This window comes from Schistocerca americana, chromosome 6 (assembly GCF_021461395.2).
Source record: "Schistocerca americana isolate TAMUIC-IGC-003095 chromosome 6, iqSchAmer2.1, whole genome shotgun sequence".
Classification (NCBI taxonomy): Eukaryota; Metazoa; Arthropoda; class Insecta; order Orthoptera; family Acrididae; genus Schistocerca; species Schistocerca americana.
In genome coordinates, this window is record NC_060124.1 from 519,182,809 (window position 1) to 519,326,987 (window position 144,179).

The following is a 144,179-nucleotide window of genomic DNA, read 5'->3' on the forward strand; positions in this document are numbered from 1 at the left end:
CTTGGTCACAGGTTCAGTCAACAAAGCATCTGGCTCGTGTTCATGTATTAGACTTGTAATTCTGGTTTCAATGTGCAATTATAGTATTTCTGGTTTTTCAATTAGTTCATTGTAAATGGTGTTTAAAATTTCTTGTCGTATTGAGGAAGAACCGTGCCAGATACGTGTACGTTGAGTCACACTACCACACACAGAACAGTTACACTTGTGCTTTATTGTTTCGTAGCTTTTGTAGTTGCAGGGGACTTAATTAATGAATTGTGTTAACGGAAATTTCCTTTCATTCTTTATTGTTATTTTATGCAGTCAGATTGCGTACTAATACTAGTCAGGGCCAACCGGTTACGAGACTTCGTAACCGGATACACAGCTACTAAAACTAAAATTATTGCATTTTCATCATTTTAATAATTAAGCCCGCATGCACGTGTAGAGGAGTCGCGACACTAGAAAATTGTACCGACATGATTGAGGGTTGGCAATTACGAAATAAAGTAAAAGCAAAGTTCCACGTTCTGCCCCAGTCTGACCGCTGCGTTATCCTCTGCCAGTGTCGTCATTGGATGCAGTATGGAGGGGTATGTGGTCAACAAACCGCTCTCCTGACCGTTGTCGAGTTTTTTTGCCGTGGAGCCGCTATCGATCGGTCGAGTAGCTCCTCTGCTGGCTTATCGAGGTTGAGTGCACCCCTTTCCAGTCCTCCCAGCAAGGATAATTCCGTGGCCGTCCCGGGAATAAAACCCGCGTCCCTCGTATCGCAGTCAGCCGCGCTGACCTCTTAGCTACGGAGGCGGACGTGGTTACAAAGGGCAGTCATAAAGCTTTGGTTATCAAGTAAAAAAATATTCGTTAATAATCTATTAGTTTGTTTGCATATACAAGTCTACCGCCCTGGTTCACACTGAAAACCCCATGCCACCATACTTGCAGTGTGCCACTAAACGAGCGAAAACGTACCAGCGCACCTAACTGACAAAATCTGATGAGCTGTGTCATTTTTCAACATCTCTAAGCGTGTGATGCTGTACTGTGGCGTGGGGATTTCAGAGTGTGTCAGGAGTGCAGTCATGAACCAGCAAATAAGAAACAAGGAAATCTGTATTACTTAATGGCTACACCAACAACCCTTTGTCCGTTGCAAGTTTGCCAGGGACAACAAAAATTCTACTTTTAGTATTTTATACATTTATTGACCGACTTTTAAAATTTAATATGCTGCCATGAACAACTCACTAAAGTAATAATTGCACGTTCAAATTTTAACACAATAAGACAAGTACTGAAGTTAGAAACCGTGTACACGTCTGGATCGCTGGTGAGGGATTCGAACTGTCATCCTCCTGAATGCAAATCAACTACCTATAGCATCACCTCGCCCGGTTCCAACATCATGGAATTTATACTCTGATGTCTTAACAAATCTTATCATCCTGTCCATTCTTCTTGTTAGTGCTTTCCGTATGTTCCCTTCTTTTCTGCGGAGACCCTCCTCATTCCCTACCTAATTCTGAATAGCATTCTATAGCAACATATCTAACACGTTTCTTCCAGCTTTCCCACAGCCCATGATTCAGTACCATACAACGCTCTGCTCTATACTTGCATTCTCAGTAAGTTCTTGGTTCAAAAGGCTCTAAGCACTATGAGACTTAACATATGAGGTCATCAGTCCCCTAGATTTAGAACTACTTAAACCTAACTATGGACATCACACACATCCGTGCCCGAGGCAGGATTCGAACCTGCGATCGTAGTAGCTGCGTGGTTCCGGACTGCAGCGCCTAGAACGGCTCGGCCACAGCGGCCGGCTAGTAAGTTCTTGCTCCGTTTAAGGCCTATGTTTCATAGTAGCAGGTTTCTCTAGGTCAAGACTTTTTGCCAGTGCTAAACTGCTTTTTATGTACTCCTTACTTTGTGCGTCATGTGTTATTTAGATTTCAAAGTAGCTGAAGTTAATCGCTAATCTCATATCTGCTGCCCCTCATAACTTTCGTATATCTTCAGCTTACGCTTAATTCACGTTATCTACTCATTAGACCGTTGATTCCATTCAATACCTCCTGTAATTTTTCATAACTTTCATTGAGGATGCCAGTGTCGTCAGCGAATCTTATCACTGATACTCTTGAACCTTGGAATTGAGTTCAACCTTTAAACTTTCTTTTATTCTCATTATTGTTTCTTTGATATATCGAGTGAACAATAATGGCGAAAGGATACATCTCATTCGTACAACCTGTTTTAATACGAGCAATTCATTCTTGGTTTCTACTCCTACAGATCCCTCTTGGTTCTTGTACATATTGTACAGGGTGGACAGAAACTGTCTCAAAAGGTAGTAAGGGAGTTGCCGATTAGGTTGTGGTGAAAAGTAATTGTTAAGAAAAAAATTCGATGGGGTTTGCTGTTTCTTATTTAATTAGCATTGAAGTTAGAGACTCAGACCGTTGTACGCGCCACATACAAATAGTGTCAGTTTTTCTCTCAGCGTAGATGATGGCGCACGAGACAGCCCGATCCATTCTTCCACCCCATCCGCAGTTTTTGTATCGCGCTCTTTTAGATTTTTCGAGACCAAACGGAGAGCGCTTCTGGCGACGCAGTCTCTGGCCGGTCGCTTGAATTTGCACGGGCAACGGCCTGATGGGCTAATTTCAGTGCTAATTAACTCGCAACGGTACAGTGTATTTTACTTTTTCTTAATAATTATTTCTCAGCACACCTTACCCTGCAACTCCCTTACAAACTTTTCAGACTGTTTCACTGCCCCATATATGAAGGGCTTATTTCAATAGTGGTACAAGTCCATTTTTGTTCATTATGAGATACAGTGTGCTAAAGTTAAATGAGCGCTGAAAAATCTGCAGTTGAGATACCAGAAATATTCAAGCATATTGCTTCTTTCTAGAGATGAACCTTTGTTTCTGTTTGTTTGGATCATTAATTTCAGAAGCAATATAGGCAGAAAAATGGAGGTAATGGACTTGTACCACTATTGAAATAAGTCATTTAGATATTATTCGTCTTTTCCTGAAGCTTATCCTTTTTTTCCAGAATTTTCAATACATTGCACCACTTCTCATTGTCGAACTACGTTTCGAGGTCAACATATCCTATGAAAGTGTCTCGATTAAAGTCTTGCTTCTATGTCAGGCTCAAGTTTAGAACTGACTCTCTTTTGCCATTACCTTTCCTAAAGCCAAAGTGAGCGTCGGTTACCAGATCCTCAATTCTCATTGCCATTCTTCTCTACACTATTCTTCTCGGTGCATGAGACATTAACATTTATGGACTATAGTTCTCGCACTTTTCCGAAAGTCTGATGGCATGTCGCTAGATTGTTAGGTTTTACACACCAACTTCAATGGCCGCTTGACTGTGACTTCCTGAGTTCAGAAATGTTACCTGTTCTTGGTGCCTTTATTGGTCGCAAGTCTTCCAGAGCTCCATTAAATTCTGACTATAATACCAGATCCCCTATGTCTTCCATATGGACTCTTATTTCTTCCTCAGTCATGTATCGGACAATTCCTCCTCCTCGCAGAGCCTCAAGAGTACCATTTCCACCTTTATGGTCTTTATTCTGCCGTTAAAATTGGAAATCGCATCACACTTTTAATGTTGACGCACTAGCTGTTCATTTCACCAGTTATTATGACTTTTCTGTATGCTTTTATATACTACGAAGTGACTTATATTTAGTACTCCTGTATTAATTTTTCATGCACAAAAAATTTCCACATTTTTTTTCTTCCAAAGTGCGATACCGCTGCGCTATTCAGTCCACCGTTGCAACCACACAAACCACCACCCTTATGGATCACGCTCCTTCACCAGTTATAAATAGCGAATATTAGTAATGTCAGACGTGTGAACGCTTGCAATCAAGCTAAGACGACCTCAAAAGTCTTTTACTTAAATAAAGTAAGATTCCTGATCATTCTACTTCACTGTATTTTTGACAGTCTGAGTGAAGAGGGTATTGGAAACGTCTTGTGAAACGGTGAGCCATCACTTTAATTCAAGTGGCTGAGGTTGGATTTATCAGAAGCACGAAGGGGAAAAATGGGAAAGTAAAACAAATTTTGTTGCCTTAAAACTGAGTATACGCTGTGCTTAACATCTGTGGTGATTTCATAGACTCCGCCGGCACTCAAACTCGGACTCTCGCTGATTTTGAGCGGAATTCTGGTTCAGTTGATTGTTTGATTAGTAATGTGATACATAGTCGACTCTGAATAAAAACAGTATTACACCAACGCTTTTTAACTGAAGTACCGTTATATATAGCATCGAGCAAAAGCTATGACTGAGTTGTTAGAGCCGGTATGGCGCTACTTCCCTGTGGTCTTTGAACGTACCGAGGATTTAATGTGGACACCCGAACCTGGGAACAATTTTTTCGTTTTCTGAAGTTAACATGCATCACCAGAGGTGGGGAAAATTATGTGACAGACAAAAGTCAAAAGTACGCCGCTACCTTCCTACGATCTTTGAACGTACCGAGTATTCAGTTTGGACACCCGAACCTTCGAACAATTTCTCGTTTCCTCAAGTTAACATGCATCGCCAGAGGTGGGGGAAATTATGTGACAGGCAAAAATCACAAGACTGGAGATGGAACCTGAGAACTTTGGATCCATAGAATGGCACCTCATCACTTACTCAACGAACTACGCTCGCTATGTAGTATCGAGCAAAAACTTTTTTTTTTTGAGAATTTCTTGCCAAGGCGGACGCAGCGCGTTATCTAGGATGAAGCGTCAGATCTAGAAGTAAATTCAGGCGTGCTCCACGCAAGTATTTGGAGCTCTTGCCGTTCATGTTGTACATTAATGATACAGCAAATAATATTGGTAGTACCTTCACAATTTTTGCAGATGAAGCTATTTTCAGTGATGACGAACTGTATAAAAAGCGTTACTCAGTCATCGAGGTAGGTCTTGATAAAATTTCAAACTGCTGCTGAAAATGGCAATTCACTTTTGATATTAGAAATGTAAAATTTTTTCACTTCATACACTCCTGGAAATGGAAAAAAGAACACATTGACACCGGTGTGTCAGACCCACCATACTTGCTCCGGTCACTGCGAGAGGGCTGTACAAGCAATGATCACACGCACGGCACAGCGGACACACCAGGAACCGCGTTGTTGGCCGTCGAATGGCGCTAGCTGCGCAGCATTTGTGCACCGCCGCCGTCAGTGTCAGCCAGTTTGCCGTGGCATACGGAGCTCCATCGCAGTCTTTGACACTGGTAGCATGCCGCGACAGCGTGGACGTGAACCGTATGTGCAGTTGACGGACTTTGAGCGAGGGCGTATAGTGGGCATGCGGGAGGCCAGGTGGACGTACCGCCGAATTGCTCAACACGTGGGGCGTGAGGTCTCCACAGTACATCGATGTTGTCGCCAGTGGTCGGCGGAAGGTGCACGTGCCCGTCGACCTGGGACCGGACCGCAGCGACGCACGGATGCACGCCAAGACCGTAGGATCCTACGCAGTGCCGTAGGGGACCGCACCGCCACTTCCCAGCAAATTAGGGACACTGTTGCTCCTGGGGTATCGGCGAGGACCATTCGCAATCGTCTCCATGAAGCTGGGCTACGGTCCCGCACACCGTTAGGCCGTCTTCCGCTCATGTCCCAACATCGTGCAGCCCGCCTCCAGTGGTGTCGCGACAGGCGTGAATGGAGGGACGAATGGAGACGTGTCGTCTTCAGCGATGAGAGTCGCTTCTGCCTTGGTGCCAATGATGGTCGTATGCGTGTTTGGCGCCGTGCAGGTGAGCGCCACAATCAGGACTGCATACGACCGAGGCACACAGGGCCAGCGATCTCCTACACCGGCCGTACACCACTGGTGGTCGTCGAGGGGACACTGAATAGTGCACGGTACATCCAAACCGTCATCGAACCCATCGTTCTACCATTCCTAGACCGGCAAGGGAACTTGCTGTTCTAACAGGACAATGCACGTCCGCATGTATCCCGTGCCACCCAACGTGCTCTAGAAGGTGTAAGTCAACTACCCTGGCCAGCAAGATCTCCGGATCTGTCCCCTATTGAGCATGTTTGGGACTGGATGAAGCGTCGTCTCACGCGGTCTGCACGTCCAGCACGAACGCTGGTCCAACTGAGGCGCCAGGTGGAAATGGCATGGCAAGCCGTTCTACAGGACTACATCCAGCATCTCTACGATCGTCTCCATGGGAGAATAGCAGCCTGCATTGCTGCGAAAGGTGGATATACACTGTACTAGTGCCGACATTGTGCATGCTCTGTTGCCTGTGTCTATGTGCCTGTGGTTCTGTCATTGTGATCATGTGATGTATCTGACCCCAGGAATGTGTCAATAAAGTTTCCCCTTCCTGGGACAATGAATTCACGGTGTTCTTATTTCAATTTCCAGGAGTGTAAAAGGGTAAAACGTAGTATCCTACGGCTGCAATATGTATTAGCCACAAATGGAACTAGTTAGCGTATAGAAATATCTGGATGAAACAGATGTGGGTAAACTAGGTGCCCCAGTTTCGATCATTGGTAAGACACTGAGAAAATGCTGCCAGTTCATAAACGAGATTGCCTAAAAGTACTCATATGATCCGCCCTAGAATATCTGTCGAGTTTGTGAGATCCACAGGAGATAGGACTAACAGGGGGTGTTGAAGGTGTAAAAGGAAAGGGCTCGAATGATCACAGGTTTGTCTGACTCACTGGAGAGTACTGTAAAGTCAGAACTGTAAAACCAGACTTGGAATCCCTTTAAGATAGACGTCAACCATCCCGAGATACTATCAAGAACCAGTATTAATTATTGGACATAGTACAATCCCCCACGTATCTCTCCCACAGGGACTGCGAGATTAGTGTTGCAGTAATCACAGAGCACACAGATACACTTACGTTCCTTGCCGGCTACATTTATGTACACGCAGATGTAGATGCTCAACTTACGTGTAGAAGAAGATGGTTATTCCACCTAGGTCAGCAAACATCAAAGTCCACAATATCCTACGGTTTGTCTGGTATGAACTTGCACATTTTCTGCAAGTAGCTTACTGACTAGTCCCTTTGGTTTGGATAGGAATTTGACAGAGGGCAAAGATATTTTGCATTTATTATTAGTGCTTCCGAGGATGGTCTCTGTTTAATTTACTTGTTACAACTCGGAAGATGCGAGTGTCTCTTCAGAAGAAATGCACAGTTTTTATTTTCAAAAATCCAGTATTCGGTCTACGCCTTTGTTATTCACGGAGGTGATGACGGCTGCTGCATTTCATGTTCGCCCGAAGCAACAGACTGTTATTATAGAGTTGCTGTATTGTGAGAACGAGAGAGTGACAAACATTCACAAGAGATACATGAAGCTGTTGAGCGTAGTACAGTTAGTCACTGGGCTAGCTGATTGTCAGGTGAAAGTGGGCACGCCAATACACGGAATCTCCCGCACAGCGGCAGATCGTGTAATGCAGAGACTGCTCACAATTTACTACGTATTCACAATCCGATTTAGGCTCACATACACACAGCAGTGAACGAGTTGTCTGTCCGAGTGGGAATAGGAGAAGTGAATGTGCAAAGAATACAGTGCGAGATGAGGTTGAACAAGTTTTGCTACAGGTGGGTTCCGAGACTGTTGGCGGATACCCATAAAGAAACACGAAGACAGTGTGCAACGAACTTTTGGAGCAGTACGAAAATTCTGGAGATAACTTTCTTGCAAGAAGTGTGATGGGACATGAAACGTGGGAGTGTCACTTCGAACAAAGAACGAAACGGCAAACGATGGAATGGCACCTACAAACAGCGTCTTCAGCATGACAAAAATTGGCCAGGTGTGAGCAAGAGTCGTGCTCTGAGTGTTTCGTACAAACTTAATTATGTACACAGTCCCGGGAATCGTGAATCTCAACACTGACACTGGCGAGATAACGGTCCCGAGAATTCCAGGACTTCCGAGAATGTTTCAGTTTTAAGTTGGAAGTCTGACAACTAATAACAAAAGAAATATTTTTCATGTGACGTTATTACAAATTAACAGTTTTCAATCTTTTTCCTCACTTGTACTTTGAAACGTTGTTTCTCGCCAACATCGTGATTCTAGTCCAAAGGTAAGTACCCTACAAGTTTTGATGAAAGAGTTTACAAGTATCAAAACAGGTTATATGGGGTGTTCAAAAAGTCTCTCCACAATGCTGTATGATTTTCAGTCGCGCATGCCGTGTGATTGTTCGCCTGCCTGGGTTACTTCCCTTCAAGTGGACTCTCCCAACATTCCACTGTTTCGATTATCTCAGCCAGCGTCAGTAGTATCGTTGGTGTGTGTCGCTAAGTGTTGAAGTGAACGTTTAAGTTTAGTCCCTTTGTTCGTTTGTTTCGTTTTTGTCACTGTTAAAATGCTAACCATTGAAGAACGTGTGTTTTTAGTCGAACAAGTGTTCAAAGATGGCGGTAAACACAATTTCAGTTCGCCAAACATTTAATTCAGCTTTCCCGGAGACAACACTCCCACATCGCGATACTGTGCGAGATTTGATCAACAAATTTCGAAGTATGGGTTCAGTGACAGATGCACCGAGAAGTGGTTGTCCTAGCGTTTTATCTGAGCATAAAATCCTCGATATTTCCGATAAAAAGTCCAAGAGTCCGAACAAGTCAATAAGAAAAACTGCCCAGGAAATCGATGTTAGTGTCGGAATGGCCCACACAGCTGCAAGCAAAAAATTAAAACTTTTCCTGTACAAAGTGACAGTCGTGCCAGAACTGAAAACTACTGATCATGGCAAGAGACTGCATTATGATCGATGGTTCAAAAATTTCGTTCAACAAAATAGAAGGGATATTCTTAATGAAACGTTTTTCACTTATGAGGCGTGGTTTCATTTATCCGGGTAGATGAGCTCTTAAGATTCTCGTATGTGGAGTGCTGCAAATCCATTGTGTATTCATGAGGAACCACTTCATTCTGAAAGAATAGAAGTTTGGACTGCAATTTCTAGACATAGGTTTGTGGGTCCCATATTTCTCAACGAAAAATATGGGACCCGTTCATAGGATTGGTTGGTTGGTTTTGGGGAAGGAGACCAGACAGCGTGGTCATCGGTCTCATCGGATTAGGGAAGGATGGGGAAGGAAGTCGGCCGTGCCCTTTCAGAGGAACCAGCCTGGCATTTGCCTGGAATGATTTAGGGAAATCACGGAAAACCTAAATCAGGATGGCCGGACGCGGGATTGAACCGTCGTCCTCCCGAATGCGAGTCCAGGGTCGAACCACTGCGCCACCTCGCTCGGTCGTTCATAGGAGAACTTGTGTTACGTGAAATACTGAACGGTTATTTTCAACAAGATGGTGCAACTGCGCATACAGCTAGCGTTTCAATGTCAGTGTTGCTGACGTTTTTGGTGATCGCATAATTTCACAGGGACTTTGGCCTCCATGATCGCCTGACCTAACACCACTTGACTTTTTCTTCTGGGGTGCGGCGAAAGCAAATGTCTATAAAAACCGTCCAAAATCCATCGATGAATTGAAAACTGCATTATCCATTTTCACTGCTTCTGTTACAGAAGAAATGTTACAGCTTGTGTTTGGAAACATGATTAGACGAACTGAATTGTGTATTCAACAACAGAGGGGACACTTTCAACATTTAATGTGAAAATTTGTAAGTAAAAATCAATATTCAATAAATTAATAACTTGTGTTTCACTTAGTTTCATTTCGGTATATTCACTGCGGCATACGGCACGCGCGGCTAACAATCATACCGCACTGCGAAGAGACTTTTAGAACACCCCGTATAAATGACTGTATCTTTTGACAGCATTCACTTAGAAGGTTATAGTTTTTACAGCGCAAAGAGACCATAGACTTTAGTGAGTGATATAAATTTCAACTTGATCTGACTGCTTGTTACTGAGAAAAGGACTCTTTACAGACGAATGAACACACAGTTTGGTAACAAATGACAAAGAAAATATTTCGGTGTGGTATAGTTACAAACCCACCATTTTCTGATTTTATTCCTTTACTTGTACTTTGAAACCTTGCTTTTTGTCAAATTTTATCATTCTAATCCAAAGGTAAATCCCCCAGAGGTTTTGATGAATAAGCTTTCGAGTATCAAAATATGTGACTTAAATGACCGTACCTTTTGATTTCATTGACTACCCGTTTCTGAGTAAAACGGTTTTTAACAGTCGGATAGACAGACATCAAAATGACCCCACAAGGGTACCATTTCTATCGTTTGAGGTACGAAACCCTAAAAGTGATGGCTATTGTGTTTTTTGATTCAGGACGACTATTGCTTGTGGACACCATACAACACTAAAGCACTATCATTTCTGATGCGTGTATGGTAACCCTCAAAATGTGGCGTTCGACATCAGCTAAAACACCGTTTTACTGTTGCGTGATGACACTCGGTCACATGTGAGTGAGAAAACCACCAAGGAGATAAAGCGTAGGTGAACAACACTGAAACACCAACCCTCAGCTCTCATCTGACACACGATGACTACTGCCTCTTCGGTTAACTGAAGGAATTCCTTCCCAGAAATAGAATAAAAGATGACAAATCCCTTGTGAAAGCTGCTAAACAGTGGCTCAAACGTTCCTCTGGAATAACCGTCGCATCGTAAATGCAAGGCTGATTTTGCTGCTCGTTCGTCGGATACGGGAGTTTTCTTCTCTGCATCAGCTGTTTGATAGCGTGTATCGAAATGGGAACGCAGCATACAGTATATTGTGGCACAGAGGCTGAACCATCGCTCTCGACGTTCTGAAGAATCATGATTCATCTCTCTGAGTGGTTCTCCATGTTTACATCCTCTGTGATTGGCCTGAACTCACTTTACGGGCATGCGGGTATTGTTCCTTCAGTACAGCCAATTCGAAGGAGACGTTGCTTTGGTGATGCACAGATTTCATGTGCATCCAGTTTTACCTGATTGCTATTCACAATTAAGTGCCTGGGAAGAGGGCGTTTCGAATCCGCGACCAGCCATCCAGATAGAGGTGTTCCGTGATTTTCCCAAATCGCTTAAGGTGAATATCGGGATGCTCACTTTACAAGAGCACGCCTTTTACAACTTGAGCGACGTATCGCATTACCTCGTCATCAACATAGCTTGGACCCTAATATCCACTCCCAATTTTTTTCTCCAAGTTAATCAAGTCGTGTGCTTCTCTCATTTATCTCTTCTTTACCTACTCTTACGGAATTTTGCCATCATGACATTAAATTTATGCACTGATTACGTCTGTGGACTCTGAATAATAATAGAATAGAGACAATTATGTTATATTTTGTATTTGTAAAGGATTAAGTAGTGGATTTGTGAAATAATATCTGTGTCGGCGAGTTTGCCACAGAAAAGAATTAATAAAGAAAAACTCAAAGATTTAATGACAATCAGCCATTGTATAAATAGCAGTGTAAGAACAATAATGTCGTTGTCGCCTTCTTGGAGACACTTAGAGAGGAGAAACCTGTGACGCTATGTTTAACGCATAGGTAGCTTTCATTTGTCAAGATTGTAAGCTGGACGCCATTAGGCGCTGTTTATAAAGAAAGGTGTGTGAACTTGTTATTATACGAGTTTTAAATATAGTTATTTAGTGAGAACTCGCATGGTACTATTAGAAAGCTTGCCTGGTATTTTACCCATTTATTTAAGACAGTTTCAGCTTTTTAAGTAGAGTTCGTCGTACGGAAAGAGCCTCCTCCGCGGCAAATTCAAATCTGATAATAACGGCGATCATACCGCAATAAGCGGTCAGGTAAAAAGTGAATTTAAAATTATTTCTTACAGCAGTTCGAGATCGAAGTACAAAGCAGCAGATTTTATGTTGTGTTTCACAGGCGGAAGCGGGCTGCTAATATCGTAAACTTTAACAGTGTCAAAAATTAAAATACTTCCATGTTTCAAAAGGAAACCTTGCTATGAAAAAATTCTGGACTGGTAAAATTTATGGAAAAATCATTTTCTGTTTAATAATGATAGTCTCATGCTCTAGTGTTAGCCGTGGCACTGATTAACAATTAATGTTGACGAAAAATCCACTGCAAAGTTTGAGGTTCTTTAAGCATTGCGTACAGTAACTTCATTATTTTTGATAACAGAAATAATTTCAGAACATTTTTACGATAGTTGTAGTAGAGATGGATATGTTGTGCATTCTATTGAGGTACAGTAACAAAACTGTTCATTTAATAACAAGCCAGTTCCAGTATAATAATAATTAATCTCATTTGTTCGCAACGCACAATTAACCAAAGTAAACCAGTGTACAGAAAAATAGTGGAGCGCGAAAAACAATTGTAAGAAGCACTTTCTTCCTTATATGGATGGTCAGAACGAAAATAGTGCGACAGCGTGTGGAGTAAAGAAAGCAAAATTATATTTGCTGCCATAATACAGAAGACTAGTCGCCCGTGCCATAGGCCACATGTTCACGATCGAGTGGTGGAGCTCTTCATCAACACAATGTTAAAACTGTGGAGACGACATCAAACTTGTCTGACAGGAATCTCAATAGAAGAACTAGCATCAACGTCTCGAAGAGCGTCAGCGGTGGTCCATCATATTTCTCAATCACTTCACCATAACCGCGCTTTTTTTTTATCGAGTACACCTAAGTTCAGATGGCTCTGCCGGAAACCAGACCTGCAACGGCGCGCGACATCTGTCGGATATTAACGACCGGACGCCGCCGCAATCCTATTGAGGGGAAGCATCCACATATCAATTGGCGTGTGCTGTGGCCATCGATACACCACATTTCCTTAGACACAGAGGCAATGTGGTAGCTCACAGTTAACGGTAAAAATGTCACCAGATACAGACTCATTGTGATTCATGTGACAGATTGACCATTGTGGCCTCAGTCCTAAGCTCTGGACAACGATGAACACCGCGTCATATGCGGTCCCTTGGTAGATGTGTGGCGTTTGGCGACACATATGATCGCCTTCTTATTTTGTGTGGGACAGCACAACAATGGACCAGAGATTATATCCTTCCCGGACGGGATGCACTAAAACTAATGATGCAACTGGCTTCGAGCCCAGTTGGTGCTATGTTTTCTCAGAGATGGCTCAAAGAATGTAATGGACTTTTGGATCTTTTTACAGGAACGATAGCAGAAGATCGTGAGCATTACGAATACCGACAGTATTTCTCTAATTTCCTATGGAGTGCGTTTCAAGATCACCTCGCACAGCTGGAACGTCCAGGGTGGGAGATGTTAAATTATCGATGCGCTGGAAGACTGAACGAAAGATCCGAATCGGTGAATACCACATGCATACGAGAAGACATACCTGGATGACTGAGCAGCGGGGGAATTGGAAATACGGTTCTCCATTGTGCTCTTTGTTTCTTATACTAGAATAGTATTAAGTTTAATAGCTGTCAAGCAATACAGAAATATTATTTGTAATATGGCAACGAGATGGTTGTTATCGAAATTTAACTTTGCTTAACTGTTATACGTGTAGCGGGATTTGCGTCAATATGTGGAAGATATTCATTAAAATTTAAAGCATGGGTGTATTTCTTTTAATATATTTTTCAGTTTCTGATGTACGAGGGTGAGTCAAAAGAAAAACTTAAATATTTTTTAAAATATTATTTATTGTGCAGAAGTGGTACAAAGCTGTATCACTTTTCATCATAATCTCCCCCACGCTCAATTCAAGTCCTCCAGCGCTTACAAAGTGCATAAATTCCTTTAGAAAAAAATTATTTTGGTAGTCCGCGCAACCACTCATGCAGCGCATAGCGTACCTCTTCATCAGAACGGAACTTCTTTCCTACCATTGCGTCTTTGAGCGCTCCAAACATATGGAATTCATTTAGGGTAAGATCTGGTGAGTATGGTGGATGAGGAAGACACTCAAAATTCCGGTATGTGATTGTCTGTGTTGTACAGGCAGTGTGGTGCCTTGCATTGTCACGTTGCAAAAGGACACACGCTGAAAGCAATCCACGTCGCTTTCATTTGATTGCAGGCTGCAGATTATTTTTTAGGATATCTGTGTATGATGCAGTGGTGACAGTGGTCCCTCTAGGCATGTAATTCTTCAAAATGACGCCTTTTTGGTACCAAAAGAGAGTCAGCATAACCTACCCTGCTGATGGTTCTGTTCGAAACGTCTTTGGTTTTGGTGATGAGGAATGGCGCCATTCCTTGCTCGCTCTCTTCGTTTCCGGTTGGTGGAAGTGATCCCAGGCTTCGTCCCAAGTAACGATTATTGCGAGGAAGCCATCACCTTCTCGTTCATAGCTCCGAAGAAGTTCTTCACAAGCATCAACACGTCGTTCTCTCTTTTCAGGAGTCAGATGCGGTGGCACCCATCTTGCAAACACTTTGTGAAACTGGAGTACATCATGCACAATGTGGTGTGCTCACCCATGACCATTCTGTAAACATGCTTCAATGTGATTCAGTGTCACTCGGCGGTTTTCCTTCACTATGGCTTCCACTGCTGCAATGTTCTGTGGAGTCACAACTCGTTGTGCCTGACCTGGACGAGGAACTTCCTACTCCATTTGTAGACTTGCTGCTGTGACAAACATGCATCACCGTACTGAACCTTCATTCGTCGATGAATTTCAATAGGTTCCGCACCTTCACTACGCAAAAACCGAATAACAAATGGTTCAAATGGCTCTGAGCACTATGGGACTCCACTTCTGAGGTCATTAGTCCCCTAGAACTTTGAACTAGTTAAACCTAACTAACCTAAGGACATCACACACATCCATGCCCGAGGCAGGATTCGAACCTGCGACCGTAGCGGTCTCGCGGTTCCAGACTGCAGCGCCTAGAACCGCACGGCCACTTCGGCCGGCACCGAATAACAGAACGCTGTTCTTCCCTGGTGCAAGTCGCAAGTGGGGCGGTCATCCGTACACTGATACTGCGCCGGCATGTGTGCATCCGCACTATGCTGCCACCTACAGGCGATTCTTCACGCTGTTTGTAGCATGCTTACCAGCTTACAGGATAACGGCGCAAAGTTCCGATTTGTTGTTTCAAATTTAAGGTTTTCATTTTACTCACCCTCGTATGTTTAACTTTCCAAAGTATACTACTTTATTACAATGTTAGTTTTACGTCAGTCTGGTTTATAGTTGATTTGTTCAGCTTATATGAATAAAATTGTTAATCTGATTTTGTAACTGCAACATAAAATAATTATCCAAGAGCGCTAAATCACCTGTTTCTGGCACACGAGGATGGAGCTAGCTCCGTATCGAATGCACTTAGCAAATTGACGATAAAAGTTCGTGAGCCTGCCAGCCAGGTTGTGGTTTTTAGGTGGTTTCCCACATTCACTTAGCTAGTTACCAGGTTGGTATCTATATGTTCCGCCTGAGATACACGCTACGAAAACAGTTAGAAAATGTTATCACGCCTGAACATGAGATCGACGCTAGACGCAGACAGAGGGCCTACATAGATTCCTTCGAGGCGATAACTGTGGCTTCAGAAAGGGCATAAGGCCATCAAATACCAATAATACTGCCAAAACCGAAGTATAAAAATGGCGACACAGTACGGACGCGGGAAAAGGCAAAATGGAAAAGAAGAAGAATCCAGAGGACTTGGTGATGCTGGGAAAAGAAGAAACCATTCTTAACGAGATTAATCTGAGAAAGGAATTGTCTGTACGAACTGTGCTCTTAGCAAGGCCGTTGCAATTACGGAGAGATAACAGACGAGCATCTTTCAATAAAGAAACTATTTGTCGTGGTTAACTGGTGAATTTCTCTTCTCTTTTTCTCCCTTGCTGCCCTTAAGTTTTGACGGAAGAGCGAAATAGAGCAGTGGTTAAAGTTGGGCCTCACATTCCACTGAAGATGTAGAATCCTCGTCTGGCTCTACTTATATATAGGTTTTCCTGTTTTTTTTTCCTAAAACAGTTTAGGCGAATGCGGGCATATTCCGTGAGAAAGGACATGGGAAGAATATATCCACAGCCTTGCCCAGAAATTCGAGATTGTTTTCCGCCTATAATCACCTCGCCGTCGACGGGGTACTTAGCACTGCTCTCCCCTCTCGGTAAACTAAGTAGCAGTGGAATGGAAAAACTGGAGGCGAGAAACGATGGAGCTCCGTCTTATCCTCACGGCACACACAAAACAAGTGTTCTTAGCTTTGCTACAGATGTGAGTCGCCTCAGATAGTCGTTGTTTTGAAATGGATGACTGGATATGTTGATTACTAAATGGCTAAACGGTCACACAGTTCCACTGCTCCCATCAGCAACAAAAGTTTTATTTTCAGTGTTTCATATGACTATTAAAAGAACTTAAAATTTAAAAAATGTGATAATATTCCCATTAAGACCTATAATCTTCCGTTACAAAATTAATGTTCTAAATGTAAGTTACATTAGAATCAAACTCAGTCGTCAGTTGCACAGATATCTTTATTTAGTTATATCGGCTTCAAGAAATTAATTTGTCATCTTCAGAAGCTTAAAAAATTGGGATATTGTAAACCATATGATCTAGGTCAAACATTTGTGTAAAGTATAGGAAGTTTATTACAGAAAGTTAATAAGTATTGGTCTAACAACAGATGTCAACATCTTCACAGTGTAAGGTAGCCTTTATGTTCGAGCCACATTTTCTTTCCTTATTTTTCAGTTTTACAATTTTGTACTGCGTCTTCAGATATCACGTAGCGTTCAGTGAGTGAAGCAGTACTGCAGAAAGCAGACAATCGGGAGTAATATTTCAGTTCTCACGCTGCTGAAGGAGCCAGGGGACCATATGGTGTTGCCAGTGGACAGTGGTGTGAGGCGCTGTGGCTGGACATGACCACATTACGTCAGCAGCGAGGTACGAAGGGAACGCACAGTTATCCTGGCATGATGCAAGTAACCTTGCTTAGTAAATATTTGCAAGTATAAGTAGCTCTTTACCAGTATAGATATTAGGAGAAGCCTACAGAGCATAAGTACTTTAGGACAACGATATTACAACGCCAGAAATCGATCATTTTAGTAACCATATGGATAATGTTTATGCTGACGCAAACGTATCAACGGCTACGACATATCAGCTGTGTGATTACGGGGTACAGGCTGCGCGCCATAGTCGCCAGTCGCCAATAGGATGCGTTCCTATCTAGTTCTGTCACGCTCTCAGGAAATTGTCAGTTTTCAGTTAAATCACTATTAATTATCAAACGTAGGAATTAAACAGCCAACCGGTTGCAAAAAGCTGCTTGGTACATTGACCTAGGTGAAATTAACCGAGATGACAGTTGTCATGACGTGCAAATGTTACGTAAAAATTACAGTGCGAGATAGCAGCGGTCAGAGTTCAGAGCAGATATGCTCAAGTCAAAAATAAAATAAGACACATTCCAGCCTTTGGCACGTATGCATAGCTAGGAACATCAGACTGATCGGCCTAGAGGCTTACACTGCTGCCACGACAACAAATCTAGTTGCGCCGCCTATCTGGCGCGGACAGTGACATGTGCCCACTCGAAACTTTATAACAGAAATAACTGAAAAAAACACAGGTAATTATAAAAACAAAATACAAAGGAAGGGGGCTTAAAGTATTTCTGAAAATACACAGTAGTCAAGCAGATGAGGTATAATTAAGAGTCATCTATTAGGCCTTACAGAAATTACTTTTACCTGAAGGACAGAACAATACAGAAAATTTATACAAACAGCTTCACCATCCAGAAAATAGATACATGAAGAAACTGATGTTACGGAACTAGACGCAGAAAAAATAATAAAAAATAGAGGAATCAAATTTCCGCTAGAAGTGGATTAAAACTGTTGAAAACATTTTTGCTACGTAACTGTAGCTGTTCATTGAGGATGAAACCATCGTTCTTAGAAATACGCTTGAAAATCTCCAGCTCTTCGAGAATGTCGAGCCTATCACCTTTCTTTTCTCTTTCAAAATGGAAATTTCTTCAGTGCTTCTCGGTTTGCGAACGGAAATTAAAAGATGATCAGGAAAAGTGGAACTGAGTACATTAGTGCCTCTTTTTTCCAAGAATGTTCCTTGTAGCAGACAATAAAAGATCTTCCAAATTGTCTTATATAATAAACGGAACACGTATTACAAGTAATTCTTATACACCCCTGAGTTGTGTATAAGAGTAACTGTGGACTTGAGATTGTGAATAAGATTTTTTTTGCAAGTTATTGTTGGTGGAAAAGGTAACATTGCACTAGTATTTCTTAATTAAAGGACGACAAATTTTATAAGAAATACGACCTAGAAATGGAATCCAGAAAACATTTTTGTACTCGTGAGTCTTAAATTTGAAGATCTTGTCAACTAACTTAGGACCAAAGCCGTTATTAACTTCAATAGTGTTTGATATATTCATCTCTTCACCGAGTTTGTTAGGTGACAAAAGTACAGAAAATGCACGATGAATGGCTGAATGGAAAAATAATTTTTTATGGGAATGGGAACGCACTGAACCAGAGGTCACAATTTATTGTGTAATATCGAAAAATACCGAAAGAAATTATGTCGTCGTGAATAGCAATACTGAGGTCCAAGTAATTAAGCTGACCATCGTTATTTTGTAATTCGCAAGTGCAGCAGATTTTCTCATGAAGACTATTAAAAATTTCAAACATACGTTGAATTCCATCCCGGGAACTACTGTATGTGACCTAAACGTCGTCTACGTACCGATAATATGACAAAATACCCAGATAAGCAGCTGAAAAATTATTGAAGAATTTCTCTTCCAGTAAATTGATGAAAATATCGGCTAAGGTGTCTCCTAGTGGGTTAACCGTTGCCAGGCCGTCAAGCAGTTGGTATAGGTTGTAGGTTGCCGCTCATAACAAAATTGTTGTATTTTACTACTATTCTTAGCAAAAGAATTATGTCATGGAGGTGTTCATCAGAAATACCTTTTTTAAAAGTGCGTATGTTTTCTTCAACGATGTCAGTAGTTGTTTGAACCTGTACGTTAGTATATAGGTTCGTAATATCTAATGAAAACAATTTAGTATCTTGAACACACTGCACATCTTTCATTTTACTGGTTAGAATTTGACTATTGCCAATGGAATAATTACTTCAAAGAGCAAAGAAATTTTTTATTTCATTTTAAAGAGACCTTGCTAACTCATGATATGCACTGTTCATACTTTTTCACAATCGGACGTATCGGATGGTGAATTTTATGTACTTTAAACTGGGAACGCAGTTTTGGGGCCTGTGTATTCATATTAATAATCTGTGTTTTTTATGAAACGCTTAATTGTGTCGATATTATCAGTTTATGGAGATCAGTAAATAGATACGTACATCATAATGGCATCCTTTTTGAACGTTATTCCGAATAATACAGAGTCCAGCTTCATCACTCGGAATCGCAGGAAGTAGAATTGCACTTTTGAGAACCCGACGGCGCAGATACTGCTTCTGGAAGGGACATAAACTTCGAAAGCTTCTCGGCAAAGAGGGTAGAAAAAATCCTACACGACGACTCAGTAAGATAGTCCAAGGACGGATTGTCTTAATGTCCGGAGAATTCGGATCGAAAACCACTGCCAGCCACGCTGTACATCTCTTACATCACCCTCTACGGACTCTCTGCCTAAACTGAGTCATTGCTGGAGGTTTAGTACAAGTGTGTGGGGGGGAGGGGGGTTATTGCAACAGAAGCATAATGCCACCAAATATGTATCACTGTATGTATTGTATGTGATTATTGTAACCAGAAGATTGATAATTTACATTGCATTATATGTAACACATTTGAGAAACGTAGCAGATAATTCTACTCGTAATATCTAAAAAGAGGGGCTACTTTTCATATTTCATAATTCTGTACAATCAAAATAGTTTCTGTTTTTCAATGTAAGCTGATCATCCATAAATCTTTTCAATTTAGATAGTTTACGTTTCTGAAATTCTTTTAAAAGATTCATTTTGTAGCCCATATCAGCTATATGCAAAGTTTCCGTGTTAAGCAAGGATGATATCAGTTGACAACTTATTAGAAGAGTTTGAAATACGTAAACACTCCTACCATGATTAATTTCCAATATAGGACTTCTTTGATTCTATAGCATCTCTTATAAAATTGTGAAAATTAGCCACTCCTTTCAGATATTAGAACTGTGGGACATGTTTTTCAAATGTATAGCATATAACACCCTCAAATACCTTAGTCCTTTTTATACGCTTTTATATATGTTCCTTGCTGCTGACAAAACAGTTTGACATGTACTTATATGCTATTCACTTACTGTAAATTACCAATTTGTCAATCTCTGTTTATGATAATCACATACAACAATTACAGTTACGGACACTTAACGGCATTATGCACCTTTGAAGAAGACATTGGTATCTGATAAATCGGTACTAAGTAAGTTTTTGAAATACGATTCTTATACTGTACATAAACGGCCAAGGTCTAATGATTTATAACATCTATAAATTTGTAGGTTTCTGAAGATGACAAATTAATCTGTCGAAACCGGTAAAGCGAAATAAAAATATCTGGACAACTGATGACTGATTTTACACTGATACATACACAACACCCGCAGGTAATAGAACAGCTACTAATAAAATAATAGGTCAAAGGACGATAATCAACGATAGAAAGGGTGTATATGTCTTGAGGTAGCATAACTTGTAGCGCACGCATTGCCAAGACTATACAGGGTCGTCCATTGATCGTGACCGGGACAAATATCTCACGAAATAAGCGTCAAACGAAAAAACTAGAAACAACGAAACTTGTCTTGCTTGAAGGGGGAAACCAGATGGCGCTATGGTTGTCCCTCTAGATGGCACTGCCCTAGGTCAAACGGATACCAACTGCGTTTTTTTAAAACAGTAACCCCAATTTTTTATTACATATTCGTGCAGTACGTAAAGAAATATGAATGTTTTAGTTGGACCACTTTTTTCGCTTTGTTATAGATAGCGCTGTAATAGTCACAAACATATGGCTCACAATTTTAGACGAACAGTTGGTAACAGATAGGTTTCTTAAATTAAAATACTGAACGTAGGTACGTTTGAACATTTTATTCCGGTTGTTCTAATGTGATACATGTACCTTTGTGAACGCATGCTGTTACAGCGTGATTACCTGTAAATACCACATTAATGCAATTTCCCCACAGAAAGAAATCCGAGGACATCAGATCCGATGAACGTGCGGGCCATAGTACGGTGTTTCGACGACCAATCCACCTGTCGTGAAATAAGCTATTTAATTCCGCTTCAACCGCACGAGAGCTATGTGCCGGACATCCGTCATATTGGAAATACAACGCCATTCTGTCATACAGTGAAACATCTTGCAGTAACATCGGTAGAACATTAAGTAGGAAAGCAGCATATATTGCAACATTTAGACTGCCATCGATAAAAAGGGGGGGCCAACTATCCTTCCTCCCATAATGCCGCACCATACATTATCCCGCCTAGGTCACTGAGGTTCCACTTGTCGCAGGCATTGTGGATTTTCGGTTGCCCAATAGTGTATATTATGTCGGTTTACGTTACCGCTGTTGGTGAATGACGCTTCGTCACTAAATAGAACGCGTGCAAAAAATCTGTCATTGTCCCCGTAATTTCTCTTGTGCCCAGTGGCAGAACTGTACACGACGTTCAAAGTCGTCTTCATGCAATTCCTAGTGCATAGTAATATGGTACGGGTGCAATCGATGTTGATGTAGCATTCTCAACATCGACGTTTTTGAGATTCCAGATTCTCGAGAAATTTGTCTGTTGCTAGTGTGCGAATTAGCCGCGAACGCAGCTAAAACGCCTCCTCGGGCATCATCATTTGTTGCAGATCGTGGTTGACGTTTCACATGTGGCTGAACACTTCCTGTTTCCTTAAATAACGTAACTATCCGGCGAACGCCTGGACACTTGGATGATGTCGTCCAGGATACCGAGCAGCATAAATAGCACACGCCCGTTGGGTATTTTGCTCACAATAACTATACAGCAACACGATATCGACCTTTTCCGCAATTGGTAAACGGTCCATTTTAACACGGGTAATGTATCACGAATCAAATACCGTCCACACTGGCGGAATGTTACGTGATACCACGTACTTATACGTTTGTGACTATTACAGCGCCATCTATCACAAAGCGAAAAAAGTGGTCCAATTAAAACATTCATATTTCTTTACGTACTGCACGAATATGTAATAAAAAGTGGGGGTTCCCATTTTTAAAAAAACGCAGTTGATATCCTTTTGACGTATGACAGCGCCATCTATCGGGCCAACCATAGCGCTATCTGGTTTCCCCCTTCAAGCTAGACGAGTTCTGTTCTTTGAAGTTTTTTAGTTCGACGCTTATTTCATGAGATATTTGGCCCGGTCACGATCAATGGACCACCCTGTATACGTCGAGTATTTGGGAATGAGAGTACTTGGCGACTCCCAACGAATTTTACACGTAATTTCAAACCTTTTCGAAGCCTTTTCTCTCTTACATCTTGTACAACAGACTGTCCGGAAAAATTATCGTTTACATCACTTTCGCTGTTCGTGAAGTAAAACTTTAGTGCCAGTCATGGAGTTTTGATTTATTACATCTTTACTTTCAACTTTGTTCGACGCACTTGTTGCAGTCGGAACCCAAAATACCACTTTATCGCAGCGTTATAATTATCTTTCTACTATTCATCAGTCAGCAAATAAAGACTGAGGTAATAAAGACTGAGCTGCATGGGAAACTGGGTTTTCTTAGAACGGAGCAGACATTACAAAGACCCTACTCATCCAGTGTTCGACAATGAGGGTATTTACCAAATTTCAACATAATTCGGATTTGGAGTCTTAAACCATAAACTTCAAATATTTAACGCATTGACTCGTTTTTGAAACAATCAGACATCTGTAGCTGTTTTATGCAGGGTACAGGGAGTTCGATATTGTAAGGAAAGTAGGAGTGGGGGGGGGGGGGGGGGGGCGTGGTATGGTTACTGATTTGACATAAACAGGGCCATTTACCTAATACTTGTTGCCCTTTTATTTGGTGAACCGTTGAATACAACGAAACGAAGCTTCCAACGTACGATAGGGCGTAGAGTGGTTCATAATTTCGTAGCATGTTTAACACAATTGACTCTTGTGTCAACCGCTACGATGAAGGAAGTATGTTTTCTTTTAAATGGAACACTACACTTTTTTTAACGGATATGGCAAGCTGTTGTAAAAGCAAAAATAGCTTTAAACGCTGCTCCGTCGTTTTATCAAGCCGTTAAGCTACATTTCTGTTTCTACAAGAACTGTTAAACGTGAGTACGTACAATAATTTCCAACAGTTTTCCCAAGCTCCTTGTAATAGGCACAAAGTAGAACCGAGAGAAATTACACTTAATCTTAGTAAAGTAACATCTTCAACTTTTGTACTCCTGTCTTCCTCAGTTGCGTGTAATATTACGGTATATTGATAATTTTTACTTTTGGAACCGTCTGACTACAACTGAACGAAACACAGTTTTCGTGCCATACTCGTTTCGCCTTGTTCTCTGCAAGATATCTTCAGTGGCCTGGAATATGTACATATTATTAATATTTAGTTTACATTTTGGGGCAATTTACCTCTAGATTATGAACAGTTCTGGTGGCTGGTTTTTGCTATGATGTAGTAATATTTTAAATTCTACTTACAGGTTGCGTGGACGATTTTCTACGTATTATGTTTCTGTTCCATCTTTGGTGCCATTACTCTTCTTATAATTCCACATTTCACAGCACTATTGTAATTTCTTTTATTCAATGTAGCAGGGATCCTGTACAGATGTGCACATGTTTGTTTTTAGCGATGGCTTTCTGAATTTGGAAGTTTTCTTGCATTTGTATAAGGTATTTGTTATGGTTGTTTACTCTCATTATTTTCATTTCTTGTTCCATGTTTGCAGGATGGTGGATATGGTGTTTTAAATGTTCTCCAAATGTGGAATGGTTTGTTTCGTACTTCCAACACCAGATATGATCTTTGTATCGTGTTTTAAAATTCCTGAATGTCATACCTATGTGTAATGCATCACAACTTTAACATTCGAATTTATATATTCCCTATCCCTGAAATTTATACCTCTTGGTATTTGGTTGGCTTAGGTGTGATTGGAGAGTTAGCCCAGTCTTATATGGTATGTGAGAGCCCTGTCTCTAGTCTGTTGGCAACTATGTGTGTTAATTTGTGTGCGTGAGTCTCAGTGTACCATCTGGTTCTTTTCTGTGTGATGCTGTCGTGTGTGTTCGTTGAGTTTGTTTGTGAGTTTGCAGCTTGTGAATTGTCTTGTATTCTGGAGGTGTAGTGTTTGTTTTGTATTTGTGTTTTAATTTTTTGATTGAGCCTGTGTACTACATGACTGTAATATCCATTGATCCTAGCTATTTGTATGATTGTACTCATTCCTTTTTCATAGTTTCTGTTGTTGAGTGGAATCCTATTTAATCTATGTAGCATATGTGTCTGTGTTGCAAGCTTCTGGTTGTGGCGATGATTAAATACGAATGTATTATTGTGTCTGTGGCTGTTGGTTTTCTGAAGATCTCAAATGTGTGTCTGCCATTGTCTTTTCTTATTGTTATGTCAAGAAAATTTATTTGATTTTCTTTTCCAAGTGTGAATATTACGTTCTTATGTGCGTTGTTGATTTCCGACTGGAGTTGACCTATTTTTCCATTTTGCTCATCTACCAGACAAATAATGTCATCCCCATTACCTGTGCCAATATACGAGTTTAAAAGTTTCATTAGTGTTATCTTTCGAAATATCTGATTTTCTAGATGGCTGATGAATATGTTTGCTAATGTTCCTGATATTGTGGATCCCATGGGCAGTCCATCCCTTTGTGGGTAATATTCATTCCCAAACGGAAAGTAGTTTTCTTCAGTTCTCAGTCTGAGCATATTCGTTATTTCTTTTGTTGCTTCTGTGGTGCGGCTTCTGTAAGATGTGAGACCTTGTTCCATGATTTCTATTGTTTCTGCGATAGGGATGGAGGTACACATATTTTCTATGTCGAATGTAATCAGTGATGCTGTGTGTGGTACCTGCACGTTCTGGATGTATTCTATTAGGTTTCCCGTTTTTATCACTGTTCTGTTGTTTTCTATTTTATAGTGTTTTGTAATTAGCTTTTGGAGATGTTTGGGTACGTGGTACAATAGCTGAAATCAATTGCAGAAAGATGTTGGTTTCTAAATGAAATTAAGATGCTATATTCGAAAATGAGACCTAAACGTGATACTCTATGAAACTCATCAGGTTGACAATAATATTCGATCTTTGGCAAGAACATCCGACAGCCGGCAACACAAAGCAAAACAATCCATCAAAACAAGTGTTCAGTTCATATTCCTGTGAAATGTGGCAATTATAAGAAGAGGAACGCCACCAAAGATGAAACAGGAAAATAATACGTAGAAAATCGTCCACGCAACCTGTAAGCAGAATTAAAAATATTACTACATCGTAACAAAAACCAGACACCAGAACTTTTTATAATCTACAGGTACATTGCCCCAAAATGTAAACTAAATAGTAAAAATATGTGCATATTCCAGGCCACTGAAGATGCCTTGCAGAGAATAAAGGCGAAACGCGTATGCCACGAAAACTGTGTTTCATTCAGTTGTAGTCAGACGGTTCAAAAAGTAAAAATTATCAGTATACCGTAAAATTACTAAAATAAGCTTAACATATTTGTGTATGTAACAATGGAGCCGTGCTTCAGAGTTTCGCTTAGTGGTTTTTACGCTGCTTATATTATTTCTGTTTTTCCTCGTTCCTACGTAGCAATAAATCGTACTGATGTTGAGCTATTAAATTGATTTTATAATCTGCGTTAAAGTAGCGCAAGGGTTCACATTATTCTCTGCACACTGTTTTTCTCCCTCTTTTCGAAGACAGAGATGTTACGACAGAAATTAGTTGTAGTTTTTCATAGACATCAAAAAGACACTTTTTTGAAATTGGTCCATCATTATTATGTATCAGCAATTGCAAGAACCAACATGAAAGTAGCGGTGTACTTAATTTTCCTATCAGAGGAGAAATGTATTTAGAAGCAAATGTATACTCGGAATAACATTATCAACCAAGGAAAATAAAGACACTAAGATAATTTGAAAAAGTAATCTGCATATTCTGTGTGGTATTAACGCGGAAGAATCTTATGTTTCCAGGTCAATTATTATGTTACGGTATTCCGAAGTCCGGTGGCATAGGCTACAGGGTACATAACTAAATAATTTAAAAAAAAATGGTTCAAATGGCTCTGAGCACTATGGGACTTAACATCTATGGTCATCAGTCCCCTAGAACTTAGAACTACTTAAACCTAACTAACCTAAGGACATCACACAACACCCAGTCATCACGAGGCAGAGAAAATCCCTGATCCCGCCGGGAATCGAACCCGGGAACCCGGGCGCGGAAACCGAGAACGCTACCGCACGACCACGAGCTGCGGACTAAATAATTTATATGGTACAAATAAAATAATAAAATCTTACGAAACATCTACGAAAGGCAAAAAGGTAGCGAAAGAAAAAGAAAGGGAGTAATACCACATGCAGTCGCCGATTATGGCCGCCTCGTCCGCAGCTCGTGGTCGTGCGGTAGCGTTCTCGCTTCCCGCGCCCGGGTTCCCGGGTTCGATTCCCGGCGGGGTCAGGGATTTTCCTTGCCTCGTGATGACTGGGTGTTGTGTGATGTCCTTAGGTTAGTTAGGTGTAAGTAGTTCTAAGTTCTAGGGGACTGATGACCATAGATGTTAAGTCCCATAGTGCTCAGAGCCATTTGAACCATGGCCGCCTCGGCTTCCAGTTTTAGCTCATTTCACGGATATTTTTTCGAGTAGTTCCAATGCCAACAGTAACAAGCGTTATACTCATCTTCTAAAAAACATTTGAATGTCTTGAATACTTACATCAACCGCATAAAAAGATACTTGGTGTAATCCTCGGTTGATGTAAGAGTTAAGTCAACGCAAAAACAACAAAATGATGCCCGGCTATCTACTACAGTGTGGCGAAATTCTCAATGGCTTGAGAGGTCCATGTAATAAAATGGGTGTCATTTGTAGCTGATACAGCGCATATATTAATTACACACATATTCAGCATCAGACTCGGTTATTTTGTACACATTTTTCACAGAGGTACGCTTCTGTAATTAACTCATCATCCGCCACCACTTAGTTGATCGATTTTGATAACACTCCTCTCATCTTAAGAACATACTTCGTAAAACAGCCATACGTTACGCAACTTAAACAGGTAGTTCCCCACTAATGCGAGTAGTCTTATTTCATACGTTTCAGGGGAATAGTATGAGAATTATAGGGAGTGAAGGGTTATCTACAACTTACTCAGAAACGAGAATGCTGATATAAGAGTCGCAGGGCATAAAAATGACGCAGTAGTTGAGAAAGACGTGAGTCAGGGCTATTGAATATCTCTCATATTGCGCATTCTTCACATTCGGCAGGCACTGAAAGGAACCAAAGCCAAATTTGGAAAGGGAATTAATGTTGAGAGAGAAGAAATAGGTTGGTGCATAAGTTCGTAGCGTTTTTGTTTTGCATGTTGGTATCCCGGTTACTGTGGAGTGTCACTTTCTGTTTGTAGTTCACTATTGCCATCTGAGTTTACATATTAACAGTTTGTCATTTGGAGCTAGGGAGTGGAGATGGAGACGCTATAAAATGTAGTGCCAAGTGGAGAAATTGGAACAGGTTCGACGTATTGTTTGTTCGAGTTGAGTAGAGGGATGACAGCAGCGGAGGCGGCAGCGGAAGCGTGTAGGGAGACAATGTCATCGGACAGAGCACGGCAAGAAAATGGTTTTCGTTTTAAGGAGGTTTGTTCTAACGTAAGTGACTCTTCACATTTGGGAAGAGCATCCAGGTTTAATGAAGGGCGTTTAAACGCATTAATCCAAAATTATCCACGTCTCTGTAATATAGAATTGGCAAATTTGATAAATTGTTATCATTATACCATCGTGCGACATTTTCATGCTATAGGGAAAGTTCAAAAATCGGATATATGGGTATAGCATGCTCTAAGCCAACATCATAAAAATTTGCGGGTGGCATCTCTGTTTGCTCGTTATGAACTGACTCGTGAACAATACCGACCATTCCTATCCCGCATCCTTACTAGTGACGAGAAATGGTGTCATTATGCTAAAGTAAGGAAGAGAAAGGAGCGGCTGACCCCTAACAAAGGACTAGCTCCTAGTGCAAAGACCTGCGCGTTTCCACAAAACATAATTAATGCATCTGGTGAAACAGCGACGGTGTGGTGTACTATGAACTGCGTCTCCGAGCTGTAGCCATCACTGTTGACATTTATTGAAAACAACTGAGACGTCTAGCAGACGCAGTCCGAGATCAACGACCATAAAGGTTGTGTGGAGTGATACTACTCCATGGAAACGCCCGTCCGCATTCTGCTAGACTGACAAAATACGCTATGCAGCAGTTGGGTTCCGAAAGTTGGGTTTCGGAATAATGTCGCACTATAGTTATTCAGCTGATCGTGCATCCACGGGTTTTCACCTTTTCCGCTCTCTATCGAGCAACCTTCAAGAAAATTCTTTCTGAATAAAAATACGCGCCGGCCGCGGTGGTCTAGCAGTTCTAGGCGCTCAGTCCGGAGCCGCGCGACTGCTGCGGTCGCAGGTTCGAATCCTGCCTTGGGCATGGCTGTGTGTGATGTCCTTAGGTTAGTTAGGTTTAAGTAGTTCTAAGTTCTAGGGGACTGATGACCACAGCTGTTAAGTCCCATAGTGCTCAGAGCCATGTGAACCATTTGAGCCAATAAAAATGCGCTCTGTGCATGGGTCGACGATTTCTGCGCCTGAAAACCATGGATTTCTATAGTCGGGGAATCGTAAAGCTACCCCAACGTTGACAGACCGTTGTAAACAGTGAAGAAGAATATGTTATTGATGGCTGAATCCTCTGTTATGCGGATCTCTTGTATTTATTAAAATTATGGAAAAACGCCACGTACTTTTGAACCAGGGTTTGCCAGTGACATTCTCATTCTGTGAGAGACAGTAAAGCATTGGGAGTGTAGTTGACTGGAACGGATATTTTTATTCGTAATCATCTCTTTTGATCACATATCACACTATAATCAGAATGACCGCCTTCGGCACCTGTCATCATCAGATGTGTTATAAAATAGAAAAAAAAACACTAATGTAACAGTAATAACTTCAACTGGCTGAAGGCGAAATATACAGAGAGTCTAAGGATACATAAAAAAGCTAACATGGCTAACCGCCAAACACGATCACGGACTGGATACAGAGTCCTCGACTCATAAATTTGTGCCAAGTCGGGCTAAGAAATGGGGAAATGTCATGAAGACGAAGATTTCTAAACAAAGTGTCAAATATTATAACGGACTCGTTTGCAGATTTAATGTCTTTAGTTGAGAATTGGATAGTGTCCTAATAGGTAGGAAAGTAAAACAACAGTATAACAGTATTGGAATGCAGTGGAATGAAATCAGGTGATGCTGAGAGAGCAAAGTTTGGAACGATACATTAAAAGCAGTAGATGTGTTTCGCTATATTAGCAGCAAGATAACTGACTATGGCCGAAGTGGAGAGCATATAAAAAAGTTTCTGAAAAAGAGAAATATTTTAACACGAAGTACATATGGTTCAAATGGCTCTTAGCACTATGGGACTTAACATCTGAGGTCATCAGTCCCCTAGAACTACTTAAACCTAACTAGCCTAAGGACGTCACACACATCCATGTCCGAGACAGGATTCGAACCTGCGACCGTAGCGCCTGAAGCGCCTAGAACCGCTCGGCCACACCGGTCGGCGAAGTATATATGTAAGTTTTTGAACATTTTTTTTTTTGTCTGGAGTGTGCGGAAGTTAAATGTGGACGATAAACAGTACAGAGGAGAAGATAAGTGTGATGCTAGAGAAGAATGCTGAACATTAGGTTAGTATATAAAATAAATAATCAACAGGTACTGGATCGAATTGCGGAGAAATTCTTTTTATGGAGCAACGTGACCAAAGAAAACGTATCGGTTGATGCGATGCATCGTGTGCAACAAGAAATAGTCAGCATGGCAGTGCGGAGAGTATGTGGTGACAAAACTCTTTGAGGGTGACCTAAATTTGCGTACAATAATCATGTTCTAGGGGATTTAGATTGCAGTAGCTACACAGAGATGCAGAGTTTTGTACACTTTACACTAGTGTGGAGAGGTTATTAAATCAGATTTAGTACTGCACATCACAACAATAACAATTACAACGACAACAAACAAACATGAGAATGTAAGGAAAGTTGTTCGAGTGCACTAGCCAACACAATATTTAGTTCTACTTACATACAGGGTGTCTCTCCTACGAGTCCTCAGGCGCATTTTCTCTGGTGTTTCAGCAGATATTTGCCATTTCGTTTTTACGTTGTGCAGCTGGCGTAAGCCCAAACAAATAGTGCTCATCACGTCTTCCATGCGGTGCACAGTGTTGAAGGAAAGCGTCGATTTGTTTCTCGCTACAAATAAAATGACTTTAAACCGAAATATTCCGTGCCCATTCGATTGTCTAGTCCGCTGTTTGTTTTATCTATATGTACAATGAGGACAGTAAAACTCGAAGAATGACGAGTACTTCAACAGCGCCGACTGCTACCGCCAAGCATGCAACGTTGCTGAGTCCCTGCTGGATCTGTTTATGCTTCGTGTTCTAATGCCCCTGTTAATACATATCGATAAAACAAATAGAAGACTAGGTTAATATGGAAACACTCTGTCGAGCTTGCACGTGAAATTCCCACTGAAAAATAATTTAGTTTGTAATGGGGAGCCGGCGAGAGTGGCCGAGCGGTTCTAGGCGCTTCAAATTGGAACCGCGCGACCACTACGGTCGCAGGTTCGAATCCTGCCTCGGGCATGGATGTCTGTGATGTCCTTAGGTTAGTTAGGTTTAAGTAGTTCTAAGTTCTAGGGGACTGATGACCTCAGATGTTTAGTCACATAGTGCTCAGAGCCATTTTTTTTTTGTAACGGGAAACAACCCGACGCTTGCTGTTGATACTGCGACCCGCATGAAAGACGCGACCAGCAGTAACTGTTTGCGCTGAGGCCAGTTACACGATGCAAAAACTAACTTACAGATATTTGCCGGAAGACCAGAGAAAATGCGCCTGTCGACTAGAGGGACACCTGATATAATGCCACCGATGCTGCAGCTTCATAAGGCAGCAAAGGATCGCTGCCTCAGAAGTGGGCTGCCCGCCGACTTACCGAAGTGTTTGCGCCGCGCTGTCTGGAGGCCGGTGCTTTCCACTTGTGCAGCTCTGCCTCTGTCGACTCATAGGTGATCGTCGTCCCTTGTACAGGAGGCGCTGGCAGATAACGAATGGCCCAGGACCATTAGCCGGGCGTCTGCTTGCGTCGAAAACATGATCTCTTAATGTGGGAAACCCCTTAACGCTTGGAGACAAACAACTGAGATCTGGAGGATCTCTGTCATTAACCTTCAGATGGACTAAGGCACTTCCGGCTGGCAGCTGCGATAAGTCGGATGGCTAGATCCTGGTTACGGACTTATGGGTGTTAACCTACACTAATAACAACAGGCTTGTAATGCCAACGACCTGTGTTGTCTTCAGGTGTCAGTCACTTTTGGTTGGGACTGTGAACCACCGCCGTTGTGTTGCCGTCATGTTAATGAGCCAAGCTGTCGAAGGTTGCATACGTGTCGTTAGTTTGTAAAGAATGACACATAATGTTAGTTTATGCCAAGGCTGCTGAACATAGCTGTGAAGTAGTGACGTGCTACTATACGAGATGAATACAAGAATAAGCTCTTGTTATCTGTGGAATACTAGTAACAAGAAAAGAAAAGAAAAATCGATATATGGCCGTTTGTCTTTATATTAATTCAAAAAGTTGCTGTTTTCCCTGAAGTGATACTGCAGTTCACCATGATATGATTAATGTTACGCTTTGTTCGCACTAATCTCAGTGATGGACTAGACAATCATTGTGGACCGCTTGTCACACTTCATGAATTTCATTTAGTAATTTTGTTCTGTCTTTGATGCTTTGTGTCACTGCTTTTGGCTTTTCTTTCATGATCGGCCTGCGTCAGAAATTCATTTGGAATATAAACCTGACCTTTTCATTTCTGATATATGTTCCATATTCATCACTTGTCAGGAAATATTCAGTAAGTCATAGTCAGTTACTAAGGGCACAGTATCTTGGAATCATTTCACCTACTGCTTCAAGTGTGCGAGTCTACACTCATATGCTCCATTGACAAATCACTGTTAGAAGACTAAATCTAGAAACATGTTTAGAATAAATCTGTAGCTCCAACTGTAGAATAGCGGCTGTAATTTGCACGTTTCCCAAAATCGTTTTTGTTTCTTAGATAGAAATAAGGCAAAAATAATGTTAACAATTAACTCTTTATTCCGTTCTTTGCTGTCCTCACTTTTAATTGGATGGATGTAATCAATTTTTGCACACTCTTTAAGCCCCTGCTTCTCAGTTTCTTTGTTATGCACAACTGCGCTCTCTAAATGAGCTAATTATCCTCGTACCTGTATCCTGTTTTCATTTTGATACCAATTACAGCAGTGTAGCGTACTGTGGTCCTGTGTAGTGTGATGATGTATAGTATAGTGTGGGCTAAAATTATAAATTACAAAATTTGTTATGAAGTGGTTCTGTGCAGTAGACCAGTAATGTGTGCCTTCTGAATTCGGGACGAGAATTTCTCCGTGCGCCAGACCACTGAAGGGTAATATGATATTTTTAAAATAATTTCTATTTATTTATTTAGCATTTTACTGGATGCTTTCTGTAGGTTATTCCTTCCTTAATCGCCATAAAGCTGAGTTATACTAATAAATATGAAATATTAACTTAAAATATTGTGTCATACTCATATATAGCAGTTCATGTGCAATATTTTGTCTGTGCGTATATCTATATAACAGTCTGAAAGAAAATAGCAGGTAAGTAACACAAAAATAAACAAAGTTCCATTATTTTTTCTTGCGTTCGACAATCGTCTGTCTACACGTATTACATTATTTTCGTGTTTATTTTCACCTTATCACCAGGCAGTGTCGACTTCACGCCTCTCCGCTTTTCGTAACAAACTTCGAACCATGTCACCACAAGTACACAAGGGCTTTAACAATGTGTGTACAGCATGACAAAGATGCCGAGTCGTTTATTTATATCTCGAACAGAGTCACACCACTCTGAAATACGCCTGGCGCCACTTTCGCTTGTAACGGTGCTTCTCCATTAATAACGACGTACTGCCTGTTTGATAGGAAATACAGAGTTGAGTCTCCCGTCTGATCGGACAGTTTGTACGCACATATTTTGTGTAGCAGGAGTCCGAGGGAAGCCGTGCCGAGGGCTTTGTAAAACGCACGAAAGTCGGCACCAACGTCGACGCAACTGTCTGATTGCTTGCAAGTTTTGTGAAAGAACAGAGAAATCGGCATTTCACACAATCGGTTAATGAGGAAACCATATTCATTCCTACATAGGAGTCATCACAATATCAGCAGAATTTTTACCTTTTTCTTCGCCTCTTCCATTCTTCCAAGGACAGACGGTCAAGTGCTGCTAGAAAATGAGCTGTTATCTCAGCATAGACAATATACAAAAAAGCTTTAGACAGTGTAATTGGCTGGAACATTTTCAAAATACTCAGGAAAATAGGTTTAAGATATTGCGAATACGTACAAGAATCAAGAGGAAAAAATAAGTGTGGAAGAGCAAGACCGAAGTTCTCGAATAACAACCGCGAAGAAAAAATGTGTGTGAAATCTTATGGGACTTAACTGCTAAGGTCATCCGTCCCTAAGCTTACACACTACTTAATCTAAATTATCCCAAGGACAAACACACACACCCATGCCCGAGGAAGGACTCGAACCTCCGCCGGACCCAGCCGCACGGTCCATGACTGCAGCGCCTAAGACCGCTCGGCTAATCCCGCGCGGCGAGAAAGAAGAATATAGTTTGACATCGGGATGACAATGTGGCGCAGTTCAGCTTAATATGGGGAAGCGAATCGTCTGTGGCAAATTAAATGTATCCATCCTTATGTAAGCCAGGTGTAGTTTATGGAAACCGCACTACACCTTCATGTGAAAGATCGGAGCAGGATTTCAAAGTTAATAAGCAACGAATACGATTTCAACATCTTGACCAACGCGATGTTTTTCGCATCATGGATTCTACTGCCCATGAGAATCTTGCTCACCGGTAAGTGTCGTATATAGTTGTCTAAAAAACTGTAGATTTGGCATTTCTCATGTATAATTCACAACATGCGTTATGTCCTAAGCCCTTCAGAAAACTATTGTGCTCTACCAATTGTCAAGCACAAGAGTCTTTTGGCTAAGTTTAACATTTAACCACCTAGTTTTGCATAAAGTGTAGACCTGTTGTTGTAGTTGTGGTCTTCAGTCCTGAGACTGGTTTGATGCAGCTCTCCATGCTACTCTATCCTGTGCAAGCTTCTTCATCTCCCAGTACCTACTGCAACCTACAGCCTTCTGAATCTGCTTAGTGTATTGATCTCTTGGTCTCCCTCTACGATTTTTACCCTCCACGCTGCCCTCCAATACTAAATTGGTGATCCCTTGATACCTCAGAATATGCCCTACCAACCGATCCCTTCTTCTAGTCAAGATGCGCCACAAACTCCTCATCCCCCCAATTCTGTTCAATACCTCCTCATTAGTTATGTGATCTACCCATCTAATCTTCAGCATTCATCTGTAGCAACACATTTCGAAAGCTCCAATTCTATTCTTGCCCAAACTACTTATCGTCCATGTTTCGCTTCCATACATGGCTACACTCCATACAAATACTTTCAGAAACGACTTCCTGACATTTAAAATTCAAATGGCTCTGAGCACTATGGGACTTAACATCTGAGGTCATCAGTCCCCTAGAACTTAGCACTACTTAAACCTAACTAACCTAAGGACGTCACACACGTCCAAGCCAGAGGCGACCGTAGCGGTCACGCGGTTCCAAACTGCAGCGCCTAGAACCGCACTGCCGCTCCGGCCGTCCCTGACATTTAAATCTGTACTCGATGTTAACAAACTTTTCTTCTTCAGAAACGCTTTCCTTGCCATTGCCAGTCTACATTTTATATCCTCTCTACTTCGTCCATCATCAGTTATTTTGCTCCCCAAATAGCAAAACTCCTTTACTACTTTAAGTGTCTCATTTCCTAATATAATTCCCTCAGCATCACCCTACTTAACTCGACTACATTTCTATTATCCTCATTTTGCTTTTGTTGATGTTAATCTTATATTCTCCTTTCAAGACACTGTCTATTCCGTTCACCTGCAGTTCCAGGTCCTTTGCTGTCTCTGACAGAATTACAATGTCATCCGCGAACCTTAAAGTTTTTATTTCTTCTCCATGGATTTTAATACCTGCTCCGAATTTCTCTTTTGTTTCCTTAATGCTTGCTCAATATACAGATTGAATAACATCGGAGAGAGGCTACAACCCTGTCTCACTCCCTCCCGAACCACTGCTTTCCTTTCATGTCCCTCGACTCATATGTCTGCCATCTGATTTCTGTACAAATTGTAAATAGCCATTCGCTCCCTGTATTTGACCCCTGCCACCTTCAGAATTTGGAAGAGAGTATTCCAGTCAACACTGTGAGAAGCTCTTTCTAAGCCTACAAATGCTAGAAACGTAGGTTTGCCTTTCCTTAATCTATCTTTTAAGGTAAGTAGTAGGGTCAGTATTGCCTCACGTGTTCCAATATTTCTACGGAATCCAAACTGATCTTCCCCGAGGTCGGCTTCTACCAGTTTTTCCATTCGCCTGTAAAGAATTCGCATTAGTATTTTGCAGCTGTGACTTATTAAACTGATAGTTCGGTAATTTTCACATCTGTCAACACCTACTTTCTTTGGGATTGGAATTATTATATTCTTCTTGACGTCTGTTGGTATTTCGCGTGTCTGATACATCTTGCTGACCAGATGGTAGAGTTTTGTCAGGACTGGCTCTCCCAAGGCCGTCAGTAGTTCCAATGGAATGTTGTCTACTCCCGGGGCCTTGTTTCGACTTAGGTCTTTCAGTGCTTTGTCAAACTCTTCACGCAGTATCATATCTCCTATTTCATCTTCATCTACATTCGCTTCCATTTCCATAATGTTGTCCTCAAGAACATCGCCCTTGTATAGACTCTCTATATACTCTTTCCACCTTTCTGCTTTCCCTTCTTTGCTTAGAACTGGGTTTTTTCATCTGAGCTTTTGATACTCATGCAAGTCGTTCTCGTTTCTCCAAAGATGTCTTTAATTTTCCTGTAGGCAGTATCTATCTTACCCCTAATGATATGCGCTTCTACATCATTACATTTGTCCTCAAGCCATTGCTGCTTAGCCATTTTGCACTTCCTGTCGATCTCATTTTTGAGACGTTGAAAGGTGGCTACACTGAGCCACAGCGCCAGAGATTGCGCCAAAGAGTATTATTCAGCCGCCTCCACTGGCAGTGCCTGTCGAGGTCTCGTAGTAGTCAGTGCTTGGGCGGAACTTGTAGTAGTAAGTGCTTGGGGAGAACTCGTGGGAGTCAGTGCTTGCTGAGATGTGATACTGAAAGGTTCTTGTTGAGATGTGATAGTAACGAGTCGGTGTGGAGAGATTGTAATGTTTAGAGTGCTTTTCATCAATATAAACGAAGGTAAAAAAAAAAAATTTCTTTTCTCTCTCATTATTTCAGTGTCCTGAATAATGCGTCATTACAGGTTCAGTCAACAAAGCATCTGGCGTGTGTTCTTGTATTAGAGTGTAATTCTGGTTGTTTGCGCAATTATAGTATTTCTAATTTCTTTTATCACGTCAGTATAAATGGTATTTGAAATTTCTTGTCTTATTGAAGAAGAACCATGCCAGATGTGTATGTTGAGTCATACATCCACACACAGAACAGTTATACTTGTGCCTTGGTTTTGTAGGTTTTACAGTTGCTGGGGACTTAATTAATTAATTGTGTTAACGAAAATTTTCTTTCATTCTTTGTTGTTATTCTATGCAGTCAGATTGCGTACTAAAACTAGTGAGGGCCAACCGTTTACGAGAGACAGCGTAATCGGACATACAGCCACCAAAAAATTAAAATTATTTGCATTTTATTAATAATTAAGCCCCCATGCACGTGGCGACCCTGCCAGGATCGTCCCTTGGAATTCTTCTGATTGTAAAAATAGTAGATAGTAGTATTGTTGTAGTAATTTGTAGTTTAGTAATTGTAGTCTATTTTGCATGTGTATATTTGGTAATTGTCATTCTTCTAATGGTATTTTTTTTCTCGGAATTTGATTTGTTGTCTTGTATACGCGTTTGACAATTTAGTGCAATTATTTCAATTATTCGATTAATCGTGTTTGAGGGAAACTTTTCATGTAAATGGTATTGTTGGAGATAGAGTGTCATTGTGTGTAATTTTCGTACAGTGACGAGTTTTGTATATTTTGTAAATGATTACGCAATCAAAGAAAAGTGCAATAATGATGAATAGTGAGAATAAAGAAATTGTTGACATGGCGAACTCGCCAACACAGGACAACAGTGTGATGAATAACGATGTGGAAAACAATGTAATAAGTCGGAAAAATAGTCCGGAATCATTTCAAAATTTTTCTCAATCACAAAATTCACAGAACACGAGATTAACGATAGAAGATTCTGAAATAGTATCGAACACTGATAGCTTTATGGCTATGCATAAGGAAGTTAGTTTTGCGGGAAATGTTAGTGGCTAAAAGAATTTCGAACCGGCTAATATGGAGCAGTTGATGGGTGCTATATTACATCTGGGATCACAGATGGGAACTTTGCGATCTGAATTTAAAACAGAGATAGGAACAATTAAAACTGAGATGGGAACTTTACGATCTGAATTAAAAACTGATATGGGAACAATGGAAACACGGCTTGGATCTGAATTAAAAACAGAGATTGGAACAATTAAAACAGAGATGGGAACTTTGGAAACATGGTTAGACTCACGAATAGGGACATGTTTCAAAAACATGAAAGATGAATTAAAGAAAGAAATCAGAGAAGAAGTACAACCGATTTTGAATGCTCACAATAATAGATTAATTGCAGTAGATATTAGACAAAGGGAACAGGATAGAGAACAGGAAGAAAGAGATCGCGTGATAGTACAGAAATTTTCAGAGTTAAATTTACAACGTGCAAAGGATAAGGAAGAAATATTTGAGAGAATCGAGGAATCCGTACCAAATGACAGATTAAATAATCTAACACAACAATATGAACAGTTAGCTACCAAATGTGTTAATACTGAAACCCGAGTCGCGATACTTACGGAAGACATAAATAAACAGAAAGAACAAATAGGTGATTTATCGGAAAGAGTTGAGGAGATTTCAGATAAACTGACAAGTCTTAGTTTAAGTGGGGACAGAGATTCAGATGATACAGCACCATTGCCATTTGCAGAAACCGAAGAGTATCAGAACATAAATAAACATGTTAAAAATCAGGGAAAATTTAATGAACGCGTTAAAAGGGAAGTTGAGGCTTTACGAAAGCAAGTCAAACAAATCGAAGGCGAAATTGTAGGAAAAGACAGTAGAAGAAATTTAGAATCACAGATAGCAGAGGGGTTTGAAGAAAGTAATTTATTTTATGTACGGGATGCAACAAGAGAGCGCCAGGCGCGTGAATTTAACAATAATCGTCATTGTGACTGGGACAGACGGGGTAGGTCTTTGTCGCCACGAGGCGAAAACTTTGGCTATAAACACTTTTTGACTGTTCGGAAATTTAAGATCTTTCGCAATTCTAAGAATGACATACATCCATGTTCATGGTTAGATCAATTTATGTACGCACTTCCACCGAATTGGCCATTAAGACACAAACTGGAAATTATGTGTGGCTATTAAAGTCCTCAGGGGATTCACTACTCTAAGTGAATATGTGCCGTAGCGAGCATAGGGCCCCGAGCTGTAGTGATGCTACTTCCCTTTTAGTTTTCTGCACCGCTGCCTACTCTTTTACTATTCTTTGCATCTGTCGAAACAACTCTTCGACTATCAATCTATCTAGAGAGTAAGTAAACAATAACCGGACGTGACTATTTTACCCAAAAGAGATTTCGGAAATTACCGTTTGGACTTACTGTACCTTCAGCAGCATTCATTCGTAGTTTAAATGAAATTTTACCTGTTTATCTTCGTGACAATATTACTTCATATGTTGACGACATTCCTATTGCTAAACGTTCTTGGAGTGAGCACAACAAAATTTTGGATTCAATGTTACGTATCTTTGCAAGAGTTGGCATTACTGTGAACTTGGAGAAATCTGAATTTGGTCGTTCTCAGGTGAAATTTCTCGGTCACATTATTTCTACAGAAGGTATTCTCCCTGATCCAGAGAAATTGGACGCTATTCGTAATTATGCTGTTCCTACCACAAAACGTGATGTTCTTAGTTTTCTTGGTGTCTGTAATTTTCTTAGACGCTTTGTTAGATTGGACGATTTGGCCACACCTCGTTTATGTGAACTATCTGGAAAGAAATCTAATTGGTGTTGGGATGAGGAAGCTCAATCAGAATTTGAACAGCTTCGTGATGCTTTAGTGCTGCTCCACTTCTTTCACATCCGGATCTATCTAAAGATTTTTGTTTGGCGACAGACTCATCATACAAAGGCCTAGGTGCACATTTATTTCAAGAGATAGAAGAAAACGGCGTTGTAGTACAGAAGACTATTGCATTTGGAAGTCGTGTTCTCTCTAAATCAGAAAAGAATTATTCGATTACGGAACTTGAAGCTTTAGCTGTTGTATGGGGTTTCACAAAATTTCGCACATTTTTGTTTGGCAGACATACTAATGTTTACACCGATCATCGAGCTCTGGAATTTCTTATGTCGACAAAATTAACTGATGGCAGATTGTCACGATGGGCGTTGTACCTACAGGAGTTTGATTTTAGTATTGTTTACATACAGGGTTCTTCAAATATTGTTGCTGATGCTTTATCACGTGCACCTGTGGGTTTGAAACAAAGTGCTGAAGAGGACTGCAAGGAAAACAATTATTGTTTGATGTATATTCAAGGTGTTGCGTTTGAGAACTTTATTTCGTCTTCGCTCCAGGACATCGCTAAGGAGCAAAATAAGGATCCAATCTGGAAGGACATTAAAGAGAAGCGAAGGAGAAAGGAAAGCGTAGCTTTTAGACAGCATTATTTAGTTCGCAATGACATTCTTTTTAAACGAAAATCGGTCGACAGCTCTGTTTGGTTAGTTTGTATTCCTGATGAGTGGGTTAATAAGCTGATTTGGTATACGCATTTTAGTTATGCACATTTTGGTCCCAGAAAATGCTTTCATAAATTACGGGAAAGTTGCTACTTCAGTAATATGGAAAAACGTATTTGATCTGTTCTGGCCAAATGCAAATTATGTCAAAAGGCTAAGCCGCCAACAATTTCTCACAGAGCACCGTTGTTTCCTATCATTCCAGCGAAATTAAAGGACATGGCTGCAGTCGATTTGTTCGGTCCAGTGGTTCGTTCTACTAATGGTTTTGCGTACATTTTCGTAGCAGTGGAGTTGACATCAAAATATGTGTGTTTTACACCTTTACGCAAAGCAATAGCTCGTTCAGTATCTAATGCTTTCATCAAACATTTTCTTAAAGAAGTTGGTCATGTTGATAAGGTTATATCACATAATGGATCACAGTTTCGTTCTAAAATTTGGCTTCGTACTCTACGGCGTCGTAAAATTAAACCAATTTTCATTTCACTTTTTCACCCTCAATCTAACGCTTCAGAGAGATGGATGAAGGAAATCAATAAATTGTGTCGTCTTTATTGTCATCAGAATCACAGAACGTGGGATCAGTATCTTCACATTTTTCAAAACATTCTGAATGAACTCCCTAATGATTCAACTTCTTTACCGCATATCCTGATTTTAAAAAACAAAGCACCGACAAATCGCATATCTGAAATCGTTCCTTTTCCGCCTTCACGGAAACTGCGGCATTCTGAGGTTGTCAACCTGGCTCTACAAAATATTGCATCTGCGGCTGCTAGAAGAGAGAAATCAGCTAAGCGTCCTGGTCGTTTAAAAATCTTGTCAGTTGGTCAAAAGGTCTTAATTAAGTCTCATTGTTTGTCGCACAAAGGAAAAGGCTTGTGTCGCAAATTTTTTCTGCTTTATAACGGTCCATATAGAATTCGCAAAATTATACATGATAACACTGTTGAAGTAGAAACTCTTAAATCACAACGCTCTAATGGAATACATCATATATCTAACGTCAAAATTTTTGTGGGATGACATACTTTAGAGAAACTAACAGCTACATGTAAACATGCAGAGAGTACAAGGATACCGCCCTGTGTTTTGGCGGCGGCATATACTCAAAGCAACAGTAAAGTCTGCGCGCCGCACAAGGCAGTCGTTGACCGCAAACAATTACTTCCTACGTCACGCGCCTACAGCTGATCGAGCGCTCAGTGCGAATGCATTGACAGCCATAAACAAATACACAGTTTAATTTCTCCGATTAAATTCAGTATAAAGCTATAGTGACTTGATGAATTATGTTATTAACATTCAGTATTTTTCAGGATACGGTTCTATAAAATATTTAAGAACTTCAGGTAAACTCTGTGCGTGTCCGACGTTAAGACGACTTGCTATTGAGAAATTTTCAGGAAGAATGTAATTTCGAAGAAGAAACTAATAAACTAAAAAAGGTAACTATTAATTGAGTTCATTTTTCAGGTAACATATTTCCACTTAGGTACGTACTTTAGACGTAATTTGCTGCTCGCAATTACGTGATTCATACTTTGTGCTAAATTTCATGTTCTATGAAATTACTTGTGAAGCGACGTGCTTGCGTACGTTAGCTGATTTTGACAATGATTATGAATGAACTGGGTTGTAACTTGTGTATATTATGCATCGCTTGGCTGCACTGCTTTTTCACTGATGTCATATTTTTCTATTATGTTCATGCTGTGCTTATTTATTTAAATTATAAGTGTAACCTGATTAATTGTGCTGATGTGGTTAGGTATGTAAGTTATACTTTGTGATTTATCTGCTTGCGCCTTCATGTTTACTTATTAAGATTACATATGAACATTTATTTGCTTATGCTGATATGATGCTAATGACCTGTTTATTACGTAAGATATAAGTTTACTGCTATGGGTATGGATTGCATATTTATACATTTCTGTTTGTCGTCACAACTACTCTTTAATTTGGTATATAGCAATGCTGATGTACAGTGTACGAACATAGAGTTTAGGTCACACTATTGGATTAATTATAGATTGTTCGCTTGGCAGAGCCTCGTTGTAAGGATTGTGCTGCATCCACTTGTTGACATTCTGTTCTCTACTGGTATATTTACTCGCTACTGCATGTTTTGCTTACGCTCAGTGGCTTATATTTTTAAGATAAGAAAATGAACTGCTATAATTAGACGAACGACATTAGTACAAGAAACTTCATGGAAGTCACATGAGCTGGAGGTTTTATGGAAGCTGTATAAATTTATGCTAATAGGAAGGAAGCTAACGACGTGACATACCAACACTAGGTTTAGACCATTGACAGTTATTACACTGCATTTTTCGTGAGTAATTGAAATAGGAAGTGACACTTGACACAAGAAATACTCCACATGTTTGCTTCTGTTTGCCATGATTCTTGAAGTGGTGTACACACTGTGAAATATTATGATCATTCACACTCCGTAATTGTACTTAATTACTGAGAGTTATTCGAACTAAAGACTGTTAGAGGTCATGTATGCATTTCTTTTGTTTATAATTCATAATGAGTAGAAGATTTGGGTCAGATGGATTACACAGAGGTTGTGTGTTGACAATGTGTCTTCGGATTGTATGGGATGATGAGGTTTGCATTAGTATTTTATCTGTACTTGTTCGAGGAGACAGACTAGAGGAAAGAGTTGTTATGGAAGTGAAATGATATTGGTAATAAGGTTTATATGTGTCGACATATTGAAGAGATATTATTGAGGTATTGAGATTATATGAAGTTGATGATTATTGGAGTTTTGGTGGACAAGAGGAAGGTAAATGCTATTAATGATAAGGTTTATATGTATCGACGTAAGAGGTATTGTTGAAGTATTGAGATTATGTGATGCTGATGATTATTGGAGTTTTGGTGTATAAGAGGTAAAGTAGGTGAGGAGCATATTTTTTTTTGTTGGTCTATATGGAACAAGGAGGATGAAGATAGCAGACTATAACACTAGAGTGGAAGGAAGATAGTCTATACACACACTTTGTTAAATCACTAAGCAGTATATACTTATTTTTGGAGAGAGGAAGTATCTTGGCTCACTGACAGTTGTTCTGCAACCGTACATTTTGATCTGGCTTGGCAAACATTGGTCTTGACATGATGACTATGACGTTGACTTAACTATTATTGATTGTTATACATTGCTGCCACTACTACTTGATACACAAGATGAACATCAAATTTTGACAGAATTACATTTACACAGTTAACACTATTCAATTACTCAGTAGTACTTAATGTGGATGAAAGATGAGTGAGTGTGTTTTGTGTGTTTTCCTTTCCTAATCCTACCCACCTATCTCCCAAATATTATTTTATTTGTTTGTAGTGGCTTGCACTGACACCCATAAATATTATAGGTTTACTGATATTTGAGTATTTGTAATAGTTAATATGACAATTATCTGACATCATTTGTGTGTTTGTTATGATTTGTATGTTTAGTGTAAAAGCATTTGTATGTGGATTCAAACTATTGTTCATGCCTGCACTGTCTTATTAGTGATAGTGAATATTATGGACTGTTACCTGCACTTTTTCAACATAATGGGTGCCACTTAGAAATGTTTAATTTCTGCTGATGAACTGTGTGATCAGTGATAGTAAATATTATGGACTGTTACTTGTACTTTTTCTACTTGATTGGTGCCACTAGGACATGTTTAATTTCTGCTTATAAACTCTGATGAGCAGTGTGATCAGTGATAGTGAATATTATGGACTGTTACTTGTACTTTTTCTACATGATTGGTGCCACTAGGACATGTTTAATTTCTGCTTATAAACTCTGATGAACAGTGTGATCAGTGATAGTGAATATCATGGACTGCTCTCTGGACCTGCTCATCATTGCTAGGTGCAACTAATTGAACTGTTTCTACTGAAATGATGTCACTTGTTGCTGTCTGCACCTGCTCAACATTGCTAGGTGCAACTGATGGACTGCTTCTACTGAAATAATGTCACTTGTTGCTGTCTGCACCTGTTCAACAATGCTGGGTGCCACTGATGGACTGCTTCTACTGAAAAGGTGTCACCTGTTGGTTCAAATGGCTCTGAGCACTATGGGACTCAACTGCTGAGGTCATTAGTCCCCTAGAACTTAGAACTAGTTAAACCTAACTAACCTAAGGACATCACAAACATCCATGCCCGAGGCAGGATTCGAACCTGCGACCGTAGCGGTCTTGCGGTTCCAGACTGCAGCGCCTTTAACCGCACGGCCACTTCGGCCGGCTCACCTGTTGGTGTCTGTACTTGCTCAACATTGCTGAGTGCCACTAATGGAACTGTTTCTGCTGAGTGATGTCACTTGTTGGTGTCTGCACCTGCTCAACATTACTGGGTGCCACTGATGGACTGTTTTTTACTGAAATAATGTGACTTGTTGCTGTGTGTACCTGCTCAACATTACTGGGTGCCACTGATGGACTGCTTTTTACTGAAATAACGTGACTTGTTGCTGTGTGTACCTGCTCAACACTACTGGGTGCCACTGATGGACTGCTTCTACTGAAATGATGTCACTTGTTGCTGTGTGTACCTGTTCAACATTGCTGGGTGCCACAGATGGAACTGCTTCTATTGAAATAATGTCACTTGTTGCTGTCTGCACCTGTTCAACATTGCTGGGTTCCACCGATGGAACTGCTTCTACTGAAATGAAGTCACTTGTTGGTGTCTGCTCTTGTTCAACACTACGGGGTGCCACTGTTAGAACTGTTTCTACTGAAATGATGTTACTTCTTGCTGTCTGCACCTGCTCAACATTGCTGGGTGCCACTGATGGACTGCTTTTTACTGAAATAATGTGACTTGTTGCTGTGTGTACCTGCTCAACACTACTGGGTGCCACTGATGGACTGCTTTTTACTGAAATAACGTGACTTGTTGCTGTGTGTACCTGCTCAACATTACTGGGTGCCACTGATGAACTGCTTCTACTGAAATAATGTCACTTGTTGCTGTGTGTACCTGCTCAACTTTACTGGGTGCCACTGATGAACTGCTTCTACTGAAATAATGTCACTTGTTGCTGTGTGTACCTGCTCAACATTACTGGGTGCCACTGATGGACTGTTTTTTTTTACTGAAATAATGTGACTTGTTGCTGTGTGTACCTGCTCAACACTACTGTGTGCCACTGACGGACTGCTTCTACTGAGATGATGTCACTTGTTGGTGTTTGCACCTGTTCAACATTGCTGGGTGCCACAGATGGAACTGCTTCTGCTGAATGATGTCACTTGTTGGTGTCTGCACCTGTTCAACATTGCTGGGTGCCACTGATGGACTGCTTCTACTAAAATGATGTCACTTGTTGGTATTTGCACCTGTTGACCATTGCTGGGTGCTACTACTGGAACTGTCAACTACTTCTTTCTTGAACTATGGAAAGCATGTTATGTAAACATTTGTATAAACTGATTTTTTGTGTATTGTGTAAACTATTATGTAAAGCCACATGTATGAAAGAATTTGTATGGCTTACTGTATTTTATATATTAGGTTATTGAAATGTCAGTGCAAAGCCAAAATTTTAACTAATTATGTGGTATTTAGGTATTAATATTATCTTTTATTTTTGTCTGTATTTTTGTGGACGAATTTGGTGGTATTTTCACCACCAATGCTGGTAAAAATACCATCAAATTCTGGCTCGTGGAGGAGGGGCATATGAAAGGTGGCTACACTGAGCCACAGCGCCAGAGATTGCGCCAAAGAGTATTATTCAGCCGCCTCCACTGGCAGTGCCTGTCGAGGTCTCGTAGTAGTCAGTGCTTGGGCGGAACTTGTAGTAGTAAGTGCTTGGGGAGAACTCGTGGGAGTCAGTGCTTGCTGAGATGTGATACTGAAAGGTTCTTGTTGAGATGTGATAGTAACGAGTCGGTGTGGAGAGATTGTAATGTTTAGAGTGCTTTTCATCAATATAAACGAAGGTAAAAAAAAAAAAATTTCTTTTCTCTCTCATTATTTCAGTGTCCTGAATAATGCGTCATTACAGGTTCAGTCAACAAAGCATCTGGCGTGTGTTCTTGTATTAGAGTGTAATTCTGGTTTTCTTGCGCAATTATAGTATTTCTAATTTTTTTTATCACGTCAGTATAAATGGTATTTGAAATTTCTTGTCTTATTGAAGAAGAACCATGCCAGATGTGTATGTTGAGTCATACTTCCACACACAGAACAGTTATACTTGTGCCTTGGTTTTGTAGGTTGTATAGTTGCTGGGGACTTAATTAATTAATTGTGTTAACGAAAATTTTCTTTCATTCTTTGTTGTTATTCTATGCAGTCAGATTGCGTACTAAAACTAGTGAGGGCCAACCGTTTACGAGAGACAGCGTAATCGGACATACAGCCACCAAAAAATTAAAATTATTTGCATTTTATTAATAATTAAGCCCCCATGCAACGTTTGTATTCCTTTTTTCTTTTTCATTTACTGCATTTTTATATTTTCTCCTTTCATCAATTAAATTCAATATTTCTTCTTTTACCCCAGGATTTCTACTAGCCTTCGTCTTTTTACCTACTTGATCCTCTGTTGTCTTCACTACTTCATCCTTCAAAGCTAGCCATTCTTCTTCTACTGTATTTCTTTCCCCAATTCCTGTCAATTGTTCCCTTATGCTGTCGCTGAAACTCTGTACAACCTCTGGTTTAGTCAGTTTATCCTGGTCGCATCTCCTTAAATCCTCACCTTTTTGCAGTTTCTTCAGTTTTAATCTACAGTTCATAACCAATAGATTGTGGTCAGAGTCCACATCTGCCTCTGAAAATGCCTTACAATTTAAAACCTGGTTCCTAAATCTCTGTCTTACCATTATATAATCTATCTGATACCTTCTAGTATCTCCAGGCTTTTTCCATGTGTACAACGTTCTTTCGTGATTAATGAACCAAGTGTTTCCTATGATTAAGTTAGGCTCTGTGCAAAATCCTACCACGCGGCTTCCTCTTTCATTTCTTCGCCTCAATCCATATTCACCTACTACGTTTCCTTCTCTCCCCTTCCCTATTATCGAATTCCAGTCACCCATGAATATTAAATGTTCGTCTCCCTTCGCTATCTGAATAATTTCTTTAATCTCATCATACATTATATCAATTTCTTCGTCATCTGCAGAGCTAGTTGGCAGTGAAACTTGTACTACTGTAGTAGACAGAGGCTTTGTGTCTATCTTGGCCACAATAATGCTTTCACTATGCTGTTTGTAGTAGCTTACCCGTACTCCTATTTTTTTCATTCAGTATTAAATCTACTCCTTCGTTACCCCTATTTTATTTTGTATTTATAACCCTGTATTCACCTGACCAAAAGTCTTGTTCCTCCTGCCACTGAACTTCACTAATTCACACTATATCTAACTTTAACCCATCCATTTCCCTTTTTAAATTTTCTAACCTACCTGCCCGATCAAGGGATCTGACATTCCGAGCTCCGATCCGTAGAACGCCAGTTTTCTTTCTCCTGATAAAAATGTCCTCTTGAGTAGTCTCCGCCCGGCGACCCGATTGGGGGACTGTTTTACCTCTGGAATATTTTACCCAAGATAACGCCATCATCATTTAACCATACAGTAAAGCTGCATGCCCTCGGGAAAAATTACGGCTATAGTTTCCCCTTGCTTTCAGCCGTTCGCAGTACCAGCAGAGCAAGGCCGTTTTGATTAGCGTTACAAGGCGAGATCAGTTAATCATGCAGACTGTAGCCCCTGCAACTACTGAAAAGGGTGCTGCCACTCTTCAGGAACTACACGTATGTTTGGCCTCTCAACAGACACCCCTCCGTTGTGGTTTCACTCACGATACGGCTATCTGTATCACTGAGGCACGCAGGCATCCCCACCAACGTCAAGGTCAATGGTTCATGGTGGGGGCAGCGGGGGGGGGGGGGGGGGGGGGGGTGAGTGTAGACCAGTAAGATATAAAATGTGAAAATGTGTAAAATCTGAGAGAAGCGAAACAGCTCGCATTATAAGAAACAATTTAGTTCTGTACTAATAAAGAACGGAGAGAATGTATTGTGAGGCACAAAAACGGATATTATCCATTGTACACTTGCAGAATTGTGTAGGGAAACGCTCTTACCTTGACCAAATGGAAAAAGGGAAAAAGAGAATCGAAGACAGACATTGTCTGCATTCTATGTTCCGGCAGGTAGAGGTGGCCACTGCCCTTCCGAACACTTGGTACGAGGCTTATTTTTCAAGGTCAGATGCTTCTGAAGGGCTGGCAGACCGAGGTCACCAAACCCTACTGCACGGTCGCCTCACCTACTTGTTCCCCATTTCTGCAGTTGACGGCAGATGGTACACCTGGAAAGCCAATGTTAACCGCGGACAGAGGTTGGTTCTTCATGTTGAAAGTGGGCTGAGCCACCCAGAATCGTCGTAATTCTCACGAAGAGGAAAATGTGACGAAACTAACTTTTTACTTCTACATCTGTATTCGTACTCAATATTTCACTGTGAAGTGAGTGGCAGAGGGACCATCTCACTGTACGACATCTTAGCGTATCTCCTCGTCCCCGTCCCCTGTTAATAATGGCTTTTGAAACTTCTAAGTAAGCTTGCAGGGATAGCTTTCGTCTTCAAGAACCTCGCAGTTCATTATCTGCTTCACACTCTTGCACAGGACGAACAAAATTATCTCTAAGGTCTATTTCGTGTAGGACCCACACATTTGGGCAAGTTTCTAGAATGGCTCGCATAGGTATTTCGTGAGCAATCTTCCGTGTAGACGTTCTTTACCAGGTTCCTACAGCAGGACCGAAACCTGCCATCCACATTACCAACGACTGAGATTATGATGTCATTCCATTTCATATCATCAACAATTGCTACACCCAGCTATTTGAGTTAGTTGACCGAATACATTTGGGGTTCACTGACACTGAATTCATCGAAGACTATGGTTTTGTGTTTTGTGAAGTGCAGAATTTTATATTCCCGAACGTTTAAGGCCAGTTCCCACTATTTGCACCATCAAGACCGGTCTGAATATTTGTGCAGCTTTTTTAAGATACTGCCTCATTACAGACAAATGCGTTACCTGCAAAATCAGGGGATTTAAAAAAGTAGATAGTAAGAAAAGTTTCTGTTAGTATCCATGCGACAGCATGCGTACCTAGTCTTCCAAAACGCCGCGCATAAAAATGGTACTTTCCGATGCTCATACCTCGGGTTCTTTGGTGACAAAAATACAGGGTCAAGTGTTTTGGATACCCCTTGGGCAACTGACCTTTTGTGTACTCAACAGAAGGATCGTCTTAGCGTTACTTTCCTGCATTACAGGGTCAAAGTATGAATATTACACACTTGTCTCTGCTTTGGCGAATGGAGCAAATCGGTTGGCCCTTTTTATGTCTGATATGGTTGTACGGTCGGCTTGATGTGGTTTATGGAAGCACCATTAGTCCATGGGTGTGTCCTCGGAAAACTACACAAAAAGAGCTTTTATACCGTATTTCCGCCGTCACCAGCGGACCAAAACCCGGCAGCGAAATCCAAGACGGCTATGCACAGCATGTGGCTGAAATTTTGCAATATGATCCTGAGATTCCGATCTCGAACTGACTTTCATCATTTCGTTATCCGTTTCTGAGCTACAGAGGTTTAAAGTTACCCTACTTGTACACATGTGCGGTAGCGTTCTCGCTTACCGCGCCCAGGTTCCCGGGTTCGATTCCCGGCGGGGTGAGGGATTTTCTCTGCCTCGTGATGACTGGGTGTTGTGTGATGTCCGTAGGTTAGTTAAGTAGTTCTAAGTTCTAGGGGACTGATGACCGTAGATGTAAAGTCTCATAGTGCTCAGAACCATTTTGAACACGTAAAATATGCACGTGAAAACCGATGTGAGGCGATAACGTAGTTTATAAAGCTACGTAGCATGGAGAAATATGTGGTAAAGTGTCTCCGTTATCATCTGGGAATCCGATGTTGTAGTACTAAAGCACATTCACGCAAAATCAGGCCACAGGTGTGAAATTAGTTTTTCATTATTTCAATTTCACATAAGTAAACTATCTAAATTTTACTGAATGAAATGCCGGCCGTGTTGCCGAGCGGTTCTAGGCACTACAGTCTGGAACCGCGCGACCGCTGCGGTCGCAGGTTCGAATCCTGCCTCGGGCATGGATGTGTGTGATGTCCTTAGGTTAATTGGAAGGAGAAACAGCATTGGTCGTATTTTTTTGTTTGCGGATAATAAAACAAAAAAATACGACCAATGCTGTTATTCCTTCCAATTATATCCATTATCTGGTCGTGGTGCACAGAACACTCCATGGAGTCGCCAATCAGTCCTTAGGTTAGTTAGGTTTAAGTAGTTCTAAGTTCTAGGGGACTGATGACCTCCGATGTGAAGTTCCATAGTGCTCAGAGCCATTTGAACCATTTTGAACTGAATGAAATATATATTTTGTTTGTAAGACTTACAGTAACATGGTCGAAATTTTTACGCTACGATAGGAACATTATTCCGCTGGTTCCCTTCTTTTCTCTGCTGCAGCAGGGAAAAGAAGCAAACCAGCGGAAAAATGATCCTATCGGAGCGCAAAAATTTCGAATATGTTACTGTTAGTTTAAAAGACACTGACTGAAAAGTGGGGTACCACCTGCCTCATTCTACCTTCCTCAGCAGCTTTATAAATTTTTCCAAATAAATAAATAAATAAATAAATAAAATGGTCTAAGCACTGTGGGACCTAACGTCTGGGGTCATCAGTCCCCTAGACTTAGAACTACTTAAACCTAACTAACCTAAGGACATCACACACATCCATGCCCGACGCACGATTCGAACCTGCGACCGTACCAGCAGCGCGGTTCCGGACAGAAGCGCCTAGAACTGCTCGGTCACAACGGCCGGCTATAAATTTTTCCCTATTATTTTGAAATGTATACATGTTCGTTCTTTTTTATGCACAGAGAGGAGAAGACAGTGGCAATGGCGAAAAGATGGAAAAGTAATGAGTACTGGAGGCTAGTAGAGAGTGGTTGTGTTATATAAAGAGCGAAGGAGACAGTGGAAGTGTGAGAGGAAGAGAGGTACACAGTGGTAGTGGAACATGTTTACAGTGACAGATCAGAGCTAGGAAAAGGGTAAAGGAGACAGCGCTAGAATGGGTGGGGGAGACATAAACATAAAGAGAAAGTGTAAGTGAGAGCAAGTAATGATGATGAGAGATAGAGGAACAGGAAGACACAATTTTTGTGCTACGATAGGGATATTTTTCTGTTTGTACGTAGATGTCCTGAAACTACTGAGATATCTGACAACCTGCCCTCTCATTATCATCTGTCTACAATGCAGTAACAGAGCAGGTGGTTCTGAAGGTGGCTACCACGCCTCTTGACATATCCATCATTCCTTCTTTGAAGTGGATGAGACACTCTTGGAAATACACGTGGCTCCATTCGGATTGTACTGTATGCATTGGTCACACACTCCTATAACGCCTGTGCCCTGCCGATGGGCTGAGCAAGTACCGATGCCTTTAAATGTCCCCATAGCCAGAACACCGGGGTCAGGTTCGATGAACGGGGAGGCCATATTATCGGATTTCATCGACGAGTCCTTCACCCGTGAGACGTTGCAGGGAGGTAGTGTCACCCGATCTGTAGAAAAGTGTGTGGTGCCCCGTCGTGAACTAACTACATTCATTGTCTATCTGCAAGGATAACGTTCTCCATTATTGCTGGTAATTTATAGCGCAGCAGTTCATGATACACAGCTCATGTACCCATGATTTGTAAGATAACGTTTCTACAACTTTTATTGTTAGGTTGCAAAGTCAGACTAAAAAAGTAAAAAAGTTTATAAAACCATACTGACCTCTAAAATCCCTGAATATCGTCATCTAAACTTTCTTCTTCCTCTTCGTCGTCATAATTGTCCTCTTCATGTGTACGGTTGTCTTCACTGCCATCGTGAGCGTTACTTACGCCGCACTTCTTGAAAGATTTAACAATAATGTCTTTTCTCACTAGACCACGACTGTTTTATCCACTGATACATTTGTATGATTGTAGGTCGTTTTAAAGCTCCCTTCGGCGTGAATTCATGTTGGGTTTCGTCCATCACCCATTTGTTCCATTCCTCTCTCACATACTCTTTAAATGGTTTATTTATCGAGACAACAAAAGGTTGCAATTGTGAAGTAAGTCCTCCCAGAATAACAGAAAGCTCTGTATCTCCCCGTTTCAGTTTCTCTTTCACAGAATTTGTCAAATGAATATTAATCTGATCTGTCAGAAGAAAGAACCGTTATTCAATAAAGCACCTTTCCTTCTCTCCCACACTCTGTTAATCCATAATTTCATACAGCCTCGACCGTCCAATCCTTGTCGTGTACATGAATAATAACACCTGGTGGTATTTCAGAAGGTTTTGGTATTATTTTGCGTTTGGAAATGATCATTGGATTAAGTTTAGTACCGTCAGCACAGCATGAAATGACAACAATGTAGTGCATTTCTTTGTGTCTAGATACTCTTATGGTCACTGTTTCAGCACCTTTGATGGGAACCGTTCTGTTATTTGGCACATCAAATATCAGATGAGTTGGTCCATATTCGCTATTCGCCTTAGTATCACACTGGTTTTCTTTCGATGTTGAATAAAAAAGTGATGGAAAGATAATATTTTCTCTTTTTAATCCTGTGGCATTTTCTGAGATATTTTGGTTGAAGTGTGCACGCTAAGCCCATGACACTTCGTAAACCTGCAGCACCAACCAACTCCACCCTTAAAGTCTATTTATGTTCCGCTGTAGCGATAGCTTACGAGGGTGTGTTTGAATCATCTTGTATTACTTCCAATACCATTTTGTCGGTGTCTTTGAATCCATTTCAATACATCATCTCTTAGTTTTGGCCGTTTTGCATTCAATCCTCTATTTGTGCACTTAATCTCCCCCATTCTTCAGTTCTTCTTTACTAGTCCAATCAATCGCCAATGGTTTTTTTTCTGTTGGTGGAGGACCGAAACGCTGCCAGCTGCTCTGTTTCAGTTTTCTTCTGCGCACACTATTACTTTCAATTACAGCATGCATCATATGAATACTCTTTATTTTTTTGCATGACGGAACTAGTTATTAACATAAATATTGTACTGTTACCGATAACACAACAACTTTTAGTTAAAGTCGACTGGCAACATAGACTGCAGTGACACATCATAGGCTAGACAGCGTTCTGGGTTTCCGATGGTGGGGCGGAATCTGAGACAGTGTTAGCATTGTCCTGAGGATTTTACATCACCGTCGAATCGGTGCACTGTTGCTGCCAGTTGAATCCAGTGTAGTGAGATGGAGGTAGGTTTCCCCCGACATAGAATAAATGGCCATTTTTAAAACTGGAGGGAATTTTAACCCAAACACTGCACATTTTTATATTATTTTCGGGTATAAACGCTCCTGAATTTTGGAAGGAGTTTTTCGAAGCCTTACGGTTACTTGGTAAAAATCCTCAGAACTATGTTGGTGGGTTATCTTCGTTGGGTGGGAACTCACCAGTGTCAGTGAAAGAGAGGGTCGATGCTAACAAGATATTATTGTTGTTATGCCACTCTTGGGGCTTCTTCATTTTTTATTCTTCACTCGCCGTGGATGGGTAGTTACTTCCTTTCTGGCGGGGGACTACGTTGCCGCAAGCATATAGCTGTCATCTATAATTCTCAAGAGACTGTGCCGTGCAGCTAGTATATTCATGGTTTCTTCAGTACCGCTATACCCGTGGTCACAAGCTGCGCAGTTCTTTTGGTGCCCGGTGGAGGCCAGAGGGTTTTGAGGAGAGCGATATGTTGAAGGAGGAGGATATACTGAATTTCAAGCGCGTGGCGTTTGCCCACCTTCCTGTTCATTACCAGTGTCCCAGCAGTGAAGATTGCCTAGTGTAAGTACGTCTGCCTGTGTGGTTACCGTACCTTATTTGCTAGAGTTTGTACGATCAGATATTCTGAGACACGATTATATGTAACTAGTGACAGCAAAGGACTTGGAAGAGCAGTTGAACGGAATGGACAGTGTCTTCAAAGAAGGATATAAGATGAACATCAACAAAAGCAAAACGAGGATAATGTAATGTAGTCGAATTAAGTTGGGTGATGCTGAGGGAATTAGATTAGCAAATGAGACACTTAAAGTGGTATATGAGTTTTGCTATTTGGGGAGCAAAATAACTGATGATGGTCGAAGTAGAGAAGATATAAAATGTAGACTGGCAATGGCAGGGAAAGCGTTTCTGAAGAAGAGAAATTTGTTAACATCGAGTATAGATTTAAGTGTCAGGAAGTCGTTTCTGAAAGTATTTGTATGGAGTGTGGCCTTGTATGGAAGTGAAACATGGACGATAAATAGTTTGGACAAGAAGTGAATAGAAGCTTTCGAAATGTGGTGCTACAGGAGAATGTTGAAGATTAGATGGGTAGATCACATAACTAATGAGGAGGTACTGAATAGAATTGGGGAGAAGAGGAGTTTGAGGCACAAATTGACTTGAAGAAGGGATCGGTTGGTAGCACATGTTCTGAGGCATCAAGGGATCACAAATTTAGCATTGGAGGGCAGGGTGGAGGGTAAAAATCGTAGAGGGAGACCATGAGATGAATACACTAAGCAGATTCAGAAGGCTGTAGGTTGCAGTAAGTACTGGGACATGAAGAAGCTTGCACAGGATAGGGTAGCATGGAAAGCTGCATCGGTGGCCGCTGGTGGCCGAGCGGTTCTAGGCGCTTACGTCTGGAACCGCGCGACAACTACTGTCGCAGGTTCGAATCCTGTCTTGGGCATGGATGTGTGTGATGTCCTTAGGTTAGTTAGGTTTAAGTAGTTCTAAGTTCTAGGGGACTGATGACCTGAAATGTTAAATCCCATAGTGCTCAGAGCCATTTGAACCATTTTTTGGAGAGCTGCATCAAACCAGTCTCAGGACTGAAGACCACAACAACAACAGCAACAACAACAGTGTTCGTTAACCGACAAGAGTGAAATCTTAGCTCGTGCACAGCAGCTGTCATTTCCAGCACCTAAATAGGTTATATTTAATTTTGTCCTCGGAGGCGTTTCTGTTTAGTGTTAAAATATTTTGTGGCCGTATCTGTCATTGCAAGTTTCAGGTGGTTTTGTTTCATTTGGTCCGAAAGCGTTCAAGTCACTGGTCTACACTATATTTATGGTCCTGTGGTTCGCTGTGGTGATGTATTTTACTTAATGACTGTAACTTGCTGTGTTCTTCCATTTACGTGTGGAAGCACAACTGTAAGTTAACCAGTGTCAGTTGAACTCATGAGACGATTGGACGTTGGCTCAGTTCAGATTTGCGTATCGTCTGCGTCATTCTGGCTTACAGTTCGACGCGTTCTCTCGTCGCTGGTACAGATAACTATGATTAAGGTGCTACATCTACATGAATTCTCTGCAAATCACATTTAACTGCCTGGCAGAGGGTTCATCGAACCACCTTCACAATTGTCTATTATTCCAATTTCGTATAGCTCGCGAAAACAATGAACACCTATATCTTTCCATACGAGCTCTCATATCCCTTATTTTATCTTGGTGATCGTTCCTCCCTATGTAGGTCGGTGTCAACAAAATATTTTCGCATTCGGAGGAGAAAGTTGGTGATTGGAATTTCGTGAGAAGATTCCATCGCAACGAAAAACGCATTTCTTTTAATGATGTCCAGCCCAAATCCTCTATCATTTCTGTGACACTCTCTCCCATATTTCACGATAATGCAATTCTTGCTGCCTTTTTTTTTTAAAAACTTTTTCGATATACTGTATCAGTCCTATCTGGTAAGGATCCCCCACCGCGCAGCAGTATTCTGAAAGAGACCTGACAAGCGTAGTGTAGGCAGTCTCCTCAGTAGATCTGTTACATTTTTTAAGTGTCCTGCATAAAGCGCAGTCTTTGGTTAGCCTTCCCCACAACATTTTCTATGTGTTCCTTCCAATTTAAGTTGTTCGTAATTGTAATACCTAGGTATTTAGTTGAATTTACGGCTTTTGGATTAGACTGATTTATCGTATAACCGAAGTTTAACGAGTTCCTTTTAGCACTTATATGGATGACCTCACGCTTTTCGTTATTTAGGGTCAACTGCCACTTTTCGCACCATTCGGATATCTTTTCTAAATCGTTTTGCAGTTTGTTTTGGTCTTCCGATGATTTTATTAGTCTATAAACGACAGCGTCATCTGAAGACAACAGAAGACGGCTGCTCAGATTGTCTCCAAAATCGTTAATATAGATAAGGAACAGCAAATGGCCTATAACACTACCTTGGGTAACGCCAGAAATCACTTCTGTTTTACTCAATGACTTTCCGTCAATTACTACGTACTGTGACCTCTCTGACAGGAAATCACAAATCCAGTCACATAACTGAGACAATATTCCGTAAGCAAGCAATTTTACTACGAGCTGCTTGTGTGGTACAGTGTCAAAAGCCTTCCGGAAATCTAGAAATACGGAATCGATCTGAAATCCCTTGTCAATAGCACTCAACACTTCATGTGAATAAAGAGCTAGTTGTATTTCACAGGAACGATGTTTTCTAAATCCATGTTCACTGTGTGTCAATAGACCGTTTTCTTCGAAGTAATTCGTAATGTTCGAACGCAATATATGTTTCAAAATCCTGCTGCATATCTACGTTAACGATATAGGCCTGTAATTTAGTGGATTACTCCTACTATCTTTCTCGAAAATGGGTGTGAGCTGTGCATCTTTCCAGTTTGTGGGTTGAGGCTCAGGACCAGCTGACTCGGTGAATAACTTAGGACCTTGATAGCACTGTCCTGAGGATTTAATATCTTCTTTTAAGACTAGCCACATCTTTTCAGCAGGTGGCTTTGTGCCTCCTCAGTTAAAACTTACGCCTTAACCAAAACCTGTTCTTATATTTGATTACGCCACTGAAGTAATTGGCATTATGCCTTTATTGCTAAGGCACCAGTGTGCATTGGTGATTGTTTCAAAACTCTGACAGATTGTCACTCCGTTATAGAGTGAAAATTTCATTCTAGATTGTCTTAATGTTTGCCATGTATTTGAGATTAGCGTTGCGTGGATCATAGATAGTCTTGGCTGTTAAAGGTTTCTTCTTTTATCCCATTGAGGCGCCGGCGGAGTTATATTACTTTCCACGCCTGACACGGGTATAAATTGTTTAAATAAGAATAGTGAGAGAAGCATTACTTCCTTTAATGGCTCTGAGCAATATGGGACTTAACATCTATGGTCATCAGACCCCTAGAACTTAAGAACTAATTAAACCTAACTAACCTAAGGACATCACACAACACCCAGCCATCACGAGGCAGAGAAAATCCCTGACCCCGCCGGGAATCGAACCCGGGAACCCGGGCGTGGGAAGCGAGAACGCTACCGCACCACCACGAGATGCGGGCTACTTCCTTTAATGGCGCCGCCATTCACGGCCAGATAATGTATAATTTGGATCATTTTCATTAAAGGTCTCATGTTTCTTTAAACCCTGGGATGACGTAAGTCACGTCTAAGCTGTATTATAACTTTTCAATCTGTTTAAGTAAGCCGGCCGGAGTGGCCGAGCGGTTCTTGGCGCTACAGTCTGGAACCGCACGACCGATACGGTCGCAGGTTCGAATCCTTCCTCGGGCATGGATGTTTGTGATGTCCTTAGGTTAGTTAGGTTTAAGTAGTTCTAAGTTCTAGGGGACTGATGACCTCAGAAGTTAAGTCCCATAGTGCTTAGAGCCATTTGAACCATTTTTTTGTTTAAGTAAAATTCTGTATTCTTAAAAGTAGCATGCGTCACGCTTAGCCACGTTGCCCCTCTTGCCTTCCTGTTTCTTTATAGTGACTTGTCTCACGTTTGGCTATTTGGTATTTTTGATTCAGTTTATGGTAAATCTTGTTTTTCACCAAGCAGAGATCGTTACGTTTTGATAAATTGTACTTTTATGCTCTTAAAGTAGATGCATCTTTTGTTTAAGAACTTTGATGCTGTTAGAGTAGATGCCCATTTCGTTTAAGGGACACATATAACCGTCTGTGTTTTGGAATGTACACTATGTGATCTAAAGTATCCGGACACCTGACTGAAAACGACTTACAAGCTCGTGGTGCCCTCCATCTTTAATGCTGGAATGCAATATTGTGTTGGCCCACACTTTGCCTTGACGAAATCTTCCGCTCTCGCAGGCATACGTTCAGTCAGGTGCTGGAATGATTCTTGCGGAATGGCAGCCTATACCTCACGGAGTGCTGCACTGAGGAGAAGTATCGATGTCGGTCGGTGAGGCCTGCACAAGTCGGCGTTCCAAAACATCCCAAAGGTGTTCTATAGGATTCAGGTCAGGACTCTGTGCAGGCCAGTCCATTACAAGGATGTAATTGTCGAGTAACCACATCGCCACTGGCCGTGCATTATGAACAGGTGCTCCATCGTGATGAAAGATGCAATCGCCATCCCCGAATTACTCTTCAACAGTGGGAAGCAAGAAGGTGCTCAAATCATCAATGTAGGTCTTTACTGAGATAGTGCGAAGGAAAACAACAAGGAATGCAAGACCCCTCCATGAAAAACACGACCAAACCATAACACCACTACCTCTGAATTTTACTGTTGGCACTACACACGTTGGCAGATGACGTTCACCGGGCATCCTCCATACCCACACCCTGCGGCATCAGATGCCACATTGTGTACCGTGGTTCGTCACTCCACACTACGTTTTTCCACTGTTCAGTCGTCCAATGTTTATGCTCTTTACACCAAGCGGATCGTCATTTGGCATTTACCGGCCGCTCGACCATGAAATCCAAGTTTTCTCACCTCCCGCCTAAGTGTCATCGTACTTGCAGTGGCTCCAGATGCTGTCTGGAATTCCTGTGTGATAGTCTGATAGATGTCTGCCTATTACACATTACGACCCTCTTCAACTGTCGGAGGGCTCTCTCAGTCAACAGACGAAGTCTGCCTGTACGCTATTGTGTTGTACGTGTCGTTTCGCGTCGGTAACAGTGGACCTAGGGATGTTTAAGAGCGTGGAATCTCGCGTACAGACGTATGACACAAGTGACATCCAATCACCTGACCACGTTCTAAAGTCCTTGAGTTCCGCGGAGCGACCCATTCTGCTCTCTCAGGATGCCTAATGACTACTGAGGTCGCTGATATGGAGTACCTGGCAGACCATTGCACCTAATATGAAAAATGTATGTTTTGGGGGGTGTCCGGATAGTTTTGATCACATAGTGTATGTTTGTGTGTGTGTGTGTGTGTGTGTGTGTGTGTGTGTGTGTGTGTGTGTGTGGGTGGGTGTGTGGGTGTGAGTTCGTAAGGGACAAAACTGCTGAAGCCATCAGTCCCTACACTTACACACTACTTAAAGTAACTTACAGTAAATTATGCTAAGAAGTACACACACACACATAGAGACGCCCGCTAAACCCGCTTGGCAGAACAAGTAATAGGTTTGTGGAAAGGTCGAGGGGCTGAGGTCAGTTTCTGCTTCTAATTGTCATTTATTGTAATTTAGCAACTCATTCACAGCTGAAGGCCTTCAACAAGGAATCGTAACAAGGTTAAAATCCAATTAAAATAGCAATAAAATAATTTAAAGAGACGACATATGCAAGGTGCAACACCATTGGCTGAGAGCCACAATCAATCTTCAAAATTTCAAAATATATTACCACAATCTTTAAAGGCAGAAGGCTGCAGTGTTTAAGCTTGAAAGGTAAATTTAAAAATTAATTTTGCAAAGTATTAAATAAACAAACAATAACTATAAGCCTAAAATGTAAAATAGCTGACAACAGATAATTAAACGCAGGTGGCACTCAGAAGGCCTCCAGGGAGGTCGGTCTGCCCTCGTTCACTTAGGTGAGACAGGTGGTGAGCCCAACTATACTTGATTCGTCGGAACCCAACCAGGGGACAGCCACAGACCGACCGACAAACGACTTGCTTGCCATCAATCGGAATATGAGAAAAACACCAAAAGTTACGAAGAACACAACATGAATGGACGTGGCTTGGGTAGTTGAAACTACTACTCAACTTTGACATCCTGGTTCGGTGAGCCACCAAGCTCGTAGCGATCGGACAGCTCCACACACGCTCCGACACTGCGCAGGGCCCGGCAGCGGACCCAAGCAATGGCACCGCACGGATATGTCTTCACTGGTCGACACCAACAGACCGACTGTGTGCTGGTCCGTCCGCGACTATTGCTCCGTCGCGACTGCACTGCTGGTGCACCTGCGACTCACTTCCAGATACACAACGGCGGAAATACTGGCTCGGAACCAACCATGCAGAGGAAACACGCCCACTGGCTAAACGACATCCCTGCAGCAGGAAAGGACCGACCCAAGTTCCACAAGATGGTAACTGAAGGGCCAGAAGCGCTCTGAGAATCAGTTACACGTTGCCCGTTGAGACGAGCGACCTCTCAGATCCAGTACGCCGACATCATTTAAAATAGCTTGTCAATCAAAATAACGCCAACAACACACACAACCTGACAAACACTTGAACGACGACGTAAACGATACCGAATAGTAACTATACACACACGAAGACAAATCGGGAATCGATGCACACACGCACACAGCCGACTCATGAACTATCGGTAAGCCAAAACGCGTCGTCCGGTAGGACGACCGACCGACGATCCACCCAGACCGTGGCCCGGATCAGGTGATGCGTGGCGGCAATGGTCGGGCGAGCCATGTCCATGCAGGCCTCACTGCTACGCCAACCCGACTGCACTAAAGTGCGCGCCATTTACGACGGCGGCCGAGTTTAGATTCGTTCTGCTCATCTGACATCACAAAATACAGTCAACCAATGAACAGAGAACGACGTTGCCAGAGCTCGACTGCAGTGCAGAGCACGGACGAGTGTCTTCAGTTTTAGAAACGTTCAGTCACAAATAAGGTAATTGAACAAAAGCAATGTCTTGATAGCAGACTTTCTTTTATAGAAAGCTTGGAAAAAGCACTTTTTATACCAATTGCTTCATATTCTATTAATTAATTAAACCAAACAAGCAATAAGCTTCCTAATTTAGGCGACAGCAAGGAAAGGTGTTTGTATCGTTCTCACGAACCGCGTTTTCGCAATAAAAAACAGTGGTAATATTTTATTTCCTATTGTACTTCGACGAAACGTGAGTAATTCATAGTCATACCAACAGTGTTTGTCGGTATTTTAGAGTCCGTCAGGAGTGTTGTGGAATGATGTGCTGCGTTAGGGTAATGGTCAAGGTGTCTGGCTGAAAACCGAAAGGTTCTGCTTAATACTTTCTTTTTTTAAAAACAATATGGAAGTGTCTTATTTCTTGAATTTTATACGTTTGAATGTAGTTTTTTGAAATTTCTAGTGCTTTGTCTCTTCGTTATAATCATAAGTTTTCGGTTTTTCCAATTTTCTCCTCCAGTATTTCTTTTCACAGCAGTTAAGAACAATGAAAAGGCACACATACAATATCCATGTTATCTCTTTTGTTTGTGTATCTACTCTTCCTAGTCGCTGTTTTGCTATTCATATTGAGATATATTCTTTTGCGACAGTATTGAAAGTATTATTTAGTGCAGAATTTCGGCACGTACGTTGCTGAGCTACTTGATTGTCTGACGCAATTCTTTGCTTCACTGCTTTGGCAACATCATATTCAATGTTTTCAAATGGCTCTGAGCACTATGGGACTTAACATCTGAGGTCATCAGTGCCCTAGATCTTAGAACTACTTAAACCTAACTAACCTAAGGACATCACACACATCCATGCCCGAGGCAGGATTCGAACCTGCGGCCGTAGCAGTCGCGCGGTTCAGGACTGCAGCGCCTAGAACCGCTCGGCCACCGCGGCCGGCTCGATGTTTTCGTCGACTGATCTATGTTTTGACAAGTATTTGCTGTCCGTTGTGACAAACACAAATTGTTTAAGCACTGCGCCTCACTGACAACATATTTCAGTTTCTATGTTTATTAAGTCTACAATTCAGTTTTATGTACTTCGCCAACTTTGTTTTAATCAGAACGTTTTAGAAAAAAGCGAAAGGACCCTGGTGTAAATAAAAGTTTTATTACAGTCGTTAAAGATGGAATATTTCCCAATTTATAAACACTGTTTATGTTATAAAAGGTGTTTCGTGCGATGGTTTACTACATTTAATGCTGCACAATAACTGCGTCGAGCATCGAAACAAAATTAAGTGATTTATCGGGGGAAGGTATCAGTCAAGAAGATGTGTAAAACTCAAGTTTTTGGGCCAAATAGTTTTTGTGAAATCGAATGATAAGTGTGTCAAAGCAGTCGAGCACCATGTCTGCACAGGCGAGCAGTGCAGTGATGACAAAATGGAGCACGTCTCTGCAGCAGCGAAAGGGTTAATGCGGCCGTGGTGGCTTTACTTCATAAACTGCGCGCTCCCCCCTAAACATAAGTTTGCGAACTATACTATACTATGGCGCTGCTTCACGTGGCGCTTGCGTCGTTTGCAACTGGCAACGCAGCAATCTCCCGCGTCTGGGCGGGCATGCGCGAGCCTCCAAGATAAAAGAATTGAACTATAGTGTCGCAATTACCCGACTGGCAGGTGCGGACTACGCTCCAGACACGCTCCAACTGATTGGCAGGCCCGAACTCGCGATCCGAACTTCGACGACGAATTCGCGACGTGAACTCCCTACGACAAGGAAGTAATAGCAGTCGAGCAAATATACTACGAGAGGGGATATATCGATACGCGCTGCTAGCGCCCGTCACGGTCAGGCAAAGCAGCAACTCAGTGACAGTAGTGATTTAAATTAACGTAGTGAGATGGAAGTACGTTAAAAACAGGATGTAAGATACATGACGGCTGGCACATGAGCCACGCACGGCTCACACATGCTCGAGGGGGGACTCGAACCTGTGGCGGGAGGGGCCGCGCAATCCGTGACATGGCGCGTTAGACAGCGCGGCCACTCCGCGCGGCTATATGTTTGTAATCTTTGATAGATTTAGGCCAATAATCTGGACTAGGATGATTAATGTTTTGAGTAAAGACCTCTTTTAATGGTTTTATTAAAATTGTTTACCCCAAAGAAAAACTCATACAAAAACAAAATGTTTAAAAAGAGATTTGACTGCCTCGCAGACTTTATTTGTGTAATTAGTATATTGTTCGACTAGCGCTCCCGTGTTCCTGAAATATGTAGTGTGGTGTCACCGCCAGACACCACACTTGCTAGGTGGTAGCCTTTAAATCGGCTGCGGTCCGTTAGTATACGTCGGACCCGCGTGTCGCCACTATCAGTGATTGCAGACCGAGCGCCGCCACACGACAGGTCTATAGAGACTTCCTAGCACTCGCCCCAGTTGTACAGCCGACTTTGCTAGCGATGGTTCACTGACAAAATATGCTCTCATTTGCCGAGACGATAGTTAGCATAGCCTTGAGCTACGTCATTTGCTACGACCTAGCGAGGCGCCATTATCAGTTGCTATTGATCTTGTGATGCATGTACCGTCAGACCGACGATCACCATTAATGGATTAAAGTGAAGTATTCCACCAGCTACGTCCGTTTTTTCTAAAGTCTAATTTCCTTGTCCTGTTCCAGACTTCACGCCAGCCTGCGTGTGCTAAAACGCGTGCCTTTCGGCTTCCTCTCTTAAGGTGTTGGCTTTCCTGCCAACCCACAACGTGTAACCTGGTCGCAGTCTTCGTGGTATTAAACAGCAGAAATCATACGTTGTTCTGAATGCGTGCTTATGCAGTTCAGCGCGTTTTTCTAAAGGTATGGGGAAACGACTGAGAACCTTAATCTCGATCATCGTGAAGGGAGCTGAATCACTGACCACTCGAATGCGATCCAAATGTACTAACCCCATACAGTATCTTAATTCGATAACAGGCGGAACGGTTTTGTGATCCTTACCTGGAACAGTAGCACGGGGGCGTAACCAGTCGCAGAATGGAGGCGCCGGTGAACGCTACGCTAAACGCCATCCTCTCTCGCTCCCTGCCGTTCCCTCTGCACATACTTTCTGGCTGCTCTTCCTCTCCCACACTCTCCCTTACTCTGCTGCGAAGTATCTGCCGCCAGGATGCCCGTGTTAAGGCAGTCGCTACCGGGCGTGCACGCGGCTGATAAATCAGCGACCTCCCCTATACAATTCCACGCCCGCCGGCGCGCTAATGGGCCGCTGTAGATTTACAAGGTGTTCGCCGGCGAGACTCAATTAACAAGAGAGCCTATTGATCACAGCGACGCCATATTTCGCGGCTCCCGCGGTAACCGCGCCCGCGGTGCGTCTCGTCTTCCCTGCTGGGTTTATAAACGACGCCACCGCCTCACACCCAACACCCGAGCCCCCGCATCGCCGCACCATTGCTAAGCCACACGACGTGATAATTTTTTTTTTCTCGCCCTGACCGATATCTCCCTACCTGGTGCCTACTAGGGCCCTTCCGCAACCATTACGTGTCAGGCTAACGACAGAATATGAAAATTAATCGTCCAATTCCGCCCACAGGTGCTTGCAGTTGTGTCGGCGGTTACCGCACACTCGCGGTCGGGTAACTGCACTGCCGTCGAGAGGGCGCCAGCAGAGGTGACCGTAACCCTAAACCAACTGGCTGCTCCTTATTTATTTCGCTTTACCCGCGTCCGTATCCTCTTTACTCGGCCACTAGCAGCGTGCCCTTCTAGTTTTATTACCACTCCTTGCATACGATTTTCCCGCCAAGCAATCGTTAAAAAAAAAAAAAAAATAAAAGAGAACGCCGTATATTTTGAACGTATATATCCGGAAACGTCGGTCACGTCCCCAGGAGAACAATTAGGAAAATAGAGAACAATCGCATTCGCCGGAGTCGGGCCGTTTCGCTACGACGGTAACAGCAATAAATACGAGGATTTACGCAAAAGTCGGGCCTTGAAGTTCTGCAGGAGGCTCTCAGCCGAGGGAATGAATTCTGGAGCAACCGGCATATTTCTTTATCTAAGCCTCAGCGCGGGCATGTAATACGCACAGCTTTTCTCTGCTAGATATTGCAAATAACATTGAGTCTACAAAGTATGTTTCAGGATTTTATTAATTTTTTCTCATCTGGATGCACGCTGGGCACTGTAAAACAACTTGAGCGTATATGTGCTGCATAGGTTTCAAGCTACAATTCTAAACGGAGTTTTTACAAAGAGTACTCTATGACATAGGCACTGGCTTTCTCCATTCACTCAGATTCCGTCTATCGAAAATCTCTCGCCCCACATAAAATCCCAAGCGACTGGAGAAAACGCAGTTGACTCCTGTACATACAGTGTGACAATTGTTGAATCATATGAAACAAAACGTAAATTAGTTACAAACTACGACGTACACACACTTTATTCAGCATGTAAACGTCACTACAGATTTTCGGATTTGCCTACCATCATTGGCATCATTGGCGCTGACGAATAGCGAAATTCTGCATGACCCATGTAATGTCTCTTTCTGCTATAAGTTATATGAGGATTCTGTTAAGTTCGTGAAGTTAAATTTCGTAAATCTATCTTTCATAAAGCCTCGTAGAGAAACAATTTCAAATAAGCAATATTATATTTGCAGGTTGCCAAATTAAACTTTAAATTCTGATTGAAAAAAAAATGGCTCTGAGCACTATGGGACTTAACATCTGTGGTCATCAGTCCCCTAGAACTTAGAACTACTTAAACCTAACTAACCTAAGGACATCACACGCATCCATGCCCGAGGCAGGATTCGAACCTGCGACCGTAGCGGTCACGCGGTTCCAGACTGAAGCGCCTAGAACCGCTAGACCACCGCGGCCGGCAAATTCTGATTGAAAACGAGCGCGTTTCCCTACAAATAATATCAGATGCGTTAGCGTAATATAATTTATGCAAAGAAGCACCAGGCCTATAATAAATTGTATCACTGAAAATAGTCACTTTATGGTAAATCTTATGATTTGATGCTAATTAATTTTGATAGTATTTTTAAATAAGTTCTTCTGCTCCGGTTTCGTCGTATTTCCTGTGGAAATAAGTTTAAATGGAGGCCAACTTCTTCAGTCAAAGATGAAGCTCGGCAGCAGCTGCAAAAAATGCTACACAAAGTCTTGCGTTATAACAAATGTGGCATGGGTTTCTTAAATGATTATTCTGCACTCCAGATTAGCTTATTATATTCTCGTAACTCTTTTAGACATCAATTATATTCCAGTAATTAAGCGAGAGCAGGACAAAAGCTGTAGCAATACAGTCATACCTTCTGCACTCAAACAATAGCTAAGACACAAGAAAACATCAGAAGCCGACTAAGTTCATTGTCTTCCAGTCCTTTAATAATATAACAAAGATTATAGTGTTCAGTTCTTTAGTTTATACATATGGTCTTATATCACGGAGAATAATGTTTTTTTTCTATATCAGAATCTATAAATTGTCTCTAAAGTTATTTCGTCACTTTGTCCGTGTCACAATGAGGCATTAAAGTTCACACAACATTACGCATTCTAACATTCTGCGTGGTGTCTGTTTGTTCTATATCGTGTCTCCCTACCACTTTCGCGCAACGACGCTCTGAGCGTGTTTTTTAGGGAATTGACTAGTTTGAACCTGGGACCTGTTGCTGGTAAGGAGACGCCAGACCACACATGACATGTAGAATTCAGAAGAGTTCAGTGAGACTAGCGATGATATAACCAAATACTTAATGATTTCAGCGTCGCCGGCCGGTGTGGCCGTGCGGTTAAAGGCGCTTCAGTCTGGAACCGCGTGACCGCTACGGTCGCAGGTTCGAATCCTGCCTCGGGCATGGATATGTGTGATGTCCTTAGATTAGTTAGGTTTAAGTAGTTCTAAGTTCTAGGGGACTGATGACCACAGATGTTAAGTCCCATAGTGCTCAGAGCCATTTGAACCATTTTTTTTTTTTATTTCAGCGTCAGCTCCACTGCACTACCTGTAAAAGAATCTTAATACTAACTAAATTTAGTGGAAGGGGTTCAAGGCTTTCCTATTTTTAGTTAGCTGGTAAAATAACGTCGAAAAAGCAGTTAAGTTTACCATTGGAAATTTTATTCTACTCACAAAACATCGTTTATAAATTGCACTATTGACATAAGGAAATGTTTTAATACAGGATGGTAAAAACCAACTGTGTTCAACAAAAATGTGAACGAATATTCCCTGAATGGGTTTCCAAGTTCTACAATGGATCAAAGGATGACCTATGCCATATCACATCTATAATCTAGGTTTAAATTAAGTTTCACAAAAGAGAAAACTATCAAAATGGTCTACAGTGACCCTCAATTATCTTTAATTACTTATCTAACTTGTCGTAAATTACAGTGGCTGATGTGGCTTCTCAATAACTATATAACAGAAAAATCATCGCATTTCAGATTTTTACTTCAAGTGGCAAATGTGAACACCATGAGCTTCAATTGACGATCGATACTAGTATTACACAAAAAGGGGATGTAACAGATGAGACTTGTGCAGTTCTGAGTGAAGGCTTATGCGCTCAAAAATGCGGATCGCATGCATTCATTACCTTGCCGGTGTTCGTCAGGGGGCGGCGGACAGCACAGCTCCGCTCACCTCGCCGTCTCCGAAGCAACATTCTCCTAACTTCTCCTTACTACAATTTACTGAAGTTGGTTTAAAAAAAACTATCTGGCTGTGTTTTCATCTGACCAGTCAGGGTCCCAATGTTAACCTTAAGCTCCACCTACAAAAATTCTGTCTATCCAATGAGAAATGTTATACTTTTCGTGGTGGGGCAACGTTTTTAATGTTTGCAACGTAACAGAGACGCGAAAAAGTCTCAGGCTAAAACTTGCAGCTGGTGTGGTCCTTTTACCGTTATCGTAAGATGTATACTGTTCTTCTGGAGGGCTCTATCTTTTAACATGGGCTGGGAGGTGGTCCTGATGTAACAGAGACGCGAAAAAGTCTCACGCTAAAAACTTGCGGGTGGTGTGGCCCTTTTTGTGTTATCGTAAGATCTATACTGTTCTTCTGGAGGGCTCTAGCTTTTAACATTGGCTGGGGGGGGGGGGGGGGGTGTTCCTAACGAAACAGAGACGCGAAAAAGTCTCACGCTAAAACTTGCGGGTGGTGTGGTCCTAGCGGTTAGCTGGCCACGTGGGTGTCCGTCCGTCCCTTATCGTAGGGCCTTCTAACTTAACACGGTTCTGCTCTCGGCTTCTGTTCTCGTTTCTCCCCTCGGAACTGCGTAGTGCGTCTGTCTCACAGTGGGAAGGTACGACATGCATTTAGGCATTCTTGTGTTAGTCTGTGGTATTCCATTTGCTCACTTGTTACTCGTATTACTTTGGTTAATTTAATGTCACGATTTATTCTGAGCTATGTGACATGCTACTGGATTTGCTTATCATGTCAGGGTTTTCATGGAAGGTGTTGGATTTGCCTGACACCTTACAGCATGTATTGTTCTTTTGTCGTTATTTATATTGTTCATGTCCAATATACGGAAAGGGACCCTACCCACTGAAGTGTCGGAACGTCGACGCTGCCGATGAACACCTGAATGGCTGTTTAAGCTCAGCAATGAGTTTGGGGTTATCAGCTCAGCAATTGTTTTAGGGTTATTACTCTTCATATTGCCTTTAGTATAGCCCCACAAAAAGGACTCGCATGTGTTGACATCCGGAGAATATGGCGGCCAATCGAGGCTGAAGCCAGTGGCCTCTGGGCACCCCAGAACCAGAGTGCGGTCTCCAAACTGCTCCTCCAGGACATCACTGTCCTGCTTCGATGGGGCTTGTCGAAATCAGGTCACTTTGGTTAAGAGGGAGAAAATCATCTTCCAAAGCCTTCAAATGGTTCAAATGGGTCTGATCACTATGGGACTTAACATCTGAGGTCATCAGTCCCCTAGAACTTAGAACTACTTAAACCTAACTAACCTAAGGTATCACACACTTCCATGCCCGAGGCAGGATTCGAACCTGCGACCGTAGCGGTCGCGCGGTTCCAGACTGTAGCGCCTAGAACCGCACTGCCACACCGGCCGGCGCAAAGCCTTCACATACTGTTCGGTAGTCACCATGCTGTAGTGGAATATTGCACCGATTACTCTGTGACTGGACATTGCACTCCATACCCCTTGAGGGTGAAGAGACTTCTCGATCGCAAAATACAGATCCTCAGTCCCCCAATTGGGTCAGTTTTTCTTATTGACGAAACCATCGAAATAAAAGTGGGCGAGCCGTGACTGGTTCGTGTTATGCTTTGCATTAAACCTTTGTTGCTGTTCTGTGATTAGTCTCCCGCGGTTATCGCGATTATGCTGTTATCCTATCTCTCCGCGAGTTGCAGCAGCAGCGTGTATCGATATTCGCACCCTTATACTCTCTTAGGCCTCGCGCTTATAGTTGCGGGCCGTTGGTCGGTTGGTGTAGAGCAGCGACCAAGTCTCCGTGGTGCGTATTTGATTTTCAAAGAGCTAAGCAAAACTGAACGTACTCAGACATTTCTCTCTTTACTTGTTCTGATCATCACTAAACTGAGACACAATACTTTTTTAGCGCAAAGCAATCTGACTTTCAATAATCCCTACAAAAGAATGGCCCTAACTAACAATAACCTATATCTTTCATGAATCGCTCACCTCACAAAAATCTTCATTACTCGAACTACTGCAGTACAGCGAGCACCAATACTGCCAGCTAAATAAAGGATTCTAGCTACTGAAGGAACTAACTACTGATAGGCATAGTTAGCATATGAAAGATTTTGATAGAAAACAGACAATGTATTTGCCATAATAGTGTTCAAAAGTCATCATATATATATCTATCAATTCATGACATCCATCTTCACAAATTTCCTTTTTCTGACGGAAACACGTCCAGATCGTCCGCTTATAGTAACCTCTCAAAACTCTGGCATCTCTCTCTCCACATCCACCACTGCTGGCGGCTCACCCTTAACTGCGAAACGCTACGCGCTGTTCCCATCCAACTGCCCAACGCTACACTAGCGAATATTTCAACATTGAGTCCAACCAGACACAGACTGCACACAGCACAGTAAGTGAATTTCATACAGAGCGCTACGTGGCGTTACCAACATAAAAACCTAAACAGCCTACTTACAGAGTTTAACTTAACTTGATTATTTTTTAATTGATGTGCACCAGCGGAATTTTTGCCTTGTGGCCGTTAACGTTCCGGTTATCTGCCCTGGCCGTTGACGTAAATTCAGGCAGTGTATTTTCCTCGTCGTGTTGTGGCTGTCCAGCACGGCGTGTAGTTTGACAGCTGAATGTGTAATTCGCTGAGGGCGCCGATACCTTCTGCGTTTTTCCATTGAACTCCCTGTTCTGTGCTGGTCGGGTGGAGCGGAAGTTATTCTGTCGCTTGGTCCGTTGGCTGACTGTCGGTTGGGTTGCCGTCGGATTGAGAATTGTTGGGCCAACTGCCTGTCTCACCTAGGCGAGCGTTAGTGTTTGAAATCCACGCCGACCCACGGAAATTTCTGAGGGCCGTTTGATGTACTGCCTTTTCTTATTTGTACTTGCTGTTTGTTTATGTATGGCTTCTAGCCGATTTTATATTAAGGTTACTTTGCCCTTAAGGCGTGAGATTGATTGGGCTTTCAGCCTCATTTAAAGAAATTTTAGGATAATGCCTTCTGCCTTTTAAAATTCAAATTCCTGTTTTGTGCCTTAAGTTATTGGCATCCGGCCGATTTTAAGTTAAAGTTTATTTTATTTTTTAATTTTTTATATTTTTTGTTGCCCTTATGGCGTGAGATTGTTTGAGACTTCAGCCTAATTTAGAGAAATGTTTTAAGATAAGGCCTTCTGCCTTTTAGATTCAAATTCTTGTTTTTGAGTCTTAAGTGATTGGCCTTCGTCCGGTTTTAAATTAAAGTTGTTTTGCCCTTGAGGCCTGAGATTCATTGGCGCGTTTAGCACGGAATTAAGTTCTAAAATTAATGTTTGGCTTGCTCTGTTTTTAATGTTTTCTTTACTCTTGTAATGTTTGTCAAATGAATAAAGTAGTATGTTCGAGTGCAACTGACAGCCACTCATTTTGGCCCCTTCCCACAAATGAAACTATCTGTCCTATCCTGCGGGTACAGCAGAGGATCTCAGTGGGTTTTCTCGCCAAACCAAACCATCTAATTCCCATCATGCTCCGCGGCCAACCGTGCAGTTTGAACGTCCTAACGCAAACTGTTCAGAATTTATGACGATTTTATTTCATATAGTTCAGTAATTGTCACCTGTAAGAAAGGTAAAAGAACGGACCCTAAAGATTACAGACTAATATCCGTAAGTCCGGTTTGCTGCAGAATCCTTGACCGTATTCTGTGTTCGGAAATAATAAATTTCCTTGAGACCGAAATGCTTATGTCCACGAAACAGTACATTTTAGAAAGCATCGTTGGTGCGAATCTCAGATTCTCTCCTTTTCTCGCTTGACATCCTGCGAACGATGGATGAAAGGCAATAGGTCGAGTCCATATTTCACCCGGTAGCCCACTACAGACAGTTAACGAAGGTAGGAGCACAAGTGGTAGGTTCCCAGATATTCGAGTGGCTCGAAGACTTAAGTAAAAGAACCCATTATATGGTCCTCGTCGGCAGGTGTTCATCAGAGACAAAGGTATCTCCAGGAGTGCTCCAGCTAAACGTGAAAGGACCGCTATTATTCGTACGTAAATTATCTGACGGACACAGTCAGTAGCAACATGCAGCTGTTTGATGATGATACTGTGGTGTACGGGAAGGTGTCGCTATTGAATGACGGCAGGAGAGTACAAAATGACTTTGAAAAAATTGGTGATTAGTGTGATCAACGGCAGCTAGCTCTACATGTAGAAAAAATGTAATTTAATGCAGATGAGTGGGAAATACAATCACGTAACTCCAGAGTACAGAATTAGTAGTGTGCTGCCTGATACATTTATGCCCATTAAATATCTAGACTTAACGTTGAAAAGCGATACGAAATAGAAGAATACAAAAGGATGGTAGTAGGATGGTAGACTTCGGTTCATTTGGAGAATCTTAGAAAATGTGGCTCATCTGTGGAGATTGAACACTTGTGCGACCCATTTTTGAGTACTGCTCGAGTGTTAGCAATCCTCACATGGTCAGATTAAAGAAGCAGTTCAAAGATGGCCTGCTATGTTTGTTACCGGCAGGTCCTAACAACACGAATGTATTACGGAGACACTTCGGCAACTCAAATGGGAATGCTTGGAGTGAAAGTGACGTCCTCTTCGAGAAACACTATTAAGAAAATTCAGTGAACTGGTATTTGAAGTTGACAGCAGAAAATTCGTCTGCCGCCAGCCTTCACTTCGTGGAAGGACCACGAAGATGAGACGAGTGGAATTTGCTCTTGTGCGGGAACATAAAGACAGTAGCTTCTCCCTCGCTCTGTTTGCGAGGGGACCAGGAAAGGAAGTTACTATTAGCGGTACAAGGTTCCCTCCGCCACGAGCCGGCCGGTGTGGCCGTGCGGGTAAAGGCGCTTCAGTCTGGAACCGCGTGACCGCAACGGTCGCAGGTTCGAATCCTGCCTCGGGCATGGATGTGTGTGATGTCCTTAGGTTAGTTAGGTTTAATTAGCTCTAAGTTCTAGGCGACTGATGACCTCAGAAGTTGAGTCGCATAGTGCTCGGAGCTATTTGAACCCTCCGCCACGCACCGAGCCGTGGTTTGGTGATTATTTATGTTAATGAAGAAGTAGGAGGTCGAATAGTTTCAGATACTTCAGCTTTTCGATATTAGAATTTTTTCTGAGGGTACCAAGAAATATTCTTCACACTAAACGGTATTACGATACGTCCCCTACTAGAATTAAACTCAGTATCATAGGAAAACGCCTTCGTTAATGTTTTAAATATTTTTCCACGCTTTCTATGTTGGAAGCTCAATTTTTTGTAGAGTTGTGACAGATATGAGATGTCTTGTATATTCTCCGAAGCTGCTGAATTCCGCGGCAGCTAATATCCTATGGATACTGCTGGTTGCGAGTGTGTAGATTCGTTGCGTCGTTTTGGTGGTTTAAATTTCAGTACCTAGCACTTGTCTGTTGTTCCTTGTTCATGCAATTATTGTGTAGTTTCCATCCGTTCGGTACCGTTCGCATGCCTTGTGGACGTCTCATAAACTTCGGGTTTGTGCGTTCCTTTCGTCACTGGAACGCCCGGGATCGGTGTCTGTCTTGTTTTTATCTTCTGTTCCCCGTTTGATGCTCCTCCTTCATAGTATTCTTTTAATACGATCTTTGGGCGTACTAGTTTAGTATGTGGGATATCGTTTGTGGTCGGCAGTGACTCTGACGAATGAGCAGGTTTAAGGTTCTACGTACAAGCGTCTCATCTACTGCGACTCGATTTGTGTCCAGACGTTTTACATCAATTTTTTCTGTGTGTGTGTGTGTGGTTTTTCTTCTTTTTCATTATTATCTGGGTTGGTTTTCCGATCTGCTCCTTGTGAATGGCGTGAGCTAATTTTTCTTTGGATTTTCTCTCAGGTTATTCACTTGGATTTCGGCATCTGCTTCGAGTTTATTCGAAACGTTGTCACTTTCAGCGCTCACTGTAGCAGTGAACCCACTAGAAACGTGAATTATTAGGTTGATGATATACACTAGTTTCTAGTTCTTGTGTGAAGGTGTGGACTTGGTATGAGCGAGTGGTTCTCTGGTGGAGGCGGTGGTGAAACTGCGCAGTCTATATTATTCTTCCTACCGCAAATGACCGCACATAATCTTGTTGTGGTTCCTTCTTCTGCTTCTTATCCACGCTGTCTGCGCTGTTAAGAAATGAAGAGTTTGTGACTGGCAAAGATGTAGTGGAACGAGTCGCACTATTCGTGTCTAGAGCGTGCAGCAAATGTACTCTAGTTTTCAGAATTACTGAGGTTCTAAATTATAGTTTCTTACGAAGACTTCAGTATATTTATTGTTACTTGTTAGATACAAAAACGCCGCCAAGTCCATACTACTTTCAATTTAGGGTTTCGATACACACACACACACACAAACACACACACGTACACAATCACAGTCCCTCGTAATAGCCAGCTTCCGGTATCTTACCGACCTTGTTACCATAAAGATTACAAAATGTATTGTGTGTGACAAAATGATCGTTCTAATACACAGTTTGATCCAGTTTCCTTTAATTTGTGTCTATGGTCACAAACTTTTTTTTAACAGATTACCGGTTTCGGTCTTTAATGGCCATCATCAGATCTGTTTCATAAAAACAAAGTCCTAATGTACTGCAGCCATACTGGCATCGGCTGCAGTACATTAGGACTTTGTTTTTATGAAACAGATCTGATGATGGTCATTAAAGACCGAAACCGGTAATCTGTTAACAAAATGTTTGTGACCATAGACGTAAATTAAAGGAAACTTATTACATATACGGGTCACTGTTTTTTCCCGACGATGTCGCAGCTTGTGAAACAGTTCGATCCCTTGGGACGTTCAGCTCTCGGTCATTACTTGCACCGCACGCCACGCGGATTTTTATTAATTCAGAAGTCACATTTTACACACAATAACCAGAATTTCCCGAGTTTATATTTTCCCTCGTTCGTCACTGCTTTACGATAATTATTCCGCAAAATTATTACAGCCATTCAGAACTCATTGTACTCTCTTACGAACGTGATGCAGGCTGAGCTCCTAACCTCCTTAGACTTCACAAAGCAATTACTCCGCATACCACGTGTGAACGTAGTATACAGGGTGATTCAAAAAGAATACCTCAACTTTAGAAATTTAAAACTCTGCAACGACAAAAGGCAGAGCTAAGCACTATCTGTCGGCGAATTAAGGGAGCTATAAAGTTTCACTTAGTTGTACATTTGTTCGCTTGAGGCGCTGTTGACTAGGCGTCAGCGTCAGTTGATGCTAAGATGGCGACCGCTCAACAGAAAGCTTTTTGTGTTATTGAGTACGGCAGAAGTGAATCGATGACAGTTGTTCAGCGTGTATTTCGAACGAAGTATGGTGTTAAACCTCCTGATAGGTGGTGTTTTAAACGTTGGTATAAACAGTTTACAGAGAATGGGTGTTTGTGCAAAGGGAAAAGTTCTGGACGGCCGAGAACGAGTGATGAAAACGTAGCATGCATCCAGCAGGCATTTGTTCGCAGCCCAGGAAAATCGACTTGCAGAGCTAGCAGAGAGCTGCAAATTCCACAATCAACTGTATGGAGAGTCCTACGAAAAAGGTTAGTTATGAAACCTTATCGTCTGAAATTGGTTCAAGCACTGTCTGCAGCTGATAAGATTAAAAGAATGGATTTCTGTGATTTTATCCTTGCTCAAATGGAAACAGATGAATATTTCATTTCAAAGATTGTGTTTAGTGATGAAGCAACTTTCCACACTAACGGGAAAGTCAACCGTCACAATGTCTGTATATGGGGCACTGAGAATCCGCGGGAAACAACTCAGTATGAATGTGACTCGCCTAAGGTGAACGTTTTCTGTGCCATTTCAGCCAATAAAGTTTTTGGTCCCTTTTTCTTCGAAGGTGCTACTGTAACTGGACTACAGTATCTGGAGATGTTAGAGAATTGGCTGTTCCCTCAGCTCGAACAAGAAGCACAACAATTCATATTTCAGCAGGATGGAGCGCCACCACATTGGCACTTATCTGTCCGTAACTACCTGAACGTCAACTACCCGAGGCGATGGCTCGGCCGCCAGGCAGCCCGTGACAGAGCACTTCATCACTGGCCTCCAAGAACCCCTGATCTTACCCCTGCTATTTTTTCTTATGGGGGTATGTTAAGGATATGGTGTTTCGGCCACCTCTCCCAGCCACCATTGATGATTTGAAACGAGAAATAACAGCAGCTATCCAAACTGTTACGCCTGATATGCTACAGAGAGTGTGGAACGAGTTGGAGTATCGGGTTGATATTGCTCGTGTGTCTGGAGGGGGCCATATTGACATCTCTGAACTTGTTTTTGAGTGAAAAAAAAAACCTTTTTAAATACTCTTTGTAATGATGTATAACAGAAGGTTATATTATGTTTCTTTCATTAAATACACATTTTTAAAGTTGTGGTATTCTTTTTGAATCACCCTGTGCTTTGACTGGGTAAGGCACATCATAGCGGGTGTGATATCAGAATTAAACCGCACAATCCAGTGTCTTTTATAGTGCATCAGTCACAACTTACCAAGAACAAATTTATAAAATCCACAAATATCAAAATACGTCTCTCTTTAAATGACTGAATCCTTCTAAAATGATTATCGCTTTCCAGTATACTAAACTGGCGAATTACACATTATAAATTTCCTCTGAGAGTATGATTCACTCTCTCTGTACAGCCACAGTTCTATCGCTAGCACTCAGTTAATAGACCTATCAATATTCAGTTACTGCATCACTTCACCTTCACACCTTCATTCACGCTAATACAAACAAAGGAACACCGTCAGAACAGCACTTGAAGGCCCCGACGGTACCGACCGGCCGGCGTGTCATCCTCAGCCTTTAGGTGTCACTGGATACGGAGACGGACGGGCATGTGGTCCTCACACCGCTCTCCCGGTCGTTGTTTGTCAGTGAAAGGTGTCGCCACTTTTGAAGCAGGTAGCTCCTCAATTGGCCTCCCGAAGCCTGAGTGCACTCTGCTGGCCAACAGCACTCGGAAGACCCTGACGGTGACCCATCCAAGTGCTAGCCAAGCCTCACAGCGCTTAACTTTGGAGATCTGGCGGCAATCGGTGTGAACCACTGCAGCAAGGCCGTTAGCTCATTCACACTAACACCACCACCACCACCACCACCACCACCACCACCATCATCATCATCATCATTTAAGACTGATTATGCCTTTCAGCGTTCAGTCTGGAGCATAGCCCCCCTTATAAAATTCCTCCATGATCCCCTACTCAGTGCTAACATTGGTGCTTCTTCTGATGTTAAACCTATTGCTTCAAAATCATTCTTAACCGAATCCAAGTACCTTCTCCTAGGTCTGCCCCTACTCCTCCTACCCTCTACTGCTGAACCCATGAGTCTCTTGGGTAACCTTGCTTCTCCCATGCGTGTAACATGACCCCACCATCTAAGCCCGTTCGCCCTGACTGCTACATCTACACAGTTCATTCCCAGTTTTTCTTTGATTTCCTCATTGTGGACACCCTCCTGCCATTGTTCCCATCTACTAGTACCTGCAATCGCCCTAGCTACTTTCATATCCGTAACCTCAACCTTGTTGATAAGGTAACCTGAATCCACCCAGCTTTCGCTCCCATACAACAAAGTTGGTCGAAAGACTGAAGTGTGCACAGATAACTTAGTCTTGGTACTGACTTCCTTCTTGCAGAAGAGAGTAGATCGTAGCTGAGCGCTCACTGCATTAGCTTTGCTACACCTCGCTTCCAGTTCTTTCACTATGTTGCCATCCTGTGAGAATATGCATCCTAAGTACTTGAAACCGTCCACCTGTTCTAACTTTGTTCCTCCTATTTGGCACTCAATTCGTTTATATTTCTTTCCCACTGACATTACTTTCGTTTTGGAGATGCTAATATTCATACCATAGTCCTTACATTACTGATCAAGTTCTGAAATATTACTTTGCAAACTTTCAATCGAATCTTTTTTTTTTTTTTTTTTTTTTTTTTTTTTTTTTTTTTTTTTTTGTAGGGTTTAAGGGCGCTCAACTGCTGAGGTCATTAGCGCCCAGTCACTGGTGTTAGAACACATGGAATCTGCTAAAACTCAAGGGGATTTGGGGACACCAGAAGGACCTGACAAAGATGCAGATAAAATAAGTAAATAAGTAAAAAGGTTAAATGTCTTTGGACAAGCCAGTTAAAGTTATAAAACGCAGAATACGAGCAGCTGCTCGAGCGTCATCAGCTAAAACATCCGGTAAAGTAGATGGCAGGGACAGGATAACACGAAATTGACTAAAACGGGGACACGACAATAAAACATGGCGCACTGTTAATGCCTGACCACAAGGGCACTGCGGGGCTGGGTCACCGGAGAGCAGGTAGCGGTGGCTAAACCGGCAATGCCCAATCCGCAACCTGGTCAGAAGGACCTCCTTGCGCCGAGATGGTCGGGAGGATGTTGTCCAAGCAGTTGGGAGCGGTTTTACTGCCCGGAGCTTGTTTCCTTGGAGGGATGACCAAGCATCCCACCACAACGACACAAACCTCTTACATACATCCCCACGAACGTCAGATGACGGGACACAATGGGAGGCTGGCCGAGGCAGGAGAACTGCAGCCTTGGCCGCAGCATCTGCAGCCTCATTCCCAGGCACTTCTACATGTCCGGGAACCCACAGAAAGCGGACAGAACCACCATTATCAGCGAAAGAATGGAGGGACTGCTGTATCCGTTGAATCAAGGGATGGACCGGATTGGGAGCTCCAAGGCCCTGAAGAGCACTGAGTGAGTCAGAGCAGAGTACGTACGATGAATGGCGGTGGCGGCGGGCATACTGAACGGCCTGATGGAGAGCAAAAAGCTCGGCCGTAAAGCTGGAACATTGGTTGAGGAGCTGGTATTTAAAGGTGGCGGCCCTGACGACAAAGGCACAGCTGACACCGTCGTCAGTTTTGGAGCCATCGGTGTAAATAAAGGTGTGACCGGCAAGCCGAGCACGAAGTTCGAAAAACCGTGAGCAATACACTGCAGCCGGAGTACCCTCCTTCGGGAGTGAGCTGAGGTCGAGATAAATAGGAACCGGAGCCTGGAGCCAAGGTGGTGTCGGGCTCTCACCCTCTCTGAAGGTGGTAGGGAGGGCAAAATCCAATTGTCGAAGCAGGCGACGGAAGCGGACTCCGGGGGGCAGCAGGGCAGACACATACAACCCGTACTGACGGTCGAGAGAATCGGCGAAGAAGGACTCATAAGAGGGGTGGTCGGGCATAGACAACAGCCGGCAGGCATACCGACACAGCAGTACGTCGCGCCGGTAGGTCAATGGTAACTCGGCAGCTTCAGCATAAAGACTCTCGACAGGACTAGTGTAGAAGGCTCCGGTCGCAAGACGTATCCCCCGATGGTGGATGGAGTTGAGCCGGCGTAAGAGGGATGGCCGAGCGGACGAGTAGACGAAGCTCCCATAATCCAGCTTCGATCGGACTATGGACCGATACAAGCGAAGCAGGACAGTGCGATCCGCTCCCCAAGATGAACCGCGAAGAACTCTGAGGACATTAAGGGAACGTGTGCAACGGGCCGCCAAATAGGAGACATGTGGAGACCAACACAGTTTCCTGTCCAACGTGAGCCCTAGAAACTTAGTTGTGTCCACGAATGGGAGAACAACGGGACCGAGATGTAAGGATGGCGGAAGGAACGCTTTATATCGCCAAAAGTAGATACAAACCGTCTTCTCTTCAGAGAACCGGAAGCCATTTGCCACGCTCCATGAGTAGAAGCTGTCTAGACAACGCTGAAGGCAGCGCTCCAGGAGGCATGTTCTCTGGGCACTGCAGTAGATCACGAAGTCATCGACAAAGGGAGAGCCTTGAGACATTAGGTGGAATGCAATCCATAATTGGATTGATCGCGATGGCAAAAAGGGCTACACTCAAGACGGAGCCCTGAGGCACTCCGTTCTCCTGGAGGAAGACGTCGGACAATACAGAACCCACACGTACCCTAAACTTTCGATCCGTTAAAAAGGAATCAATAAAAAGGGGCAGGCGACCGCGTAGGCCCCACCTGTGCATAGTGCGGAGGATACCTCCTCTCCAACAGGTATCATAAGCCTTCTCCAAGTCAAAGAACACATCTACCGTTTGGCGCCTTCGCAAAAAGTTGTTCATGATGAATGTCGACAAGGTCGCAAGGTGGTCAACAGCGGAGCGGCGGCGACGAAAGCCGCATTGGACATTAGTAAGTAGTCGTCGAAATTCAAGAATCCAGACTAACTGAGCATTAACCATGCACTCCATCACCTTACAGACACAGCTTGTAAGAGAAATGGGGCGGTAACTAGAAGGAAGGTGTCTATCCTTCCCGGGTTTGGGTATAGGAACAACAACGGCGTCACGCCAACGCATGGGGACTTGACCTTCGGTCCAGACGCGATTGTAGGTACGAAGAAGGAAGATTTTGCCCGCCGGAGAAAGGTGTGCCAGCATCTGAACGTGAATGGCATCTGGCCCCGGAGCAGAGGACCGGGACAGTGCAAGCGCACGTTCGAGTTCCCGCATAGTAAAGGGGGCATTATAAGTTTCCAGATTCAGCGAGTGGAAGGAAGGTCGCCGAGCCTCTTCTGCCTCTTTCCTGGGGAGGAAGGCAGGATGGTAATGGGCGGAGCTTGAAACCTCCGCGAAAAAGCGGCCAAAGGCGTTGGAGACAGCCACAGGATCAACAAGGACCTCATTACCTGACGTCAGGCCGGGTACTGAGGAGTGGGCCTTAATGCCCGACAGCCGGCGCAGGCTACCCCAAACGACGGAAGAGGGAGTAAAACTGTTAAAGGAGCTGGTGAAAGCGGCCCAACAAGCTTTTTTGCTGTCTTTGATGACTCTACGGCATTGCGCTCGGAGTCGTTTGTATTCAATACAATTCGCCAACGTAGGATGGCGGCGAAAGGTGCGTAAAGCACGTCGTCGAGCACGGATAGCGTCCCTACAAGCCTCGTTCCACCAGGGGACGGAAACGCGACGTGAAGAAGAAGTAGTACGAGGAATGGAACGTTCGGCAGCATTGATGATAACAGCCGTGAGGTATTCGACCTGACTGTCACAACTGGGAAAATCGTGGTCCGGAAAGGTCGCCAGGGAGGAGTAAAGTCCCCAGTCAGCTTTCAGTATGTTCCAGCTCGAAGGACGTGGGGATGGGGTGTGGTGCAGGAGACGAACGACACAGGGGAAGTGGTCGCTCGAATAGGTGTCAGAAAGGACATACCACTCGAACCGACGGGCAAGAGTGGTAGAACAGATCGAGAGGTCCAAGTGGGAGTAGGTATGAGTAGAGTCCGAGAGGAAAGTCGGGCCGCCGGTATTGAGGCAGACAAGATTGAGATGGTTGAAGACATCCGCCAAGAGTGAGCCTGACAGGATGCAGGAGAGCCCCAAAGGGGATGATGGGCATTGAAGTCCCAAACAATAAGAATGGCGGGGGAAGCTGAACGATCAGGTGCATCATGTCAGCCTGACTAACAGCAGATGACGGTGGAGTGTAGATGGTACAAACTGAAAAAGTAAAAGCAGAAAGAGTAATGCGGACAGCTATTGCTTGGAGTGGGGTGGTCAATGGGATGGGATGGTAATAAACATCGTCCCGAACGAGCAACATGACCCCACCATGAGCTGGGATACCGTCCACAGGGGTGAGGTCATACCGCTCCGAGGTATAGTGGGTAAAGGCAATACGGTCAGTCGGGCGCAACTTGGTTTCCTGGAGACCAAGGACGAGCGGACAGTGCAGGCGGAGGAGCAGTTGTAAGTCCTCCCGATTAGATTGAATACCTCTTATGTTCCAATGAAACAACGCCATCGCTAGTCAAAAGATTGGGGGAACGAGACGGGGGAAAAGCTGGTCACCTCGACGGCCGCGGAGGGCCAGGTTGCGAGGGAACAACGCTACAACCGACGGGAGGCGGATCCGGTTCCATCGACTCGTCGCCAGCTGCAGCCGCTGTCCCTGGTTGTGTAGGAGGGGCCGCATCTTTTGCCGACAAAAGGCCGGCGGAGCGCCTGGCAGCAGAGCGTCCCGGCGAAACTGAGGACGGCCGGGAGCAGCGACTCACGGATGGAGCGTCAGACGAAACGTGCCGAGGTGGAGAGGGGGATAGAGACTTCTTCTTGGAGGCCTTCTTGGAAGGCCGAGGAGGCACATGGGTGGTGGGCTGGACCCGAAGAAGGTCCTCACACGCGGGGTCCGTTTTGGAACGCCGGACTTCGGAAGCTGGGGTCCGGAACGTTTCCCCGATGGACGCCTGAGAAGAGGATCGCTTCTCAGGTGGCGTGGGGGGAGGAGGAGGAGGAGGAGGAAGGGTGGCCCCTGGGGCAGAGGGGGTGGGGGCCACGGGGGAGGAGGATTTGGAAGGGAGGGATTTGGGAGGCGGAGGCAGAGCCCCTGATGAGCGGAGGAGGCGGAGGGGGGACAGGATAGGGGTGAGGATACCGCAGAAGGAGTAGGCACAACTGAGGCAAATGAAGTGGTCAATGGCACGGGATGGAGGCGGTCGTACTTCTTCCGGACCTCAGAATAAGAGAGCCGATCCAAAGTTTTGATTTCTTGTATCTTCTTCTCCTTCTGATAGGCGGGGCAGTCTGAGGATCTAGGCGAGTGGACGCCAGGACAATTAACGCACCGAGGTGGTGGGGTGCATGTATGTTCCTCACGAAGAGAACGTCCACAATCGCCACAAAGGGGCTCAGCCTCACACCGTGACGACATGTGCCCAAAGCGCAAACACCTAAAACAGCGCATAGGAGGCGGGACGTAAGGTCGCACGTCACACCGGTAGCACATCACCTTTACCTTCTCCGGGAGAACGTCCCCCTCGAAGGCGAGGATAAAGGCCCCGGTTTCGATGCGACAGTCTTTGGGGCCGCGCTGAACTCGCTGGACGAAATGCACGCCTCGGCGGTCCAGGTTGGCCCTGAGCTCCTCAACAGATTGTAGCAGGAGGTCACGATGTAATATAACCCCCTGCGTCCTATTTAGTGCCAGATGTGGGACAATGGATACTGGGATGTCCCCTAGGTGGTCGCACGCCTGGAGCGCCGCCGACTGTGTGGCGGAGGTGGTCTTGATAAGAACGGACCCTGAACGCATCTTGCTGAGAGCCTCGATTTCCCCGAAGATGTCCTCAATGTGCTGAACAAAGAACATGGGCTTGGAGGTGGCGAACGTCCCCCCATCGGTTCGAGAACAGACCAAATAGCGGGGGAAGTACTTCGCCCCAAGCCGGCGTGCCTGTCCCTCCTCCCATGGAGTGGCCAAGGGGGAAAGGGCAGGAGAGCCAGAACTAGAAACGGTACCTTTTCTTTTGAAAGACTCGGCCGCAGAGCGACCTGATACATGTTGACGTTTCATCTGCGAAACGTCCGCCCCGATACCACCCACTCCGACCAGGGGCTCTCCCCACGGGCGCCACCCAGCCACAGCAAGGGCCACCTGGCAGGATGACCATTGCCGGGAGTCCTGATGCCCCAAGGAGACGGGCATCTACTCCTTGGCCGACGTGGGGAGGGTGCAGCTCAGGTATCGGCAGTACGATCCCTGTGTTGTCAGGGGGCTACAACCTAGAGGGTACATGACGACCCCACCACAACGGGCTGGCTACCGTGCTGGATTTCTGGTGCCATGGAAAGTCCATCATGATCGCTGGTGCAGATGGAGATGCACTATGGGCGTAACTTGGACAACCCATCAGGCGTTTAGGCCCAATTTGAGGAATAGTGGGTATGGTTACAACGCCAGTGCAATGCTGAGTGCCAAGGTCTTAGTGCACTTAGGACCAGTGGTACACCATGTAAGGAATCCTTCCCCAAAAGGCTCGTACTTCTGTAGAATTTTGAAAAATGGAGGTCAAACCCCAAGGGGGACCATCACATAGAAGGCCGAAACGGTTGAAACTCCTTTTAGTCGCCTCTTACGACAGGCAGGAATACCTCGGGCCTATTCTTACCCTGGACCCGCAGGGGGGTCAATCGAATCTGCCATCACAACTAAGTCATCTGCATATGCAAGACTGCTTATTTTGTGTTCACATATCTTAATCTCACCCAGCCAGTCTATTGTTTTCAACATATGATCCATAAATAATATGAACAACAGTGGAGACAGGTTGCAGCCTTGTCTTACCCCTGAAACTACTATGAACCATGAACTCAATTTACCGTCAACTCTAACTGCTGCCTGACTATCCATGTAAAGACCTTTAATTGCTTGCAAAAGTTTGCCTCCTATTCCATTATCTCGTAGAACAGACAATAAGTTCCTCCTAGGAACACATTCATATGCCTTTTCTAGATCTATAAAGCATAGATACAATTCCCTGTTTCATTCACAACACTTCTCCATTATTTGCCGTAAGCTAAAGATCTGGTCCTGACAACCTCTAAGAGGCCTAAACCTACACTGATTTTCAAGCAACTGGTCCTCACTAACACCTAATAAACATATTAAATCACCAATAATTAATAGAAGACTGAACCGTGCATTTACTTTCAAAACTTTTTCTTAAGAAATTACGTTATTTACTAGCGATTCATCAAGACATTAGCACATTTAATCACACTATGTGAGCGTGGAAGTAGTTGCCAGGGAGTAACTGATGAAATCAAAATGAAATTGCTTTTAACAAATGAGAATTTTATTCCTTAAAGCCCTTTTTTTTAAGAAACAGAATTAAAATTATAAGCAAAAGCACCCTCTAAATGTCAAGTTACAATTTATTCAGAGGCAGAAAGAAACAAATTCTGGAGTGTAAGAGTTTTCGGGCTGGGAACTTTGCTGCTCCCTTTTGACACAGCCATAGTCACGACCGCTCACAACAACCTCTGAAAGACTACAAAAATCTGCAACACACCAGATTACCTTAAAGTAAAAGTTTTAACAATTCACACAAGCGCACGAACTATGCACCCCGTTGGAGGGATGGAAATGGTTCAAAACACTAAAATTAATGAATAACTTGGCACTAAAGGTGCAACTTGATTTTAACATCTAAGAAAAGTCTTACAGTGGAAGGGTGGCAACTTTATACACTAAAATGACCATTTAAATAACAGCCCATGAAATGCAATCTTACATAAAAATATACAAGGTTGGCCAAACACGATCTACAGCACACGTATACCGCCTCTCAAGATGGTAGGCAAGATAAAAACATATTTCAGGAATTAGGCCATTGCACTTCAAGCAATAAATTCGTTAAAACACCGAATCCGACAAACATGGCAGAGGCAGCTATTAATGTACAGCAGATTGATACGGAGATTACCGAACAACCCAAACCGCAGGTTGCTCTAACCCGCCCCTACTCCACAAGGGAAAAAATGGACCACCCAATTCATAAATAACCACTTTCCCGCGGGTGGGCAAACGGAGAAGAATGGTGGGACAACTTCAAATAAGATGGCTGGTAACCTCACCAAGAAAACAAGTAGAAGTTAACAAGTAAATGAATCGACATATCACCAATCACTTCTAATAAACCGATTTCTGGCGAAGACCTGGCGGAGCACCCCCAAAATGCTGTCCCGAACCATCTGCTGCCAGCCGCTTCAATGGACGCAGGAAGGCGCGCCGATCTCCCGTCTCACAGCGTCGCAGCTCGCACCGGCCAGACCGATGTCGTGGGTTGACTCTGTTGCTCTCTTGTCGCCCGCGAAGCCACTACCACTGGCTATACAGCGTGGCCCACAGGACTCACATGGCGACCCCACATGCGCCGACGCTCAAGGCCGACTAAAGTGCGCGTCATTTATGTTGGCGGCCGAGTTTAGGTTCGTTCTGCGCATCTGACGTCACAAAACACAGTCAGCCAATGAACAGAGAACGATGTTGCCAGATATCGACTGCAGTTTAGAGCACGGACGAGTGTCCTCAGTTTTAGAAACGTTCAGTCACAAATAAAGTAATAGAACAAAAGCAATGTCTTGATAGCAGACTTTTTTTCATAGAATGTTTGGAAAAAGCATTCTTTATACCAATTGCTTCATATTCTATTAATTAATTAAACCAAACAAACAATAAGACTCCTAATTCAGGCGAAAGCAAGGAAAGGTGTTTGTATCAATCTCACGAACCGCTTTTTCGCAATAAAGGACAGCGGTAATTGCTTATTTCATATTGTACTTCGACGAAGCGTGAGTAATTCATAGTCAAAAAAACAGTGTTTGCCAGTATTTTGTGTGATGTGCTATAATCCTCATGGAGTCTTGTTGTTAGACGAGTTGCGTTACTGTAATGGTTAAGGTGGTGGGCTGTTATGCGCAAGGTAATGAGTTCAAACCTCGTGCGGTGCTTAATATTTTCTTTATTTAAAAACAATATTGAAGTGCCTTACTTGATGAATTTTATTCGTTTGAATGCAATTTTTTGAAATTTCTAGTGCTTTGTCTCTTCATTAACGCTTTCGCTGCTACCGACACATGCTCCCCACATCCCGCGCTGTGCGCAATTTTGTCATCACTACACTGCTCGCCTGTGCAGACACATGTTGTTCCCACTGCTTTGACACACTTATCATTCGATTTCACAAAACTATTTGGCCCAAAAATTTGATTTTTACAGGTCTTCTTGACTGATACCTTCCCCCCATAAATGACTTAATTTTGTTTCGATGTTCAACGCAGTTATTGTGCAGCATTAAATGTAGTAAACCAAAAGTTTACAACTAATATCAGGGTACGATAAAGACTAAGACCTGCAGCAGTGGGCTTGTAAAAATTGTAAATTTGTAGTAAGCTCTTATGGGACCAAACCGCTTAGGTCATCTGTTCCTAAGCTTACAAACTACTTAATCGAACTTAAACTAACTATGGACAAAACATACACCCATGCCCGAGGAAGGACTCGAACCTCCGACAGGTGGAAGCCGCACAGACCGTGACAAGACGCCCTAGACCGCGCAGTCACCCCGCGAGTCTTGCAGTGAGTTTACACAAATTATTGAATTAGTAACCGTACCGGTCGTATGGTAAAACGCACATTCCTCACATAGTCCTGGGTGATCGTTAAAATAACACAGTTCCTAAATTCTGATAAAACAGAATTCTCGAACTAAATTCCTTACATGTTTTGTTCGATAACACCGATAGTGATTTTCGAATGAAAGTGCTAATTCTTTACAATGCTCAGTAGCAATCGTATTTCGCCTGTTGCAGTTGCTTTAGTTATATTCCCCACTTGAGCGGATACTAGAGAAAAATTATATGATTAATGTATCCGAAACTTTTGAGAAGACCACGATTGTCACACTTTTTGATGAATGCTTCATTTCGTCGCTCAAGGAGCGCTATATCAGTGATGCGGAATGCGACGCTGTATTTCATAAATTAAGGACCAGAATTTGTACTAGACCTCTTCACTGGTATCTAACGATGGCAACAGGCCCTAAAGTAGTTGTGGAGAGATAAAGTATTCATCAGAATGTGCAGCTAGTTTCAGATTTTTCTGCAATTAAGGAGTACTGTCACCTGACAATGCTTCATAGAAACACGTATGGTAGAATAAACACGCATTTCAGCAGTTGCAGAAACCGATTTGAAATACCTTTGATAAGTTCTACTTCACTCGAACTAATATTGTCGTCTCTTTCAACAGTTTGTTAGTAATTAGATTACCATTAGTACATCTGCAAGCTCATTAGAAACACGTTGGCAAAATTAACTAGTGTGCTTAACTGGTATTATTCACCTTGACCTATGTGTCACAAACTTACAATAAAAACTACGTATTTTACTTGCTTCAAAATTTCAGATTAACACCCGAACCAGTACAACACAATATTTTGAGGTACCACATTGAGACCATGTTTTTATTAGGCCGCCTTCTTGTCTGTCTGCTCGGTACACATTTTGCAGTAGACTTTAACGAACTTCCCAGCTAAAACATAGCACAGAACCGGATAACAATGCAGTATTAACTTGGATTCTTCTCTGCCTGATTGAATGTGGTGGCGCTGGGGGAAAAAGTCTAGTAATACATGACATATCAGGTGCCCAGCAAAACTGCATTTTTGTGCATTCGGCGGTATAAGGGATCTCAGTAGTATGCGAGTGGACGGACACAGCTGTGATGAGAGACGGGAGAAAAAGAGAAAGAGATGGATATCGCTTTCTTGTCTGTCCATCTGTCCGCTACAACTTTTGCTACTGATTTTGAACTAATTTCCTGACGGGCTTTAGACTTGACACTTTCAATATAGAACCCGATGACAGTTCAATATTAACTAAATTTCTTGTCTGGTGCGTGGTGGAGGATATGTTGTGTAACCACTGCCACATCGCCCTTTTCCTCTTCGATTCATGAATGGTTTGCACGAATAATGATTGCTGGTAAGCCTCCATGTCTCTAATTTTTTCCTTTTAAGAACTTCTCGCGAAATATACGTAGTAGAAGCAAACAAATTAGTTGCGTCAGGTGAAGAAAAAGTGAAATACACCTAAAGTTTACCACGTGTCTGGTTGTACTCTCATCAAAAAAAGTTTGAAATTGCTTGAAACGTCTCACAAGCACAGCACTAACAAGCAGAAAATGATTATTTAAATAAAAATGAATTTTTAGTATACTACGTGTTAAATGGGACTGTAAAGTACGAGGGTTGCCCAGAAAGTAAAGCACCGCTTTTTTCTCAGCCGAAAACAATGCTACGAATGCGAAACGTTACGTACGTATTATTTGGAGTCTCCTGAGTGAGCGCGCGAAGTTTCCGTCACTTCCGACAGACAGCGTAGCTGCAGGACAGTTTCAAAATGGCGTTTGTAGGTAATGTACGTTCCAAGCAACGTCCCGTCATTTAATTTCTCACTACAGAGTAAGAAACAGTGGTTAATATTCACAAACGCTTGTGAAAAATCTATGGAGCATCTGTAGTCGGCAGAAGTACAGTTAGTCGCTGGGCACGGAGGGTGACATCGTAAGGCGGATCGGTGGAGCTCCACGATTTGCAGCGGTCGGGGAGACCATCCTCGGCTCTCACATCTTACATGTTGCACCGAGCTGATGTTGTCACTCGCGAGGACAGACATTCGTGAGGCCGATGAGGAGGTGATTCACACAGTGAAGCACTCTCTCCGCCACCAGGACAAGGATTGGTACCGACAGGGCATTCACGCACTTGTTTCGCGCCGGAGGAAAGCCATAGAACGGGATGGAGTTTAGGTGGGAAAATAGGATGTGTAGATAAAACACCATACTTCCGTGTGTGTAATTCTCGTTAAGTTCAATAAAGAACTGCCTAGAAAAAAAAGAATGCAGTGCATTACTTTCTGGGCAACCCTCGTATAAAATATTTGTTCTAACGCCTTAGAGATTTCTAACTCCTGGTAGCCCTGAAAATTTGCGATTGTGAATTGTTAATGGTTGTGAAAGCGCTCGTAAGATTTAAAACGAGGAACGTCGGCCGCAAGCAGAATGTAATTGATGCATGAATAGTTCATCTGGTTACTATTACCTATTGCGTGTGCACCAAGTTTTCGTTTCAAATATTACAGTTATTTTAACAGTTATTAAAAGTTCACAATAACAAATTTTTGGAGCTATCGCTATGGTGTTACGAGAAATAATTGTACATTTTTAGTCCTATTTACCAATGTAGAATATTAAGTCCTTTTTTTATATAACGATCTGCCGAAAATTTCGTTCTGTAAGACAAAATGCGCACAAATGGTTCACTTCATGGCAAATTCCATACTCTCTCCAGGACTACAAGCTATCCACAGCTACCGAGTTCTTGCACAACAAGGTAACTGGTAACGATATCAGCGGTACCACAAAGGAAAACAGCACTATCGATCGTATGTGAGGGGTAGAAGAAATTATGGAATGTGGAAACTGGTAAGAATGATTACACTGTGAGAGGTTCATTGATTTAGCAAAAGTTTAGAATCCAATCTCAACCAAATCTGCCTTTCAAAAACACTGATTCATGCTGTGTTAGTATAGTGATTAATACATACGCCAGTGGTACACTTTCCCTCAGACCTCATCAGTATATCAAGAAGTTAAAAATTGCACTGTTCGATGCACTCGTGCAGTGTCGTCCATGAAACTGAGGGCAGGGCGGAATACACGCCCGTCTTCAATGATTCGGAGGTCATTCAACATTGTGGCTCGCAACACCATAACACCTGGGCCATCAAAACGGTCATGATCGACAACGATCCTGGTTGCATTACGTGCTCCCATATCTCTCCATATGAGGCTTCGTAATGAACGACCTTGCAGCAGTTGTCATATACGCTGGTCAAGGAATGGAACGCTCTACCACAAGAACTCTTTACCATCCCGGTGACTAGCATCGGAGTACACTGCAAAGCTTCATATAATTATTGCCTTCGAATAGAAATCTCGTTTTTGTTCATCTCGTTATGTATTTGTTTGAGCTACCTTTTGCACTATCCTGTGGCTCTCATGGTCCAATTTCCATCAAGCTACGTCACTTGTATCATACAAAAATTACCATCGACCTTAAAGTTTTGCACAACAATGTATTTTCGTACTCCTTAAGGCCAGGTTCTCATTCATGGTAGTCAAAAATTCGATTTTGTTGTCGAATTTTTTGAAAGGTATATGCGTCTAGAATGTTCAGACGAGAAGGTTTTTTAATCCGTGCGTTACAAAAGTCTTAACAACCCATTGTTCGATGCAGTGTCACGGCCACCGTGGGACGCCTTCAGCAGGAGACGTCTGGCTCAAGTAGAAAACTTGTCATGTCGTGGCGCACGTTCACAAATACTGCAGTATGCATGCAAACATATTCGCCGAATAAGCTGCCGAACAACGTGTGCAGGCTGCTGAACGCACCATATCCAGCTCGCCAAATCAGCTTTTCTCGCCAAGACCAACGAGGGAATTGCTTTCCAGGAACAAGTCAAGTAAGAGGAAGGGTTGATATACTGTTCTGGCACTGCAGACTCAACATAAGTATCGAAAACTTTTTTTGGCCAAATTTTGGTAAAAATTGCCCAAAAAATATTTGCTCCGCCATACTGGATTGGTCATTTTGAATTTTGAAAATCTAACTTCAGATTTGTGTTCAGCGACACCAAAAATATATAATAACATGTAATTTCTATGCATATTGAACTAATAACACATACAGGGTTATTACAAATGATTGAAGCGATTTCACAGCTCTACAATAACTTTATTACTTGAGATATTTTCACAATGCTTTGCACACACATACAAAAACTTAAAAAGTTTTTTTAGGCATTCCCAAATGTTCGATATGTGCCCCTTTAGTGATTCGGCAGACATCAAGCCGATAATCAAGTTCCTGCCACACTCGGCGCAGCATGTCCCCATCAATGAGTTCGAAAGCATCGTTGATGCGAGCTCGCAGTTCTGGCACGTTTCTTGGTAGAAGAGGTTTAAACACTGAATCTTTCACATAACTCCACAGAAAGAAATCGCATGGGGTTAAGTCGTGAGAGTGTGGAGGCCATGACATGAATTGCTGATCATGATCTCCACCACGACCGATCCATCGGTTTTCCAATCTCCTGTTTAAGAAATGCCGAGCATCATGATGGAAGTGCGGTGGAGCACCATCCTGTTGAAAGATGAAAATAGCTCCCTGCTTGCTTTATTCGTCGACTTCTGCGGGCTACGCGTGAAACTTTCCCGGACGTGTTCAACCGTTTCTTCGCTCACTGCAGGCCGACCCATTGATTTCCCCTTACAGAGGCATCCAGAAGCTTTAAACTGCGCATACCATTGCCGAATGGAGTTAGCAGTTGGTGGATCTTTGTTGAACTTCGTCCTGAAGTGCCGTTGCACTGTTATGACTGACTGATGTGAGTGCATTTCAAGCACGACATACGCTTGCTCGGCTCCTGTCGCCATTTTGTCTCACTGCGCTCTCGAGCGCTCTGGCGGCAGAAACCTGAAGTGCGGCTTCAGCCGAACAAAACTTTATGAGTTTTTCTACGTATCTGTAGTGTGTCGTGACCATATGTCAATGAATGGAGCTACAGTGAACTTATGAAATTGCTTCAATCATTTGTAATAGCCCTGTATAAAAGTCTTCACTAAGCTTTAAACACGTTATTCTCGAGAGACAAATTTTCAAAACTGCTTGCACCATGAATTAAAACGGTTCAACTTACTAACATCCCTCTTTGACCTCCAGAAATTAAACACTTTCTTGCGAGCTTATATTTGTAATATATGGAATTTCTCAATATTAATTATTTTTTGCAAAGCAATAAAGAGTGAAACAAACTCCGAAATATCTAACTCAAAGTTCGATTTAGCAGCATATCGTTAAATTTAAGTTTTTTTCATTGTGGTTAGTTATAAGCTCCCATAAATTTAATGCAGTATCGACTGACATTATACATCTTTGATTTCAGATATTTCCTGAGGGGCTATACTGTACGCAGACTGCGTTCTTCAAACTATCAGACTCTTGTTCAAATCATAATTACGGACGCCGTTATTCTTTGTACTGAAAATCTGGCTTAAAGTTCAAAGTATGATCAATGATAATCCCCAAACAAAACAACGATTCCAGATGTTGCGTATTTCTTACTCATTAGAATGAGAACCTGGCTTTAAGATAGGTAACCCAACTTACATCAACTGCTCTGGTTGTAAGTTGTATTGTTTATCTTAGGACCATGAAATATTTTCCGACCCACTTTTATTTTGCCCACTCTATATATTCCGCAAATATTGTCATGTTTGATACAATGGCTACTTTGCAGAATTCAACCAATAGCGGACGATCATTCTTCCATCGCTGGAAATGTTGAGCTAATAAGCGGACACACAGTTACTGAGGCCACATGTGGTTTCGCTACTGCCGGTCGTGGCAAAATGTGATGGGCCGTCAAAGTTTGAGATAATACTGCATACCGAAATAGATTGTGGATCTCTACATACGACCCTAGCGAACGGGGATTATCGCAGGCGGACGCAGCGGTTTTGCCGTAGCCTCGCCGTTATCCTAATTCGCTATCCAATGTGGCCAGTGACATATCGTATCAAACACCTGTCACATGCAGATCTGTTCGTGCGTTTATCTCTTAAAAGTGGAGTGTCCCTCGCTGTGTTCCTATACTGCAGCGTGGCAGGACGATGTGTATGCTGTTCCGCTGCTTGGAGGGACAGAAATTTGTCTGCTCTCCGTAATCCGTGGAAAACTGAATCCACTTTAAGTTTATATAGGTTGAAATGATCCGGCTAATTTTGTGCTATACGCTGTAGTGAGCAAGAACTTTCTCATAGGGCAAAGAAATAATTAAAGGGGCATATAACATAGGCTTAACACCGGTAAAAGGAACCGTAATCCTTACAACAGATCACATGTAGCTACTCTCTGTGTTAATGAACCCCTCCTCACAGGTGTGATTCGTGCAAACCACATGGTCACTGTATCCCAGAAGATCTAATACTTTAAAACGAGGTGGTATTGTAGTTGTATATCGACGTCTGTGTCATGGGAAACACGTACCTTGAAGCTCCACTGCAACATTCAGTTACCTCGCTAGCTGAAAATTTGATTTGTTGTTGTTGTCGTTGTGGTCTTCAGTCCTGAGACTGGTTTGATGCAGCTCTCCATGCTAATCTATTCTGAGCAAGCTGCTTCATCTCCCATTACGTACTGCAGCATACATCCTTCTGAATCTGCTTAGTGTATTCATCTCTTGGTCTCCCTTTACGATTTTTACCCTCCACGCTGCCCTCCAATACTAAATTGGTAATCCCTTGATGCCTAAGAACACGTCCTACCAACCGATCCCTTCTTCTAGTCAAGTTGTGCCACAAACTCCTCTTCTCCCCAATTCTCTTCAATACCTCCTCATTAGTTATGTGATCTACCCATCTAATCTTCAGCATTCTTCTGTAGCACCACATTTCGAAAGCTTCTATTCTCTTCTTGTCCAAACTATTTACCATCCATGTTTCACTTCCATACATGGTTACACTTCATACAAATACTTTCAGAAACGACTGCCTGACACTTAAATCTATACTCGATGTTAACAAATTTCTCTTCTTCAGAAACGCTTTCCTCGCCATTGCCAGACTCCATTTTATATCCTCTCTACTTCGACCATCATCAGTTATTTTGCTCCCCAAATAACAAAACTCCCTTACTACTTCAAGTGTCTCATTTCCGAATCTAATTCCCTCAGCATCACCCGATTTAATTCGACTACATTCCACTATCCTTGTTTTGATTTTGTTGATGTTCATCTTATACCCTCCTTTCAAGACACTGTCCATTCCGTTCAACCGCTCATCCAAGTCCTTTGCTGTCGGCAAACCTCAAAGTCTTTATTTCTTCTCCATGGATTTTGATACCTACTCCGAATTTTTATTTTGTTTCTTTACTGGTTGCTCAATCTACACATTAAATAACATTGGGGAGAGCCTACAACCCTGTCTCACTCCCTCGACAACAACTGCCTCCCTTTCCTGCCCCTCGACGCTTATAACTGCCATCTGGTTTCTGTACAAATTGTAAATAACCTTTCGCTCCCTGTATTTTACCCCTGCCACCTTCAGAATTTGAAAGATAGTATTCCAGTCAACATTGTCAAAAGCTTTCTCTAAGTCTACAAATGCTATAAGTGTAGGTTTCCCTATTCTTAATCTAGCTTCTAAGATAAGTCGTAAGGCAGTATTACCGCCGCTAGGAGTACAGTGGTCTAGGGGACGCCGGCACGGTAGCTCAGCGTGTTCGGTCAGAGGGTTAGCAGACCTCTGTAATAAAAAAAAACTGAGTTAAACGATCAGCAACGAACCTGAACGGATGTCTTACGACGTCCGCCCCGAGCAGATGCAACGAACGAAAGCGAACAAAATGAGATAAAAAAAAGGGTAGCGTCTTTGATTCATAATCAAAACGTCTTCGGTCCCGGGTTCGGTCCCCGCCACTGCCTAAATTTTGATAAATAATCGGCATTGGCGGCCGAAGACTTCCGGCAATCAGCAATGGTCAACGACATGAGGATGCAGAAGGCAATGGAAACCACTGCATTAAAGACACGTAACGTGTATCCACAGGACATGTGGCCTGTAATTGAAGAAGTATCATGATGATCTCTCCATTGGCAAAAGGTTCCGGAATAGTCCCCCATTCGGATCTCCGGGAGGGGACTGCCAAGGGGGAGGTTACCATGAGAAAAAGATTGAATAATCAACGAAAGGATAACGTTCTACGAGTCGGGGCGTGGAATGTCAGAAGCTTGAACGTGGTAGGGAAACTAGAAAATCTGAAAAGGGAAATGCAAAGGCTCAATCCAGATGTAGTAGGGGTCAGTGAAGTGGAAGAAAGACAAGGATTTCTGGTCAGATGAGTATCGGGTAATATCAACAGCAGCAGAAAATGGTATAACAGGTGTAGGATTCGTTATGAATAGGAAGGTAGGGCAGAGGGTGTGTTACTGTGAACAGTTCAATGACCGGGTTGTTCTAATCAGAATCGACAGCAGACCAACACCGACAACGATAGTTCAGGTATACGCGCCGACGTAGCAAGCTGAAGATGAACAGATAGAGAAAGTGTATGAGGATATTGAAAGGGTCATGCAGTATGTAAAGGGGCACGAAAATCTAATAGTCATGGGCGACTGGAATGCAGTCGTAGGGGAAGGAGTAGAAGAAAAGGTTACAAGATAACATGGGCTCGGGACAAGGAATGGAAGAGGAGAAAGACTAATTGAGTTCTGTAACAAGTTTCAGCTAGTAATAGCGAATATCCTGTTCAAGAATCACATGAGGAGGAGGTATACTTGGAAAAGGCCGGGAGATACGGGAAGATTTCAATTAGATTACATCATGGTCAGACAGAGATTCCGAAATCAGATACTGGATTGTAAGGCGTACCCAGGAGCAGATATAGTCTCGGATCACAATATAGTAGTGATGAAGAGTAGGCTGAAGTTCCTGACATTAGTCAGGAAGAATCAATAAGCAAAGAAGTGGGATACGGAAGTACTAAGAAATGACGAAATACGTTTGAATTTCTCTAACGCTATAGATACAGCAATAAGGAATAGCGCAGTAGGCAGTACAGTTGAAGAGGAATGGACATCTCTAAAAAGGGCCATCACAGAAGTTGGGAAGGAAAACATAGGTACAAAGAAGGTAGCTGCGAAGAAACCATGGGTATCAGAAGATATACTTCAGTTGATTGATGAAAGAAGGAAGTGCAAACATGTTCCGGGAAAATCAGGAATACAGAAATACAAGTCGCTGAAGAATGAAATAAATAGGAAGTGCAGGGAAATTAAGACGAAATGGCTGCAGGAAAAATGTGACGACATCGAGAAAGATAAGATTGTCGGAAGGACAGACTCAGCATACAGGAAAGTCAAAACAACCTTTGGTGACATTAAAAGCAACGGTGGTAACATTAAGAGTGCTACGGGAATTCCACTGTTAAATGCAGAGGAGAGAGCAGATAGGTGGAAAAAATACCTCTATGAGGGTGAAGATTCGTCTGATGTGATAGAAGAAGAAACGGGAGTCGATTTAGAAGAGATAGGGGATCCTGTATTAGAATCGGAATTTAAAAGAGCTTTGGAGGACTTACGGTCAAATAAGACAGAAGAGATAGATAACATTCCATCAGACTTTCTAAAATCATTGGGGGAAGTGGCAACAAAACGACTATTCACGTTGGTGTGTAGAATATGTGAGTCTGGCGACATACCATCTGACTTTCGGAAAAGCATCATCCATACAATTCCGAAGACGACAAGAGCTGACCAGTGCGAGAATTATCGCACAATCAGCTTAACAGCTCATTCATCGAAGCTGCTTACAAGAATAATATACAGAAGAATGGAAAAGAAAACTGAGAATGCGCTAGGTGACGATCAGTTTGGCTTTAGGAAAAGTAAAGGGACGAGAGAGGCAATTCTGACGTTACGGCTAATAATGGAAGCAAGGCTAAAGAAAAATCAAGACACTTTCATAGGATTTGTCGACCTGAAAAAAGCGTTCGACAATATAAAATGGTGCAAGCTGTTCGAGATTCTGAAAAAAGTAGGGGTAAGCTATAGGGAGAGACGGGTCATATACAATATGTACAACAACCAAGAGGGAATAATAAGAGTGGACGATCAAGAACGAAGTGCTCGTATTAAGAAGGGTGGTTAAACAAGGCTGTAGCCTTTCGCCCCTACTCTTCAATCTGTACATCGAGGAAGCAATGATGGAAATAAAAGAAAGGTTCAGGAGTGGAATTAAAATACAAGGTGAAAGGATATCAATGATACGATTCGCTGATGACATTGCTATCCTGAGTGAAAGTGAAGAAGAATTAAATGATCTGCTGAACGGAATGAACAGTCCAATGAGTACACAGTATGGTTTGAGAGTAAATCGGAGAAAAACGAAGATAATGAGAAGTAGTAGGAATGAGAACAGCGAGAAACTTAACATCAGGATTGATGGTCACGAAGTCAATGAAGTTAAGGAATTCTGCTGCCTAGGCAGTAAAATAACCAATGACAGACGGAGCAAGGAGGACATCAAAAGCAGACTCGCTATGGCAAAAAAGGCATTTCTGGCCAAGAGAAGTCTATTAATATCAAATACCGGCCTTAATTTGAGGAAGAAATTTCTGAGGATGTACGTCTGGAGTACAGCATTGTATGGTAGTGAAACATGGACTGTGGGAAAACCGGAACAGAAGAGAATCGAAGCATTTGAGATGTGGTGCTATAGACGAATGTTGAAAATTAGGTGGACTGATGAGGTAAGGAATGAGGAGGTTCTACGCAGAATCGGAGAGGAAAGGAATATGTGGAAAACACTGATAAGGAGAAGGGACAGAATGATAGGACATCTGCTAAGACATGAGGGAATGACTTCCATGGTACTAGAGGGAGCTGTAGAGGGCAAAAACTGTAGAGGAAGACAGAGATTGGAATATACGTCAAGCAAATAATTGAGGACGTAGGTTGCAAGTGCTGCTCTGAGATGAAGAGGTTAGCACAGGAAAGGAATTCGTGGCGGGCCGCATCAAACCAGTCAGTAGACTGATGACCAAAAAAAAAAAAAGGCCTAAACATTTCGACACCAAGAGTAAGACTTCAAGACGTTTTTGTATGAGTGCGAGCGAGCTCAGCGGAGAAGTGTAAGACTACTGCATACCTGCCTGCCCATTTCTCTCGTAACATTGCTTAAGAAGCACGAGATAGGACGCAACAACACTTACCATGTGTTTGATGAAGCGGTTATGATATAAAAAAAACTGATCAAGCCAGCGCAGAAATACTGAAGGCCATTGACGACTCGTAATGAGACCGATTCGGTCATTACAAATGAGGTCGTGCAGCAAAGCTGCTCCTCAACGCCATGAATACTTCACCCCACTAGCCTAGACACAGTCGATTGGCAGGATCGATAGCTCTCATGGTATCCGCACTAGAGTCTCTGATTATTGTTTTATAACGTGTTGGGTAAGATTGTTCCAGTACTGATCACACTCTTGCTTGTGGATGTGATGATAATCCATACCCACAGATGACTGCAAACCAGCATAGAGTACTGAAGCCTCCGCTGTTGGGTGGTCCATGAGTCTCTGCGAGTTCGGGGCAGCAAGTGCTCTGAAACCTGAACATCATTTGGGTCAGACGGATTATCAGACCGGTGGCCCAGGATAAGCTTTAAACATGATATCATTGCATCTGACAGCACAGTCTATCTGATGGGACAACACAGGCGATGAACTGGAATGTACTGAGCACTCTCAGGACGGTGTGTTAGTCGAAGAAACACGCGCAGCAGTCATGGTCTCATCCATAGCAGACCAGCTGATGGGAAGGTCCTTCTGTACCACACTCTGAGTCACTGGCCTTCTTTCGGTGCTGCTGCAGCGATCTTCGGCAGCTCTGAGTCTGTCTCTCGAATCAGCAGATTACACTCTGGCTTACGAAGCCACCAGCTGCCGCGCAAGGAACGGTTACAGCATGTATTCTGCAGTTTAAAGGAAGTAATACGTAACCTTCTTTAATTCCATACGACGATACTACACAGGTTCCTCGGCCTCCATCCTGATTAAACAGCATGGTTTCCCATCCAAGGAGTGGGCGGCCCCAACAGTATTCAAGGCCATAATATTATTCGCTGAGCAGGGAAGTAGTGAGATAAGCAACGTGTAGTTGTGGATGACTGGACAGATATCGGATAGTGATCCCCATGCGTTCTAATCAACCTGTGAACTAAGACAAAGAACTAGAATTCTCCGCGTAAAATCAATTGCGAAGTCTCTCCCGTGTAAATAATTCTCAGAACCTATGTACACTTACGCATAGGCAGCAGAAGCAAACCAAAGGCACCATAACACAGATCGCTGTAGCTTCAATGTGCCCAATTCAGTATTACAAGATGAATTGTGTATTCTAAACATTCCACATGTTCATGCGTCAGCAAGCAGAATTGCAGAGTATGTTCACGCCAGCAAGTGGAAGAGAGGAGTGTGCCTTTGTTCACCAGCCCTGTGGGATTCTCTCACTCAGTCTCCGCGCGAAGCAATACGGTTGGGTGGCTCATCTTGGAGATTTAGGGAAGTTACAACGGAAAATTTGTTTCTCATTTCCGGATTTTTATCTCTTTATAAAATTTGCAATTGTCCGAATAAAATGATGTATACATCACTTATAAACTCACATTGGAAATATTTTATTTTATTGTTTTTAAATATAATCTACACCGGTTGAAAACATTACAATTTTTACGTGCATTACTTCAAGATGTAATAAAATGGGTAATTTTTTATATAGAAGGCTGTGGATTGCTGTGTTATAAAGGTTAAGTTACGTGTTTGTATTGGCCATGTCCAGAAGAGGATGGGCACCACATTGAGGATGTTGAAACAAAGTTTGAGAGACAAGAAATTTTCCGATGGTAAAACCATAAGAGGCAGGCTGACAGACAAAATGATTGATAAACTACCCCAGTATTACGGGGTGGCCATTAGAAATAATACTGAGGATTTGTTGGAAATGAAGCAGGCAGTATGGGCTACCTTCATCTACAGACTGTCAACTGATGTAAAACTAGTACATCACTTTTGCCCTCTTGGACCTGATTCATGGTTCAATAACAGCAATGTCCAGTGCTCAGACAGGTCATACAGCTATAAACATTCCATCCCAGCAGCAGTTATGGGTGCCATAAAACCTATTTACAGAGACCTGGTAAATCCTGAATTACTGAAGAAGTGTCTGCATAGTCAGACTCAGAATCCCAATGAGTCGTTCAATAATCTCATATAGACTCGCATACCAAAAAATGTTTTTATTGGAATGAAGACACTAAAGTGGGGGGGGGGGGGGGGTCAGTGCATATGGGAATTAATCCTGGAGCTAACTGCATCAGAGAACTTGAACGGATGGACAAGGTTCGCATTGATGAAGCAGAGTATGCAGCACTGTTGGCCACTAAGGAGTCTAGACAGAAGAAAAGAAGGAAACATCTTGGAAGAAGATCAAGAGGATGATGTACAGCATGGTGCAGGGTGCTTCTGAGTGACTAAAAATAAAAAATTAAGCATTTATTGAGTTACAGTATCTTGGAAGTTTAGAAGCCGTTCCTGAAAATTTACATTTTCTGTTGCATTTTTCCCAAAATCTCAGAAACCACTTGGAGTAGAGTATTCAAATTTTCAGGGAGTAATGGCATACATATTCTGAGTATACTGAACTAAAAGAAGAACATAATGTTATGTATAAGTAAAATTACTTATGATAAAGTACAAAAAAGTACAAAATTTTCATGTGTAATAAAAAAATTGTATTTCTGAAATCAGTGACTGAAATAATTGCTGCAATTATTGTAGTTCAGTAGACTCAGAACATACAGTTTGAAGTCCTGTAAGAGTTTCATGTCAATGGCTACAGTGGTTCCTGAAATACGGGGAAGCCAAGTCACTAAATCTAACATTGTCCCTATAAGTGACTTGATTAAGACATGCCAAGATAATATAACTCCAGCAGATGGAACAGTGACTGTAGGTTCTCTAAGACACACAAGTGCTTATCAACATGCATAACACGAAAGATGCCTACAGCAAAGGGCCGTCACTCTTTTATAGCTTCATTGCAGTCTCGTAGCAAAGTTATCGTTATTATTAGTTACTGTTTGATATCAAAGGCCAAATAAACTGTATTTTTTTTAAAAAAGTGGCTTATTGCTCAGTAACATGTTTTCTTGGGTACTGAATTCATATCTGACTGTCATGTTATATAATGCACAATTTTGCTACAATAAGACTCCATAATAAAGCAGAAATTGAACAAAAATACGAATTAGAATGAAAAGTCAGTTAATTTTTCAATGTGAACAAAGGTTTTATTGAAATATAGGCTTCCGAGCACCTCGTTATTACGTAGAAACTGTTTCCAATGGCTTGTATTTTTTTCTCTAGTTTCCATAACGATGAAATACAGATTGTATCCGGTGAATTAGCTGTCGTTTTTTTTTCGGCAAAGTGGCCAACAGAAATCTGCCGGTAAAGGTATACTAGTGGCCCTCATACGGTATCTCCACTACTTTTATATCTCGATGGAAATGCTCACCTTATGCCACACTGACATAATAAAAATTTTCAGGAAAAAAATCAAGGTGAGTTTTCTAGAAGTGCATTTGGCGGCTCCTCAAACAGTCCATTTCTTTAACGTCTGCAATGTCTTAACTACAACAGAAATATGCAGTAGGAGCTTTTTTTATTGTTTTAGTTATAACCTCACTGAATGATACCTTAACTTGCCTCTCACTGTAAGTAACTTTTTATACAATATTGCAACCGATCATCTTTTTTCTCATGTAAGTTCACCAAAAACACCTTCTCTCAGCTACCTCGCAAAGTTACTTCAATCTACGTCTTTGAGGTAAGACTTCCACAGCCTGTTTCGTTAGGCCCACCTTTAACTTCTGTTGTACTAGTAGAATCTGGAAGGCTCTTGCGCCAAAGAATAGCCCATAGCTAAACACAGTAGGCCCGATATATACTGACCAGCGCAAGAACTACCGAAGAAATTTCCTATTCGTATTATTATTTACTGAAATAGTATTACAAATATTTATCGTTAAAATAAACTACGCGCGTTTTTTAGAAGTAATGAGTATGAACTGAAAAAAAAATTATGGCGGATTTTGTTGTTGTCATATTTGGGGTTATAGCACTAAAAATCACAAGACTAACCCATTTTCACTGTAAACGTATTTGCATCGCTGGCCTGAGTAATATTTCAAAAGATTCCTGTGTAGTGCTTGTGGTAGACACCCTCCAGACTTGTGTGACGGAACGTCGACCAAAATGTGTGATACGACATCGTTGGTTTGGATAACCCATAACGTGAGTTCATCAACCTGTCGCAAGAAGTGTTCACCCTCCGTGTACATTCGCCATTTTCCTAATGAGCACCGAGCAGTGAGGCGCAGTGGTTAGCTCACTGGACTCGCATTCGGGAGGAGGACGGTTCAAACCGACGTCTGGCCTTCCTGATTTAGGCTTTACGTGATTTCCCTGAATCGCTTCAGGCAAATGCCTTTGAAAGAGTACGGCCGATTTCCTTCCCCATCCTTCCCTAATCCGAGACTGTGCTCGGTCTCTAACGACCTCGTTATCGACGTGACTTTAAACAATAATCTCCTCCTTGTGAGTTTTTGACACATGTGTCGAACATGTAGTAGAAGAATGTAGGAGAATGTGATGCGTGCATAGCGAATTATGAGAATGAGAGAAGGGAGAGAGCGCTACCAAGTTCCCTTACATAGCTTACTCAACTGCAGTAGTACCAAGGAGGTGGCCGAATTAACCGTCCCCTTTCGACGGACGGTTCATCATCAACAGTGTGACACATACTCACTTCACGTATAATCCAGGAAATTGGTGGAAACATAGGTGATAAGGAACTTTACGCCACCATCTCTTCTCCTATTTCCGGCCAAGTAGTGTAATGAAAGTTTCATCCCTGAACAGGATTCGAACTTGCTTACATCCGAGTCGAGGTCTACGGTACAGGCACTCGTCAGTGGGTTCCGCTGAGGAGGAGGCTAATGCAGTCAAAGATTAATTTTAACTACGGGCCGTTCACCTTGGACCGAGCTATACGCAAGTTGATGGCCCTCAGAGGAATGGAAAAGAAACCTAAACAGAATCTCTGCTTCCATGATTAAGAGCTGGTTTCGTGAGCTACCACAGAGACATCGCCTGAAGAATAAGGGCACAGGTGAGGGGCCCTGACTAACGTGGAGTGAGCGAGCGATTGATGAGTCAATCACCTGGCGCGAAACCAAGTGTCTACCACCCTTCTCAAACCAAATGGATGTGCTGTAGCGGAGAAACTAGATCAACGAAGGCCAGGCCAAAACTTTTATGGTACAACGAGGATTCCTGCATCTTAGGGACTACTATTCTCTTTGATTATCCTCCTATTTGTGTCAACTCATGAGTGATTCATAAAATCCAGATGCATGTACAGGTATGAATAAAGCGCAGTGAGAAATACAATTACCGAAATGAGAGTCTCGTGATCCGAGATTTCAGCCCCTGTTGCTGAGACCTTCTTTTGGGAACTGGAAGCAAACTGTAGCACGCTGTAAAAGTTTCGTTGATTTGGGCATGGGATTTTCCACATTTTGAGGAAGCGCTCGCCAGTGTACTAACGTGTATAGGTAGGGTGTGCCTGGCGCCTTCTCTATGTCTGCATACGTCAGTGAGGTCCTCGTAGCAATAAGACATCTCATCGTCCGATCGAAATCATTTGGGTGTCAAGCAATTTCGACTGCTTATGTGACCTTTGGTTCGGCCGGCCGCGGTGGCCGTGCGGTTCTAGGCGCTGCAGTTCGGAACCACGGGACTGCTACGGTCGCAAGTTCGAATCCTGCCTCGGGCATGGATGTGTGTGATGTCCTTAGGTTAGTTAGGTTTAAGTAGTTCTAAGTTCTAGGGGACTGATGACCTAAGGTGTTAAGTCCCATAGTGCTCAGAGCCATTTGAACCATTTGACCTTTGGTTCGCATCGGCATGATTGTTTTGCTAAATCACGAGCATTAGCGAATTCTGTATCTTGACCACATGTTTCAATACGTTCAATTCAGGCTGATATGCTGTGTTGCTACTGGCGGATGATTAGCTCGTATTCTTTCAGACGTTCTTATTTGTCTACCTTTCATACACTTTAGTACGCTAGCACCAAACTCGTGACCTCCGACAGTCTGGAGCGATTCTGTTTGGTCATTCGTCAATCTTAATGATTCTATTTTTTATTTTATGTTTGCTGCAACAAACTGCTTTAATCCCTACGTCGAAGGATCTCACCGATGCGATAAGTCGCATGCACTTTATGTGTGCCAGAAATATAATCTGTTATGATGCTGACTCTTCATTGTCTTTCCCTCCTGCTGCTTTGTTCCCCTTCAGAATCTACCTACTGACTTTGCACCAAAGTTTCTCATAGCTAACTCAGTTCTTGTTTTAAATTGACTGCGTCACATGTAAGATACGCTGCCTTTTTTTAAACGAGTTGGTGGTGATGGAGCATGTCTGCGTGCAAGTATATCGCAGCAATGAGGGTACTGGTTTTGCTAATGCTCCCTTTTTCGTCAAAAGCTTAGTAGCAAAGCACATGAAAAGCCACAGGGGCAGTTTGGATTTTAATCGATACACTGATCTCGGAATGTAGTCGGAATGGCTACAAGCCCTCAGTGGTATAAGGTTGCTGCCGATGTATACAAACGTAAACACTCTAGCTACACTCACACCTCGGGTACAAGTCACAGCAGCTTCACTCAATAGCCAGTCATCAACGTCTACGGTCATAAACGAGCAAAATTCTGTCTTTTAGCTACAGAATATTTGACCGTGCGTCACCCAAGGCAATTTCAACAGACTTCTTCCTGATCCAGAATTCCGTCCTGACACCTACCCAACCTATCAGTTGTAGCCCTAGCCCCCACAAGTCCTCCTTAGATCAACGCTTCAATACATCTCCATACCTCTTGAACCACCCTCTCTTTTGTCTGTTACAGCATCCACTTACACATTCCCGTCTAATATCGTCATTACCCGTTTCCAGACACAGCCACTGATCTGTCCGTATTCTACTATGGTATCTCATCCCTAGCCGGCCGGAGTGGCCGTGCGGTTCTAGGCGCTACAGTCTGGAGCCGAGCGACCGCTACGGTCGCAGGTTCGAATCCCACCTCGGGATGGATGTGTGTGATGTTCTTAGGTTAGTTAGGTTTAATTAGTTCTAAGTTCTAGGCGACTGTTGACCTCAGAAGTTGAGTCGCATAGTGCTCAGAGCCATTTTTATCTCATCCCTACAGTTTCTTTCTGCCGCCAACTTCCTCTATTGCGAACTGACCTAAAGAGAACTGTCAAATGGAACATTTTCATCGTCATAATAATAGTGAACCTTAGGGTGTTCTGCAGCGTTGTTGACGCAACTTTATGCCCTGTATTTCGTCCACAGATCAAGTTACCATTTTCAATTTGTAATGGAACGCAGAAGGAGACAACAAGTGTCATGCAACGTGCTGTGTCTGCATTTAAAAATATCTGAGGAAGGGTACCTGAGTGGAGTCGCTGCTACCGAGTGTGGCCAGCAAACAGATGCAAAAGCACTTTTTGAATGAAATGCGATTTTTCCGAAGGGACGGTGCCATAGATAATCATTGACCACCTGGGGGTGGGAATCAACGGTTCGCTGGTACGCCATTAAAATCAGAGCTAACGAATCGCAGTCCTGGATTTAAATTGTGTATGTCCTATTTACTACAGTATTGTGAGAGGGATAGTTGCTACTAACCCTATAACGGAGATGCTGAGCCGAGGATAGGCAAAAAAAAAGAAAAAATTGTCGGAAAGTGAGCTTTCGGCCAACAAGGCTTTGTGGAGCACACACACACACACACACACGCACACACACACACACACACACACACACACACACGCTCACGCTAGAGATTGTTTCATAAGTTCAAAGACATACAGGCAGTGAGGGTTGGTTTCCCGTCTAGTCATCTGGGAAGACTATAATTTTCCAAAGGGGACGTTTCACTGCGACTGTGAAAATTAAATTACTGTGCTGGTAAACCTCTAACGTTATTTGATTTTCAAACTGCTGAGCAAAACTGAACGTACTCAGACATTTCTCTCTTTTCTTATTCTGATCAACAATAAACTGACACACAATATATTTTTTAGCGCAACGTAATCTGACTTTCAATAATCCCTACAAAAGAATGGCCCTGACTAACAATAACCTATACCTTTCATGAATCACTTACCTCACAAAAATCTTCGTTACTCGAACTACTGCAATACAGCGAGCGCCAATATTGCCAGCTAAATAAAAGATTCTAACTACTGAAGGCACTAACGACTGATAGGCATAGTTAGCAAATGAAAGATTTTGGTAGAGAACAAACAATGTATTTACCTTAATAATGTTGAAAAGTCATCATACATGTATCAGTTCATGATATTCAGTATTACTAATTTACTCTTTCTGATGGACACACGTCCACATCGTCCGCTCTCAAAATTCTGTCATCTCTCTTCCCACATCCACCATTGCTGGCGGGTCACCTCCAACTGCGCAACTCTATGCGCTGTTCACATCCAACTACCCAATACTACAATATCAAATATTCCAACAATGCCAATCAGCCACAGACTGCACACAGCACAGTTAGTGATTTTCATACAGAGCGCTACGTGGCTTTATCAACATAAAAACCTGAACAGCCTACTTATAGCAGTTACTGTGAAATGAGACGAGAACCTAAATGATGTGCTACCAACCTACTTTTGGTCAAAAAATTATGAGTCGTTAACAAACGTAAGGAAAAGTGGCATGGAAGTGCCACAGAGCGTTGCAGTAACAGCCGAGCTATCCTCCATACTTGCAGTTCCTGACCCAGGGCTCAGCTCGGCTCGGTAGTAAATGGAGCTGCACAGATGTAGCTGTGTAGCAAGTAGGGAGGTGTCACCACAACAGGTCAAGTCTTATTCGGGCAACGTGCCTACGTATCGAGTTTTAGTGAAACGAATGGGCACTGCAGACACATAAATAAATCTGGATATTGAGGCAGGTATCACTTGTGAGATCCCCTTCTACACCCGCAGGGCAGGACATATAGTTCAATTCGTGGAAAGGGGCCGAAATGGGTTGCTGTCAGTTGCACTCGAACCTACTACTTTATTCATTTGACAAACATTATAAGACTAAATAAAACATTAAAAACAGAGCAAGCCAAACATTAACTTTAGGTCTTAATTCGCGACTAAATGCGCCATTCTATCTCACGCCTAAAGCGCAAAACAACTTTAATTTAAAATCGGCTGAGCCCGCAGCTCGTGGTCGTGCGGTAGCATTCTCACTTCCCATGCCCGGGTTCCCGGGTTCGATTCCCGGCGGGGCAGGGATTTTCTCTGCCTCGTGATGACTGGGTGTTTGGTGATGTCCTTAGGTTAGTTAGGTTTAAGTAGTTCTAAGCTCTGGGGGACTGATGACCATAGATGTTAAGTCCCATAGTGCTCAGAGCCATTTGAAGCATTTAAAATCGGCTGAACGCCAATAACTTAAGACTCAAAAACAGGAATTTGAATTTCAAAGGCAGAAGGGCTTATCTTCAAACATTTCTCTAAACTAGGTTCAAGGCCCAAACAATCTCACGTCCTAAGGGCAAAACAACTAACTTAAAATCGGCTAGAAGCCATACATAAACGAACAACAAAGACAAATAAGAAAAGGCAGCACATCAAACGGCGCTGAGAAATTTCCAAGGAATTCAAACACTAATTCTCGCTTAGGTGAGACAGGCAGTCGGCCCAACAATTCTCAGTCCGACGGCAACCCAACCGACAGACAGTCAACGGACCAAGCGAAAAGCTAACTTCCGCTCCACCCGACCAGCACACAACAGGGAGTTCAATGGAACAACGCAGAAGGTATCGGCGCCCACAACGAATTACACATTCAGCCGTCAAAATACACGCCGTGCTGGACAGCCAGAACACGATGAGGAAAATATGCTGCCTGAATTTACGTCAATAGCCAGGGCAGGTGGCCGGAACGTTAACGGCAACAAGGCAGAAGATTCCGCTGGTGCACTTCATTTCAAAAATAATCGAGTTAAACTCCACAGGATGGCGGCTAGAATTTCACCGACTTGATAACACATGTTGTTGCTTGTGGGAATGTCCCAATAGCCCACAACGAAATTCAAACAACAGAATGCGAACAGTTGGGGCTGGTTGGTAGATTAAGTAAAGACTCAAATTTCGTGTCCTGGATCGATGGGCCACGGACCTCGTAGCCATGGGAACAGCCCGTCACACTCCGACCGCGCGTAGACGCCGCCAGCGGCCCGGCCAGACACGTGCCATTAAGACTTCCTCGCTACTCCATGCCAAGCGACCAAGTGCCCGCACACGTCACAGCCGGAAACTATAATCACGAGGCCAGAGATAGTACAAAGGTGCGAATATCGATACACGCTGCGGCTGCGACTCGCAGACAGAGAGGGTAACAGCATAATCGCGAAAACCGCGGGAGACTAATCACAGAATAGCAACCAAAGTTTAATGCAAAGCACAACACGAGTTAGCCACGGCTGAACTTCTCAATTTTGGAAGCCAGCAACACCACGGCGACACCAGAGTGGCGCTGGACTACGAGGTGATTGGGCTCTACCAGCCGCATCTAGGGTTTCGAGACTGGGCTGCGTCAACAGTCACCACTAAGTCCTCCACGAGGCTTGGTGTCTCAGAGCTGCTGACTTCGATGCTGAGGTGCCCCAGTGGCCAAGCGACTAATATCTGAGGGCAGCGACTCGCAGGGCGCACAGCTGTCCCCGCGCTCCATCGCCGTGATGCGAGCAGGGTCAGGCCTCAACTGAACGTACTCGTCGCTGAGGGAAGCGGTGCAGATCAGTCTCCTTACACAGCTACCCCGGCCGCGTGCTGAGCTGAGGGGTCGCCGCACAGGTAGTGCGGCGTCATCGCAGCGCTACACGACACGCTGTTGACGTCAAGGCCAGTGGCCTGCAGAGGCTGCCAGCCTCAGGAGCGTGAGGTGCCATCGCAGCAGCATCGGGCGGAATCAGCAAGGTGAGGCGTACCTGCCTCACTACCCCATGTACCAGTATCAATAAATGCATCTGTTATGAGTGTTTTCACTGTGCCCCATGCCCTGTCACCACCACTCACCCACTGGCTGCTTCATAATGCAGGAGCCGGCCGGTGTGACCGAGCGGTTCTAGGCGCTTCAGTCTGGAAACGCGCGACCGCTACGGTCGCAGGTTCGAATCCTGCCTCGGGCATGGATGTGTGTGATGTCCTTAGGTTAGTTAGGTTTAAGTAGCTCTAAGTTCTAGGGGACTGATGACCTCAGATGTTAAGTTCCATACTGCTCAGAGCCATTTGAACCATTTTTCATAATGCACAGCTCAGGGAAGTAACAGCCCCATTGGTTTTCTGTCCCAGGCCGGAGACGATACCCCTCGGAGAAGGCACTTTGTTCCAGTAATTTTAGGATTTGCAACCGGATCCCATCAACATTCTGCCACGATATTTCGGCCCAGAGACGTCCGGTTATCCTGAGGTGACTAGAAGAAGTACTGAGGAGACCTGATGCAGTCAAGGTATTTATAGCGAATTCCGCGCATGCTAATTGTTTTGTGTTAGCAGAAGAACCAACAACGTGTTACGAGAAATGCACGCGTTTTAGCTCACGCATGCTGGCGTGAGGAGGGAAGATGTTGTGTACACAGTTCCGCGTAGTCAGCGCGTACACGACTTTCCAACTAGAGCGCGCCTTAGAGACGGACCAAATTCTGCTTCCGCCGATCCGCGTATTAATATGTAACGCAGCCAATGAGATTGCTGCTAACGTAGAACCTTTTCTCCTCGCGGATCACACTCGCTCAGTGATACATGAACGCGCGAGGTATTATAACGAGTGTACAGACCTCCGATTAGTCAGTCTGCATTAGTCTGCATCAGTCTGTAGTCAAGTTTAAGTCTGCGCCTAATAAGATTATCATATTCCTGTACAAAGCCATGAAGAGAAATGTATAGACACTTTAACAAGTATCAGAGATATGTGAAAATAAGATTAACGTACCACGACCAAAGGAACTTCAGATTGTCAACTGTAAACAGCATCCAGAACCAAGTTACGTAATATATATGTTTTTATTATTTTAATAAATGTGTGCGAAAAGTAATCAAGTTCTGTTTAAAGTTGGTCACCGTCGATCTGCTACTCTAAGCGTGCAATTGGCATTTCTATCGTCTGAACTAATGGCAGAAGATAAACACGCCACGATAAGACCACGAGACATATTGCTGACACTCGCCTACTTCGTTAGAGCAACAAGTCAAGTAACCTGACGGTGTGTGTACCGAAGGTCTTACAGTACGCACACCACAGAAGAACTAATCTGACGTGAGGTCTGGAACATGACAAGGAATGAGAATTCAGAAAGCGGACGTAATTAGTTTGATACGTAACTTTAATCCATTGATGATGAACGTCGCTCTTGACGGTACATGATTCAAAGTATTATCTGTTCAGAATACATTCTTGAAGATAGTAATTGTATTAACTGAATATGGCGCCTTGCTAGGTCGTAGCAAATGACGTAGCTGAAGGCTGTGCTAAACTGTCGTCTCTGCAAATGAGAGCGTATGTAGACAGTGAACCATCGCTAGCAAAGTCGGCTGTACAACTGGGGCGAGTGCTAGGGAGTCTGTCTAGACTAGACCTGCCATGTTGCGGCGCTCGGTCTGCAATCACTGGTAGTGCCGACACGTGGGTCGACGTATACTAACGGACCGCGACCGATTTAAAGGCTACCACCTAGCAATTGTGGTGTCTGGCGGTGACACCACAAATTGTACTGGCGGTTTACGGCGCATGCCTTAGGAGGTGACATGTTCGAGGCAGCCAAGTTGTGTGCGCTGCCCTCAGTGGTGAAGTAAGAACAAACTAATCGCTGAGTACCGAGTAAGAATGTCGATTCCGTTGTCCCGCATGATTTTAATAATTTGATTCCAATTTTTATCCAGCTGAAAGCCATTATCACGATTCATTAAATTATAAGCAAGACGTATTTCCACGGTTTCTTTAATTACAGAGTCCCAGAAGCTGGAAACGGTTGGGTTGGGTTGTGTGGGGGAAGAGACCAAACTGCGAGGTCATCGGTCTAATCGGATTAGGAAAGGACTGGGAAGGCAGTCGGCCGTGCCCTTTCAAAGGAAGCATCCCGGCATTTGCCTGGAGCAATTTAGGGAAATCACGGAAAACCTAAATCAGGACGGCCGGACGTGGGACTGAACCGTCGTTCTGGAAACCGGTGCTAAAATTTGGGTGTTATTGTATTCCATTGAATGTTCCATGGAAATGCAATGTTCTGCCACTTCTGATTTTAGAAGTTGCTGCAGACGGGTGTGTCTTACGTTCCTAGACCGTTCGTGTCGTCTGACCCATATATGCACAGCCACACTCACAGGGAATTTTATAAACACCCGCCTTGCTCAATTGCAAATCGTCTTCAACGTATTCGACTAAGGCCCTGCTCTTTGCTGGTGGACGGAAGATGACATTAATATTATTCTTTCTGAGTTAAAAATGGTTCAAATGGCTCTAAGCACTACGGGACTTAACATCTGAGGTCATCAGTCCCCTAGACTTAGAACTAATGATACCTAACTAACCTAAGGACATCACACACAGCCATGGCCGAGGCAAGATTCGAACCTGAGACCGTAGCAGCAGCGCGGTTCCGGACTGAAGTGCTTAGAACCTCTCGGCCAGAGTGGCCGGCTCTTCATAAGCAATCTGCATTAGTCACTTGGAACGAACGCAGTTGATATACGGTCGTCATCGGTCCCCTCAAAGCGTTCCTTCTGGTAAGTATTGACGTAAGTATTTGACGCGAGGTATAGCCATTCTCTTCAAAAACCTTCTCCAGACGCACAAATTCTTCGAGAAGGCTATCAGCATTCGATATTTCAAGCGCCCGATGAATTAAACTACTGGGAATACCGGCGGTTTGTGCGGGGTGATGGCAGCTGGACTGGTTCTTAATTAAGCACTGAAGATGCCTTTAGCTAAGGATCTACTCGACTCCGTACCCACAGTGGTTTGGGGCAAAAATTTGCAAATAGTCACCCATAAGGAAAAATTCCTCTAAATTCAAAAGATATTCTCAGAACGCATGCCAAACGGAAGTATTTGATGTAAACTATTAATTTAACAGATACAAATAAGTGAAATACCAAGTCACAGACCTATGCTGAAGGCAAATGCCGTCTGTTATGAGACCAGGCGACCGTGGCTATTTCAATATCACAAAAAATTAAAATTGTCGAATCTCTCGATGTATGCTTCGAAGCTCTACTTGAAAGGCAACAGCCCGCGTAACATCTAACACAATATAAGCCATATTTAAAAAGGTTTTCTCACAATTTCTGCCGGTGATTCTGGGACACGTCCTCACCCTATGTCTCCCCTCTGCTGAGAGCCAAAAATGGCAGAAAGCTACCACCTATTCAAACTGAACGAGCAAGACGCCGCTCATTGGCTGTTTCCTGCCTCGCCCTCCAGAAACATGCGAAACTCGAGCAAGCCACTGCGAACTCTACTCTTGCACCATCTGACGTCAAAGATCTGCTAATTCAGTACCACCACCACGTACTTATCTTTCGTTAATGATCCATACTTTTACTCCGAAAATAATTAATTTGTGTCAGTCACATCTATACAGGAAGAGTGAAGAAGGTATAAAGTAAGTGTGGCAGAAAAACAAAAATAAAACCCCAATGACAACTTTCCACGTCCAGCTGGCTAGATGGGTAACTGCAGGTAATGCACATTAATTTGTAAAGCAAATTAGTCTCAAAGTATTCTGAGAACCGAGGATATCGACAATTTTTGTCTGTTGTCGTCGTTGACACTTGCAATATATCGGTCCTGGGAAGTCCTAGACTTTCGAGAATGTTTTAATTTTAATTCTGATGTTGGATAGCGAATGTTAAAGGAAAACTTTTTTAGCGTGAAATAATTGCAGATTAACAATTTTCCAACTTTTTCGTATAATTATACCGTGGAACATTGCTTCTTGCCAAATTTCATGATTCTAGGTCAACGGGAAGTACCATAGAGGTTTTAATGAGTGAGTTTGCATCGAAATGTGTTACATAAATGGCCTGTGTTTCGGCTGCATTGACTTAGAAGGTTACTATTTTTACACCGCCAAGAGACCATAGACTTTTGTGTCATAAGGTACGACTTGATATATATACCATTTCCTGATAAAATGGGTTTTTAACAGACAGACAGAGAGAGAAAGAGAGAGAGAGAGAGAGAGAGAGATGGACAGACAACAAAGTTGTCCCATAAGGGTTCCGTTTTTTACCGACTGCCCAGAACCCTAAAAATTCCAAAAACCTGACAGCCGAGTGGTCTTCTTGGAAGCAGCAGCCACACCTTTATGACTCGCAAGATAAATCATTTTGTTGTACGAGGGTCTCTCCGAAAGTAATGCACACTATTTTTGTAAAAATAGTTTTAATTCTGCATGTGTGAAAGTCTTACAGTGTGTAGATACATCCTTCCCGCTTGTTTCCGAACTTAGTTCAACCTGTTCCCGTGAGTGGCGCCGTCACAGCATGTCTTCAAGATGGCTGCTACAGTTGACGTTCGTCAGAAGCAACGTGCTGTCATAGAATTCCTGTTCTGTGAAAACGAGACAGTGGGAAACATCCACAAGAGGTTGAAAAAGGTTTATGGAGATGCTCCTGTCGATAACAGTACAGTTAGTCGGTGGGCAAGCAGGTTACTTGATGAAAGCGAGCACGGCAATACTGAGGATTGTCCTCGCAGCGGGAAGCCTCGTACTGCACACACTCCAGACAATGTGCAGAGAGTTAACGAATTGGTGACTGCTGACAGACGCATCACAGTGAACGAATTGTCAGGCTGCGTTGGGATAGGCGGAGGAAGTGTTTGCAAAATACTGAAAGTGTTGGCGTTTAAAAAAGGTTTGTGCCAGGTGCGTTCCCAGGATGTTGACATTTGCTCACAAAGAAACAAGAGAAACGGTATGCAGGGAACTTTGAACAGTGCGAGAATGGTGGAGATGAATTTCTTGGAAGAATTGTGACAGGTGATGAAAAATGGCTCCATCATTTTTCACCAAAGATGAAGAGGCAATCAATGAAGTGGCTTCATGCAAATGCACCCGAGAAAAAAAAATAACCACACCTTCTGCTGCAAAAGTTATGGCTATGGTGTTTTTCGATTCCGAAGGACTCTTGCTTGTGGACATCATGCCAAGTGGGATCACCATAAATTCTGCTGCGTATGTGATGACACTGAAGAAACTTCAAGCTCGACTGAGTCATATTCAACCACATAGGCAAAAGCAGGATGTTTTGCTGTTGCACGGCAATGCACGGCCACATGTCAGTCAAAAAACCATGGAAGCGATCACAAAACTCGGATGGACAACAGTGAAACACACGCCTCACAGTCCTGACCTGGCTCCATGTGACTGTCATCTCTTTGGGAAACTGAAAGAGTCTCTTCGTAGAACAAGGTTTGAAGATGATGACTCCCTTGTGCACGCTGCACAAACAGTGGCTCCAACAGGTTGGTGCAGAATTTTACCGTGTGAGTATACAGGTGCTGGTTCCAAGATGGCGTAAGGCACTTGAGACGGATGGAAATTATGTCGAGAAATGAAAATATTGTTCCAAAAGGATGTATCTAGACACTGTAAAACTTTCAAACATGTAGAATAAAAGATGTGTATTATTTAAAAAAATAACGTGCATTTCCTTTGGAGTGACCCTCATATTACAACCCTGTTGTTTTACCCTTTTTAAATGTAAAAACATTATTTTCTGTATATCATATATCATTATGGCTACTGCTTTCCTGTCTTCACCCTTGTCAGTGGAGGGCGAGGTGACGGAGAGAGAGGGGGGGGGGGGGGAGGAGGAACGAAATCAGAAAAAACTGAATATATAAAAGACCATACAGCACAGCTTTGAAACCAGTTCCCTGAAGAATGCCCCAGAATGATGAGGAAATTCTTGAAATATGGATGTCTAACGAGCTTTAACTTTCAGCACCAAACACAGCTGGGCTTCTTCCCACATCTAGTGATGACCCGTCTTAGTGCTCCTACAGCACATTATCAGTGTACTTTTCCTGGAGATGTCCAAAACTTGCTACCCTCGAGCCAGTAAGTGCAGAACCACCTCGAGAGAGGCCAAGAGTAATGGACGACGTTTTGATGACTGGGATTGCGGGCCCGGCCCCCCGACTTCCCTGCACGGTCGCCATTTTTCGCGGTATTCGGCGCGTCGTGTAGCCGCTGAAAAATCGCGGCCGTTTTTCGTCGCGGGACCATAATTAGCGCACGTAATTACGGCGGGGCGACGTCTCTCGTGGGGCGTCATTTGTTGCCGAGGTGCCCGGAGCGTCGCCGACTGCTCCCAGGGAGGAAAAGGGGGAGGGAGTGAAGGGGGTGAGTGGGAGGTCGGCAGAGCTGAGCGCTTTTAAAGCGCTTTTTAAAACAGCAGAGCTGCAGCGTCGCGCAATTTGGATTGTACTCGTATTACTGCGTGCGCACAAATGGATTCGCTGTAATACCGCGGCTGCGCGTAATATTAAGGATAACTGCTACGGTAGACGGGCCGCAGAGGACAGATTGGCAGTGCGCATCTGCCGATGTTTTCAGCGTGAAGCGGTGTTTTGTGGCTGACCCTGCAAAACGTTCCTGCCCTGTGATTGGAAATCCACTTGTTGTAGCAGGAAGATAGCAACTGAAAAAGCCAATTGAAACCATGACCAGAATGGTGGTAATATTGTGGTTTACGTCAGAGAAACAGAGATGTCGAGATACCAATAGCGTACGGTTCGGTGCTCTTACGAGAGGAGCAGTTTCAAGCACTATACATCTAACATTAGTTTTAAAACTGTAGTTTTTCTTATAAATTTTTCCCAGCATGCGTCACAGTTGCGATAATAGTTACCTCTTTGTGGCGACTAGTTTCGGACTATCACGTAAATTTTTAAACCATAGCCTTAAACGTAAGTGTAATTATACAGTCCACCAATGTACATATGAGTATCAAATGTTCATATGCATCGTTACACGAATACAAAATGTTAAGACTTCATACGAGTATACACTGAAGCGCCAAAGAAACTGGTATAGGCATGCGTACTGAAATACAGAGATTCGTAAACAGGCAGAATACGGCGCTGTGGTCGGCAACGTCAATACGGGGTGGTCCACGGATAGTGACCGGGCCAAATATCTCACGAAATAAGCGTCAAACCAAGAAACTGCAAAGAACGAAACTCATCTAGCTTGAAGGGGGAAACCAGATGGCGTTTTGGTTGGCCCGCTAGATGGCGTAGCCATAGGTCAAACGGATATCAACTGCGTTTTTTTAGATAGGAACCCCCTTTTTTTGTTACATATTCGTGTAGTACGTAAAGAAATACGAATGTTTTAGTTGGACCACTTTTTTCGCTTTGTGATGGATGGCGCTGTAATAGTCACAAAGGTATAACTTCGTGGTATCACGTAACATTCCGCCAGTGTGGATGGTATTTGCCTCGTGATACATTACCAGTGTTAAAAAGGACCGTTTACCAATTGCGGAAAAGGTCGATATTGTGTTGATGTATGGCTACTGTGTTCAAAATGCCCAACGGGCGTGCGCTATGTATGCTGTTCGGTATCCTGGACGACATCATCCAAGTGTTCGGACCGTTCGCTGGATAGTTAATTATTTAAGGAAACAGGAAGTGTTCAGTCACATGTGAAACGTCAACCATGACCTGCAACAAATGATGATGCCCAAGTAGGTGTTTTAGCTGCTGTAGCACATCAGTAGCAGACAAATTTCGCGAGAATCGGGAATCTCAAAAACGTCGATGTTGAGATGCTACATCAACATCGATTGCACCCGTACCATATTTCTATGCACCAGGGGACTTTGAACGTCGTGTACAGTTCTGCCACTGGGCGCAAGAGAAATTACGGTACGATGTCAGATTTTTCGCACGCGTTCTATTTAGCGCCGAAGCGTCATTCACCAACAGCGGTAACGTAAACCGGCACAATATGCACTGTTGAGCAACGGAAAATCCACGATGGCTGGAACAAGTGGCACATCAGCGACCTTGGCTGGTTAATGCATGGTGCAGAATTACGGGAAGAAGGGTAATTGGCCCCCATTTTATCGATGGCAATCTAAATGATGCGATGTATACTGAATTCATACGTAATGTTCTACCGATGTTACTACAAGATGTTTCACTGCATGACAGACTGGCGATGTACTTCCAACATGATGGATGTCCGGCACGTAGCTCGCGTGCGGTTGAAGCGTTATTGAATAGCATATTTCATGACAGATGGATTGGTCGTCGAAGCATCATACCATGGCCCGCACGTTCACCGGATCTGACGTCTCTGGATTTCTTTCTGTGGGGAAAGTTGAAGGATATTTGCTATCGTGATCCACCGACAACGCCTGGCAACATGCGCCAGCGCATTGTCAATGCATGTGCGAACATTACAGAAGGCGAACTACTAGCTGTTGAGAGGAATGTCGTTACACGTATTGCCAAATGCGTTGAGGTTGACGGGCATCATTTTGAGCATTTATTGCATTAATGTGGTATTTACAGGTAATCACGCTGTAACAGCATGCTTTCTCAGAAACGATAAGTTCACAAAGGTACGTGTATCACATTGGAACAACCGAAATAAAATATTTAAACGTACCTACGTTCTGTATTTTAAATTAAAAAACCTACCTGTTACCAACTGTTCGTCTAAAATAGTGAGCCATATGTGTGTGACTATTACAGCGCCATCTATCACAACGCGAAAAAAGTGGCCCAACTAAAACATTCATATTTCTTTACGTACTGCAGGAATATGTAATAAAAATGGGGGTTACCATTTTAAAAAAACGCAGTTGATATTCGTTTGACCTATGGCAGGGCTACCTTGCGGGCTAAACAATGCGCCATCTGGTTTCTCCCTTCAAGCTAGACAAATTTCGTCCTTTGCAGTTTTTCGTCTGACGCTTTTTTCGTGAGATATTTGGCCCGGTCACGATCAGTGGACCACCGTGTATAAGACAACGAGGCGCTGCTGTTATATCGGTTACTGCTACTTCAATGGCAGGTTATTAATATTTAAGTGAGTTTCAACGTGGTGTTACAGTCAGCGGATAAGCGATGGGACACTGCATCCCCGTGAACATCAGGAATGAGGTAAAACACTAAATCACCGACAACGCGGCGGACCGGAAAAGATCTTGCAAGAACGGTACCAACTAGGACTGAAGAGAATCGTTCAACGTGACAAAATTGTTGCACATTTCAATGCTGGGCCATCAACAAGTGTCAACGTGCGAATGTATCAACGAAAGATCATTGATATGGGCGTTTGGAGCCGAAGGCCCACTCGCGTATCCTGATGGCTGCACGACACAAAACTTTACGCCATACCTGGACCCGTCAGCACCGACATTGGGCTGTTGATGGCTGGAAACATGTTGCCTGGTCGGACAAGTCTCGTTTCAAATTGTGTAGAGCGGATGGACCTGTACGGGTATGGAGACAACCTCATGAATCCATGGACCCTTCATGTCATCGGGCGACTGTTCAAGCTGGTGGAGGCTCTGTAATGGTGTGGGACGTGTGCAGTTGGAGTGATTTGGGACCCCTGATACGCTTAGATACAACTGTGACAGGTGACATGTACATAAGAATCCTGTCTGATCATCTGCATCCATTCATGTTAATTGTGTATTCCGAATGACTTTGGCAGTTCCAGCAGGACAATGCGACACCCCACACGTCCAGAATTGCTACAGAGTGGCTCCAGCAACACTCTTCTGAGTTTAAACACTTCCGCTGGCCACCAAACTCCCCAGAGATGAACGTTGTTGAGAATATCTGGAATGCGTTGTAACGTGCTCTGCTGCCCCTCGTACTCTTACGGATTTATGGACAGCTCTGCAGGATTCATGGTGTCACTTCCCTCCAGCACTACTTCAAACATTAGTCGAGTCCATGCCATTTCGTGTTGCGGTACTTCTGTGTGCTCGCGGGGTCCTACTCGATATTAGGCAGGTTACAAAAATTAACATAGCTGTGGAAATAATAAACACGAATTTATAACAGTTATTGAATATTCACTGCTCGTGAAAAGTCAGATTTAACCACTCTTGACAGGCTACTTTGTAAGTCTCTCGATTATCGACTTGCTCAGCTCAGCTATCAGTAACGTTATTTCGCTCTGCATGTCAGCACTGCCATGCTTCATTCTTATTGTCAAAAATGTCATAATTCTGTTGTTGACTCTGGAAGGCTGAACACGAAAAAAATTAGAAGCTTGTTAGAAGGTATTTCGTGAACATTTAGATTTAAGAGACCCCTTCTCTCCCGTAGTTTTTATCGGAGTAATTGCATTTCCTTTGATTTCTTACCCCCATATATCACTGCATGTATATTACACTGACACTATCTCCAAAACAATGCAAATTTCCACATTATGGGCTGTTTATTTAGTTTGCAAACAAACTTTCACTTTTTTGAACTTTTGACCGCAGTATAAACATTTTACTCTTCGATCTCAAGCTCGCATTCAGTACTGTCCTGTTCGTCTAGGATTTAAAATTGCTGAGGCTTCCGTGGTCACATTTTGACGTAAGGCCTGATGGCTTCTGTCTCGGAGTGTTCGACCCACGCTTGTTTAATGATTTTCTTGATGACAGGCAATATGTGTATGGTTTGTTTCACCACCAGTGTCCATTTTCCTTTACCAGAGGTATACAGCACTATGGAAAGGTTTACTGAGGAAGATTTGACGGATATGCACCGCTTGTACGGATTTTCTGAATGCAATACAAAGCGGCACAACTATTCTCTGCTCAGCTGTTTCCGCAGTGACGTGCAAGAAAAGTCGTCCAAAAGAAATAACTTTCTTCTGTTACTCCATAGCCCAGATTTCATTGGGGTACGGAGAGTGGTAGACGTAAAGATGATTCCAAGGTATCGGAAGGTATGGACGTAGGACAGAGGCGTCAATTCTTCCCTTTGGCAAATTGACATAGCTGTAGATTTGTCCACGCTCAAAGCACTGCTCGCCACGATCCTTGTATGTGGAGATCAGATCAAGTATGCGCATGGTCTCTTTCTGTGAGCGATCCAGCAGCAGCAGGTCGTCTGCATAGGCACGACAGTGGAACGTTTATTGCCGCGTGGTGAATCGTGACAAGCGCGTCGTCACACTCCCCATAAGCGGCTCCATGGCGAGATCACAGACGAGCATCCATGGCTGGCAGCCTCGAAGTCGAAGTAAGGAAGGGCAGATCGGTACTGGTCCGGTTATATGATCATTAACCACGACAAGCGAGTGGGCGTTGGCACAGGAACGGCATATGGTACAGTTAAGGGGGCTGGAAAGCCCATCCGCTCCTTGACCGCGATGAGGTAACCATGTCGCACCCAGTCAAAAGTGTTGTCAAAATCGATGGCCACCGACGCTACACGGAGATTTCGCATAGCCACTAAAGTGATCAAATCACGATATTCATCAACGGCTATCTGCAATATGACGCGTCCAACCGGCTTCGGTTGTTCGGTGGCTCTTATACTCGGAACGATCCGACAGCAGCGTGCCGCAAGCATACGAGTAAATAGAATGAGATTTTCACTCTGCAGTGGAGTGTGCGCTGATATGGAACTTCCTGGCAGATTAAAGCTGTGTGCATGACCGATACTCGAACTCGGGACCTTTGCCTTCCGCAGGCAAGTGCTCTGCCATCTGAGCTACCCAAGCACGACTCAGACCAGTCCTCACAGCTTTACTTCTGCCAGTTCGCAGGAGAGCTTCTGTAAAGTTTGGAAGGTAGGAGACGAGGTACTGGCAGACGTAAAGCTGTGAGGACAGGGCGTGAGTCGTGCTTGGGTAGCTCGGATGGTAGAGCACTTGCCCGCGGAAGACAAAAGTCCCGATTTGGAGTCTCGGTCCGGCACACAGTTTTAATCTGCCAGGAAGTTTCATACGAGTAAATATCTTGCAGTTTTTTTTTTTTTATTTGAGCCATCACCCTCCTTACTGGTCTGATGCGGCCTGCTACAAATTTCTCGCTTGCGCCAACCTCTTCATTTCGGTGTAGCACTTGCTACTTACGTCCTCACTTACTTGCTAGATGCATTCCAATCTCTGTCTTCCTCTACAGTTTTTATCCTCTACAGCTCCCTCTAGTACGATAGAAGTTATTCCCTGATGTCTTAACGCATGTCCGAATATTATTTTCCTCTCCCATTCTGCGGAGAACTCCCTAATTCCATACCTTACCACTCCACCTACTCCTCAACATTCGTCTGTAGCACGACATCTCAAATGTTTCGATTCTCTTCTGTCTGGGTTTTCCCACGGCCCAAGTGTCACTACCATACAATTCTGCGCTCCAAACGTGCATTCTGAGAAATTTCTTCCTCAAATTAAGGTCTATGTTTGATACTTGATGCCCTTTTTGGCAGTGGTAGTCTGCTTTTGATGTCTTCCTTGCTCCGTCCATGATTGGTTATTTTGCTGCCTAGGTAACAGAATGCCTTAACTTCATCTACTTCGTGACCATCAATTCTGCTGTTAACTTTCCCGCTGTACTCATCTCTGTTACATCTCATTCCTTTCCTCTTTCTTCGATTTACTCTCAATCCACATTCTGTACTCAATAGACCATCCATTCTATTCAGCTGGTCTTGTAATTCTTCATCACTTTCGCTGAGGACCAATATCATCAGCGAATCGTATCATTGATATCCTTTCACCTTGAATTTTAATCCCACTCCTGAAACCTTTCTTTTTTATTTGCATCAGTGCTTCTTCGATGTTTAAAACCAACTGTAGTGGTGAAAGACTACATCTCCGTGTTACACCCTTTTTCCTAGACCATTTTTAATCCAAGCACTTTGTTCGCGGCCTTCTACTCTTATTTTTCGCTATGTGTTCTTGGACATATTCTATATTACTCGTCTCTCCATATAGCCTACCCTATTTTCCTCAGAATTTCGAACATCTTGCACCATTTTACATTGCTGAACGCCTTTTCCCGGTCTACAAATCCTATGAACAAGTCTTAGTTTTTCTTTAGTCGCGCATTCATTATCAACCACATCGCTAGAATTGCGCCTCTGGTCCCTGTACCTTCCTTAAAGCCAAACAGGTCGAGATCTAGCACATTCTCAATTTTCTTTTTCATTTTTGTGTGTATTACTCTCGATAGCAACTTGGATGCAACAGCTGTTAAGAAGACTGTGCGATAATTCTCGGATTTGTCATTCCTTGCAGTCTTCAGAATTGTGTGCATGATATTTTTTCCGAAAGTCAGACGGTATATCGCCAGACACATAGATTCTACACACCAACGTGAATGGTAGTTTCATTGCCACTTTCCGCTATGATGTTAGAAATTCTGTTGGATCTTATCAATCCTTTCTGCCTTCTTTGATTTTAAGTCTTCCAAAAGTCTTTTATATTCTGATTCTAATACTGGATACCCCATCTCTTCTAAATCTTGTTCTGTCTCTTCTTCTATCACATTAGACAAATCTTCCCCCTCATAGAGGCCTTTTCACCTATCCACGCTCTGCTCTTCATGTGAAAGAGGAACTCCCGTTGCGCTCTTAACATTATCACCCTTGATTTTACTTCCAAAGAAGGTTGTTTTTACTTTTCTATGTCCAGACTCAGTTCTTCCGATAACAGTATTCTTTTTCGATTTCTTCACATTATTCATGCAGCCATTCGGTCTTAGCTTCCCAACACTTCATGTTTGTTCCATTCCGAAGAGACTCATATTTTTGTATTCGTGAATTTCCCTGAACATTTTTGTACTTCCTTCTTTCGTCGATCAAATGTAGTATTTCTTCTGTTACCCATCGTTTCTTCACAATTAACCTCATTGTACCTATGTTTCTCTTTCCAGATTGTGTGGTTGCCATTCTTAGAAATGTTCATACCTTTTCCACTGAATGCCTACAGAGCTATTCCTTGCTGTAGTATCTATAGCCTTAGAGAACTTCGAGACTGTCTCTTCAGTACTGCGGTATCCCACTTCTCTGCGTACTGATTCTTCCTGACTGAACTTTTCATCCTATCCTTCTTCACTACTACATTATGATCTGAGTCCATATCTCCTCCTGGGTGCGCCATACAATCCAGTATCAGATTTCGCAGTCTGTGTCCGACAATGTTGTAATCTAACTGAAATCTTCCCGTATGTCCCGACCTTTTGCAACTATACCTCCTCCTTGAGCGACTAGTGAAAAGAGTATTTGCTATTACTCGCAGAAATTTATTACAAAACTAATGTAGTGCTAGCACCAAGCCCATATTATCCCGTAGTCCTATCTTCTACTCCTTTCCCCACAAGCGCATTCCAGTCCCTCATGACTATTTGATTTTCATCTCACTTCACTTGCTGAATTACCCGTTCCGCCGTGCGGTTCTAGGCGCTTGAGTCTGGAACCGCGTGACCGCTACGGTCGCAGGTTCGAATCCTGCCTCGGACATGGATGAGTGTGATGTCCTTAGGTTAGTTCGGTTTAATTAGTTCTAGGCGCTGATGACCTCAGAAGTTAAGTCGCATAGTGCTCAGAGGCAATTATCCGTTCCGTATCGTCATATACTCGTACTTTCTCTGCCTCTTTTCATCTTCATATTGCTACGTTGGTATGCCTACCTGAACTATCGTTGTCGGTGTTGGTTTGCTGTCAATTCTAATCAGGACAATTCTATCACTGAACTGTTCACAGTAACATACTCTCTGCCCTACCTACCTATTCATAACGAATCCTACTCCCGTGATACCATTTTCTGCCGCTGTTGATATTACCCTATACTTATCTGACCAAAAATCCTCGTCATATTTCCATTTCACTTCAGTGACCACCACCATATCTAGATTTAACATTGCATTTCCCTTTTCAGATATTCTAGCTACCCTACCACGTTCAAACGTCTGGCATTGCACGCCACGACTTGTAGGTAATTATCCTTCCGTTGGTAATTCAGTCCTTGTCTCATGGTCACCTCCTACTTGGAAGTGGCCTCCCAGAGATCCGAATGGAAAACTATTCCAGAATGTTTTCCCAATGTGGAGATCATCATTACGCTTTTTCAACTATAGGCCACTTGTCCTGTGGATACACATTATGTGTCTTTAATGCAGAGGTTTCCATTTCCGTCTGCATTCTCATGCCATTGATAATTGGTGATTCTTCTGTCTTTAAAGACATTTTCCGACCCCTAGGACAAGAGAGTGCCCTGAACCTCTGTCTGCTCCTCTGCCATCTTTGACAAGGCTGCTGGCAGAATGAGGGTGACATCTAATGCTGGAACTCTTCGGCCGCCAATGCTTATTTTTGTTCAATATTTTAGGAGGTGGCCGAGTGTGAACCTGGGACTGAGGACGCTTCCCATTTCTAATCAAAGACGCTACCCCTCGGCCACGGATGCAGCAAGGTAAGGGGAGGGGGGCGGGGCAACTGCAGTCCATTGGGTAGGCTTATGTTAAGGAACGATAGTGCCCTCAAAAAATGCTGGTGCCACCGTGGCAGGCATCAGCAATCCTTCTCTGAACATTATGGTCCAACTTGGTACCTGGAAACCCTGCACAAAACTTGTTCTAAATCATGAACTTCATGCACCTCGCACTGGTAAATGTTCCACAAAGGCAGCTAGAATGTCTGCCTGATTGGTTGCCTACAGCCCCCTGTAAGTGCCGAGCTCCGACAGCTCACGTGTCCTCCTGCCAAGACGTGTTTTGGCTGTGGATTCTCGTGACCACCCCCTGAAACCTGTGATGGATCACCTCCACTGTGTGAGCCTTGATCTTGTTGCGGTCTATCTCAAAGGTAGGAGAGGGCTGTCTCTTATTTAGGCCACAGAGCACAGCTAAGAAGTGCTCAGCCGTTTGGCCGTTCCATGCCGACACATCTCTGCCAAACTGCACCAAGACTCGCCATATCGCAGGCCTGGCCTACACCAGCCACCAAGCCTCTATCATCTGACAAGCCAGACACTGGCTCTCACAAGCTGTCGAAACCTCTGCCACACGCCGCTGGTAGTCGAGATTGGTGAGATGTGTGGTGTTTAATTTCCACTGTCCACGACTCCACGAAAACTGCTGTGCTGACGTAATAACAGATTCCGTGAGCACCAAAGGCCAGCGTTCTCAATCATGGATAGCCCTCACTAGCCACTGGGAGACGTAAATCCTATCCACGCCAAGTGCAGTGTGGCCAGCCTGATATGTCCATCATAGCCATGTAAAATCTCCCAAGTGACACAGATGGAACAGTGGTGGATAACGAAGCGTAGTTCCTGACAGGGGTTGAAGTGTTGGTGTTGGTTCTTCAGGTTTAAAAAATAACTGGTCAGCGACAAGCAGATAATGTTCGTAGCGGCCGAAAACAGCTGAGAGATTTCAGAATAAAATCGAGCTCTGTGCCTTTTGATGGTCACAACCAAATAGGGTGTACACATTTGCAATGCGGATGACCATCACGTTAAGCACCATAATCCTTACAGAAGGCAAAAAACATGTGACCACTCTGCATTCATGATTGGCACCAGGAGAGGCTTAAGAGACGTATGCGGTCACATATGGTATGGCGGCCAGGTGCGCCTCCTAAAGTAGCTTGAGGTCATTGTAGGAAGGCCAAATAATTTCTCGTTGAAGTTGGGCATTAACGTTGTCGATGTTAATCGCAGCCAGGCGATACGTCTGAAGCTGTTGCCCACCGCGCGACGCGATTCCACCGGGAGGCACCAGAACTGGGACATCCAGCATCGCCGCGAGCCGGCTGTCTCTGGAATCCACTGGTGCTGCCAAGCGCTTTTTGCTCCGTTGCGGCCGCTGCAGACGCCTGCAAGGGGTCCAAAGCGTTCTCGACGTCGACGCTCCATACTGACGTCGTCGACGTCTCGGACTTGTCCACTGAAAACGCCGCCGATGGCACCAGCAGAACAGCCGAACCGCCAGTTGGACGGAGTTGTACCAGGTCGTCGGTTTGCGTAGGCAGCACATGTAGCAGTCTCGATCCATCGGCCGAAGCAACATGTTGCCATCATCATCTTGAGAAATCGCCGAGGTGTCACCAGGGCAATCGGTCACGGAATGCCCGATGGAAGGCGAAGCATCCTGATAGTAAGTCGTGTGGCGCCAACGCTTGCACTTCTCGGTCGACCGCCGCTTCCGCACCCGACCTTCGGTGTCGAAAGACGGAATGGTTTCTCAACGTTCCGTCACAACAGCTGACGTAGGAACGGTGAGCGATGAAACTTCCACTGAATCGTCTGGTACGACGTCGATAGGTGTCGAAGTGATGGGAGAACAGAGGGATGCAAGCGCCTCCATTCCGTCGGACTATGCATACAAAGAGTGATTCAGAAGTTTGATTCATTAGTGAGTAGGGGAGCGCGCGCGGACCGGTTGGCCGGCCGAGGTGGCCGAGCGGTTCTAGGCGCTGTAGTCTGGAACCGCGAGACCGCTACGGTCGCAGGTTCGAATCCTGCCTCGGGCATGGATGTGTGTGATGTCCTTAGTTTAGTTAGGTTTAAGTAGTTCTAAGTTCTAGGGGACTAATGACCTCAGAAGTTGAGTCCCACAGTGCTCAGAGCCATTTGAACCATTTTGGCGGACCGGTTCCGCCAGGTGGGGAATCTAGTGGGGGTCTCAGGGAATGAACTGACGCTGCGGCAGCTGCCTCCAGAACTCTTCAGAGTGCGCATCACTTGCAGCGTGAGAGCGTGTCATTGACATGGGTTGAAAAGTGGAAGAGCCGAAAATGGAGCAGCACTTGAAGAAGCGTTATGCGATTAAGTTTTGCGTGCGACTGAACAAAACCGCCATGGAGAGTCTTGGTATGAGTCAAAAGGCCTTAACGGAAGAAGCCATGTCCCATGCAATGGTTTTCATGTGGCACAAACGTTTCAAAGATGGCCGTGGGAATGTTGAAAACGACGACCGCTCTTGGGGGCCATCATCAATGAGAAGAGATCAAAATGTGGAGAGAGTGCGGGAACTTTTAAACAATCACCGTCGTCTTAGTACTAGATTAATTGCCAATGAACAGGGACTCAGTTTGAGTACGGTGTGGTGGATTGTGATGGAGAATTTGGTTTTCGCGAAAAGTGCTTGCCAAACTGGTGCGAAAAGTTTGGTCGGTGGATTAGAAGAAACGGCACATGACTGTCTGCCAGGAAATGCTCCAACAGTTGAATGTTGATCGGAACCACGTGGACAAAGTGGTTACTTGTGACGAGAGCTGGGTCATAGCTCATAATGGCACACTGATTCCTCGCCGAAGCCCAAGAAAGCTCGCATGAGAAAGTCGTGTGTAGCGTGCATGCTGATTGTTTTTTTTTAATGATAAAGGAGCGATTCACAATGAGTTTGTAGCTCGCGGACAGACTGTCACAAGTGAATTTTACGCTGGACTGCTCCGCCGCTTGAGGGATCGAGTTCGCCGCGTCCGCCCGGCGATCAAGGGCGATAGTATTCTGCACCACACTAACGCACCCGCTCACACGTCGCGCACCGCCGCCGAAGTTTTGGTCAAGTTCAATGAGACAACACTGCCGCAGCCACCCTACAGCCCCGACTGGGCTCCAAGTGACTTTTTCCCCTTCCCCCAACTCAAATGTTCAAATGTGTGTGAAATCTTATGGGACTTAACTGCTAAGGTCATCAGTCCCTAAGCTTACACACTACTTAACCTAAATTATCCTAAGGACAAACACACACAGCCATGCCCGAGGGAGGACTCGAATCTCCGCCGGGACCAGCCGCACAGTCCATGACTGCAGCGCCGCAGACCGCTCGGCTAATCCCGCGCGGCCTTCCCCCAAGTCAAGATAGGCCTAAAAGGGAAGCGATTCGACTCCATCGACGCCATCCAGCAGGCTTTGAGGAGAGCCCTTGACAGCTTGACGCCCGAGGCCTTCCAGAAGGGCTACTAACAGTGGAAGACGCGCTGGCAGCGCTGTGTTCATGCTGAAGGATCATATTTTGAGGAATTTTAGTCCACTGTACTTAAATTTCTAGTTCTGAGTTAAGTCTTGAAACTTTTGAATCGCACACTGTATAGATGCGTGCACGTCCAAAGGAACAGGCCCTGCGGCAACTACAGACATTATGAAATACATTAAATGTACTCGCAAGTGCGAATGTGGACAACCATAAGCTATACAATGGAACGACAACAGTAAAAATGTGCGCTAGACCGGGAATCGAACCGTCACTTCCGGCTTATCGATAGCGGACGCCTTACAATTTGGCTTTCCGTGCACGACTAACGATCACACCCAGACTTCCATACTTTATGAACCACGCCTTTACAACCTGTAGTTGTACATCCATTATGTGTATTCCCAAACAGGTGTGACATTTTACTTGAACGCCGCTTGCCCAGTTTCGGCGGATAAATACGATATTGCAGTGCCTGTATTATGAAGAAGTACGATCCAGTGTTCCTTAGAACACGTATCATTGTCTTGTAATGTATCGGTTTGGCACAGGTTTTCACTGACGTCATTGTATTGTATAGCTGATGGTTGTCCATATTGACAACTGCAGATACGTTAAAAGCATCCGCAGGCAGTTGTGTCACTTGTGACAATGACTCCGTTGATGTCACAAGTGAGGATCGCCGCGTGACAGGCAATACCGCTGGTGGAGTGTCTCTCTGCATCTCACCGGACGGCAGCTGAGTGATGCGCCGTTGCAGGCATCCCGAACGCAGGTGACTCTCATTGTCACACCCAAAGCAGGACTTGGGCTGACCACCATATACAACGACGGCCCGACACCCGCTGATGATTAAATAGGACGGGACGTGACAACGAAGATCAATTATGACTTGACGCACCCTGTTTAAAACGGGATGTGTACCGAACTGTGACAGCTACGGCGTCTTCCGCCAGTAGCTCTACAGGCAGCTGAACCACCCATATGGTACGAACGCACAAGGTGGCATCTGTCACCGTGCACTTGACCGCGCCTATGATACCGTCGGCGTCACAAAACCGGAGGCCACGTTGAGCGCTTTTCAGTGTCCTGTCACACGCCACATCGTCAACGATTCTGACATACGTTACGCTACTTAGAATGGAAAGATGTATTCCTAGTATGTACAATGGCGGTATCTTTTCTTCATCACTGACGAAGCGTTTTACCCCCAGAGATTTCGGTCTTGTGTATTCCTTGCTTTCCGTAAGCGGATGGCCATATTCCTGTGCAGAAAAAAAAATGATCTCGTGGCATTGATTGCCGGGAGGCCCCATCCGGAAGCAGTTGGGCCGCCGGGTGCAAGACTTTTTTCAGGTGACGCCGCATTGGGCGACATGCGCGTCGGTGATGATGAAGACAGCACAACACCCAGTCCACGAGCGGCAGGTAATGGAACCCAGGCCTGGTGCATAATGCGCAATAAAGCTGGGTCTAAATCAGCAAAGTAAACTAGTCCGTCTGTACGCGTCGGCTGGCGAAAACTCAGTGTGCGTCCGTACCGCTCGGCTTATAAAGTTAATCGTTACATTATAAAGGAAGGGCCAGACCGCAGTCATGACACCAAGTACAATGCAAATTTAAGATTATAATTTCTAGCATTAAAAGGTTTTTTTGCTTTTCACATTTAACCAAATATAACATTGATGATGATAATTTATGGCAATGCTTGCCGACAAGATAAAGAATGCAACCTTTAACACTAGATTGCGTACTCACGGCAGTTCTCCTTGGCCGTTTTTTGGTACGACTTGGAAAGAGAGAAAAATTAATGAATGATCGACGATGCGTCGGTTCTCGATTGTGTTCAGGAGACGTACAGATTGATTGCGTTTCTCAAATGACCTCTTAACCCGGATTGCTTTCACGCAATCAGACTCTTCAATGAAATTACCTAAGCGACCTATTTGAATAATAAAAAAAAATTGGAAATGAATGCAAAACCGTGAAATTCTGTAAAAAAAAGTTGTCAGATCGGAAACTGAACACATTAATGGTCCCCCAAATACAATCGAGACACCGCGATAAAGAGCGAACCTGTAACAAAGTTCATTTAAACATAAACATTATTTGTGGTTAATTTAATGAAAAGAATAAGCATAGATTTGTTAGCGTTCCGGTTACCTGCCCTGGCTGCTGACGTAAAACTCAGGCAGTGTCCTTTCGTCACCGTGTTATTGCTGTACAACACGTGTGTGTAGTTTTGACAGCTTATGCATACTTGGTTGTGGGCGGCTACGCCTTTTACGTTTTGGCTTTGGAGTTCTTTGTGCACTGGTCAGGTGGAAACCAAGTCGTCTTTTGGTGGGTCCGTTGACTGTCTCTTGGTTGGGTTGCCGACGGATCGGATAGAGTTGGGCCAACTGCCTGTCTCCCCTAAGCGAACGCTAGTATTTCAAGTGCAGGCTGACCCCCAGAAACTTCTGAGCACCGCTGGCTGTACTGCCTTTTCTTATTGGTGTTTGATTGCGTATTTTAGTGGCTTATAGCCTATGGTTTGAATTTGTATGCTTTTAGTTGGGTTGTAAGTAATGGGCCTTCAGCCGCTTTAAAACTGAAAGTTCTTACTTGTCAAGTCTCGCACTGTTTGGGCCTTCATGCCTCATTTTTAATATTTTTTTGGATAAAACTTTGGACCTTTAGCCTTTTGAAAATTTGTTGTAGTTGTGTTTTTTAATAATGGGCCTTCAGCTGCTTTAAAATTTAAATTCCGTACTTGTTAAATCTTATATTGTTTGGACTTTCAGCCCGTGTAAAGTATTTTTGAAAGATAAAGCTTTGGGCCTTCTGCCTACTATAAATTATTTTATTTGTTTTAAGGAATCGGCCTTCAGCCGTTTTTAAATTAAAGTTCTTGTCTTTCAAGTATCAGACCGTGTGGGCGTTCAGCAAGTTGAAGATAAGGCCTTCTGCCTTGCGTTTTTTTAATTAATTTTACCTGCAGTCTTAAATCATGGGCCTTCAGCCATCTTTAAATTAAACTTTTCTGCTTTTCAAGTGTTGGATTTGTTGGGCCTGCAGCCAAGTTATAGAACTTACTTACGTGAGGCCTACTGTCTTCTAAATATTCTGTTTTGAGTCTGAATTTTAATTTAATGGCTTTCAGCCATTTTTAAATTTAAGTGGTTGTGCCCTTAAGGCAGAAGATAGTGTGACCTATTCAGCCGATAACTAAGTTCAAAAATTTTTGCTGTATTTGTTTGGACAACTAAATAAAGTTATATGTGTTTGAGTTTAACTGACAGCCTCATTTTGGCCCCTTCCCCCAATTCCAACTACCTATTCTGTCCTGCGGACTTAAGCAGGGCGTTTCAACAACAACAATTCAGTTTAGGGTATTGTTCAACTACTGCTTCACAGTGATAGAAAGTCGGTTATGTCATCGGAGAGTTAACTGTGCATTAGGATTTCTGCACTTTGTCGTTTTGTTGTAGGTTCGCATTATAACACCAAATCTCGTCACTCGTGATGATTTTCTCCAAAACAGAATTGTCCCCTTTTCGCGATCGAATCAAGTCGTGACAAGCGTCCACGCGTCGTTGCTTTTGTTCTGGAGTCATGGTAAGCAGGAAAAGCTTTCGCCCACTCCTTCTCGTCTTAATAACGTTATGGAGAGAAGCATGACAAGTTTATTTAAAGAGGTTGCACCATTTAGATTCGTGAGACAACATTGACACAATACGTTCGGGCTTCCACTACTTAACACTGCCTGCTCACAACTGAATAGTCGAATGCAGTCTAGCTTGCACCGTAGTTACTGCACTGACATCTCTTACACGGCAGGAATGATATAACCGTGAGACCGTTCTGGACAGGCTCTGTAGTCTGCTATCTGCTAAATCCAGCGCCATGTTGACTTTTCGTAGATGGCGTAGCGTATGTCCATCCTTCTGCGATGTAGGAATTCGTTGTTATTGTAAGGATATTCTACAAACTTCCATCGTCACCAATTGGTTTTAGTATTTCTTCAAGTCGTGCTATCACATAATTTATAATATTGTAAGATAGCACAACATTTCCATTGCTTACAGTGTCTCCTTCTCCGCATTTACCATGCCCCATGTATCGCCAACATACAGTAGTGTGCTCCAAAAATAAACTTTCACGAACGTTGTCCTCAATTTCACAGTAATATATATCAACACCCATTTTATCGAAGAAATTTACTTCTAATATCCTCCTTGCTTTTGTCGTTCTGCCTAGATGAGTTGATTCTTGTACTTCTTCCATTAGTATCTCGAGTAATTCTGATGTAAATTAAGTCGCCATTCACCTTTCAGCTATTTATCGCCTTCGTATTTTCTGTGTTCATTCTTAAATCATATTCTGAGCTGTGTATGGTGTCCATTTTGAAACACACCTGCTCTTGCACAGCCGTTGTCTGTATCACTTTTACGCGCACGCCTCACGCGAGTCACTTGTTTCCTCAGAGACCCTCAATCGTTGGCAAATTCTTCTGACAGCGACACGTATCTTTGAAAAGCACCACGTTGCCAAACGGGAGGCCACCAAAATTTCAGTTACGGAATGGCGGGGTTGAGAACAAAGGTTTTCCTGCTTCCTCATTGCGTCGATGTAGTGTAGTCACCTACCTTGTGTGTTTCAAGATGAGTGCATTCAACATGCTGGATCACAGGATTTGGTGAGATACTAACTTGTAGCTTGCTTCGTGAATTCGCATTGGGTTTAGGCTGCTGGAATTGACATAGGCTTCAAAAGCTCTACAGGATTCAACTCAGTTCCTGCGTCGTCTTTTCCTTCGAATTGCTGGGAGAACTGGAAGCACCTGCAAGCCAACTGCTGGTTCTAGTTCAGACATCCAAAGATACAAGTGAAATATAATACCTCTCTATCGCTAGTAAAATAACAAGTTTTCGGAACATGGTTTCTGAGAAACAGCAATCAAAAATTAAAATAAAAGTTATCTTTAAAAAAACTCCAGTATCGCATGCAGGTAGTAGAAATCTGAGATTTATTAACCAGGTGACCAATTTCGATCGTCGTACGATCGTCATCAGGTCATTAAAACGTTGTGAAACGAGTAACAGAGAGTTTCAGGGGATAAGACTTAGGTAGAAATTAAATAACGTAACTAATTTAAAGTACGATTCCATATCTACGCGGCGCGGAGCAGACCGCTATATAACGATACACCACTGACAAAAGCAAGGCCGCTTGCGATGAAGTAGTGAGGTTCCGTCCACTGCCTCCCTCATAACGTCATTTACAGCCAATGATTACAGGGTGTGACATAATTTCAAAAGAACACTACAGTAAAGTGTGATTATTGTAGATGCAATAGCAATAAATAAATGAATCTGAGACGATGTATAAATGTATGAAAAGCATCTTCATTTACACTAGGGAATCGAAAGGAAGTAATGTCCCATGACATACCGTATTTCAACGTGGCGTAAATTCTGTAGGAGGATGCAATAGCTGCCCCAAGTCCAAAGGTGGCCGAGCGGTTCTAGGCGCTTTAGTTTGGAACCGCGCGACTGCTACGGTCGCAGGTTCGAATCCTGCCTCGGGCATGTTGTGTGTGATGTCATTAGGTTGGTTAGGTTTAAGTAGGTCTAAATTCTAGGGAACTGATGACTTCAGATGTTAAGTCACATAGTGCTCAGAGCCATTTGAAACAAGTCCAACGAGACCGAACGAGGTGGTGGAGTGGTTAGCACAATGGACTGGCATTCGGGAGGACGACGGTCCAATACCGCGTCCGACCATCCTGATTTAGGTTTTCAGTGATTTCCCTAAATCGCTCCAGACAAATTCCGGGATGGTTCCTTTGAAAGGGCACGCCCGACTTCCTTCCCCGTCCTCCCCTAATCCTATGAGACCGATGACCTCACTGTTTGGTCTCTTCCCCCAAACAATCCAATCCAACCCAAGACCACCGATGGCTTACTGGACGGCGAGTGGGTACCCACGAGATGAAACCTGAATCGATACATACGTTATTGACCAGTGATGTTATAGAATGAGTGAAGGAATGACACACGCTAAAATAAGCAGGAAATGGGTCGCCATGGTTTATGACTGTATGCCATTACTAAGAACAAACGTTACGCTTAAGTTGTACATCAAAAATACGTGAAATATCGAAGAACGTAAGTGAAGGTGCGTAAACCAAATGCAATCTGTAACGTTACAAGCAGAAATTCATGTTACGTATTCCCCAGCCAATTTATGAGGGTAATCCCAAAAGTAAGGTCTGCTATTTTTGTATAAGTACATAGACCTGTTTGTTTCTACAATGGCTTACATCACTTTACAGCTTGAAAAATTAGCTATTTTTCGACATAATCACCATTTCTGTCGATGCATTTTTGTAGACGCTGAGGCAGTTGTTGTTTGCCCTTGTCATACTTGGTCGTCGCCATGATCTTCAGAATGTTATGAATCTCTTCTTTCACCTCGTCGTCGGGGCTTAATCGCTTTCCGGCCAAATGTCCTTTTAACTTAGAGAGCAGGTGATAGTCACTGGGCGCCAAGTCAGGACTAAATGGTTGGTTGGTGATTATGTTCCACTGACACACTTGCAGGAGAGCAACGGTTTGCCGAGCGATGTGTGGGCGAGCGTTGTCATAGAGAATGGGAACGCCCTTGATGAACATTCCTCTTCTCCGTTTCTGAGTTGCCCGTTTGAGTTTTGAGTCTCACAGTACTTTTTAGCGTTAATTGTAGTCCCAGTGGGTATAAAGTCGACCAACAATACCTGTTTCCGATCCCAAAAAAGGGTTGTCATGACTTTACTGGCAGGCTGTGTTTGTTTGAAGAAGGATGGAGCCACTGGTGTGATTGTTGCTTGGTCTCAGGTGTAAAGTGGTATGCCCAGGTTCCGTCACCCGTGACAATTGAGTCCAGAAAGTGGTCCTGTTCGGCTGCAAGGCGGCGAAGAAACGCGCTGGAAGCATCAACTCGTTGCGTCATGTGGTCCTCAGTCAGCATGCGTGGCACCCATCTTGCGCACACCTTCTGGTAGTTCAATGTTTCCTTTAAAATTCCGTGAGCGGTGCTTCGGGAATCCTCAGGAACCAACGTGCAGAGATCGTCCAGGGTGATCCGCCGATCTTCAACACTGTCTCCTCAGAAATTGGCGGTCTTCGGCTCCTTTGTTCTTCATGAATTTCGGCCCGACCAGCTGCAAACTCTCTACACCACTTATGAACATTTTCGACATCCATGCACGACTCACCATACACTTCCGTCAATTGGTGATGGATTTCAATCGGGAGAGTGCCCTTTGCGTTCAGAAACCGAATAACTGCGCGCAATTCGCACTTAGCGGTAACTTCCAACGGGAGCTCCATTCTCAACGGCTGCCAAGCCAAGACTGAGCGGCTCAGTGCGGCGTGCTCATGTTTACACACAGCGCGTGAAGCACTCTTCATAACAGTGCGACCAACTGCGACACAAACAGAGTCCTGTACTTCCAAAAAATAGGAGACCTTACTTTTGGGATTACCCTCGTAGTAAAATGTATATAATGAAGTATCTACGTCATTTTACGATCATGTAAAAAGAAGCAGTAAGGAAAATCACCAAACTTTCAACGGTTATTTAGGAAGCAAGAACTGAATAGCTATATTGCTTCTTGTCAATTAACAGACTACGTACCATGAAAATGTACGAATGTATAAAATATAGCGTCATAGTAACGCCAAGTATTGATCTAGGCAACAAGGCATAACCAAACTGTTTCATTTTCTTCTTCTTCTTCTTTCTTGGCTCTACAGCTCGTGATGAGCCTGGGCCTCTTCTTCAACTTCCTTCCATCTCTCTCGATCCTTTGCCAATACTCTCCAGTTTCTATAGCCCATCTTCCTAAGATCTTCGCTTAATCCATCTTCCCATGTGGCTCTCGATCGAGCACGTCCTCTCTGCCCTCCTGGCTTTCCTTGTAATATTCTTTTTGGTACTTCTGTATCATTCATGCGAACCACATGTCTCACTCACCTTAGTCTGGATGATTTCACTATCCTTCTGATGGGTTGGTCTTTGTATATGGTATACAACTCATAGTTGTATCTCCTCCTCCATCTTCCTGTTTCACAGATTGGGCCGATAATTCGTCTAAGTACCTTTCTTTCAAATGCATCCAGTGTTTCAATATCTTTAGTTGATAATGTCCAGGCTTCAGAGGCATATGTAAGCACTGGTCGTATAAGTGATTTATACATAGTTAATTTCGTGGTACGAGTCAGGAGCCTTGAGGATAGAAGTCTTGTTAGGGCAAAATAGGCTTTGTTGGCCAATATTAATCTCTGCTTAATTCCAAAGGAGGTATCATTTAGATGTGTAGCTGTCGAGCCCAGATTCTTGAAATGTTCAACACTCCAAAATGTACAATTGCCCACTGTTATTACATTTGGCATATTTTCTCTATGTGCTTTTCCAGCTGCCATATATTTTGTTTTTTGTTCATTAATAATTAACCCCATGTTCCCACTGGACTGATCAAGAACTGTAACTGTCTCTTCCATTGCTTTTTGGGTCCTTGCTATTATACCTATGTCATCTGCGTAGGCCAGTATCTGCACCGATTTATAGAAGATCGTTCCTCTGTTCAGAAGGTTTGCGTTTCTCATCACCTTCTCCAGACCGGCATTAAAGGGAAGGCATGCCAATGCATCGCCTTGTCGCACTCCATTTTTAATACTAAATGTGTTGGACATCATTCCTCCTATTCTTACACGTGTTTCGCTCACCATCCTTACCAACTTTCTAGAGATACCTAGTTCATCTAGAGCTTGATGTAACTGCTCTCTATTTACGGTATCATAAGTTTCTTTGAAATCTAGGATTTGTCTTAAGGTGAATATTTGATCTATGGTTGACTTCCCAGGAAGGAATCCGCATTGGTACGGCCCCGTCTCCCTCTGTATGAATGGGAGTATTCTGTCGAATAGTATATTAGAGAGTATTTTATATCCCAAATTAAGTAGTGTGATCCCTCTGTAATTGCCACACTCCAACTTATCTCCCTTCTTATATATGGGACATATGATATCCTCTTTTCATTGTTGGGGCATTTTCTCCTCTTCCCATATTCTGGTGACCATTTTCAGAAGGCTTTGTTCCAGCTCTCTGCCTCCTTGCTTAAACAGTTCTGCTGGAATACCAAATGTCCCTGCCGTCTTGTTGTTTTTCAATTTCTTCATGGCAGTTTTCACTTCTTCTATATTTGGTGAGGTAGTGTTGTTGTCTAGGACCTCTTCCCTATTCGTGTCTGTTGGGTTCTCTGGTATAGTTATTCTAGGGTTGAGGAGACTATCAAAATATCTGCGCCATCTTTCGTATATTCCCTTCCCTTCAATTATTATATTCCCTGTCTCATCTTTTATTAAGCTTGTTTTGCTACCAAAAGGCTTCCGTGCCGCATTCACCTCTCTATAGAATTTTAATATTTCATTTTTGCTTCTCATGAGCTCCATTTCTTTGACACTTGATTTCATCCATTCTCTCTTTTTTCGTTGGTGACTCCTCTTTTCAATCCTCCGTTTTTCTTTGTATTCTTCTACTATCCTCCTCGTATAGTGTGATCGCAGTATCCTTCTGTATACTTTGTTCTTTTCTTCGGTTACTATTTCGCATTCAGTATCAAATCATGATGGTCTTACTTCTCTTGTCCCAATTCCAAGTATCTCTCTTGCGGATGTCTCCACCGTCGTTTTTATTGCTACCCACTGATCTTCAATATTGTTATATTCTTCAGCGTTTTCCAGAATCCGAGTTATCTTCTCCTGATACTGTTCTCTTACTTCCGCTGATTCTAAAGTTATTATATTATATTTCTGTGCCCTGGGTCGGTCTCCTTTGGCTATGTTCGATATCCTTGCCTCAACCCGTGCCCATACCAGAAAATGATCTGTATCTATGTTTGGGCCTCTGAGACTCCTCACGTCCAATAGGTTCGATTTGTGTCTCACATCTATCAACACATGGTCGATCTGGTTTACTGTGTTTCCATCAGGTGAGTTCCATGTTACCTTATGAATTTCTTTATGTGGGAACAGTGTTGATCCTATTACCATATCTCTGGATTCTGCGAACTGTATAAGCCTTGTTCCGTTATCATTATTTGTTGCGGGTATGCTGTGGGGGGGAATTATCGGTCTATAAATCTGTTCTTTCCCCACCTGAGCATTTAGGTCTCCTGCTATTATTTTAATATGATGGCCTGGGCGCTCATCATATACTCTTTCCAAAGATTCATAGAATACTTCTTTCTCTTCTTCTTCAGATTCTTCTGTTGGTGCATGAGCATTAATTATGGAGTAGGTAAAGAATTTCCCCTTTATCCTGAGTGTTGATAATCTTCGGCTAATGGGTGTAAACCCTATTACCAAATGCTTTAATTGATGATGTACAACAAATCCTGTCCCCAGCTGGTGATTTATTTCACTGCAGCTATAGAATATATTCGCCTCTTTCTTTTCTATAACTCCACTCCCTGTCCATCTAATTTCTTGTAGTTCTATTATACTTTGCTTCAGACTCATTATTTGATCCAGCATTACTTTCAGTGCTCCTGGTCGATATAGGGATCTCACATTCCAAGTACCAATATATTGATCTGATCTACGCCTTATATTTCTCTTCTTCCTAATTTTCCATTCTTCATTTACTTATATTCTATCCTCTTTGTCCTTTACCATGTCAGATCCGTCTTCCTTCATCCGTCCGACTACATTTTGTAGAGGTTTCGCAACAGTTGTATTTTACAGAGCGGGCTGTCAACCCTGTGTCCAACCCCAACCAGGGGACGGGTGATTTTTAATCAGGGTTTTCTTCCCTTAACCTTTGGAGACCCAACTCCCAACTGCAAGGCAGCAGTTATTGTTTTGCTAGTCTTGGTCCACACCGGGTATTTTATTTCCCTAGTGTCCACCATATCTGGTGAACATTCCCCAATCCGCCACCTGGGAAGGCGCACAATAGGAGATTAGCAACTCCCATTTCCGATCCCAGAAAACGGTTGTCATGACTTTACTGGCAGACTGTGTTTGTTTGAATTTCCGGGGCATTGGCGAAGAAGGATGGAGCCACTGGTGTGATTGTTGCTTGGTCTCAGGTGTAAAGTGGTATGCCCAGGTTCCGTCACCCGTGTCAATTGAGTCCAGAAAGTTGTCCTGTTCGGCTGCAAGGCGGTGAAGAAATGCAAGGGAAGCATCAACTCGTTGCCGCATGTGGTCCTCAGTCAGCATGCGTGGCACCCATCTTGCGCACACCTTCTGGTAGTTCAATGTTTCCTTTAAAATTCCGTGAGCGGTGCTTCGGGAATGCTCAGGAACCAACGTGCAGAGATCGTCCAGGGTGATCCGCCGATCTTCAACACTGTCTCCTCAGAAACTGACGGTCTCCGGCTCCTTTGTTCTTCATGAATTTGGGCCCGACCAGCTGCGAACTCTCTACACCACTTATGAACATTTTTGACATCCATGCACGACTCACCATACACTTCCGTCAATTGGTGATGGATTTCAATCGGGAGAGTGCCCTTTGCGTTCAAAAACCGAATAACTGCGCGCAGTTCGCACTTAGCGGTAACTTCCAACGGGAGCTCCATTCTCAACGGCTGCCAAGCCAAGACTGAGCGCCTCAGTGTGGCGTGCGGCCGCCCGTGGTGGCCGAGCGGTTCTAGGCGCCGTAGTTCGGAACCGCGCGACTGCTAAGGTCGCAGGTTCGAATCCTGCCTCGGGCATGGATGTGTGTGATGTCCTTAGGTTAGTTAGGTTTAAGTAGTTCTAAGTTCTAGGGGACTGATGACCTCAGATGTTAAGTCCCATAGTGCTCAGAGCCATTTTGTGGCGTGCGCATGTTTACACATAGCACGTGAAGCACTCTTCATAACAGTGTGACCAACTGCCACACAAACAGGGATCTGTACTTATAAAAAAAAAATAGGAGACCTTACTCTTGGGATTATGCTCTTAGTAAAATACACTCCTGGAAATGGAAAAAAGAACACATTGACACCGGTGTGTCAGACCCACCACACTTGCTCCGGACACTGCGAGAGGGCTGTACAAGCAATGATCACACGCACGGCACAGCGGACACACCAGGAACCGCGGTGTTGGCCGTCGAATGGCGCTAGCTGTGCAGCATTTGTGCACCGCCGCCGTCAGTGTCAGCCAGATTGCCGTGGCATAAGGAGCTCCATCGCAGTCTTTAACACTGGTAGCATGCCGCGACAGCGTGGACGTGAACCGTATGTGCAGTTGACGGACTTTGGGCGAGGGCGTATAGTGGGCATGCGGGAGGCCGGGTGGACGTACCGACGAATTGCTCAACACGTGGGGCGTGAGGTCTCCACAGTACATCGATGTTGTCGCCAGTGGTCGGCGGAAGGTGCACGTGCCCGTCGACCTGGGACCGGACCGCAGCGACGCACGGATGCACGCCAAGGCCGTAGTATCCTACGCAGTGCCGTAGGGGACCGCACCGCCACTTCCCAGCAAATTAGGGACACTGTTGCTCCTGGGGTATCGGCGAGGACCATTCGCAACCGTCTCCATGAAGCTGGGCTACGGTCCCGCACACCGTTAGGCCGTCTTCCGCTCACGCCCCAACATCGTGCAGCCCGCCTCCAGTGGTGTCGCGACAGGCGTGAATGGAGGGACGAATAGAGACGTGTCGTCTTCAGCGATGAGAGTCGCTTCTGCCTTGGTGCCAATGATGGTCGTATGCGTGTTTGGCGCCGTGCAGGTGAGCGCCACAATCAGGACTGCATACGACCGAGGCACACAGGGCCAACATCCGGCATCATGGTGTGGGGAGCGATCTCCTACACTGGCCGTACACCACTGGTGATCGTCGAGGGGACACTGAATAGTGCACGGTACATCCAAACCGTCATCGAACCCATCGTTCTACCATTCCTAGACCGGCAAGGGAACTTGCTGTTCCGACAGGACAATGCACGTCCGCATGTATCCCGTGCCACCCAACGTGCTCTAGAAGGTGTAAGTCAACTACCCTGGCCAGCAAGATCTCCGGATCTGTCCCCCATTGAGCATGTTGGGGACTGGATGAAGCGTCGTCTCACGCGGTCTGCACGTCCAGCACGAACGCTGGTCCAACTGAGGCGCCAGGTGGAAATGGCATGGCAAGCCGTTCCACAGGACTACATCCAGCATCTCTACGATCGTCTCCATGGGAGAATAGCAGCCTGCATTGCTGCGAAAGGTGGATTACACTGTACTAGTGCCGACATTGTGCATGCTCTGTTGCCTGTGTCTATGTGCCTGCGGTTCTGTCAGTGTGATCATGTGATGTATCTGACCCCAGGAATGTGTCAATAAAGTTTCCCCTTCCTGGGACAATGAATTCACGGTGTTCTTATTTCAATTTCCAGGAGTGTATATGTAATGAAGTATCTACGTCATTTTACGATCATGTAAAAAGTAGCAGTAAGGAAAATCACCAAACTGTCAACAGCAAGAACTGAATAGCCATATTGCTTCTTGTCAATTAACAGATTACGTACAATGAAAATGTACGAATGTACAAAATATGGCTTTATACTAACGCCAAGCAGTGATCTAGGCAACAAGGCATGACCAAACTTTTTCATTTTCAATCTGTAAAATAACAAGAGTAGCCATGGATTGGACATCTACCCACCTTATAGATACCACGACAATAAATGTTTCCCTAACATTTAAAGATTGACAAAGCGTCAGAAGTTTTTGTACAAATATAAAAATCCTAGAAACACAAAAACGATATCTGATTGTCAAGGCATTAGGTATGATCGAACTGTTTCAACCTCAATGTGCGAAATCACAGAAGTCAGTGTTGATTGGACATTGGCCCTCCAAACAGGTAGCGAGGTAATGAAATGCGTCACCGACATTCATCCTATGCGTTGTTGCTAATGATTATGTGGTTCAAATGGCTCTGAGCACTATGGGACTTAACATCTATTGTCATCAGTCCTCTAGAACTTAGAACTACTTAAACCTTACTAACCTAAGGACATCACACAACACCCAGTCATCACGAGGCAGAGAAATAATGATTATAACTGTATCATAAACACAAATACGAGTATTAAAGCAACTAAAAAATACGAAACCTTATAAATAAAACATGCTTGTACACAGATACTTTCAGTGTGAAAAGGCTCTGTAATGCAGTATGCAAAGGTCATTAGATAGTTGTAATACGATGCTGATCGTACAAACGGAGTGATTTGATTCATATTTGGTACCGTAACATTAATTTATAAGATATTTGGTAGAAATAATCTCTGTTTTAAAGATATATTCTTTCATTCAATAAAAACATTAAATAGTCTATAATGCGAAAGGTATATTCGATTTATTTGAAACAGATGTTGTCTAATGAATAAGAGAATCTAAAAAAAACATTTTTAGAAGGTAATACAGGTACACTGACGGACAAATATCGCTACACCGAGAAAGAGTTGCGTGTTTCTACAACTGAAAGATGTCGTCCACGCAAATTTCGCACCAGGAGCATAAGAGTGACTCTAGTAGCACCACTGTGAGGATGCAAATCACGTTTGTTTTAAATACAAGCTGTAACGTTCGTGAGTGTTAGTTAACTTTGAGATTTAACGTGGTGAGCTCATGTTAGTCAAGACTCTTTATGGCGGCAAAGACGTCATTATTGATGTAAAGTTGATGCATTAAGTTGTTCTGAAAGCGGTGCTGATATTCAAGATAATAAAAGCGGGTTAAAAGCTGTGAGCTATCTGGGGAAATTATCCTTGCATTACTGAGCAACTGTTTCACCAGGTATCCAGTCTAGTTTACCAAATTGCCAACCAGGTTAACATTAATTATAATCTTTTAATAGTCATCTTACGACAACCGGTGAATTTAAATAAAAGGAAATAAATCAGTTTATATTTGGACATTTATTTTAACATTGATGATTGTTCCGTTAAAATTTCAGAATATTGTACTTTATTCATAACTAAACTGGTGCCTCATTTAGGATTGTGAAAATGTGAGTTTGTAATCTTACAGAACACATCAAATATGGAGCCAAGATTGGGAGACCGCATACAACACTGCATTCCTAGAATAACACACGAAGAACGCTGAAACATACGCAAGAGGAAATTAGCCACAACCAACCGATTCAATTTTCACCCAAAGAAGTTACGCTCATAGCGCAATCCCGTCCATTATGAAATTACCACACACTGGTATACTAAATTCATACTAATTGTATGTGAAATCTTCTCGAAAAGAATAGCTGAGGTCTACTTTAATGATTACACCACATGCTTCTCGTGGCCAACTTGGTTTACACAAAGAGTGTAACTCCACAATAATTTTGATCATTAAAATAAATTACATCGAAACGCAATTTACAAAAGAAAAACATCGAACTGGTTACTATCGTCTTGCTATTAACCAAATGGGTCAAACAATTGTATAAGCACGTGGTACTGGTCTCACAAAGTACACCCCATGTGGGTTGAATATAAAGAAAAGTTGCTATATTGAAAAATATTATCAAGATGACATGTTATAATCTCACACAGATTCGCATTTAAGATTGATGATCTTAGTTAGAGTTATGGATCACCAACACGTGGTTCCACTTTCCTCACAAAGTAGTGATAAAGCAACTACTGGAAGATATTCTGAACTTCACATTCGAATAACGCTGTGTTGCAGTTAAAGATAACATAAGATATTTTAGATCTGAACCTGAAACAAAGGTGATTAAATTTTCAGTTAGGCTGAACTTAAGAAATCCATTGTCCTATGGACTTAGCAGAGACGTGCTTAGCCGGAGACCTTACTACTTCAGACACTCGTCGTGGACAGACTGGCCTCGGCCCCTACCGAGGGTGCCTCACAGATACAATCGGAAGTGACCAGAGAGGCAGCTTCCTATGCCAGCATGACAAGGGACGG